The sequence below is a fragment of the Scomber japonicus genome, chromosome 6, assembly GCF_027409825.1.
Source record: "Scomber japonicus isolate fScoJap1 chromosome 6, fScoJap1.pri, whole genome shotgun sequence".
In the NCBI taxonomy this organism is placed as follows: domain Eukaryota; kingdom Metazoa; phylum Chordata; class Actinopteri; order Scombriformes; family Scombridae; genus Scomber; species Scomber japonicus.
In genome coordinates, this window is record NC_070583.1 from 15,228,513 (window position 1) to 15,372,691 (window position 144,179).

The window sequence follows — 144,179 nt, forward strand, 5'->3', positions numbered from 1 at the left end:
TAAGAACACATAACAGTTTCTAAACATAAGATTTTCCCTCTAACCTGCAGGGTTTGTGTTTGAGTTACATCACTGTTGGTAGTGCTAATGTAACTTTAAATGTCATTGAAATGTTTGTTCTTATTTACATGACCCTTGAAATACTGCATAGAAATGTTCACTTCACCCCTGACAACATATTCAATAACAGTTCAAATCTAAATGACCCAGTTCCATGTTTTGAGAGACTAAAGGTTAAGTTTAATGAGTTTTTATCATAGGCTGTAGTTTTGACTTGTATTTTCAGCTTCTTCCTCACTCTATTTCTGGCTGTCTAGACAAACGAGATAGCTTTTCATCAGTGACAGCAGCAAGCTAATTGAACAAGCTTGCACACTGCAAACAGTCTTATGACCAATATAGCATCATACAAGAACATTACTGCTGCCAGCGGTGTCAAAGTGATTTTATTTTTTTCCAGGATATAATTAATTATACTAATAAAGCAAGGGAATTGCAGTAGAGCAGAGTCAGCTCAGTGGATGAGAAGAACTGTGGATAAGGTCCAGTTGGCCCATTTGACATGTCTGGCTTTATCTCATATTAATCAATTGTGATGATGAGTATACTGATCAATTATAAGGATGTTGTTTGAACTGAGGACAAAATCTGATTGTTAATCATAGATTTACTCCTGCCTTGGAGCGCCTGGTGATTCAGTGGTCAGAGCGCATGCCACATAATTGCAGCACTCCTGGTTTGAATCTGGCCGGGATACCAACCCCCCCCCTCCCCCCCTTTTTTCCTATTGGCCTCTCTGCTAGTTACTGTATAAATAAAGGCACAAAAAAGCCCAAAATAAATCTTTACTCCTCCCTTGATAATTTTTCGTTTATAATGGAGGGTACTCTCAGTCTTCACTCAAAATGTCCAGTGTTACTACTGCTATTTCTCACGTTGTACTTTCTTATGCACAAATGTATGTAATGATTTGTAATTTGTGACTATTTAAATGCTTTTTATACATTATTTATTCAAACATCTTTCTTATTTTACAGCATCAGCGGCTCAAAAGTACGAGTTGGGTGGAGAATGAAATAGCAGTTCTTGTACACAGAAGGCAACATAATAATATCTATATAAATGCATTAAAAATCAAACAACAATATCAACAAGGTTCACACGTTTAAACCTGTCAATCTACCATTTCAGGTTTTGATCACAGATTTTCTTTTATAAATCCTTCTGTTTTACAAACCGAGTATTGTATAACTGAGTGCCTCCTACATCTCCTCCCTGTGCTTCCCAGGAGACTCTGCTGATAAGCCTCCAAAACCCACCTGCAGGCTTTAATTCCTATTCCCATGAGCTTCCTAAAAAAAATCTAGTCAGTGGGAACCACTTATAGTGATCATATATGTCTGGATCAAATTGATATAAGCTGATAATTATCATAACCAATTCTGTTACATGAATATAAAGTGATGAAACAGCTTAGCTATTTACTGAATTTTCTTGACTGTTCCAAAATACTGTAGCCTACAGCTGTCTCAAACATTTGTTGTTTCGCTGCTGCATCTCATTGGCTTGTATTTGGCAGTTTGACATAAGCTTTGAGGAGACTACATTTTTCATCAAGAGAAAATGCCTTTCTTTTTCTTGACTTCAGTGTCAATGTAGTACCAGCCTCAGGTAACCAGCCAGAAGCAGATGGGTTACCACAAGGCAATAATGGTGCCGCAGCTGCCAACTACATACTATGCAAGTTTTAAAAAAAAAATACCGTAGCTTTAATTTTCTTTCCATATGTTGTCATGTATGAAACAACCTGAATGAACCCTGTTAGCGAATTATGATAAGCAAATGATTTAAGCAGCATTTGTATCAGAATGATTCTGCTCAATATATATTAACATGTACCGTCTATACTAACATAGGCATACATTTCCCAAAAAGCAGCCAGAGCCAGCTAAACATACTGATTCAATTCATATTCTGGTGGTGCAGATGTTTAAAACTTTCGAAAGCTGAGGAGGGACTATTACTTTTCTTCATTTAGCAAAAGAGATGGTGGATGCCAGAGGAGAGAAAAAGTAAATAGAGTGCTTTTAGTAGCAGCAAATACAAAGCCAGAAGGTCAATGCAATGTATTGCTCACCATGTCGAGGTAAGACTGAATAGTTTCAGAGATGTTCCTGGAAATTATCTAAATACAAAGGTTGCATTTTTTGTAAAGTATGTTGCACCCCTCTTTCTCAGTGAGAATATGTACTTCTCACATATTTGTGGATGTATTAACTTTTTTAACAAGTTGTCTGGTTGAGATACAAACTTACTTAATGTGTGTCAGTCTTTCTCTGTCTGGCTCACTATGTTCTTTCTACAGCGACATTCCATTTATCTGAAGAACTGTACAGCAGACTTTTTGCTCAGATACACCAAGGTTCCATTTTCTGTCTTAACTCTTTTTTTTATAGGATCGTGAGGACTCCTTTGGCAGTATTGAGTTTTAGGCCTTAGGCTCGAAAGGTATCACTCTTAGACGGCTCGGCTTTGACTTGACCACGCACTGCTCTCTGGTTTGAATTAGTTGATGCTCTTCAGGTCTGACACTGTCCCCTCTTACTGTAGATATTGGATTCTCTCCCTCAAACTCCACATCTCACATCTGAAATATAACAGTAAATTGCCTTGGGGCAGAACTGGTGCATACATGTTTTGTTTGTGTAATAGAATGCTCACCATGATGTTGCTCACCATGTCAATGTGCAAATAAAGCCAGGATCTTGGCCCACACAGAAATCCAATCAATAATGCTGTATTTTATCATGATCCAATTTGCCTGCTGCACTTACTGTACCTAACATTAAATACAACAGCTTTTTAGTTTACTGGCTCTTGCTTCACTTCTTGGGTTTTTCTGTGTGGGTTAAATAAGGAATGCAGCCTTGAGTTACTTCCAGTGACATAACTCCATCCTCCTCACAGGCCTATAGAGCTGCTTGTCAGCAAGGCTGCAAAACAAACTAATTTCTGAAAGGTCAGAGAAGTAACAAATGTTCAGAAAGGTAGCAAGGCGAAGGCATCCATGACTTAATGCTTAAAACCTCAGAAAACTTTACTTCAAAGTTTTATGAAAAAAAAACAAGGGTTCATATTTTTTTTACTGACCTGTGTGACCAAAATGAGGAAAAATACACACGTATATGGCATCATATATTTGGCATTATGGAGGTTTTTCTCTTCTTAATACAGTAGATGTCTGCAGAGTGTAATTGATTTTCTTCATATTTTTCATTTCCCTCACATATGCAATATGGGAGGATGTTTTGACCTATTGTGTTTTTAATGTTGTCATCCACAGTCTGCTTTCTCACACTTATTATTTTTTCTTGCTGGTTCTGCTATTGATGTTATTTGAGCTGAAAATGTTTCCACAACACATTCACCTAACCTTTGTCATTTACTCAGCTTCAATCCAGCTGCACCCACTGATGCAACAATGTACAACACATCTGCTAGCCACTCAGTGAGTTTCTGCAGCTCTTTGGTATGTACTGTAAACTTGAGTGGGATCTGATCATTTAAAGTTTCTAAAAGAGTTGAAAAAGACAATTACTTCAATGGTTCATACAGTATAAGCATGAGTGAAAAAAAGATAACTGTACAGTAAGTTTCTCACCATCTGTCTGTATATCTGTGAATACAGTCTGCAGCCTTAGTAAGCCAGCAACAGTAGAGCAAAGCAACAATAACAAATTATCTGTTGAATAATAATTTAATGTTGAATTTAAATTTAAAAATCATCTAACTTTTGTGTAAGGAAATGGAATGATCCAAGCAGCTTGGTTGGCATTCGAGTAGCATGGTGCGCTATACTCCCTGGAGAATGTCGTAGTCATGTTTAGGCTATAAGCGCTAATGCAATCCTTATTTTTCCTCTTTTTCAACAAGGTTAGATAATATTTCCAAGTCATCCATTCCTTTGTAATATTCAACACACATTGTGGAATAATGTAGAGTGCTCAAATCATAGATGTTAGTTAACTAGTAATGTTAGCTTCCAATGGCTATCAATGCTAGCCCTACAAACTGGTAACTGTTTGTAAGGCTGTTGAAATTCTGTTTAATATCACCAACTATTTTAGTGCCCACACACATAGCACCAATCAAATTACCAATAGTGACAGTGTCAGTCAGAAGCTAAAATGTGTACTTCTTGGAGATAATTAATGTAGTGGGCGCTATCATCGCAGAACAATAAATACAAGTTACATTTCTTCTTTTTCGTTTTTATAGCCTTGACAAAAAAAAAGTACAAAAGGTAAAACAAACACCAAGTACTGATCTCTGTTACATACATTTTAAGTTTAGCTTGTCTTTATTCATCGCTACAGTATTTAATTTGTGTAGCAATATGTTTCAGGTTTAAGTTTTTTTTTTCCTTTTACTGAACACAGAATATTTAAAACTAGATTTGAATAACTAAATACCTATTTTGTGTTGTTTACCTCAGAAGTCCTTATCATCCATCAATGACATTTAAATTAATTCTCATTTGAATATGCGCATTTCCATCTCTTTTCAGTCCACATTTTTTTTTCTCTCCCGCCTCATTTCACCCTCTTCTGCCTCACTATCAAAAAGGTTTATCACTTCATTGCACCCCAACTGTTCTCCGTGTGGGATTTCGAGATAATTAGGATTTTTAACATTTAGGGTAAATCAATATTAATCTTAGAGAGCCCTTTATGAAGCAGCAAGCAAATAAGAAACTTTTGGGGCATGGTGACACACCATCCTGACACATGAATTGGATTGATGTGTTGGATAAATGATACACTTACAGCATCAAAGGTTAATTAAACAGGAGTTAATTAAACAAGTGCTTTCTCGGGTGAAAATTACTCCTTGTAGATTAAGTAGTTTAAGGCACCTGAAAGGTATTTTACTGCCTCCACATCAGTTTCCTTCCAATCCATAGACTTGTAATTATTATCACAGATGGAGGTGTTCTTCAATCACCTAATTCTGCACCCTGATTACGCTTGACATTTTACTCCTGAGTGTCAAAAATGTTCTCCATATGTGTAAATCAGCTCCAAATTTCCTCATTATGCAAATAAGGTTGCTAATGTTTCAGAGCCTCTAGGACAAACATTTGAAGCATATGACTCATCTCAGTGCAATGGTACATTCATGATTATTTCAGATTAAAAAGGAGTGTTGTAACAAGAGGCAATGTGTATTGTGTATGCAGTAAATAATATATTGGAAGGTATTAGTGAGCTTTATAGAGCAACGGTTACATGCTGCTCAAATCACTGTTGAAAAAAATCAACCCTGGGCTGACAGAGTGTTGACAGAAAAAAATGTTGTCATATCTTGTGAACACAGGGGGGCAGTATGGAATCATAATCCCTGAACGACAACACATCAATGAGTGGAGTTCAGGCTTTTAAAACAGAATATATGCGAGTCCTGAATGCTTGATATCTGATCTTAAACGTTTTATCTTTATTGCAATAGTTTCTATTGTGGCATTTTCACTTGATACCTGATGTCATTTTGAGCTGTTTTAACGGTCTGCATTTTGCTACAAGCATCAAGGTCATTTACAAAGAAGGAGAGACAGATGGGAAGACAGAACAAAAAGAAGGAAACAAATAATTAAATGAAAAACCCCTTATTAATACTCATCAGTATCTTCCATTACAAATCTTCATAGGATTGGATTTTGCTTTTGTGCCTAATTAGTAACTTTCTGCTCACATAATGTTGTCAAAGAGCTTGTTTTGTAATGTGAATGGTTTACATCTCACTGACCAAGAGACACTTAGAGGGAATGTTCAGCTCATTAGAGAAATGACTCATTGTTTTCTGTCCTATCGCCATTCCTTCCTTGACTACAGGCTTGGTCACAACCCCTGGGCTGAACCCCTTCCTTCCACGCTTTTGTGAATAACTCAATAACTCCCATCCATGGCTCAATTAAGGCATTATTACACCCTCCGCTGGACCTCGTGCTCCGGGGTGAATTGTGAGGGCAGAAGGGGCCTGGCCCGACCCCCATTTCCATTCCGACCCACTGTGAAGCCTTGGATACTCTTATCCCTGACCCATTTTACACTCCCCCTGTGCCCTGCTTCTACACAAACACACAAAAAATGGTCTCTCTGACACTCTTACACACACACACACACACTTACGCCCCCTCCGCTGTCTCCATCGAGCAAGCACAAACATGGCATCGTGAGTCACATCGTTGCCAGCAGCTGTGCAACGGGCGCTATGTGGGGCACTCATTTGGCCAAGCAGTGGGTGGGGGCGGGGTGAGCATCGTTTGGGTTTGAAGGGTGGTGTGTGGGCACCTCTGTTCTGTTTCTTTTTCTTACCCTTCTCCTCTTGTAGATTTGCATGAAGGTAGCCATCTGCCTACTGCCAGTCATCTCAGGCTGCGAGACAGTCTGTGACACTTTGCACTTTGAGCTTGTCCGTCACCCACCCACCTCTTCCCCTACATGGAATTAAATCAAGCTGGGCTCCACTGCTGACCGTCTTTCACTTTTTCTCTTTTCCATCACCTCTAAGTTACAATTTTCTGCATTGTTATATAGTTTTGTGGATACCTTACTTATTGTCTGCTGTATAACGATATTGTTTGGCTGTTTGATGTTTTTCTTCTCATACATTTATTTGTTTCATTGCACTTCATCTTCCAAGGCATTTTGAATGTGTGTTTGTTATGAAATGTGTGTGAATTGTTAGCTCAGAAAACAAATTACTCCAAAATAGTTTATCTATATAATAAACCAAGGCAGTAGAGTCAATATTTGTGCAAACGCATCCCTCACAAACTGATGAACAGGTGAACAAAATCTTATACCTTTACCCTTTATCATTGTATTTGTGTGGATTAACTGAAATAAAGATCATCACTGCCTTCCATCAACCTGCAGTAAACAATGTTTCACCATGATGTGATGTGATTTGCAGGAATTAGCTAGATAAGCTTGAGTTTCAAACACAGAAGTCTCAAGCTGCCAGAACAACTGCTCCTGTTATTCTCCCACAAACTCTGTCTGTGTCCGCTGTCCATATTCATATGTGCTAACATTTTCTTGAACGCTTCCAACTCAAAGAGACGAGTCTAACAAATGGATTTGCAATAGAAGAGAGGCTTGCACTCCAAATGTCACGTCTGCAGGCTGTTCCATTTGTTTTGAATGCACTCCAAATGAAAAGCAATTTAAGAGTCCCGACCATTAAAAATAGCCCTCACCACTGAAGTGCAAACCAGACCTTAACTAGGAAAATGATGATTGTTCTGTGCGCATGCTCTTTCTGCTTTACAATTGTCCGAGACTCTTTTCTTATGCTACCCTTGGACAATTTATATACTTCAGCCAGTCTGCATTTAGAAAATGTCAACATGGCAGGGATTGAATTAAAGCAGGCCTCTGTAAAGAAGACACATTTATCACATCATTACTGCCAGATGATTAACTGGTTGACATTTCTTCCGACTAAACTGGCACAATAGGACCAGATCCAAGCGATTCTCTGTCAACAAGCCCTGTCAAACACACAGTACATGATGGAGAATATAATTAAGTCAAATATCTGTCATGCATCTTTTTCTTTTTTCCCACCAGAAAGAACTCTAAAACACTTTATGTTGACTTTGTTTGACTTTGTTTGTGTCCAAATGTCAAGGACACAATGCAATTACGTTGCAGAAAATGTCCTTTCAATCAGTTTGACCATAAATCAAAAAGTAAGCGCTCCCTCACACACACACACACACATACACGCACGCACACACACACACATGTCTGTGTGTACTGAGGCATGTTCAATACTATGTGCCTGCAGTCCCATGCTCCACCTGTGATAATACTCTACAAATACAGCCAGAATAATTAACAGTCTAATATGGAAAGCTAATGTTTGATCAATCCAAATTGCCCATAGTGTGAGTCCAGTCAACAGAGCTGAAACAAACAAGAGCAAACCTTAACACAAGGAAAGGTCATAGGATCAATAATTCATTTAAGATGCTCCCTGGGATTGACTCTGCAGTCGCTTTGTAATCTGGAGGGGAGATTTATTTATCTTAACCAACTTTAAATCCACATTCCTACGGTCGAAAAAAAAACATTGCGCCACCTCAGTCGATTTTCAGTGCCCTCGCAAGGCCACAAGATTTTCTGTTTTATTTACCCCCCAGGAGCCAGCAAGGTGCAGCATTTTAATGGCGCTTCAACTGTGGACTAAGCATCTATTAAGGAAACTGTGTAGAGGTAAAAGAAAAAAAAAGAAAAGAAAAAGAAAATGCAAGGATAAGGACAAATCCAAGGATAGAAACATATTGACAATGGGGAATCACAACAGTGTTGTACATCTGTTTGTGAAAACATGTAACAGGATTTTACCCTGATGCTTTTTTTGCTATGTGAAAACACAGAAATATGTATTTAAAAAAAAATCTATCATATGATTAGGTCTTTCTGTTAAGAGTGTTTTAAAGGTGCTGATTTAGTAAATGACACTTTTTCCACTCTTGTCGTGATTTATGTGCGTATTAATAATAATAATAATAATAATAATAATAATAGGTGTGATTTATATAGTGCCTTTCACAAACCCAAGGACGCTTTACAATGGATAAAACAAACAAAAAATTTAAACAAAAAAAATCAAGACTGCAAAAGAAGAGGAAGAGAAGTCTTCAATGAAGAGAAAGGTTTTTAACTTTATAATTACATTTCTCCGGAAAGAACATCCTTTTGCAATGTTTTCAAATATCTATCATATAGTTAGCAGAGCATTACCACAAGTGTAGCACTCACAGGAAAGGGTGTGATTCACAGTCAGAACCATCTCTTCTGATTTAAATAATGCAGCCGTGCTGAGTGGAGGCTTCCAGAGGCTATGTCAGCTCAAATGCAACAAACCTGCCTGGTCTGAAAGATTTAACGAGTCACCAGTCAAAGCCATGTCCAGGTGTAATGTTGTTACTAGGTTATATGAAATGCAATACCTTGAAATAAAGATGCTCACACCAAATTCTGAGTGCTTTCATTACACTTTCACCTCAACTTACAGTGCCGTGCAGTTAACAGATGAAATTTCTTCTTTAAAGATCCTCTCACGACTTCATGCTTTTAGTAACAGACAGATGCTGGTTGAATGAGTTTTCTACTGAAACAGCTGTCCTTAATAAAAAAATGACTATAAAGTAGGCATTTCATGGGCTATTGCATCAAGGAAGCAGCATTGTGGAGTTTTGCTTCAACATGTCACTCAACACTATTTCAATTAGCCATTAGACCATATGGTTTACGGTTTAGATACTATATACAAATTTAACTGACAATCCAATCAGATTGTCAAAGTACAGAGTAAACAGTCTGAATGTAAAAGTTGGCAAACACGCAACATGACTGCTTGCAGTATAAAGACATCAACATTTGTGAATTTTAAAACCTCACACGTGTTGTTCATCCTGTTCAGTTTTTCTTCCACATCATGTAAATACCTGCCTGTAGATCATTTAGTAATGGAGTGCGTCGGCGCTTCAAACGCTTAGCCTGCCATTCGCTCTAAATTTGTGCCTTTGTTAAATTGGATTCTAAACACAAATTATCTGCCAAGGTAATTCATGACAGAGTAGCCTGCCATAACTGCTCATTTGAAAGGATGCAGAGTCATTTATGAGTCATTTTAGAACAATACTGTATCTCTAAGAGGTAAGGCCCATAGGGGGTTGGGCATGCTTTCTACCTTGTCAGGAGAGGCAGAAGTGAATGACTAGTGCCTTCCAATAACAGGTTCCAAGGAGAGCGTTTAAAGCAATACTGTAGGCAAATGTCTGGCCTAGATCTGTTTAGTAATGAGTTGGATCTCCATGATTAGTCAAATCCATCACAAATGGCGCTATTTGTATAATGTTTGCAAAACACCAGCATTTTTTTTTAATCAGCAAGGAAAGCCTTTCCAGGGAAATCATGTTGTTGGCAGATGGATTCTCAGTATCAAGAACAGAATGGTTATGCTTTGAGATAACCTTATGTAGGCACAGCGAGTCCTTTGTCTGTCTGGGTACTTGTTTGATGTGCAGCAGTGAAATACTTACTTTTTCTCCTCTAAGCCATACAGCGTTCACAAATCACAAAATTGTTTCTGATGCAGGGGCTTCAAGAATGGTGCTGTTCAATGCAGGCTGCAAGTGGACTAATCCAGATAAAGAGTAATTGCCCTTGCATTGTATTGACTCTATGCATGAGGGAATTCAAATCACTTTTAAGTTTCGGCTCTTTAGGATCGGAGCCAGTACTTGAGACAACGTAAGGTGTTTATGCGAGTTCATTTCATTTGGACTAAGACTGCAATGGTCCTATTAATAGATTAAAGGCCTGCATGTAAATGCAATGGTGTGAATCTGCTGACTGCCAAGGAAAATATCAGGGGGATAGTGAATAAACAGTAGTCTACCCACTCTTAACAAATACTGATAAAGTACACTTGAGCCAGGCACGGACTGCTCTTCAACTGCTCAGAGTAGCTGATCAGTGGTCGACTGTACAAGACCGAAGTAGCGATGGGTGAATCATGCATGTGACTGTTTGATTGTTGCTATTTCTGTTGAAGTACACATGGGTGCTGTTGCTGTAAATAGGATTGTAATGTTTATTCTACATCCCCCGTTTTTTTTAGCATCCTTCTTCCTCATTGTCTCTTTTGCATGTGTTATAGTAAGTGTGAATCACAAATCATTGTATAGAAAATCATTTAGTTTCAGTTCAGATCCAAACCATTTATACTGTATGCCACCACCATAACATCAGCACAATACTTTTCCTTCAAATTCAATTGGTCAGTGTTGCCACAAGGGCCAGTTGTTGTTATGTTGCTGGCCAACACTTACATCAAGGAGACACAACAAAAGCAAAAAGCATCAGAAAAGTAAAAGCAAAGGGAACAAAATAATCAGATGAGCATATATGGATAAGAGAAATGTTAAAAAGAAAAGGATGTAGTAAATGTGCAGATACAGCAAGTTCTGAATTGAGAAAACAGACTATAGCAGGCTCATTATTGTTATCAGGTTCTAGGTCTATTAGTTTTTGCCTTGCTGTTATTGTCATGTTTATAGATATGATGAATGCAGTGTTTGAAATCACTTATTTTTTGCCCTTATTTCCACCCCTTAAGGGTTTGTAGACTGTTTCACTTGGGCTATTAATGATTTATACTTTTTCCCCCCTTGAACATTGTATATTTTGTTGTAATATTAATGAGAATTTCCTTTTAAGTTTTAATTGTTGAGCAGTGTGTACAGCCATCTTTACATAGATTGTATAAAAGGAGCACTGTTGTTAAAGAGGAGAGTTATTTGTATAACTAATACAAGATTTCCAATATACAAAACTACAGCATCTCTGTTCCAGTAAAATCCCTGTTCAGAACAGATTGTGAAGGCTTATAGTGAATGAATACTGTCTTTAATCCTGACACAAAACAGAAAACAAAACCACATCCAACTGAGCAAATGATACGTTCATGCAGTAGTAAAAGCATCCCATGTGAATCTCATCTTCCAATCTCATTCATCCTCACTGACAGACAGTAGTGCAAGATAAACACAAACTCAAACAGTATTTTTATTCTCCAAATATACAGAGCAAAAGCATCATAGATTCACAGACCAGTACAGTTAAAATACAACCTTTTTTCTCTTTTTTTTTTCTTAGATACAGAGGTCCACTCTCTGAAAATAGTGGTTTACCCAGAAGAATTTACATGTTGTTTTTTCATTACGCTTATGGTTTACTATTTATACAAACTCTCGAAATGACAATCTAAGTTAAGTACTTTTTCAGACCTGGGTCATGTAGTATTTGCAAATGTATTTGCGTTATTTGCAGTGCAGAGTAATTCAACCAATCACAGAGAAGTGCACTCATTTGACTTTCAAATGCTTTTCTGTGATTCTTTCAATCTTCTGTGACTTCTCTTATTGTATACCACAAACCAAACCACAATGATTCCCGGTGAGTCCAACAGGCAGAAGCAACTTTTGTGGATTATTTGCAAATACTGTACAATTTAGTCCAGGCCCTTTACCTTATAGTCGTATGTTATTAAAGTACTAATAAGGTATGGATTGGTAGAAAAGAAAAGAGAGTGAGAGAGAAACAGAGAAACTGAGTGACAGAAAGCATTTACACAGTAAAGAAAAGGTTGTTATGATCAATTCAGTGTTTTAAATGGCACCTTCTCTAATGTGTTCCATTTTGGACAGCAACAGCTTGCATACAATGACAGACTTCAAATAGCCTCATGTAAATCACCCTTTGCAGGCATAGGCGTGTTATTGACCGTGCTCATGTTTGCCAATTTTTTATCCATTTTTCCCCAGTGTATTCCGACGAAGAAAAAAGTTTATTCCAGTAAACAAATATAGTATAGCCAGTGGGCAGAGAAGCCATTACAAGCACCTACCAACCAGTCTTCTCTTCACACTACCTGTAACCTTGCTGCCTCTCTCTAGAAATGTCCTTATCCTGTATACTACAGGCTAGTTTTCATCTCTGAATAATAGACTACCTTGCATCCTCTCCTCTAAAGGGGTTGCTCTGTTGTATCAGCAAAGGGCAGCAACCCCTTGTAATTGTTCCGGGTCTTTGTGTTTATTCATCTGTTATGCCCTGGCATCTGTGCAGTGCCTGTAGCCAGGCAAACAGGCACCGCCAGCACCAGCCGGAGAGACGTCCACAGGTGAGTAGGGCAGACTTTGACCCTCATGGGCTTTGATTCCCAAAGACTGACATGGCATTCGCATCGTGTGGTACTCTCATGCCCACTATAACTGCTGCCATGGGGGATGGGACAGAAGGCTAGCCTATCAAATATTTATCTGTTTGCTGTGCAGTGAGCAGACTCTCTGGACTGGGAAAATGCATTATGTTTGGATCATTGTGGGAGCTGCATCAGATAACGAAAACTGGATCCTTAGAATGGGAAACCAAATTAGTTTTGTTTTTAGGGCGAGACAAGCTGAATGTCTGCTTTATGATATGTTTTCAATGGTAAACCTATTTGATGTATAAGTAAAATGAGGCAAAAATAAGATCATCCTGTCTACTACTGATATCAAGGTTAGAAATGTATTTGATACTGCACTTTAAATGCTTGGAAAATAAATAAAAAATGGCACAGACATAGCTGACAGTCATCATGGTGCCAGATGTTATATATTGCCGGGCATGTGGGCATCTCTCAGACAGGCTGAAGATATAATAACCTCTTACAGCATCTCACTTCAAAGCTGTCCCAGCTAAGCTCAGCTTCTCATCCTATAGCCTCCTGTGTGCTTGGTGTACAGAGTGTGAGTTTTCCCTGTGAGATCTGCAAAGAGAAGAGGAACTGCTTGCATAAGCCTTTCATGTAATTTGCGAGAAACAAGTAAGGTTGATGAAATTTTTGGAAGGGAAACAAAGAGAAAATGATTGTCTGTCTGTACAGTTTTGATGCCACATGGATTTGTTGAGCTCTAATATAGTGAAATATGACTGAGAGAGAAAGAGAAGCCAGGAAAAATTATATACAGAGAAAGACAGCATTAGAGATTTATATACAGTCTGCTAAGTGCCAAGCTGGATTATCAGCGTTGAAACAGAGCTTTTTGTCTTAAGCTGTACAATGGGCGCCAATCCATTTGTAAAATTAGAGTCCAAACCACTGGCACTCAAGTGGAAAACCCTATTCAAATGCCTTGAATATAATCATATGTAAAGTGCTTACAACAACAACTTGCTTTTGTTGAAAATGCCGTGCTTGGTTTTTCATGGGTTGACAGGCAGATTTCAGTTTCAGACTCACTCCCGACTGACTGCTGCGGAACGGAAAATACTGAGAAACTACCTAATTAGATAAGACATATTGTAAGTTGTTATACTTTACACTATGTTTTTTTTGTTTGATTTGACAAAACACACGTGACATTGATGTTGTTATTTCCAGTACTGTTTTACAGCAGTCTGCCATTAAGTTCCAGGAACCACTCTTTACCCTTCAGGTCGTGGCTCAAATAGATTCTGTAAAGTATGGCTGCAGACCTTGACTGCCCACAGACATATGAAGCTTTTGATGGCTGAAATCAAATGCAATGAAATGTATTATGTAACTGCAGGCTGGATTGCAGCCATCACAGAATGTTAAAAGGGATTCTCTTCAAGCAAAGCCTGCTTTAACTGTTTAGGAAACAATAATAGGCTATGATCACAAACTTTGTACGGTTAACATCTTATTTAGTGTGATGAGTGGTATCATCCAGGTTGAAATATGATATTTTCCCACTTTCTTTACAGAATCTGCACTATGCACAAGTCTGCAATGGGACTCTCAGTGTTCTGTGCTGCAAAAAAGCAAAACTCCCCAGTCATTACTTTGTGTTCTGCCATAAAACATGCACAGTGCATGACTATGACACTGTTGACAACAACCTCATTTTGAAACTTTTAGAAAAGTGTGTGTGTAAGTGTGAGTTAAATCACTACTCTCTGCCTCTACTCTCAACTAAAACAAGTACAGTGTCAGTGGAGAAATAATAAACCCAATTTCATATATGTCACACACAGTGCAAAACAGAAAAAAAGACTTTGCCATGATCAGCTCCACCGTAGCCAAAAAAACAGCATACAGAAAAAAATAAAAAAATACATTTCCTAAATGTGTTTCTCATGTCCCTTGATGACCAGCACAATCACATGTAGGTATACAGCCAGGGTGAACTGAGCTCCAGTGTCAAAAGCTCTACTAAAGTATAATGATTACATTTCCTTCAACAGGTACCCTCAAGTATATGACTGATGATATGTGGCATTAGCAGGACAAACTCACAAGTGCAACATGGGTTGCAGTGTGTGGGCTTTCCTGCTGCGTGCCCTGGAGCTGGATTTGTTGTGGTTACACCACAGAGGATGCAGCTCCCCATCAACAGAAGAGTTGATAGTGTATGTCTATCTTGGTTAGTCAAAGTTTGTATTGACACAGTTCAAACAGACCCTCAAGGCAAAGTAGATAGGGTTCTGAAGGGCAAGAAGATGCGCTCATGTCTCATTAAGAGTCCTCCATGAGTGAAATCAGTCAGAAATTAGATATTAGAAAAAGAATTATAGTCACATATGTACACTGATATTATTTTATCGCAGAGTGTCAAAGCAAAGTAATGACTCAGGGATTTAAAATGAGATCTCAGCCCCTCTTTATCTGCTCAGCTCTGTGGCCTAGATATCGCTGTGGAGGGAAAAAAGCAGTTCTTTTTAAACGTTTGAGACATCTGTGGGCACATGGAGAAATGTTTATTCCACCTACACATGAGACGAGTTTCAATGGGCCAAGCTTAACATACAGAGTGCAAAGAGAGGTGTGGGGGGGGCAGGGGGAATTATCGTTTTAACAACTAAAACCATGTGCACATTCAATTTTTGTGCTTCAAACTACGAGAGAGCAGCAGGACATTGGCTCACACTCATTATCGTGCTGTTCGAGTCTTTCAGCACTCATAACAACAATCACACTTTTTCTGAATGACAATCTTCAAAAGGCAAAAAATGGTCTTTGCCAGGGGAGCTGATTGTCACACATAGCCTTGAGATATTCCTGCCCTTTGTTCCACGAACAATCCCACTGCAAGAATTTAATGTTCATATTCCAAAGTTGGGTTGTCTCTGTGTTGGCAAATAACCTCTCTGTGGCACAATTCTGATTATGGGTTAAAAAAGGAGGTGATGAGTTATAAGCATGAGGGAAATATAAGGCTTCTAGATCCACTTTTTGGGACATTGAGAAGTCTGCACAAGTCACACATTTTATTAAAGCCAAACAGCCCCCGCATCTCCAGGTATCCAGAGGACATATACAGTAACATTGTTACTTTAGGAGCTCCTGGGAGCTGATTCTATCACAGTTTAACAATCCTGGCTGGTTTTTACACCCTGTTTACACAGCCTCCTTCCCTAGTGGTCAGACGTGGGTCTGCATGCGCTTCTGGAGGGGCCGAGTGAGGTCTGAGTTCTGAGAGGAGGACTGGGAGTAGTGGGACGAGGAGGAGGCTGATGCCTTGCTGTCTTTGTCGAACTGCACATAGCCTTCCGGCTTACTGTAGCTGCTAATGCCGCTGTCACACTGTGTGTCGATAAAAGAGCTGGAGTCGCTTAGCGAGCCACGCTGGAACTCCCGTTCGCATAGCTCAATGGAGCTGCTGCCCATGCCCAGCACAAAGCGTTGGCTGTAGTCATACAGACGATTGGGACCTGCTCCCAGAGTGGAATAGATGTTGGTGAAGGACATGCCTGTTGGTACCCGCTGTTTGCCCAGGGTGCCTGTGTTGGTGGGGTTTCTTACTTCAGTGGATTGATTCCCTGCCATGGTAGGGGTTTGGTGCTCCTTGAAGGTATTAACACTGTAGTAGCCATTTGTGGGGTCCTATTGAAAACACAGGAAATGGAAATACAAATATTTATTTCTTTGCTGTACCAGTAATAGCACATTAAAGGGGGGATGGGGAAACAGAGGGCACAAAGAAAATAAAACCACCCCCTTGTTTATACTTTTACATTTACATGCATTCTTCTCAGAGCTCAACAGGAGCCAAGGTCAAACTGGCAGTAATTACCATTCAAATTGGTGAATAAATAAGGGAAGAGGGTGCAGTGTACATCACGGAAGAAGCGAACAACAGTGGCAATGCTTTGTGCTAGGGTTTAGTCAGCCCCCACGCTAACCTTAAAATCATGTTTCTCGCTAATTAAGCGGGCCTTGATGATTCACATTTTGGCATCCAATGTGTCACTGCAAAGTTCACTCACAAACCAGCTTTAATTGGGCCTAAACAGACTGTAGTATCTGTAATTTCATGTATGCACTGAAATGGCTTCTGAGGCTACAGCTGTGCCACTTGTTTGTCTGCTAGGCTGCAGGCACCGTGCTGTTGCTAAGGGTCCAGATAGGGCATGTCTCCGTGTTTGTGTGAGTGTGTGAGAGTGTGTTTGTATGTATGTGTGTTTTCTGCTCCTCATGTGAATGGGTGCGAATGTCAAGCATAGTGAGCATGGTAGCAAATCCAAAGAAGAATGCACATGATGAGGAAATGAGAGACAGCCTGAGAGGATCCTCGTTATGCTTGTCATTATCAGACAGCAGACAGGGAGATTGTTTGCGTCTGGCCTTTATCTCTTGTTCAGTCCCCTTCTGCTCTCGCCTCATGCATGCTGTCATTAACTAGGATAAAGAAACTAAAAACTAAAAAGGTCTGGCCCCAGAGGAAGCAGGTAAGCAGGCAAACACAATAGAAGCACACATCAGGGAGCCAACGCCAACATTTGTTTGGACCAGAGGAGAAATGATCAGGACCAAATTTATTTCAACAGCACTGATAAGCTCTGGCATGCTGCAGAGTCTAAACGGGCACCACCTATGTATGTCACCTTGCTCATATGGGGTCAGAATGGTGATATAATCTCTGGATAATACAAATTGCAGTGTGACAATTTGTCTTTAGTCTTGCCTACAAGTAAGCAGGTCGGAGGTGGAATAAACACCTTGTGGGATAATCCGCTGTGCTAGATTTACTGATGCATTTATGTGAAAAGCACCAAGAGGATTCTTTTTAAAGAATAGTAAACACTTTTACCCAATTTAAACAACAATAACATATTTATACATACTCAGATTTTTTTTTGGGAACAGGTATAAAAAAAATATTGTAAGTTAGTTTTTTCACACAATTGACTGAGCGCAGTCAATGTATTTCTGTTTAAATGCATTTAACTTTTGCTTTAATGCACAGCATATTAAGTAGTTTTTGTGTGACCCTTACGTCAGTGTAATTGTTAAAGATACCTTGTGGGGTGTTAGACCACTTGTAGTTCTATGGTTCCCTCATTTTGTTTCTTCTTGTATGTCCAGTGCTGTGCAATATTACTACTTCAAGTATATTACTAATTTCAATTTATCCGTGCAACATATATATATACATATATTATATGCATATATATTTTCTTTCACTTTAATCTGTGCAATAACAATATCATATCTGTTATATTACCACTCAATACCAATATTAATGATCATTTGAATTTTTTATTATATATTTCTACTATTATTGTTCTTATTGTTTTTCGTACTTATTTTTTGTTCTTTATTCTTTTCTTATTGATGCTCCTCTATTTTACTGTCCACTTGCTGCTGTAATAATTATATATCTTATCTTATCTTATAGGCACATGAGGCTTCACATGCGTGGGCTTGCAGGTGGTGCAATGCATATGCCTGCCAATTGCTTCACACTATGATACTAATCAGGTGGGGGTAATGCACCGACAATATGCAGGCAAAGGCAGGAGAGAAGAAGACTGCCAGCTAGTAAATATAGATGTAAACAGTGCCAGTTTTATATTTAAAAAAAACAAGAAAATGCATTCAACATGCTTGTTAGAGCTCAACAATACACACAATGTGTTTTGGTGAATGTAAACAGAAACATTGTTTTAAAAGAAAACTCCATAAAACAGCTGCTACAGTGATTTGAGATGAAACAACAATCTTTTACACATTATCTATGCCCTTTATAAGAAAATACAGCTGACTAGAGAACTATAAATGTAGAAATTCAGAAATGTTAACACAACTAAAAACAATAGATAATTGATTCATTTGAAATTGTAAAACTGACATTTTAAAGGCCACTTTGCTGGACTGACAACAGTAAGATAATTCTAAGATGAAGGAGAATATGGCCATCCTTTACTAGAGGTTTGCCTATCAGGGAGTGAAAAGGGGCCTCGATACAAGAATCTGCACAGTCTGCCAAATTGCATGTGGATCATTTATTGCAAGAGTTACAAGTGGTGCAGTAAAGTACTTTCATGTGCGACGGGAGAAGTGAAAGCGAAGTCTGTACAGGCTGATCCATTCATGCCTGCTCAATGGCATGTAAATGGGTGAACAGCTATAAATAGCACTGAAGTCAGTTATTATTGCATTCATTAAATCTTGGCTTTACTGAATAAAACACATTTGGTTTGAGCACACTGACATTTTAGCCTCTTTGAAAATGTACAGAACCAAGCTGGACATATATGCTCCATGAGGATTAGGGAGCAGCATAGTTGATATCAAAGGATGTACGTGTATAATAAGTAGATGCCATTAATCAAACCGTGGATGGAGATCATGGGATCAGACTATTTCTTCTATATATACAGTACTGTGCAAAAGTTTTAATGACCATCCATATTTATTTTCCGGTCTCTTTATTAAGATACAAACAGAAAATACAGGAAATATGTACACACAATGTTCAGAAAAAAATGGCTTCCACAGGCAAAAGTCAGAATTTAGGGTGATCTCCCTTGGCACTAAGCACATCTTGAACTCTTTTGGGGAGACTGTCCTCAAGTTTTCTGAAGTAATCTTCTGGTATATAATACCAGGCTTCTTTAAGCTCTTCCCAGAGTTCTTCTTTAGATTTAGACTCTCTTTTATTTATTTCTCTGTCCAGATGACCCCATATTCAGGTCTGGACTCTGTGGAGGCCAGTCCAAGACTGTCAGTTGTCTGTTTTTCTCTCCAAATACGATTTCACTGCATTAGCAGTGTGCTTGGGATCGTTATCATGCTGAAAAAATAAAACCATTCCCAAACAGGCACTTTCAAGAAGGAATTACCTGATGATTTATAAACCTGTCTGTACTTTTCAGCATTCATGATCCCATCAATTTTGACAACATCACCAACACCACTGGCAGAAATGCAGCCCAAACCAGGACACAATTATGATTTTATGTCTGTCAAATTCTGTGATGTTTGGCATTTTAAATGGAATGTTGTGATTGAAAGTTGGTCTTACACATAAAACTTCCAATGACTTCAAAAACAAGCCTATAGAAGCATTTTATTCAGATTTTTTCTGTGTTTTTAATACTGCATGCACATTTCCTGTATTTTCTGGTTGTACTCTAATAAAGATATTGAGAAATAATGATATATGGACATATAATTGTTTCGCACGCTTTGTTCTCTCTCCCATGTTGATAGTGACAATAGTGACATTGCCTGTTTAGTGGTGATTTGATTAAATTGGAGTATTTTAGCTGCATACCGCAGATGGCTGTAAAGATTAGATTATGAACGTTGACACTGTTACCATGAGGATTAATGCTGATACAGTGTTTACAGAATTGTGTCTGGATAACAAATGATATGTTACCAATCAGAGAGTAATAACAACAGTGACAATATTCCAATGTTTTTATACAATTTATTTTGTGAAAAGTGTTCATTATTTTTGATTGAATGTTTAATTTAATTTTTAATGAGTGTTTAATGGTGGTTTAGTGGAGTGAATAAGGAACAGAGAAATTAGTTTACTATTACTTATTATTCAAACATAGCAATCCTGTAGTGAAATTACAACATTACAAATATGAGCCACATGCATTGAAAGCTGAAACAACTTGCAGAATTTTCCAAACTAGCACTGCAATAAATAGACTTGATAGTAGATGTTGTGGGTTTATCCGCAGGTCCCAGTGCTTTTAAGATGTCAGATAACTAATTAATAGGATGAGAATATTGTTGAAAACAGTTTCTTTAAAGGCAAGTTTATTCTAAATTTAAAAATGTCAGAAATGCTGAGAGAGTAAAATCAGGTTAATAAACACCCATCATGTCTCCCAGTCGTACAGTATATGCTGAGTAAAATAGTCCAATCCCATCCATATATGGTATAAATAACTCAGCTTAAGGGCCAACCAGCCTCTGGTTCCTTGAACCACCTTCGATGAGAGACTAATTAATGAAATTAGACCTGTAGGAGTCATTCTGCCTCTGGACCTCTAGGAAAATCCTGTGTATAGCAGGAGAGGGATTTATGTTTTTTCAGCTATTTTGGTTCCCAAGATGAAGACCACCCACTGGCCCGAAGGCATTTCTCTCCCCACAATTTTATTCTTGCTTTCCTGCTTTCACGCCTTGACGCCGCTGTCGCTCATGAGTCGTACCTTAATGTGCTGATACTCCTTCTCCTCTTCTTGTAAAACCTCCAGCTGCTTCAGAACAGATTCCTGCTGGAACTCTCCTCGTTCAACCTGAATAGAAATCAAGCAAAGTACACCAAGAGTCTGTGAAGTATCTGAAACTCTTCATAGTAAAAAAAAGAACATTTTAGATTGAAGCATTTCACTTTTATCACTTGTTCTCCCTTTTTTTAATATCAGTCAGACATGTTTCACCTTCACTCAGTGCTGCCAGGGAGCATTAATAATGTATCCATGAATATCTTTTATTTATCTTGACAAAATGCAGATTCGTAAGGTAGACACGCTCATTTCCTTGCACTAACACCATGTACTGACTGTATTAAGTATTTTGAAAGGCACTGTAATCCAAACCTTTTACTGCAAATAACCCTGCCCTGGAGCAAACTGCATGAAAACCAAAACACTGGTACAGCTCCAAAGAGGAAACTGTTCTTTGAGTGTCTTGAAGGCATGTAGATAGAGAAGTACACCCACTGTAGGATTACCCAGTATGCATCAGTATCTCCATAGTTAAAATGTATTGGGGTCTGTTCTGCTCATAGTGATGGTGGCATCATATTGATAAATATAGGCCCTATGCTTTTACTACAGCCAATATACAATCTACAGTCCTTTACTACCAAGGAATTCCATAGGACAAAGATATGCCAAAAAATAACATGCATTCATAATGTTACAGTCAAGCTGAGAAAGCAATACAAAAATAAAAGACCTAATTTTTGTTGAAATTTTATTTTTGAAAACAGGAAGAAGAAATAGAAAGTAGTATGTTGCGACACTCACACTCACCATCAGTTGTTTCATGGAGGTGTGCTCTTCGTTTTCCCGTGCTGCATTATGGTCTTTGTGTACAATCTCCACCCGGATGTCATTTTTGGCCGACACGACTCCTTTTAGATCTAGCAAAAAAACAGATGACACGTATATCTCAATAAACTGGATAAACACCATTTTGTATTTGTTGACATTACAATTTCCCCTAGTGCAGTATTACAGAATTTGGTTTGTGAGAACTCCCCCATTTCCCGAAAAACAATACAAAGCATTATTAATCATTTTGTTTCCTGCCAACAAAAGATTATCTCTTTCTGCACACATATGCAATCTCACACAGCCTTCCACGGTGGCTCATTCTGTTTGGGAGAATGCTGATGATACTTTTACATAACAAAGTCTTACTTTCTGTTTTAATTTTGCTTGCAAGTTCTCTCTGGTGAGCACAGATGGAGACGGGCAGTGAGGGCATAACCAGGTGCGCTTCCTCTGTAGTATACAGACAATAGACATGCTGAAGGGACCAGTAGCACAGTTTGGTTCTTGGAAAGAGACAGTTGCTGACTGTCTCTAACTTGAGTCACTTGGTACATGGGTGGGAGGCAGTGAATATAGCGCATGATGTAAATAGCCTCCAAAGTGAATGCAGCCAGACTGAGATTGCATGAAATGAGTCCTTATCACAATCTGGCTATCACTGCACCACAAAAAGATGTCCATCTTAACATGTGATCTCATCTTAAGTGTGACACTATGTTCCGGGCAGTTTATCAGATATCTTTGTAGCTGCTGGCAATTGCTCTATCTTCTGTCTCATATTTAAGTCAAAATTTGCAGACAAGCAAAATCATCCTACCATGCAGAGATTTTTTTTTTTTTGTTTGACTGAAAAAGAGATCCACATTGGAATAGATAGACATTTTTTTGCATGACTGGGGACCATACAGTACATTGGCATGCATGCTTCAGTGGATATTACTGGGAAGAGGAGACATACTTCTCTGGGAGCGGGTGCAACAGAATGCTCCAATGGTGCCCATGAGGACGATGAGAGCCACAAAAGCTCCCACAGCAATGCCGATGATCACCGCCACTGGGAGAGATTCTGCAGAGAGCAACAAAGAGACGTGTCCTTCTACAATAAAATACTGCAAACATTTCAAATGTACATTAAATTAAAGATTGGGGACATAACAGAAAAGCACACAACAGCATACTCTCAAAATTTAGAGGCCACCTTTTTCTTTCAGGCATGAACACACAAACACATACGCACCAACTCTCCTCACACCCCCCTCTTTTCTGCCTCTGCAACAATAAGGAACTAAGGGAAGATATGCTACATTTTATCTCCCTCTAAATGACTTTGACATTTTATCAGTGCGGACAAACATTATCCTACTGTCCAATATTGCCTGATTATTCTACTGTTTAATAACTTTTAATTTATACTCATTTAGGCTAATAGAAGCATTTCACTGAGGGTGTAAAAGTGTGTGCATTAGTTTGAGCATAATCATGTTTGTGTGTTTCTGCTCGGATGTTGTAGTGCATGTGTGACTGGGAAGAGACTAAACCTGCAGGCATACATCTATATGCTGCTTCAACATTAAAGGTCCTCATTAAAGCACACTTTAATGAGGACCTGCATTGCCCACATTTATGACCTTCTCGCATTTTAAACTAATGCAAAACAACCAAGTGCTCTTCCTACACCATTAAAGCCTATTTAATGTCTTCATTGATCAATGTCACTTTCACATAAGCAGCTTATAATTTATCATTTGCAATAAGTGGATAGAAAACACAGCTTCCCCAATGGTAGAGGAGAAAGGGTCAACAGATAAAAAGTATTCACTTTTGAATCAATGCAAACTGAGAAGAATGTTTGGAGTTGCTATTTGACATGAATATAGGAGGAGGCAAAGTTTATTTTATATTCAGGAAGCAGTGCTCAGTAAGGGTCACCAGTTCAAATAACCAGGGAGTTGCACTTTATGTTAATCCAGAAAACTAATTTGTAAGGGATTTATCGATGTCATCATCACATTTACTGTACATCAAACATTTAAGGATTAAGGTCATGCAGTGTAACTTTGTATTGCCACTTTGCAATTCCAAATTGGTAAAAAATGTCACTTTTTAAGAATTTATTTCTGATAGAATTTGGGGGGAACCCCCCCAAAACCTCAAATGGTGTTTATCTAAACGTAACAGCTGTATCAAAGTAAAAAACAAACAAACTGTATTATACACTGAAATCTATATGCCCATTGGTTATATACATCCAAGGTTATCATCTATTCAAGATTTGATATTTTAACGTATGTGCTTGATGACCAAATTGCTATCAGATTTCATTCCATGCATACCTAAAGCACATGCAGACACAGAGGCACAGTCACGTGCTTACAGACAGAGGGCTGGCACAAACAGACTGATGCACAAAAAGCACCATAGCTCTGTCACTATCTACTAATATCTGAAAACCACAACCACGTGATTTTAAGAAGAGGAAGGTGGAACCTGTCGAACCTTGGCTCCCACCTTGTTCCTTAAGGCGTATGATCTCAGTATCAGAGCCAAAGCTGTTCCACGCAGTGCAGTTATAAATGGTCTGGAAGTCAGCTGGGACAATGTTACTCATGGTCAGTGTGGAAATCACTCCTTCTTCTGTGGTGACGGTCTCCACAGTGTAACGGCCAGATGTTCCAGACTCCAACACAGTTTCTTTCCATGACCAGGCCTGAGAAGAGACAAGGGGTAAATGTGTTAAAAAATAAAAGTACTCTAAAGTGAAGCTTCATGTCTTCATGTTCGGGTCTCTGTATTGTCAGTATTATCTCATGCTCTACCAGTATGGACACACAAAGACACATGTCTGTCTGTCAATGGGTCTACTCCTTTGGTTCAGACTGAAATATCTCAATTTTCGGGTGGTTTTTAAATACATTTTGAAAAAAACATTCTTCTTCCCTGGTAAAGAGAAGTTTACTGACTTTTAATGATCCTATGACATTTACTCTTGTTCCACTATGAGGTTGACATTTCTGGATTTGAGTGTCTGGCATGAAATTTGGTACAGGCGATCATGTCCCAGTCTAGACACATTTTAATACATAATGATCCCATGGTGATGACTTTAGGTCCAAACTGATGCTAAAGTGTACCTATCAATTCTTAGTCTTGTCATGAGGTAAGAGATGCATGTTATGGGTACAGACATTAAGAAGAAACAAACCGATTTCTTTCCATAACCAGGCAATACAACTTTGGCCCTGATACCAGTCACCATCATATGTCAGTGATTGAACAAGGCACTGTAGCACTCAATTGTTAAAGCTGACTGAGACTCCACACATCTGCACTTCATGCAACTACCTAACTTTGAATACTCCTGTCAGTGGATTCTTGAGTTCATAAGAAGGTGTATAATGGCATGGTGATGACCTGGTCATTAACCCCATTTCACGCAGGTGCTCCTGGATGATTCTTTCATAATGACAAGCAGCTTTATGTTCCTCAAAATACACACTTCCATAGATATACATGATGGCCATGAACAGATGACTCTCATGCCCTATTGTAATAAAAGGGTAGTTCTATTTATTCCTTTTATAAGGTAGTATGAGTTACTGCTAGTGATATCATTGCACAGACATTCGCTCATTTTGTTTGGTGAATAGCTCCATGATTCAGAGGAAAATGAATCAGTGAGAATGCACTTAAGATATTGTATTCTATTGTGGATAGTTTGGATGCTGTGTTATGGTTAAAAAATGCTGTGGTTGACTGGCCCCATTTACTGCTGTTCATCTCTGTTTGACAAGCTGCCAACTCACAGAGATATCTCCGGTATCTGTAGACTGAGCCAATATCAATGGGTATTTGCAAATTGCATGTACTCTAGGCAGATTTCATCTCGCTGCAGAATTACTGTGCTTTTGGATTTGGCTGCTGGGAGACTATGGGCTCGAAATAGGGTCATAAGTACATGCTACTATTTGTAGTGAAGTGTTTCCTGTGAACTAAAGGAAGATGTAGGGCACACGATGCCGTGCATTATTTTAAATACTGTGAATAATCATGGTAGCTAAAGAATAAGATCAAAAATATCCTAAAAAAAATCAACTTTCATAACAATAACACTTGTTATTGTAAGCAGAATTAGGACACACACAGAATTAGGACACACTGTGACAACTGTATCACTTTCAATACAAATATATTAAAACCCTTTGCACATTTTGTATGTATTAAAAATATGTGCTGTTTGTCTTTAACAGTTTGTCTGATGATGTTACATTGATAATTTTTTTGACATAACTGGAAACTCTTTTTGCAAAGTCTGCGTGTGATCAAATGCACACATATAACATTTATGTCAAAATAATTAAGATTTGGTGTCACATTGATAAAAGAGAAATCAAACTGAATATCTTGAGTAAATGTACTCTGAAATAACAGCAAAACCAAATGTCCAAAATCTGAAGGTGCTTGCAAATATTGTGAGGCACAGAAGGTATACAGAAGGGATTTCTGACATGTGATGGACTGATGGGAAATTGCACTAACAAGAGAAACATGGGGAAATAATTGATATTAGCATATTCTGGGCGTACCAGCAAATCACTGCAAAAGTTAAAATCGACTCAATAAAAGATGAATAAAACATTTTTAAAAGCGATCTGTCGACATTAAAATCCCTCCGCTTCCTTAAAAAGAACAGTCTCTGATTGGCTTTTTTGCAGATATAGTCAGTGTTGGCCTCAAAAATCAGTTTATCATCCAAGATGGTGCCCAAGTACTTGTACTGGCTTACAATCTCCACAACTGTACCATTAATGAAAGTGGGTTTTGGGGCAGGTGGGTTCCTCCAAATATCGATCAGCATTTCTTTAGAGTTATACAAATGTCACATTGTTACACATTTTGACTTGGTTTGAGTATTTCACTTAATTACTCAAGGAAATAATCCTGTTTTTGTTAACATCTAGGTTCCAAAATGTCTAAAGTGAAGAGCTTTCTTTGTCCTTACTCTTCCAATATTTTTTGTGGAGTATAACTGTACCAAAGGTCTAAGGACAGACGCTGTTATACAGATTATAAACCACTTGTCACTTTGGGCTCTATACATGAAATTGACTTGACTTGACATAGCTGCATCTTAAATGATGTATGCAAGTCGTTAAATAAAAGGCAGAATAAAAGAAAACTGGACTTTTGTGAAGACTTAATTAAATAGTTTGGAGACCAGGATAAACACTTAGACCCAGCAGCCCTGCCACCACAGGCACACCTCTCAAATCAACCTGATATTAATTATGCTGCTAGTTAATGCTGGACACCAATATAATAAAAACACACATTAGATGACAAAGTATGGCAATTAACCACAGGCAAACACATGCATATGCAAACACACACATGCACACACACACATTGACAAATTAATAATAAGTGCAGTGTGAACTCAGAGAATAGGCTGTTTATATAAGGTCCATAAATCTTAATGGGATCAGTGCTAACAAAGCATACGTGAGCATTAAATGAGAAACTGTGGGTTCCAACTGTAGTCTCAAGCTCACCTTTTCATATGAAAAGAAATGATCAAATAACACTGTAAAATGCTAGTGTGCACTGCTCATGTTTAGATAGGCATTATACTATACACAGATATGGTGGGTCATTATTCTATCTAATTTGCATAACTCCGAAAAAAAGAAACAATTAAAATAAATGATCCAGAAGTACTTACAATGCGGTCTGGAGGAGGTGTACTTCGAATAAAACATTTGATTTGTCCTTTTTCTCCATGTAAAGCTTGCTGAGTCTGTGTGCTGGAGATGGTGGGTGGTCCTGAAGAGAAAAAAGAAAGAAAAGAGAAAAAAAAAATACAATCATAAAAAAGTTTGAAGAGGAGTCACAGAAATTGAAACATGAATAATTAAATTCATTTTTGGTTTGAGGTCATAACAATTCTGCTTAATCGAGTTCTTTAGGTAGATTATATTCTATCGCTCTCCTGTTCCAAGTAGTAACACCCGGAGTGTTCCGTAATTTGTGACTCCTGGGGAAGATTATATTGCAGTGCGATATGAACATGCTTTATCCCTCGGTACAATCTACCCAAGGACACACTAGGACTGAACGAAGGGCAGAAGAGGGGGGCCCAGACCTCATTCTGGATAAAGAAATTGTTGATTTATGGCTGGCTTGATTGCTCCCACTGAGATAAACGTTGGTGGAGAGTGCTACGGCAGTTCTTTGGAGCGTAATCAGGACTACACAGATGGAAAGAGAAAAATGCCATTGTGGGGAGATAACACACTTGTCACAGTGTTTCACCTCAATCAGTTTGCTTGCAGCAGATTTGACCCCAGAGCCCATAGGTCAGCGAATAACTATACATTACAGTACATTCCAGCGCTTAGTATGCAGACAACTCCAAAATAGCATGTACAAAGTAGAACAATTAGTAAGATATTGTATGGCATTTTTTATTACTATGTTCAACATTAGCCTTTTATAACCTTTAAAAGGGGTTTTGTTAAAGTCAAGCTTTTAGTATAAGTTTAAATCAGGGTCTTTATTGAAATTAAAATGATAAAGGGGGCCAATTCAATCAAAAGGAGCTGCAGTTATGGACTTCAAGCCAACATGTGTTAAACCTTGATCAGGCTACAAGATCTTGTCTGACAAGGGCAACTTAGCCTAAACGACTGGTCTGCTTGCCATCTGGTCTGGAGGCTGTTCACGCCAGGTGACAGCACTAATATGAAGACAAGATGTCACACATGACCCAATTTTGTCTTTCAAGTGTTTTTTCCCTTCGGTCCTGAAGAGTTCAAGTAAATAAAATTACATGAAGCAAAGTACAAGGGTATGGTTCACATTGAAAAGCATATTATGTAGATTTTTTCCTAAATAAAAAAATGTATACACTCATACAAAATAGTAATAGTGTATCTACAGAGATCACACCCTCTGCCTGTAACTTCTTATTATTTTGCTGTTCTTATTATTTGTTATTATTTTGGGATGTTGCTACAGTAGGTGTCAGGGTTTGGGTGATACGTGCGTAGATGGGGTGTGAGGTTGAGACTTAATAAAAATGTAGCAACTATGTCACATCATTGTGTTTTTTCTATGTGCTTCAGTGTTTCCCCTGAATTAAAAGCAAATTAAAATTTGGACCTCTTCACATGACAGAATGATTCAGCTGTTCTTTTGGTGAATTTCCCTATTTAGCCTCAAGTATCAAGTCAATTCATATACACTTGAGTGACATACACAGTTTCCTTAAATTCAAAAATTGGGCTTCTACAGACATTCTCTCAGATAAAAAAAAACCCACAAAACACAAACACATGTTTCCATCTTGTCTTTGTGGATAGTCCTTTAGAAAGCTGTTCAAATCAAACATTTCTTGTGCTGGTTAAGGTTAAGAATGTGGGTTTGAGGGGGTGTCAAGTAAGGCAGTTTCTTGATTAGTGAGACAACTCACATCCCCGCCAACTTCCCTCAAACTCCTGCTCTCTGCCATCTCTCTGGCGATACATAATTGCAGTTTATTACCTGTCTCTTATTAAAATGAATTAGCATTTTAATGAGACTTTGCCAGATGGCGTCTTGGTGTGCTACTGGAGGATGCTAGAAGGCTGCTACTGCTGCGGAATGAATGTAGCAAACAATTTAAGAAAAATGTATTGAAAGCTGCTCTCCTTATCTGAACAGTATTAGTGCAGCATATATAGCATAGTTCATATAAGGATATTTATATGTGCACATACTAACTTGTGATTAGGAGATAAAAAAATGTGTATGTGGTTTGTATGAGCGCCATCTGTAAACACACAGCAAGATCAATTGCTTGCAGGCTGCAAAAGCCGGGTGGTAGAGGCTGGGGAGGATCTATTCTATGGATCAGAGCTGCAAATGAGGAATATAATTAGATAGCTTTATCTCACTGGCTCAGCCTGGTTTGAAAGTATGTGTGCGCGTGTGTGCCTGTGAGTGTGAGTACGTGCTTGCTACTCGCACTATCGGAGCACAAACACATTGGTAGCGGGCCGTTGGGTGAGACTTCAACATCAATGTTAACAGCAGGGGAGGTAATCACAATGTTGGGTGCAATGTTTCGTTCATTCATTTGAGGAGGTGTTTAACTATGGAGTGGACACTGCAATCTGATTACGCAATATCGGTGTGTGTCAAAAGGCTAGGGCTTACATTTCCTTCCTAAACTGAGGCATCCGCTTTGAACAAAAGCTTGACATTTCCTCAGTACCTCAACACAGCTCTTTTGATTTGTCTGTTTTCTTTTGTGATAAAAGAGAGAACAAAACTGCAACAGGGCAACTGAAACAGAAGAAAAATGTTAGGGTCACTGGTGGCCATATTCTCCTAAGGGAGAAATCCGCTGTAGGAACATACTGTCAACATACTGTTTATTATGAGAGGCCCCTTGAGAAATAATTCATACTTGGTCTCACACAGCATCATAATATCACATATACGCTACTATACTCATATAAAAACACTACTATACTCTCACACACACTTCTATACTCATACAAAAGCACTACTATACTCTCTCACACACACTACTATACGCTCTCACATCCTTCACTTTTAGCAGCAACAACCACAAACAACAGTGTCTAATTAGCCAGCTGAGGTAGTCATCATGTAGAATACTCTTTAACATCCCGAATGCTCTGACAGCTTCACTGTGTTTGTCTGCTTTGACTCAATACATTTTTACAACAGGGACCAGACTGTAATTTCTCCCCTTCGTTTTTCCTGTATGCAGGGCGATCCATACTGACTTGGCTTCACACTGTGAAATACATTTACAGTAATAACTCAGTGCAGATGGCACAGTCCAGAAAAAACTAAGCCTTCTCTTCTCTTTTCTCTTGCCTCGATTGCCTCGTGCTTTATCCAAATTTCCAACTTTTGAAGGGAGCTGAAAACATGTATTCATTCGGTTCAATCAGTATGTATAGAGAGGAATGTTTACTATGTACATATTAACAGAAAATATAGACATGAGAACAATCTGGTACTGCCTCAAAATCGGTGTACAATCTTGACTCAACACTGAAGAGACTCTTGCTGGCATTATGCATACAACTATCCATTTTAAACAGAAATAATAGTCTTGAAGTGATTAGCCAAAGCAACGTCAACACTTATGTTCTTGTGGAGAACATGCTTCCCAGCAGGAGGGGTAAGAAACATGCCAGGAATAAAGATGAGGTTATATTATGAGCCATCTTAGTTTGGGTTCTAAATGGCCAATTCATGATGCAAATCACAAGAACATGCATTGATATACCATTGACATAAACGGCACAAGAACACTGAAGAAAATATATTGAGATAATTCCCTGGTCATATTAATAGGTTGAAAAGACAAACACCACGGTTGTTAATATGAAATTGTTGTAGTTTGAGTTAGTTTTGAGGTTCAGTCACACTACTGTACTTTGCAGCAACTGACCTCAGTGGTATCGTGGTCCAACAACAATACAAGCCTATTTTAACAAGCCTATTTTCTATCAACCACCCTGGTAGAAAACTTAACCCCACATCTAACTTTTTAAGCATGATGGGCTAATAAGATATTGCAGATAGTTTTCACCCATTAAAAAAAGAAAAACAAAACAAAGAGCTTAGCTATGGACAGTGCATATGACAGGTACACATAATGTGAAAAAGTAAGTTCAAAATCTTCCAGAAAGTCTTGCATATAATATCTTGTTATTCTTAAATTGAGCTGGTCAGATAAAATATGCCAAATCTTAAATGCAGTTTTCTCCTTCATTAATTTGCACTTTTCTTTCTTACACAGTGTCATTGCCAGTTTAAAGAAGGCTGGGATGCTAATTAACTAGACACATAAAGGCTGTCTAGAAAGAGAAATGGCAGAAACAAGATCTATAACAACCCAGTGCTCTGTGGGATATTGGGCGATTCTCAGGCCCTCCCTCTCCCTTACTGTGGTAATGGGCTTTCTCTCCCTAGGCTACCCGAGTACTGTACAGTATGTGTCATTATACTGCTTTGCCCAAAGACACATGCATACTCACACAAATGTCTGCACAAATCTATATTCATTAATATGTATAGCACGAATATATGCTCCTTAAGTATACACAAGCTAAATCCTTTCAAGCATGTCAGATAACTTCTCTCAATTCCAACTTCGGGCAGGACTGTGGAAAAAGCCATGCATATATATTGTATGCTATATAAATAATCACACGCATGGACGTGCACAACTCTCTTTCATACATGTAGTCACTCTTATGAAATGCTGAGGATCTTTCCATTCTGAAAACGTACGAGCAGAGTAAGCAATATGTATCCATTAGTGACTTAAACACAAGCTGCCTCCCCTGCTAGCTGTTTGATTATAATTAAATTACATTCTTCCCCAGGGAAAGCAGGAATCCTCATGTCTATGTGGTTTGCCACAGTGGGAGCGGTTGACACACAACGATAGGGAGGAAAGACAGAAGGAATGACAAATTATAAACACATGTAATTTAAATGATGGCATTAAGGAATCAGGGGATAACTGCAGGGGCAATATACACAAAAAAACATTCAAATGTGCAGCAGACACTGTCACGTCATGAGTGCTCTAAATATGCACAGCATTGCCTGGAATGTTAGTGATGTCCCCAAGAAAAGCTTGGTCATCCATTTTGAGGTCTAGCAGCTGCTGAAAGTCTGTGATGCAGCATTCTACTCTGAAACCTGCGAGGCCCTTTTGTACGACCAATTCTGACTCAGTTCCCAAAGTTCTCACCCCTTCAGAAGACCAGGTGCTCACTCCACACTAACTGAGGTCAGAGGATCACTACGCAGAGTCAGCACATTAAAGGCTGATGGTCTAGATTACATACCTGGTAGGGTCCTTTGTGTTTTCCAACCCATCTGGCTGAGGTCATCGCAACACTATTTAAGCTCTTACTGTCCCAGTTCATAGTCCCTAATTGCTTCAAGACCACTTCCATCATCCCTGTCCCCAAGAAATCATCAACCACATGTCTGAATGATCCTGGTCTTGGCCCACATCACAAACATGGCCCCCCCTCCACACTTAACCCAAACCAACCCAGAAGGTCTATGGAGGAAGAGAATTGCCACTGGCCTGTACTCTGCCCTGATCCACCTGGAACATTAAAACACATACATCTGGATGTCGTTCATAGATTACATCAAACCATAAAAACTCCTCTCTCTTGGCCGTAACCCCTTCTTCTGTAACTGGACCCTGGACTTCATGACCAACAGACCTGTGTTCTGAGCTCCCTCCTTTACTTCCTCTTAACCCACACCCACCCGAACCACTGTCTGTTCTCCCGCCTGCCCTCTGAGAGGCGCTACAGAGGCCTCCAAGCAGGTACTACCATGCTCACAAACAGCTTTTTCTCTTGAACCTGGCCACCCGCTGAACTCCTATCACTCATTCACACACATACCCCCCACCCCGCTCCATGTTCTCTCACCTATCAACATTCACATCCTGATCTCTCCCCTCTGCCCCCCTCCTCTGTTTCTGCACTATAGTGATTTTCTTCTGCACTACTACCACTTGTTTACAATGCCCACTGCATTACTACGTATACATTAGATACCACCTCATACATAATGCAAATTTGTACATATCTTGTTTTTTTTGCTATATATTTACTATATTGTGTCTGGCTATGTGTATTTTGTTTATTTCATGCCATGTATGTGCCTATGTCCTCACCTTCATCTACCATTTTTGGTGAAGCTGTAGCCTTCCTGCTGTTGCATATGTGCCTGCCCATTGTGTTTTGAAAAAAAAAATGTATTTAATTGAATTGAGCTGTATGTGAGTTATTCAAACTGAATGTTAGTTATTCATTGTCTGAATTGTCAAGCTGATGAGATGTACAAGGAGTGCTTATGTTCCTTCAATTGAGACAGTGGCATAGGACAATCAATGAACCTCAGGAGAGAGCTCCCTACACGCCAATACTTCAACCGCAGTGTTAGCACTTTCACAAGTTTGACAATCTGATTCGCTTCAAGGACTGGGTAAGAAATGACTCAGGATTCCTCATGTGGTTTGGAAAAAAGAGATGAATTTCAATTATTCAGAAGGGTGAAAAGAAAGGAGGCCTCTGAATGTCAAATACCAATTCAGGCAATGAGGTGCAAGATGCAAAAGAAGAGAAGAAGAAGATAAACAAATACAAAAAAAAGTCTAGAAGACTTGCTTGAGTGAATTCTGCAGAGACTATATAAACATGCCATTTCAGCTTTGTTGTACGCTTCCCAGTGTGCCCGGAGTTGTGTTGTGCTATAATCTTTATTAAAACAATCCATCTTCTTTCTCTCATAGCATCATGTTCAAAAGCAACACAATCTCCTTAGCTACACGAGCTTCATCAAAAGAAACTGGTAAATTGGTTATTATGTATTCTGTTTACACATTAAGGATGCCAGCATAGGTTGCTATCAACAGAATGGGAGACAATAGAATTAGTCATGATTTTGCCTTACGCCTCTTCTGCCTTGATTTCAGCTGAATTCCTGGCTGAGAAGAAGGGGGCTCATTGCAGTTCATAGAAAGTCATGGTTTTGATCTTGTGCTGGAGGGAATACTGGTATCCCATTCTCTCTGATATGCAAAGCTAACGTCTGGGTTTTGAAAAAGAAAATCTTTACACATACTGTTTTCTACTTGATGTATCTTCATCCCCAAATCAGCACACAGTTGCTTACAGGCAAACTCTTTTGTTAGCTTTCAAAATGTACAATGATACACTGTCAGCAGTAAGTCAACATCATCTTGCCAGCATCTTAAACACTCTGTTGTTTTTTCTTCCTTTCTTTCTTTCTTTTTTTCATCTCAGATTGTTTTTGGATGGACACGGAGAAAATAAGAGACATGTAAATCCCACAACTAAGAACCTCTGCTACACTGAAGCATGCTCCCTGAATATCAAGCACTGATAATGAAGTCATTTGTTTGAGAGTTGCCAGGTCTCCCACCAAGGCTGGTATTCATTAGTCAGTCAGCGCCTCAGAAAAGGCAGCTTCCCTGTGACTCATACAGAATATAATTAGCATTTAAGTACATTTCACCTGTTTATGAAATGTGCGACCATATCTTGAACAGAGTGAGTCTATGTGTGTTGCTTTTTATATTTAAAGGCATCGCAATGATGACAGTCAGTGAAACAGCTCTGTTTTAATCAAATTATCTTTGTCTAGAAAATTAATTTGCATTGGTTTGCTGTGTGCCACATTCTTGTATTGTGTATGCGTGATGGTGTTTTGTTGCTATACCTGCCGGGCAAAATAAACCATGTCTCCAAAAAAGTGATATATCAAAAACAAGACTTGAGGAGAGAAATAGAGAAGCCTACTTTGTTGGATTTCTATTGATGGAAGGTTGTTTGTAAACTACAGAGGAAGCAGAATACTGACACTTGTGACAAATTGCTTTCTTCATGCCGCCGCTGACCGCTGACCCCAGACCACAAGATTCAAACTAGTGTATGCATGCATTGACAACTTTGTGGGTGTGCATCTAGGCCCTTTTTGTGTGAAAGACATATCAATAATATAGCTTACCATTGACAGTGAGTGAAACTTCCCTCTCTCCTGCTCCTACTCGTGGGACCACGGCACGGCAAACATATTTCCCAGCATCCTCCTGTCTCACGGATTTCAATGTCAGAAGATTTTCGTTGCTAAGAACCTGAGGCAAAAGTCAAAGATCATCAAATGCAGTGATAGCAAAGGTACGTTTGCATTTGAGAGATAGCAATGAGGGGTGGGGGGGGGGGGGGGTGGTGGTGAGCAGCACATGGTCTATTTAATACTTTAAAGGGCAGCTCTCCTCAATTATTAAAATCCAATTTAGGGTCTGACTGGAGTAAAGGGTTAGCTTTGGCCTTTGATGTTGACAAAAAGAAAGGTGGAATGAGTTTGAATTTGTTGATCAAATCCACAAATCTCATGTTGAGTGCAAACCAGTGAGAGGCTGGAAGACTGTAATGGCCTTCAAATCTTATCAAATTGTTTAATGGACATTTGAGAGCACATTCTGTCACATAAAAAAATTATCCAAAGCACTTAATTTAGGCCATGGAGTTGCTGTAAGTCTCAAATACAAGTTATATGAGTGAAAAGCAGTTTTGAATTGACTGTACATGACAATATGTGACTTTACATAGGAAATACACATAGGATGGTGGCAGTGAAAATCAATATACTCACCACTCCAGATCCCCTCTTCATCCACACTATGGTAAGAGAGGGATTTCCAGTCCAGGCGCAGTTGAACACAGCGACAGATCCAAGGTCCACCTGTAAGGACTGAGGGTCCGCAGCCATGCGAGGGCCGACTGTTGAAATAAACATCATTAGTTGTCCATGGTACATCTGTCCATAATTAGGCATCAGCTGTGGTGGCAGCAGCACTTGGGGCTCAGCAACAGTAAAAATCCATAATCACACATCATCATATTGGTATTACTGGAATGCATGCAGTATTGCTTAAGGAGCCACTCACAGTAGACGTCAACATTGCGGCTGATGTTGGTGCTGCCGAGAGGGTTGGTGACCTCACAGGAGACGGGTTCTGTAAAGAAGGAGTGGTCCACAATGACCTCATACGTGTCTCCAGAGACCTCCTTGATTATACTTCCTCCTTTGGCCCACCTGATGAGAGGATTAGCAGGCAGAGAAAGGAAAGATGGTGAGAAAGGAAAAAAAAAATGAAGGAAAAGCGGGGAAAAGGCATGAAGATAGTTTTTCACACCTCTTTATGTTAACTATTGTACAAAATACTGCAGCAAGGATTCTTAGAAGAATATGAGCAAATTTCCCCGGTTCTCGCCTCATTGCACTGGTTACCCATGGTGTTCAGAATTGACTTTAAAATTTCATTGCTTGTTTTTAAATCACTGAGCAGCCTTGCCTCATATTACATTATCAACCTTACACCCCTGCTCATACTCTCAGATCTGCAGCCCAGCTGTTGCTCTCGGTCCCCCTGGGCCAGGCTTGAGATGGAGGTGAGGGGGCATGTGCTGTAAGGGCTCCACAAGTGTGACCTTACATTGAGAATCAGAGCTACCTTAGTGTTTTCAATTTTGTTTTTTCTTTTTGATTTATGCTTTAGTTCATGTATATATTCTTAAGAATTGTATTTATTGTCTTTTATCTATGTTTCTATTTCTATTCACGTCTCTGAAGCAACTTCTTTTTGAAAAGTGCTATCTATATAGAGTCATATTTATCATTATTATTACTATTATTGTCATCATCATTATTACTATTATTGTCACTATTATTATTATTAATAGCTTTCTTTTGTGTAAATAAGTAATTATTCTGGGGCAGGTTGTCTGTGCTGGCTTCAGCATATTTTTGTGGCAGCCCTCCATGCTGTGACAAGCTCCCTGGCGACACGGAGCAGACAGCACGTTCCTCATTACGCCAGGCAGAGAGTGCAGCACAGAGTGCCAGCTAAGAAAAACAAATCACAGAATGACAAATGGGTAGCTCCCCCACCTTTGAAGATGATGGTTGACACATACTGTATTACACACAACAGCTGACGTTAATAAATTGACACAGGATCACATAAAGAACATCTGTTTGTGTTTGTGAGTGATAGCTTCTGTGAGAGGGATACAGACACTCCCCACGTGTTTAGGTGAGCCTTTTATGATGTCACGGGCAGTGGCATCTCGCTCTGCATAGTGTGGATGGCTTTCTGCTGCTTCAACAGACAAGACCCATTTATAAAAGTGAAGCAAAGGCATCTGAATGTCTCGGGTCTCTTTGGAAAATTTAGATGGTGCAGTGGGACCTACAATGCATCATGCATCTAAAGGCTGCCATCTCTACAATAGAGATGTGGCTGCATGCTGATGTGGCAAATGAAAACAATGTCAATGGAACTGGTGCCTCTCTCCATTTTATATTCTTGCCAGTATGGAGAGCAGTTTTCATGGGATAGAAACTCATTTGTTTTCCATGACTAAGCTGGCCCCATGCTTGACTGAAATGCTATCATTTAAATGAGAACAGATTACCTCATTCAATCAGTAAGTGAAGTGAAGCAGAATTCTAATTGGGCTTCATGGGATTTTTTCTTTTTTTTCTTAAGACAGCAGATCTTTTCAGAGTTGTGTTCTTGTGTGACAAGGATACAAGGATGAATTAGGGCAGACAGCTGTTTCTCTCCTGTCTGGGCTTTTACATAATTGATCTAGTGGTAGTGGTCCTTATTTGTGTGTTTGTGTACAAACATGTAGTACTCAAGAAGGCCTTGGGACAGAATAAACTAACTTTATATGTACAAAGCCTTTGAGTAGCAGAATATTCCCTAAACATTATCATTTGCATGGTACAAATTGAAAGATTAAAATAATGTAAGCACCATTTTGTAAATGATGATGTCTGGGGTTGATGTTCATTTCAGTGTGACACTGAATATGAATATCACCAAGAATGTTTCCACTGCAGTTTATATGACGGTGATGATAAAGATGATGACGATGATATTAATTACACTGGAGACAGTTGCCGGTAATCCTGATGCAGACAATAATAATGATGATTAGGGCGATGACAATAATGATAATGATGATGAGGATGATGACGTTGACAACAACAGTGAAGATGATGGTGATGATGATGATCATGAATTACTACTTGTGTTAAGTTTCAAAGGTCATTATTTCCATTGGAGAGCTCAGCTGGCAAAACAATCTCTCCTTAAGGTCCATATAGTGTTTGTTCTGGTGCTTTCTATCATATCACAATTTTCCATTTCCATGACAAATAGGCACAGTGGTTATGGTTGTGATAATCAAAACCACTATAATGATGACAACAATCACACTAAAATTGATTATGGCAACTGCATTCAGTATATATTAGCGTGTCACAGTTTCAACCTACACTTCTCTATATCTCATACTGTAAGAGTTGTAACCTGGTAAGCACATATGTTTGGGTAGCCAGCTGCTATCAAGTGGAGGAGTTGAGGCTGCCAGGTTTGGGAGCCCTTGACAGTGTTTGTGAGAGCAGAGACAGAATGCCGTTGTCCACAGGGAGCATGGGAGCTCTGTTGGTGCGCTGGCTCCTGTCCAAGACTTATGTCTAAACATAGCTGGCCCAGGGTAACACAAACACCTGCATTCCCTTTGGGAGGTTAGAGGGGGCAGTGCATGCTTACTCAGTAGCTGACTCACTTTACACTGCTGTATCCTATTCAGGGATTTGATTCAGACAAAAGGTGTGAATCCTGTACGCTGTAGTGTCTGTGTGTGAGTATGAGTGTCTATCTGTGCAAGCTCATCTGTGTACAAGGTGTGTGTGTGTGTTTTTTTGTGTGTGCAGTGGTGTGTAAGCTAACACTGTTACAGATAAACAGGTCTGCCATTAATGGAAGCAGAGGATGAAGGAGAAATTGAAGAGTGGGAGAGTTTTGTATTTGCTGAATGTGATTTTAATCCAATAAAAGAGTAACAATTATATTAGGCAGGTATCTGTGCCATCAGCATCAGGACCCACAGTAAATCAGGCCCCGCAGTTATTATAAGCATGGTTAAGCACAGCACAGTGCAGTTCCATCCCTGCATATTGAAAGTGATGAATATTGAATTATTGGTGCAATATAAAATAAATATGGTTTAGTAGGTGTCACAATAACGTGCAGTCATTTTGACATGGAGATAAATTATAGAGCCGTTCTATGATCTTGTATCTACAGTATATACTGTCTATTTGGAAACAAAGACATGTTGAGGAGTATGCCATTAACTCTGGAAAATTAGGGATAACTTTGAAATCTCAGGAATAAACAACCTTCTACTGGTATTCATTTTTCTAACTTCTTGACTTAACGTTTCAGGGTTATACCAAATGTTTGTGGGTCACTACAGACTATTGATTCGGCCCAACTTTTCAAGATGATTTCCAACCTGCCAGGGTCACATTGATTTGTATGTTTGCAGGATCAGTGCACAGTAACCTACATTGTTGCAATTATGCTGTGAATTACTGAACCAGTAACATTTCAGTTGTTGCACTCTTGGCACTTACATTTTTTTATTTATTTGATATAAATTACACTACTTTCTCTCACAAAATGTAGGCACCTTTGGCTGCAGATAATGTAGGCATAAAAATATGACTAGGGAACAGTAGTCAAGTCCAAAAACAGAAGGTAGTACAGTATGAAATATATCAATTAGCTACCTGCAGGTTTATGGAAACTGTAGTGTCAATCAAAAGCAAATAAACAACCCAGCAGTACCAACTACATCACTGAAAATATACATAAGTGCGGGGAGGATTGGGATGTTATTTGCTGCAGTGCCATGCAAAGGAGGGGGTTTTGTTGTCACTTGGTGCATGGTTGTATGTGGAGACAAGGGACCTGATTTGCTTTGTTTGTTATTCTTTCTCTTTTCTCTGGTGGGTTGTTGTTTGGATCCGAAAAAAACCCTCTGTGTCTTCATCAGAGGGTGGTTGAGCGATTGTGATGCATTCTGGTTAGCCCTCCTACCATTATAAACTGTAATGAAGATGTTCCGACCCACTCGTCTTTCCCTCTAAAAGAGCGTTGATTCCCTGAGTGCTGACTGAAACACATGCCCATTACTCTTACTTCATTCACACTTTCATCACCACTTTCATCCTCTCTTCCAACCTCTACCTCCACACACCAATTGCTCTCAGATCCCTCGACTTCCTCCCTCTTCACTCTCCCCTTGAGCTGCGATCTGGCAAAAGTTCAGGTATATGTAGAAATATATCTAATTTCCATTTTCACGTTAAAAGTTAGATTTATTAAACCAGTGTGGCAATCAAGAAACCATGATTTTGACTAGTGCACCTACTGCCTTGGGTCTCTGTCTCATGTGTCCATTCAATTGGGGATGGCAAAGTGGCGCAGTGCACATTGGGAATGAATGGCTCTCCCGGGGATGGAAAAGAGGCCATCCGTCTCAGAACTACTTTGTCCTTGTGCTGTATCTGATCTGGGGTAGACAGAGTGTATTAGCACTGAATAATGGCCCCACACTGCTTGACCAGCTTCCTGCCCTCTTCTGTGATATTGCTCTCTGGAGGGGGAATTTGTGGGGGGCTCACTAGTTGAGGCCTCTCAGGCAAGGCATTATGAGGTCCAAAAATCCCCTGTCTATGCCCTGAACTCCAATGGTGCATGGGAGTCCTGAAGCGCTTGTATAAATTGCAGATAAATCTAAATGGGAGACTATGAAACTGGAGAACTGGTGGAGAGTATAAACTTAAAATATGAAAAGTTATTAGTCTGTCTGGATATTATTTAATCCTACAGTGGATTGTGTCAGTGACAAAAAGCCAGACAGTAAAACGACGGCAAGAGAAAAGAGAAAGAAAGAAAGAAATAACTTAGAGAGTGGGAAAGCAGCAGTTTTAGCTTCTTTTGGCTTCAACCTTCAACCCTTTTTCATTTTGTAGTTTGTCAAACTAAAAGAAACTGCCACTACACTACATCTTCACCCTTGATACCCTAGGGAGAAGTCTGATTCTAGCATCGATCCAGTCTCATAACAATATATACCTTTGCAGGTGCAATAGACATCCTGTCTCTGCTGTGCACCGACACGATCAAATACAAACCTTGTTTTCCACAATATCATTGCCCTTCCTCCTCCTTCTTTCTTCCCTCTCTTTCGTTTTCAAAAGGGCAGAATCCTTCAAAAAGAAAACATCTCTGTTTTGCCACCTGTGAGTGTGTTGTACATCCATTTCTTTTCCCAGTACCATTACAAGATTCAGAGCGGTTAATTCCCTTTGCTATCGATTTCATTCCATTTATTTTTCACTGTGATTTGAAACCTCCCACACAGAAAACCATCGCTTGACAAATCACTTCAGAATTACACTTCTAGAGGGCCATGTAAGAATTTATGACAATAATTAATGTTATTTTGTTGTTTCTTCACAACTACACATGTAGTAAGAAAAAAATACAAAATTGGTTCTAACAAGCGCACCTGGAAATGGACATATCACAAAGGTTTAAAAAAAAAAGAGAGAGAGGAAATTGAGTGCTAAGTGCTAATTAGCCGTTGGTAAGCTTTTTGGTAAGCAGTTTATGTTTATTTTGTTACTTGTTGTGTTATCTTTTAATACAAGCTGCCAGGCTACGTTTCATCTCCAACTGTATTTTCAGCAGTGTTGTGTCGTGTGTAAAAGATGGCCATCAACACACTTTATAGTTTGGATTATAACAGATATGGGAAAAGGACTGATTTGTGAATTTTCCATAAACAATATTATATTAATTTTAATACCAGCAAAGAATACCTTAAAATTATGTTCTTATTAGATGATTCTGCAGCACACTATTTATATCCAGTTCCAATTTATTAAAATTTAAGTATACTGTATGTGTATTGTAGAAATAAATGGTTAAAAAAACACACTGGAAAACAAAAAAGAAGAAGAAGAAAAAAAACAAAAAAACAAACAGCAATAAACAGAAAGAGCTTTGCAGATTTATCAAATACCAACACTCTGACTTTAGGGTTTTTGACACACATATAAAGCCATCTCAATATGTATTAATGCACTGCTGTCAAAAGTGTCAATTACTTCAGGACATTTAAATCCCTTGACATGTTTTTCTTTTGTATTTGCAATTTAAAAACAGAATTGAATTACTTTTTGTCGGTAAGCTTCACATAACTGCCAAAATGAAAACATATTCTCAAAACCTTTAGCAAGCAAAATAGAGACAATATGGAGGTGATGCCTACATTATAACGACTAATCATTAAGTCATAACGCTTAATTGCAGTGGCAGTCAAGTCTGTATTCTTGCTGGGTTTTGAGCCACTGAAGAAACTGTTTTCTTTATTCTTAAGTTGATGTATCTGTGGTTTACCTTAAATGAAGCAGGAAGAACACTGAAGTCACTTGTACTTGCTGATGGCATCAACTTTTAGCAAGTAATGTCCAATCACATTCATGTAGAAGTACAATGCAGACTTATTAGCAAATTATTTTTGTGAGAGGTATTGTTATTTAATTTCTTTGTTTCATTTGTTTCAGCAGACATAATGATGTTATAGCAGCGTAAGAAGAGATCTGACAATAATTACCACCATCAATGACAAAGTATTAAAGGCAGAGTCAGCAATTCTAAACCAATACACTTTTTGTCAAATTCAACAAATATCTCCTCATGGTCCTCTAACTGGCTGCTCTGTGTGGGCTGAAAATATATCTAGTGTCCATAAACAGCACTGGCTCTATAAATGGGCATGTAAACACAACACTACTCTGGCCAATCAGCAACAGGGGGCATTTGTGCTCTTGCACAAGACAGAGGGAAGTCATCAGAACAGCTGTCTGTGTAAGAATGATTGAATGATGTGGGAAGGCTGGTGAATTGGAGAAAGAGAGGCTGCAGCCAATTCACATAGAAAGTGTTTACTCACTGAACAGATGTGCTTCTATTTTATTAAGTATATCAATCCGAGTCTGTTTCTGCCACGTTTAGTGAAGCGTAATCTGAGTAGGCAGCTGTTTAAATCACACAAACATCCTTCTGTATGTGTTTTGAACTTATCAACCCTATCAATAAATCAATAAATACAAACACTTTCCTCCTGTGGAGCCGACATACAAACTATTGTGGTTCAGTACATTTCTGCTCTCAGTCAGTCTGTTGAAGGCAGTTTGTCCGGCCGCTGTCTTCTCAGCTCCCCGCAGAGAGGCAGAGAGTGTGGATACCAACAATCTTTCCCCAAAATGACTGACTGATATGATTGGGTTGTTTATGAATTATTCATTGATTTCTTGTGCGTTTTCTCTAAAAACTGGTTTAGGTCTGTTCATGATCTTACCTGTACAGTGTAACAGGAGGGTTGGCCTTTGCAGAACAGTGGAATTTGACAAGGTTGCCCTCTAGAACAGGCTGAGGCTCCACTGAGAGATTGACAAGTGGAAGATCTAAAGAAAAAAGAAAAAAGAAAAAGTAAGAAAAAAACAGTTATCCGATTACAGTTCGGCAATCTCCTCAAAATATTCTGTAGTGAATTGTAAACTTAAGACAAACACTATGTTGATGACTTTTTTGTCTCTGAATGTGACATATAACAGATTTTGCAGAAGAGACTAAATAGACACCTCATAAATAGATTAGAAAACATTCAACCTCAAAAGAAAAGAGCCAAACACATTGACAAGCAAAATACATTCTCAGATTTATTCAGGTGACTTATACACATTTGCAAAATGTCTTTTCTTGTGACCCAAAACAAACTGATTTGGCAGTCTTTTATGTAGCTGTACTGTAGCACATGTTCTGTGTTGTGGATAAATAGCTCCACTTTAAACCAGTAGGAGAAAATCTTTTTATTTGGATTATTTTACTACACACTGTGGGAGCACATAGGACAGTTATGACAACCTATCACAGGCAGCATTTTATCCTAAATAATAGGCAATTACTCCTGAATAATTTGAGACCCTATTTTAATCTTCCTGCCACCCACCTAGGGGTCTAGACCCATTTGTTGAATAACACTGTAGCTTATTACACAGGTGTGGGAGAGAACATGTTATTTTTATCCGCATATATTCATCAGCAACGTTATAAGGAGCGAATCAAAGGAAAACTTGACTTAATAATGAGTTTCAGTAAAGGGCAATTTGCAAACAGTGAATAATCTGTAGTGCAATCCACCGCAATTAAAACAATGAACAACCTCAGTGATGCAGTGCAATTAAAACAGTTCTTAGAATAACAAGCATTCAGATTATGCTAATTTAATAAACAACTTAATTTATCCTAATTGACAAAGGTGGGATTCTTTTTGAAGATACGTGTTAATTTCCATATCAATCCTGTCCCGTGTGAAACAAACAGCTCTTTACCCTGCAGACTCAGAGAATGAATTTAAAGTAGGTGAAACGATTTGTCAGGGTTTCTAAGTAGATGCGGGTATTGGAGGGCTTTGATGCAGTGAGGCAAAATCACAAAGAAATTACCTATAGCTGACTAGAAGTTGTTCCTTAAATATATTTATAATGTTTATGAAGTTTTTCCTATCAACACAATTCATACAGTGATATGATGTCAAAGACATCAAGTACTGGCTGAACGTTTGCGGACACATTGTGCATTCATTTTTACTTTATACATGGTTGCATGTAATTTGACATGTATGAGTTGGTTATGCCCTATTCAACACAAAGTGGGGCAACTGTATCCATATGTAAGGTGAGTGAACAGGATATTTGTATTAAATCCTGTTGCCTACAGAAATGGTATGAAATAATACAAAAAAAATCCTAAAACTTAAATTATACATAATCATTTAAAAAACTTAATATTTCACTTGCCCTTGCACCTCAACTTGTACATCATGTACATCATGTCATTATCATTTGCCATTGGTAGTACCAGCAGCATCCTGGTAAGGCACCAAATAGAGTGTATTAGTTATTTGAGTGAAATAACTGGTTCTGGATTTGATGCTGGTGCAGCCATCTGCTTCAAAGGTGTACTATGTCTATCTTCTCTGTGTTCATTAATACTAATGTAATAACCAGGGAGAGAGTTTGGATGAGGATGAAGAGCAGGAATAGAAGTGGTTGATCCACAAATAATTATAGAAGCACACAAACACTGCAGTTAAGCAGCCAAACACTGTATAGCCACGGAGAGGGAGTCTGTGATATTGTGTGTGTGTGTGTGTGTGTGTGTGTGTGTGTGTAGGCATGAAGTGTAGGAAAACAGTTTTTTACCCTGTGGCAGTGCAGATGCTTTAGGTTGGCTCAGCTGCCACAAAGCCCCTGAGTGGTCCAGGTGTCGTATTCCTCCCTACTCACACACACACACCATATTCCCCATCAGCAAACTTATTTACCCCCAGGACAGTTGCCCCCCCCCTCCTCCACCCCAACAACCACTCTACCACCTTCAAATCCACGAGCCCCACCTGTGCCAGTTCTTCCCAGGCCAGTAAAGAAAACAACAACATTGTAAATCCTGGAAGACTGAGGGCCACAATGAACCAGTAAGTCTATCCAGGTAGTGAGCAGTTAATTATGTGTGTGTGTGTGTGTGTGTGTGTGTGTGTGTGTGTGTGTGAGTGTGTGTGTGTGTATGTGTTGGCATATATAAGCACAGACGTATGTGTGCACATGAAAGGGCAAGTGGGTGTGTGTCATATAATAAAGCAAGAAACCTAAGTGTTAACATCTCACTAGGTGTTTTTAGCATTGCGAGTGGTTAATTGTGTGGACAAAAATGTGGGCAGAGGGAACCTCAGGGGCAAAATGACAGATGTGGCAGTGGTGGAGGTGGTGATAAAATACACCAAGATGCAGAGAGAGGCAGGCATAAAAAGACAGTGAGGCAGATCTGGAGGTGGTGCCTGTGCTAATAGATATAGTAATGTCAAAGCTAATTCACAGCACCTTTTCACTAGAAGTGTTCTTATACTGTACTTTTCAATCATGCCAACCTTCTCCTCTTGTCTTGCCGGCAAGAGACTTCTAAGGACACAAATGCTCATTACTGTCAGTTTGGCTACAAATTAATAATCTTTTCAATGGTGGTGGCATAGTAACAGACCCTCTCACAAAAAGGCCTCAGTCCCTCTCAGCAAGGGGTAGTGTCATGATGACTTTACATCTATTTCTAAGTCAGAAGAGCAATTTGTAAGATAGTTCCAAACCCCCTGATGATCCAATACCAGAGACAGCCATGGGAGAAACAAAAGTCTGCCAGCAAGAGCCCTGGGTGTGAGTCAGGCACTGTAACCTTTGACCCCTCAGATATGACAGACATCTACTTAATAAAGAAGTCAATTTGTCACTTTAATGTATAAATGCATGAGTTGCAGAGTGAGAGCACTAGAGGCATCATGCGACAGCACATCAATATGCAAGACTGTTAATTCCTCAGATTTGTCAAGAGAGTAGTAGCAAGGGAGAGAGAGTGGGAGGGAGGGATGGATGGATGGATAGAGGGAAAGGGGTATAGTAGGACTCTTCAGAGCTCCAGTGAAAACAACAGGATGAATGGGGGGGTAGTGTTATAGTTGGCCGACAGCTTTTGATCGGTTAGTTCAAAGTGGAGACCAGATGGTGTTTTTGGAACAATCTTCCAACTTCACTCTGTTTCCTGGAGATAGTGCCAACATAAATTGTTTTTTCCCTTTCTTAAAGCTCAATTTCCAATCTCCCTGGGTCACTGTAGACAGCTGTTCTCCAGTAGGACCAGCCTCAAACTCCAGGAGTGGCGGCTGCGTCTGAAGGATGGGGGATCTGCCTGTGGGGCATCCGCTCGTGGCTTACAGCCTTAGCAATATGGGCACACTGTCATATGGCTGGCTGAGTGGAATACTTCAGGGAAGAGAAGACTAACTGACAACCTGAGGTCCAACATATTGATCATGAGATATTAAACTGTGAAACAGCAAAGAATTTACTGAGGTAAATGAAGGCAGATGTTTGTTATGCATACAGCAGGCTGAATAATGAGCTCTGTATTCCTGGTAACACATCTGTAAGTGTCTGTATGTGTTCATGAGCATCAAAGTTTTGTTAATGATGCAACCAGAGGATAGTAGTCATAGCTTATCCGATTCAGGGTGCTGGATGTGTGACATTTAGTAGTCACGTCTTTACATAGCCTAACATACAAAATGACATAACTTAATTCTGTATAACAGCATCATTAGACCTTAATCTAATGTACAAAAAATTCTTATCCTTTATACTCTTTCACTCTCACTTTCAAATTCCCTCTCAGATGAATTTGCCATTATCTGCTTGATTAAGCAGGGAGAGCATGTAGCTGAGCCAGCTACAAAAACAAATCATCCCCAATTGCACATCTGCATGTTCTTTATTAATTAGTCTCAACAAATGGCATTCATTTTCCCCCCACATGGCTCAGCTTGTTTGCAATGCAAACACACAGAGAACCTTGGCTTTGCTCGTCCCTAGCGCATTCATTTCCCACTACGTGTTTGAAGGCATGTCTCTATGTGGGGCAACACTCTGCAGATATGCAGCTGGACTAGAAAATATTTGAGGGATATTTTAAGTTACGTGATGAGTGGGATTTTGTGGGACATAAGACTGTAGCATCAGAATAATATTTCACTGCAGTGGTTTTATGCCGCGGGGTAGGAAAGTTTACACTGATTAAAAATCCAAAGGGCGTAATGCAAGTAAAGTCGTGTAGCTGGAGAAAACAGCATCAGGGGGTAGACACCCCTCTGCTATCAAATAATTACAGTCAGCTAATGGACTGGTATGGACAACTGAAGTCAGCAGTCTAACCAGGGTTCTGAATCACCGCTGTTGGCTTTAAATCCCTCTCATTTTGACAACATCACCAGTACATACTGTATTTAGATGCTAATTTGTCTAACCCGAGGTCAGATAACTCTGTATGAACTTCTGTGGGAATAAAAATGCTGAGGTGGATGTAAATCATGAGCATTAAAGTGATGATAAAATAAAATACTGTTGTGAAATGCATTGGATTTAGGGCTGGTTTAAGCTGTGGGCAATGTGCCAGGTTGTGTTTCGATTACTCTCATTTGGATTGTCATAAGGATGAAGCTGAGAAAAAAAGGGCACCTAGGCTTGTAGGTGAGTGGAATATGAAATGTTGAGAAGGCATAAAGAATGAAACCTTGTGTTGCCAATAAAATAATCTTACTAATATGGACAAATAGAAAACTCTGGCTAGGAAATACATATTTTTTAACACATGCATTTTGCATTAAGTGATGCCAGCACAAACATTTTAGGAAATATGCTTTTTTGCTCTCTGACTGAAAGTTATATAAGAACATCAATATTAATTTAATCTCTGTGCATTCAATGCAGAAACTAGCACACAGAGTGTCAGAGAAATACTTGTAACAGTATTAAACATATGTTCAATAGCTTTCAATAGATCATTTCCATTCTACAACATGCAAAGGAACTTGAATGTAATTTTAAGTTCTTTGCATTAAGCGTGACATTGTGTAGAGACCTTATCCTTGGTTGGCGACTATCCATTTAATGAATTGTACATTTGTTTTAAATTGTGAATTGGACCCCCCCTCCAAAAAACCCCCCCAAAAAAACAAAAAAAAAACTGAGTGAAACTTCAGATACAAGTCAGAGTTAGGACTTTATCAGTTGTATTATTTGTAGTGCTTATCGTGGAACGTATGCCATGCAAGACAAGACAGGATGTTGCTGTGCATGGCCTTGGACATTTACAGCTCCTATGTGCACAGAAACTAACCATTGCTCATCATGTCATTATTATACAACACTGGATCATACCAGTTTCTTTAACAAAAGGACTTTTCTTACTGTCATGAATGATGCCCATAGTATCATTCACAAGTGAAAGCTTGAAATGTTGTCTATTACAGCATATGGAAACATTTGCATTTTGAGTGATGCATATCTGAATAGAAATGGCACAAAGCCCAAGCACGCAAACATTTCAATGTGACAGAAACAAGAACATTTTGATACCCAACTGTCCAGTATATGGTGAGTGTATTTTGATAGAAACATCCAACACTGCCAACAATTATGTATCACTAATGTTAGATCCAGAGGAGCTACTAGTTCTTGATGTAGAATAGAAAGAACACTCAAGCATAGTCCAAGTGTTACATGCACTTCACAAGCTGACAAGAAGTACATGAAGGAACCGTTGCTTTAATAGGTATAGGGCGAGATATGAGAATGTGAAATATTCACTAAGAGAATGAGTGAACAGAATAAAAAGTTTCAGTTTCTGTTCCTACTGTGCTAAAGAGGTAATACCTGCTCTCCTCTCTTGCATTCTTTATTGCCTGACAATGGTCTATAAATGAATAAATATAGAAAATGCTAGGAATGAACTTTGTTTATTATTGTTTTATTATAAACAATTCATTTACAAGCATCCAAATATGGTCAATTCTGTCTCCAAAAGTCCAAGATGGTCCGTCTAGGTGGCTACGTCCATATTTTTTTTACAGTCTATGATATGTAGTTAACAGGGCGATGGGATATTTGGCTACAGGGATGCTTGAGGAAAGTTTGTTGTATACAGCATTAGAATGAATAAATGAGTCTGAGTATCATCAAAGCATATCTATCTTTGTGAGTTTTTAAAGTGTGCATGCATCCATTCATTTCTGTCATCTATCTCCCATGTGTTATATGTTGTCCTGTGCATGTGTTTATTCCTTTGAGCCCATTTGTAAGTGTGTGCTGTGTCTAGACTGGCTGAATCTTTACTGGTCATCATTCTATATAGCTGCCTCTGTCCCAATTCAGGTTTTGGATCCTCTGCATAGTCTGTTTTTCTAGACTAAATAAATCATGACAGGCAGATGACAAAGCTTTTTCAAATTTGTCTGATCTGAGGGGCTGTTACTGTAATCAGTATCTCATAATCCATTATGTGTCACTCATTTTTGATGAAACACAGAAGCAGTCATTGTTATGTAGCATGGTAGATTTTTGGTTCAGGTGCTAAATAAACAGTTTGAAAAGCCTCCATACGGCATAAAAATAAAAAATAAAAAATAAAAAAACTGAACCTGAGCATGAACTCTAGTATCTGTTCTTATTATCAGCATGGACACACTATCACTGTATTACCTGTCAAGTAACTTTTACAACAGGTATTTACACTTTGTTGACACAGTTGAAGCCAATTTCCTGGTGATAAAATGGCATCTTTTGAATCGTGTGGCATCCTCTAAAAGACCCACTTTTGTTGGCTGTTTCCTTTGAAGATGGGACACAGCGATTGTGTCCTGCCATAACAGACACTTCCCATACCAGACTGAGGCCAGACCTATTCAAACCAATGTGGTGTCTGTTCCCTCAAGAGATGGAGGTCAAGTTTTATCTGCTATATCCCCCTTGCCAGTTTTTCATCATTTATTTGTCTACCTCCCAATTTTATTGTAACAGAAAGACTGGGTGCCACACATTAGCTGCTTATTTTTTGGTATGCATAGTGCATTCACATTTATAGGGGTATCCAGTACAGATTGGAATTGCCAGCCTCCAGCACTATTATTTGAGGGAATGGAATTTTAGCATTTCTTCAAAAGGTGTATATATATATACATAATTATATACATAATTATAGAAAACTCAGATATGCATAGCTTTTTAAAAAGCAACAGAAATTTCGCGAGCACACATGTCTCTGCAGTAGGCATGTATTTTGGGTTTCTTTCATGTGTCTTCAGAACAGTTTACAATTCGGTGTTTTGTTCAAAGCTAGATATGATGTACATCTGCACCACAATATGTTTGTGTATTTTTTTGTTGAAAAGAACACAGCGTGTATCAAATGCTGTTGTTGAGCCAAGAACCTTGTAATCAAATTAGGAAGCATTGAAATTAAGCAAATTGATACCCATCACAAATGAATCAAAGTTCAATTACAGCATATTTCATTTCAGGAGCAGCTTAATTTGGAAGTGGATCTTAGCAAAAACTCTGGAGGCTCTGCTGAACTGCGATGAACACTTTACCTGTCAAGTCAGAGGAGGGGAGCGGGGAGTGAGGACGAGAGGTTTAGCCTTGTGGGAGACAATTTGAATCTCGACAATTAGTCTCTGCTGTCGCTCAGTTTGATCTCACACTGTGAATAATGTTTTCAGGAGCTTTAATTGTGTAAAGAGCACATTTTGGAATGCTAATGACAAATCTGCTGCACTCATTTTTCAGGGTTAAATCATACATTCAGAAGCGAGGATGATGCTATGATGGCGAGCATTTATAACAGACACATCATTATACATGGTGACAAATCAGTTTACATGTGGGCAGACTTCCCTCTCTGACTGCATGACAAAAAAATGATGAGGACAAACTGCAAGGGTTGCAAACACTAACAACGGTTAATCATTTTTATTCCTGCGCTTGAGTTGGCCTGATCATGCCGTGCCCGCTCTTGCCATGCTTGCCTCTTGTGGTGTACATAATGAAAAGAATGGGGCCGTCAGTCATAATGGCTCTCTAAATAGCATTTTCTGCTTTATTAGTCATACTTAATGGTGTTGAAGGGGCTATGAGTGATGCAAAATCCCTTTGTTCAAAACCCTTTTCTTACTGTGAACGGTTCTTGATCGAAAAAAGATTCCCTGACAATTGAAGCTGAATGTGTTTTACACGCTGGGCTTACTTTGCCTATTTTAGAGGGGAATTGTGCATGCTCTCATCAAAAAGATTGATGGCATGAGCAAGGAAATAAAAGAGGTGGAGACAGTGTGCACAGAGCTACAGCAGACAGGTAGTTGGACCAAAAAGACAATTCTATTCATTTTTAGATGGACAGCTCCTTTGATATTTCATGATGGTGAACAAAAAAAAGGGATGCATCACCAATTCTTCTACCCACCTACATGGTGTATGGAAGTAAAATGGAAACCAATAATAAATATCCATCAGAGCTTAAAATGAATCCTAGCTGTTTACAGAATATTAGTCACTTATGCCTGTCTGACAGTTTTATGCCTTTATATGTAAAATTAAGAAATGCATGTTATACTTTGCCCCCATCTGTACTGATCACTGACCATGGAACTTTATGAAATATGAAACTAAACAGTAAGAGTGGGGGGGGGGGGGGGTGGCACTGAAAGAAACAGAAATGAGGAGATAAAGAGTGGCAAAGAGGAAGAAGAGGTGTGCTTACGCTGGATGTCAATAGTGACACTGGTCTCCTTGCCATTGGGGACTGCCTTGTTTGATGCCTTACAGATGATCTGCTGGCCTGTCTCGATGTTGGAAGGCGATAGGTAGAGGTTGCTCACGGTGCTTTCTCTCCTGCCATCCCGGAGCAAGGTCTGCAAAGAGTGAAGAGCAAATGAGTAAAGTTGACAGTAAGATTAATGTTTGAAGTATCTACATCTGTACCAAGTATCAGTTGGTCAGATGTATGGCCATGCTGGAAACTTGGATCAACATAATTCATATATTCCAAATACTGTATACCCAAAGCTTAGGCATATTGGACTGTAACTTCCAAAGTTCAAATTCAAGTTGAGATTTGAAAAAGTTTAAATGAGATAAAAAAAAAGAGGTTTAACTTAACAGTTCACTAGATAAGCTAGATAAAAATAAAATAAAGGCAGTAAATTCATGAACACAAACATCTTGTCCCTTGGAGAACCTGAAGCAAACCGTCAAAACACTCCAGCCTATAGTTTTACTCCAAGCCTGATTGATATGAAAAAAAAAAAGAAATATGTTTTTTGAGCCTCTTTTGTGTGTCTAGAGAGCTGCGCTCTAGTGCATGGCTTGTCATACTCCACAAAGAAAATCAATCTTCTTTTCAGCACTCATCCTCTGAGCCCTCCATTGTGGAAGCCATCTGGAATCGGTTGGTAGAGCTCAGTAGCTCTCCCTCTCCCTCAAACGCTTGGGGGAGGGCTCTGGGAGTCTATGTTAACCAGTGCGGGACAGAACAAAGTCACTGACTAGAACAAATTGCGTGGGCAACAGGGCACAGTGTGGTCAACCACAAAGTCAAGATGCATTTCCCTGCCATCTCTTTAAAGGAGACTTGCTGTTGCCCTGTGTTTGTAAAGAAAACAAAACCTGCAATAGTAAAATAAATGAAACAACTTCTTAATTTAGAAACAGAACTTAGAAGATCTACTATAGTATGTTGACCAGAAGGGGCTCAGAGTGGACTTGCTTTATTGCACTGCTACCCTTGGATTAGCCTCACAAAAGTATGGATTTCTCCATTTCTCCATATATATATATATATATATATATATATATCCAAATGTTATTGCACTTATAGTACAATGGGTTCAACCTCTAGACAGGCACAAAAGGTAAGGTGACATGTCATGACTGAAACTTAGCCCAGTACATTATATTTAAGTTCAAGAAAGCTAAGGAGCCTATACTTTCAACCACTATAATCACTACTCATTAATCATTAGCTGAGTCAGTGGCTCATTGTCAATGTACAAACTAGTAATTATCTCCTCAGTTTCCCTACTATCATGCAGGAGCTTTATTTATTTATTTTTTATTATTTTTATGCCTTTATTCAGATAGTAACTGGCAGAGAGGCCAACAGGAAACAGGGAGAGAGAGAGAGAGAGAGGGGAATGACCTGGCCAAACTCAAACCACGAACGCTGTGATTATGTGGCATGTGCTCTAACCACTCCACCAACAGGGCGCTCCAAGGGGGACTTTATTTTTAATAAAACTCTAATCTGTGTGCCATCCTTCTCACTTGAGTATACCATAATCTCAATAATATAATTAAAATGTCATTGAAGTTGTAAACTGAAATGACAAGACATTGAATGTGGGCTCTTTTTATCTAAGCACTTTATAGTTCAAGTACCTTAAGGCATCTCTTAAGTGGCATATCACATGAGAACATCTGTACAATTGGATTGAAGATAAACATGTTTTTTTAATTGTTTTATTGTTTTCTTTTTCTTCTGTGTAGTAATGAGCAATTTCCAGTATAGGGATGTTATGAATGCCATCCGTGTGCCTGTGAAGTCCATTTGTATGTGAGGAACCATGTGATGAAATTCATAGTTGTGCGTGAGTCACTTCTAAAGCAGAACACATTAGCTGTCAGACCTGGGATATGTCAATGTAATATCCTTTCTGACACAATCAGGATTGTTTCCCTCGTCGCTCCAGACCTGTCTGAAGTCATTAATCTTTGAAAGGGGGTTAGCTGACTGCTGCATTGAATTCAACACCATGCCACATTACAAACTGATACATTTTCATATCACTGCCTGGAGCCTATGAGAAGAATACTTTTAACCATGTTAGAAGAGGCAGAGGTAACAAGATTGAGACGGAAAGGGTAGCTTTCTTTCTAGTATATTTTAACGCTGCATTAGATGATTTCTGACTGCTAGAGGAGTCAAATAATCATACCACAAATAGCAGGAACTGTGCAACATGGTCATCCCATTGAAGCCTGCTTTTTTGGAGCCTCCTGAATTCGAATTTAATATGGGCATTTAAGGCCTGGGCTTGTTTACAATATCTTCCTGCAAATTATTTTTATTAGATATTTATGCTGCAGCTACAAAAGCCCAAAGCTAGCTATGTATTATAGCAATAGCTAACTTAACTTGGCTTAAAGGGATAGACCCCAGAAACTAGCTGGAACTACTTTTTTCAACATCAAAAGCGGGCCAGAACTCTGCTCACAGGACACAGTAGGAGAAAAGACACTGCTGATGCACGACACTGATGGTGAAGATGTCATACAACTTCATGTCAAAAAACCCGAACTGTCCCTTTAAAGCTGCAACTTGCAGCTTTAACTTAATGAGAAAGTGACCTATCAGTAGAAGACCAGCCAGTGGCTTGAAAAAGCCTGTACAAGTAGGATAGTGGGATTATCTAATTAAACATTAACTAAATCATTTAAAAAAACAGCCAAAACAAAAGGATTATCTACTCAATAAAACTTGATGTACTGCCAGCCAAGCTAATTCATTGTTAGCCCTGAACTAGTACTGTATTTACTTTGAACCTCTACTCTACCTGTATTTAACACAATGTTAATGGTGCTGATAATCCATATGAAAGTTTCAATTGTAATTGGCTGATATTTTACTGCCAAATTCATCAAAACACTGAGCTGTCTTCAAATGTGACATTAGATAAGATCTTATTATAGTATACTTTTTTATTACAACAGTCTTTCAGAGATTACATTCATGCTAGAATTCACCAAAACATCCCACTGTTTGATTCTGAGATCAAACAAGAAAAGGTTTGAGTCTTGAGTAATGAGCATAATTTAAAGCAAGCATAATACGACCATAAAAATAAAAAAAAAAAATCTGATGATCAGGTTAGCTAGCAACTGTCGTTTCCCGTGTTAAATGTTTATGCACCATTTCCTATGTGGTCAAATGCATGTATAACATGTATACAAATGCTGCATGGTGGCTGTGGTATGACATCACAATAAATGTTTTCGGATTTATTTATTCATGTTGTTTTATTTTTTTCCCAACAAAAAATCAAACAGAAAAACTCAACATTAAAAAGCTTCTTTACACTGTCAATCTCATTTACTTAGAATAATAAAAATGTGCTCAGTCCAATGAATCACAGTAAGTGGATGTCTTGATGACAATGCTTGAGACAATATTTACTTGATAAAGCTTAGCTTTAAATGAACATGAATTGTGATTTAGGACTGGCTTAATTGTAAAGCCATATCATCTCAGATTTGCATTTAATTATCTATCTTGGTTCATATATGATGGTGGAAAACATAACATTGTTGTATTCCTCATGTTTTATGATAATTGTGCCCTCAAGTAATTTAAAACATAAACCTAAAATATTAACTCAGAAATGAGAATGGCCTAATGACACCTGACAGGCATGCAGGTTAAGTTTTGCTTGGGTCAGTGATAGCGAATGTAGAAGAAATATGCCAAGAAATATGCCTCACAGTGATGATATTGGATTTACCAAGTAGCAAAAGCTAATAATATATGCAACATTAATATTCTGCTAGCGCACCCAACAGGCTGTTGTTTTGCCCAGATATCAAATGTATCTTTTGGTTATATTCAATCAGGCATTTATAATTCTGGACCACACAAGGGCTCTGTTCTAATTACATTAACATTATACTATACATTTCTGCAGAAGTTAGAATAACTTTTCTTTTCTTTTCTTTTTTCTTTTCTTTCTTTTTTACCACGGTCAGTGAGGCTAAATAAGTTTCCTTTGTCCAACTTATCTCAAAACTCACCTCAGAAAGATCATTAAAGTTGTTGAAAGCAATTAAAGCAATTAAAAAATGGATCTATATTTCAGATCACAGCTTTAATTTTAATACTGAATAAATGAGGTTAATTAGCTTGCAAAAACCTTTTGAGGCCTTTCAAAACTGGTGCAATGAATTATTGTATACTAGTGTTGAAAGTAAAGAGCACTTTGACTTAATATTCTCCTCAACTGTTGAGAAACAACACACTTGTGTCTTAACAAAAAAATAAAAAAATAAGTTGACATGTTTAATGCCCACTCGATTTTTAATGAGTAACTTTATTTGTAAGTATTACCTCACCCAATCACTCAGTGAGTGTGATGATTAACATGAAATATAAAGTGCTCTAATTACACAGAAAACTCACATGAATGCTGTGACAAAAATAATTAAAATTATGACATTAAGAGGCATAAAAGCAACAGTTTTAACACTTCCAGGAAATGTCAGGAAAATAATCAGCAGCAAATATAGGATTGGAAATATAGTAATTATTTTCTCTGCTGAAAGTTATATCCATCAACAGTATGGATACAGTTTCATGTAAACTTTAGCAATTTTACCTGGCATGAAACGGCAAAACTATTTTACTGCGACGCTGAGAGGCTACACAATAAAAAAGCACTTGCAAGCATCTTGCCAGCAATAACAGCTCAAAAAATGTTTTTGTCTTTTTTAATCCACCTAACACTGATATAACTCCCCAGTCTCCTGCTCACCTCTCAGCTTGGCACCAGAGCATTCAGAAAAAAAATATGTAGCACATTGGGGAGAATGACTTTCTAGGAGGAGAATGCATTATGTTTTTCAAATGATTTGTTGTACCATTCCAGTGCAAACGTATCATAGACAAAGTGTGCATACCCCCAAACCACAGCTCAGACCTGGAGGCAAACAGTCCTTTACTGTTTGCTACTGAGCAACTCCACTGGAGCAGATGGCAGTGTTTGAAGGAAGAGAGGACATTATTTATTAATTTCCTCTGCTCACATTTTCACAGCTTGTCTTGATATTTGAACCATTCACCTTACTCTGGCAAGTTTCTGCCTCTTAATTATTTGGGATGCCCCTTCCATAATGTACTTTCTTTGTGTTCTTTTGAAAGCTACCCTCACTAATGATAAGCACTGCATCAATTCATTGACTCTCTTATTTAGTAAAACCAACACACATGTTTGCTAAGTGGTAGCCTTAATCATACTGTACACTTTCTCTTTAACCACTGAGCCGACAAATAGTTTCCTAAGAGGTCATAGAGATGAGCTTTTGGAGGCCTTAGTGGGAAATTATCTGTGGGTCAGAAATATCATTAGATATGACACCATCAGGAAACCCATTTCTGTGAATCCTCCACCACATCTGCTCACATTAGTCCTCTTCATCTGCGGGATATGAGAAGACCATCAGAGCAGATGATTATGCTTACAAAATGTCTCCCTACTGCTCTGCAGAACCCAAAAAGTGTCATCTTCTTTTAATCGAACCCATTGCTTTTTAATGGTGGGCAATAGAGATAAGAAGGGAGAAGGACATACTTGGGCCCAGTGCAGACGTGAGCATCTATCAGCTACCAGCACAGAATGTCCTCATGTCTGCCTTCACTTTCACGGGAAGTGATGGCAGGAAGTGCGCTCTCCTCCCACCATCAGCAAGCAATCACTTTATTCAAATCTGCCTGGTGTCGTACCCAAGTTCAATCAATGGCATTTATCTGCTCTTTGAAAAAAGCCGATAATGGGATGAGGCAGCAAAGGGAGTGAGGGAAGGCGGGGGAGGTGTTAGTGCTCTACAGTGCCTATTCTCTTAATGTCCTTTGTCTAAATGGAAATAGAAAATGACAGTGTTGATTGCATGATTAGCCTTGAGGGTTAATATCAGTCAAGTGTCTATGGGGTCAGGTGATCATGACACCAGGCTGGTGTGAACAGTGGCCATTGTTTGTTGTGGTATCAAACTGTGCCATCTAAAGCTTCAGACACAGAAAATGACATAGTAGATTTTATAACAGGTTGGGAAGATGAAAAAAGACAATCAAAGAACCAGAGAGAAATGCAGAGTCACTGATAATTCCATGATCTTGCCATCTGCTTGTCTGAGATGATTCGTATACTGTGGAAAAAAGGCCAGCCATCAAAACACAACTGAATTTTCAAGAGATGTCTTTTCAAAAAGCAGTCTGGATGCTGAGACAAACGCCCACCAATGACTGAGGCATTCACTCTGAAACATTTGATGGATGTTTAGCAGTTTTGCAGTAGTTATTTACAGAAAAAACATGTAAATATGTAAATATGTAAAGTAACAGGTGTTTTCATTCCTAGACTGGGTTTCTTTTTTTTCCAATATAAAAACTGGTTTTGAGAATGAATTCACTGTCACCATGCAACTATTTTTCCCATGATTCCACTCCCGCCCCTGTCCCCAGCCGGTCTACAAACCTGGTATGACACACACCTCTATGCTTACCTTGGAGTACATGGCCCCATTAAGGACCTCTCCATTGCGGATCCAGATGATTGAGGCTGCCGGCTTGGCGTTGTCAGCATGGCAGGTCAGATTGAGTGGGTCACCAGCCCTTAGGCTCACCACCGGCCCTCCACTGATGACTGGATCCTCAGGGGGAACTATTGATACAGACACAAAGAAAAAGGGGCATTAGCCATATGACAACCATATGGAAATGAATGGGTTGGATATTATTATGAAATCAATATGGATTGCGTAATTGATTGTAATTCTGTATTACTATTTAAGTATGTAGAAATATCTTTGAGTTATCATTCAATGATATATGTTGTTGCAAACATTTTATGTGTATGAGTCAGTCTGGCATATTATATTTCTACAACACTGTGGTACAGATAATCTATGATGAATGTCAAAACAAACTTTAAATGACACCTGCAAGGATTTAATAGCATGGGACCTACATCATCACAGTTAATTCCCAAATAATGAGACGGCTTATAATGCCAACAAAAGATGGAACTAGGGTTTATTATATGCAAGAAAATAAAAGCCACATCTATGCTTATTCCTTCAGGGATGGAAATTACTTCCCAGTGTGGAACAGATTTACCCTGTACTTAATGGAAAACTGTTGGTACAGTTTGAGGCAAAAAAGCTTTGCAAAAGTCACAGCATGATTCTCTAAATAACAATCAACTTTGTCATCATTTAAAGCAGATGTGAATCCACCAATATACATACAGTAGAGGCAAACAATGTCAATATTAAATGTAATTCTGTCTATGGATAACCTCCCTCAGACACGCAGATGTACGTTGGTTGCCCCCGTTTCTCCCCCAGCTTTGACAGATACAAGGAGAACATCACAACAGCACTATGTGTGCCTCTAAATGCAGTTGATCAAAGTCCTATTCCTGTTTTACCCATGTGCTATGTTTTTTTTGTTTTAATAACTGAAACTGCAGTGAATTATTGATTGACCTGAGTGCTCATTACAATGCAGATCTGGGGCAAGATGAAATCAAAGGCTGCAGGCAGCTGCCATATTCCCCTGCAAAATCATCATGATTGGAAGGAAGGTTGTTATGGGTTATTTATGCTGTCAAACATCACTGAGATGAATGAAAATAAGGAAAATGCAATTTGGGGCATGGTTCATACATTTTAATAAGCATAAAAAGGCTCTTTTATGGCAGACATAAATGAGAATATGGTGCCTGAAAGGTGTGCATAAATTAATTGTTCACTATTCAGTTAAATTACTGAAAAAATTATGTTATCATATCACTTAACTCAGTCTTCATTAAGATAATATGAATATGTGTTTTTAGCCATGCAGTGCTGTGGCTCTGGGGATGGCAGTCTTGGTTATTTAGTCTGTTGGTCGATCCACCACCTTGGTCAAGACTAAAATATATCTTGCTCTTTTAAAAAGATCAAATAAAACCCAAAAACGTTGTTATATCTCAGACCTAGATAACTGCACTCCTTAGAACGTGGAGCTGTACATTGACTTACAGTTACATCACACTCCTTTCACAGACTCTTCGTTAGTCTTCAAGTGCTGCACTTGATTAGTGCCTGAGGTGGCATGTTGGTCATTTGCTCAGTTTAAGCTCTGACTACATCAGACTTATAACTCTGACCAGACTAGGAAGTCTGCTTATTGTATGTTTGAGTTTGAAATGCAGTGTTAATGCGGCTTGGCTCCCTTTCATCTGGTCCTCATTAATATGTGGAGGGTTGGGATAGAGGTAGAGGAAACTCAGGTCAGCATAAGCAGATCAAACAATGAGTGTGCTGATCTAGGCAAATAAGAAGGAATCTTTATGAGAATGTGGTCACCTTCTGCTCCTTTATCAGCAATTGGAAACAAGGTCAAGATGATCACATTAGTTTATTCTTCTGCTAATAATAGCACTACTGCGTGGTATGCAAATGAGACAGGGAGCATGTGAAAAGCAGTATGAGCCGGGAACCTTGAGACAGCTCTCCCATTTGTCATTAAAGAAAATGAACAAAATGTGAGGCTCTGTGATAGCGCTGTGACAGTTGATTGCAAAGATCCAGTGTTATTGGCTGGCTGTCAGGGCTCTATTGCACATATGACTGAAACATTAATTAAATGTCAGGCATAAAAGGCAGCCATGAACGTATTTTTATGGAGAGAGGGAGAGATTAGAAAGGAACATCTGACAGTGTGTGACTGATAGGACTCAGGTTTGAATACTCATCACACATCCAAGTGCTCAAAACTCCCAAAGAAAAAGAGATCTACTGCTTTTTGCTCTCTCTCAGAGGACCCCCCCCCCTTCCTCAATAAGCATATTAATACATCAGTATCTATAAATAGGTGTAACAGGGTCAGAAGTTGACACAACTAATGAGGTCTCGCACCCTCATACCCTCGCAGACAGTTTCAGTAAGCCTTCCTCCTGGCCTTTAATAGTCTCCGTCTGACCTTTAATAGTCTCAGTTGCCTACTTTTATTCAGCCTTATGTTTTCCATTGAGGGATGTTGGAGCATAACACTGCAAGAGTTTATGATTTCGTGCATAGTGGAGCTACATGGGAGAGGAGGTCACTGGGAGACCAAACAGAGCACTGCTACACTTTCAGGTCATGTCCCCCCTGGAGGGCTGCCTGCCAGCAAGGCACTGAGGGTGAATGGTGAACAGACAAGAAGAAGAAGGACATGCTTGGCTGCCTCTATCCTGCATGCATACCTTGTTATATCTCTGTCCTCCATTGTGTTTGAGGTCTTATGTGTAGCACGTGGATGTGGAGACAGTTTGTGACAGCCTGGGCTGAAATTTTTTCCCCTGTAACTGGTGCATGGTGCATGTGCAAGGCTCTCCACCGGTGCTACCACACCATTTTTTTGAGATGACGATCACTGACAGAGTATGGAAAAAGCCTCACACCAAGGCAAAAAAGGCAGTTTGACATTATAATACGATAGTCGGGTAAAAAGGAAACCTTTGTGCTCGTTTCCTTACAGGTGAAAGCCTTTATGTCTGCTGAGGAAACAGGAAGATTTGACCAATAACCCAACATCCATTGAATATAAATGAATGACTAGGAAAAATTAATTTAAGTGGATATTTAGCTCTTTCTCTTCATCCGAGATCTTCCACTGATACTGCCTTATGACTGCCAGGTCTGACAGTTATACAGAGGCCAAGCCTTGAACTTGAATCAGCCATCATCATTACTGGGCTGTTTGCAAACTCGGCAGTCCCTAATGGTTCTAAATTAGCTCTTTACTGCAGCCATTCGATGGACTTGGCATAAGTAGTGTGGTCAGTGGTACAGATTGATCGCTCCTCTTTAATTACAGGGCTGACTCACTGCAAACCATGCTCCACTCACTACTTTTATTCTTGGGGATAATAATGTAATCCTTTTCAACAGTTTCACAAATTTGCATGATTATAAGCCCCAAGCAGCCTTCTTTAAAAAAAGAAAAAAAGAAAAAACAAAACAGTTAAGGCTACTTTAATTTTATATAGGTCCACCATCACCTCATCCAGTTTAAGATAAGCATTTGGATTAATTTGATGTTTTTCTAAATCTACCAACTGAAAATCATGTAAATCTGATGATGTCAATAAGCGTGGACTTCAGTCAGATCATTTACTTGTACTACATAATCAAATATACCCATAAATGAGACCAAGGCACATTGATGTATAATTAAATGGTTTAAAAATAACCAAAACTGTTATCATAACTAGACTACAATATAACCTGCACTGTAATTTCTCTGTATGTATATCTCTTGTATGTCTGTCTGTTTTAAACAACTTGTTGTTCTAATTGTGCTGTTCTGTCACTCTGTTGTTCATTTTTTTTTTTTTTTAATTATTATTTTTTATTTCTGTCCTGACCTGCCAAGGGACAACAGATGAAAACTAGCTACTTTAGCTAATTCCGGTGTATTTACATTTTAATTTGAAATGTTCATGAATGTACACTGTCCCATTTTAAATAAATAGACTAAAAATAATAAACTAAACTAAATCAACAGTGCCCTATGAGGAGCCTGAATAACTGAAAGCAATATTTTGTCCCATGGTACAAATGAATTCCCCAAACTGCAACATCTAGCGTCAAAACATAAAACCTGAATTTATGTGAGGAGAAACCTCATCAGTGTGGCAACAACTGGTGTTGCTGTTGGTGAACCTGCTGGGTTTTCCAGGCCAAGCCAATGTTATGGGAATTTCTCCAAAGTAGCCACTGAAATCCTGCAAGCACCCTGGCTTTCCAGGAGTGTGAGCAAGGGTAAAAAAAAAAAGCAATTTGGAGGGGGAATGAATGAGAGAGGGCTCCTTGCAAGGAGGCTAGATGGTGTAGGGGAGGGGAGGCTGGCAATGTGTAGCTGCTATAGTGCTGTGCTTCGGCAGACGTGTCCTGAACAACAATGAGCTTCCTGACTTGCCTATCTTTTTCAGGAGAATGCTTGCACGGGCCGCCTGTCACCCCACTGCGACAGCTTGCAGAGTTTGTGATAGATAGATCAGGAAAAAAAAGGAGACAAAAAGGAGGGGAGAGGAATACCCGGCACAGGTGGATACAAGAGACATGTGTGGCTCACTGGCCCAAATCAAGTGCTGTCATTGTACATCTGTTTGAAAGCCAGAGGATTCCCAGTCATGTGTACGCACATGCATCCACAAACACGCGCACAAACACACACACATACACACAAAAGAGAAAGAACATTGAGTGAATGAATGAAAAGAAAGTGAGAAAAATACACAAAATCATTCAACTCTCAAACAGTATGGCAGATGGCATGGACTGTACAAATTGCCTACACAAAATAAAAATGCAGCAGAGGACTGATTTGCAGGAAAATGTGGCTGCCACATGGTTATGAGCAGAATAAACCAGGAGGGCAAAGACAGGATATAAAAAGGAAGTATGGGGGTGTGGGGGGGGGGGGGGGGCAGGTGGAAGAAGAAAGCTTATGGAAATTAATGAAATGGGGGACAAACTAGTTAAGATTCAAAGGCTAGATTACAGTATATGCAGACATGTTCTTGGTAACATTTTAACAAACGCAGGCAGCACACTCTTTTGGTCGTCTTAGTGTCATGATCTACCAATTGAACTGAGCCAAATAAAATGGAAGGGAGGCAGGATGAAGATGAGATGAGGAGCAAGGCAATGCCAGAGCTGTCACAGGCGTGCAGAGTCTGCTTCGTTGCAGCGCAGCCATGTGGAGCCCTAGAAGCTGCTCCCCACAGATTGGGAGGGTGCTGACATGGCTGCTCACCACCCGGCTGCGTTGTGCCATATGAGTATGTGTGAATTTGAGGGTGGGAGGCTCAGAGAATTCAGGTTCCATAAGCACATTTAAAAAACTAATTATTTTTTCAAATTTTCAAATCAAACAAAAAAAAACTTCCATCTATTAGCCTCTGTGGTTTCAGATTTTTCTTAACGTCAATTGGAGATAGCAGAAGCAAACCTATTTAGTATGTAGTGTGAATTCAAATCAGCACAGCACCTGCACACAGTTGGTACTGTTGTTTTGCAGAGCACAGATGTACTCATGTCATTCCTCCTCCTTCTGTTGAAATGCCGAGGAAAAAAAAAAAGAGAAACTACATACAGTCTGTCTACCATAATCACACACCTGTTCACAGCCTCTCTGATATCATTCCACCTCATGTTTCAGACAAAATGGCACAAAAGGCAGTGTAGTATCAGCATTACCGGCATATTTCCTCCCAGAATGACTGACGTTAAGGATACCTTATCTTTCCTTACTTGGACTAAGATGCTTGGCTAGACCTACATTAACTTTTGTAAGAGACATATTGGTTACTTACACAGGAGGTGCAAAAGCCATTTCTGAAAGAAATTCTTTATGAACTGGTAAAAGGTTCTGCTCGCACACACACACATACACACAATTTCAACAGTATTACTCAGACAAAGGGAGAGATGCCCATATAAATATGATTGTTTTCTACGACTTCCAAGGATAAATAAAGCAAACAAACACATGTACATCCACACACACACAATTAACAGTGCTGTGTTTTTAGAGACTAGGGCACAGAGGCACACATTTCTTGTACTTTAAGTCACAGCGAGGTTAAAGGTACTTCTAGCTGAACAACTCTACAGAGGCTACCCCAAAACTCCACATTCACAAAACACTGCATGCCCCAATAATAATAGCTGAGGTGAGCAGACAACCTGTCGCATTTCCCCGAACATAAAACCTAGTAGAAAGGGGTTGCTGGTTGGGAAACTAACAATAGTAAACAGTGAAAATGGGTCCCTTGGATTCTGGAAAGAAGGTGGCTGAGTGAAAATAACATCCCACAGTCACCCACTAATTCTATCAAAGTGATAAACCACAAAAAGAAGTGAACTCAACACAAAAGGAAACAAAGTTAGGAGTCACTGGAAAGGAGAGTATGTGGAAAGGGAGGCTGGCCTGTCCTTGTCTGCTGTCTGATGTCTTGCAGTTATTGTTTGTTTTTTATGTGTTTTACGCTGGAACTGCTTAAACTGAATTGCCACTTGGGGACTAATAAAGTTGTTTGAATTGAATTGAATTGAAACCCTTCACACTGAGAAATAACACTTTTAACATACACTCAACTCAGATACATCACCAAAGAAGAAACACAGTCAATTAGCGGAGTTGACTCTTTGGACATACACAACCAGGGAGAACATCACAGGTGCACTTAATTGCTCCTGATTAGTGAGAGTGAGTGAAGCCTTGCATGGAATCCCTCTCACCATAACAAACTGACTTATTTGCATAAGCTTGTTTTTCAGCAACAATAAGATTTATAGTTACCATCAACAGTTGGAAACAAAGTCTCTGGGATTATTACAGACCAGTTACTAGTCAGCAATCTCCATATTCTGTAAAATAAGCATCACTGGCTGAATTAGCAGTGAATCCATAAGAGCTCCATACACTCTCAATGGAGAACAGCTGTAGCACGACTGACAGCAGTTCTGACACGCTCACACATTCATGGATTGTGTTCTCACTTCTCGTTTACAGCATGAAAACTTCAAATTTACTGGTATCTTTTATTTATTTATTTATTTATGTTTTTCATTTTTTAATCCTGCCCTCAGTGTTCACCTCTATTACTACAAGGATGGCAGAGTGATCCTTGAGAAATAATAAATTCAGACTTATCCATTAGAAATGGCTGATTCAGCTTTGGCAATTGGAGACAACAATAACAAAAGATACCCTTGGGATTTTGTGTACACAAATATTGTTGCTGGAACGCAGGTTCAAAACATGAACAATGCAGAAAAAGGAAAACAAATAGCTCCAACACAATGGCTTATTCAAATCACACACTATCAATCAAAATCCTGTGCAAGGTCTTTGAAGTTTCACCCGCTGCAACAACTACATGTACATATCAGTGTAATGAGGGAACCAACAAGACTTTGGGCCACTTTATATTTTATTATAAAACTATTGAAATACCATGCTGGGGTTAGGGTAGCAACAGTAACATGCAATATATAAAAGGAATAAAGGTGGCATTCATCACTCCATGCATTCATAACTATAAATATTCTCAGTAGTTGTTTGAACACAATTATGAAATTATGGAACACTTCCTGGGGGTTAGGGTTAGGGTTAGAGTGTGTGTTTGTGTGTCGGGGGGGGGGGGGGCGGGGGGTGATTGGTCTAATAAGCAGCAATACAGAGCTATCAGGATGCATTGATAGTCACACAAACACACGCTCTTGCTCGCTCGCTGCAGAGTCCAGGAGATTGTATATAATTTGCGGGCGTCAGGGAGTCGCTATCAATATGAGAGTTGGGATGTCTACACTAAAGCAATAACTAGCGCTGTAGGGGTATTTGTAGCACCAGAAATGCTACTGTTAGGATACAGTTAGGACACTGTTAGGACAGTTAACACACTTAATTGTTCAGGGATGGCTATTGACATTAGGCTGCTTTAATTTAGTTTTTGTTTTATTGTTGAATATATATATTGTTCTTGAATATCATCTCAGTTACGAAAAAGTCACTACAGTACATGATTCTTTTGTTTACAGTAAGTTTCCAATTGAATACTGAAATAAGTTACTGTTACATTATATTGCTAATAATTTTGACAGTAAGGCCTTAGTGTGGTACATTGCAAACAACTGATGGATGGATATATCACTCACAATTAGTCTAAAAATGGCATGGACATCTGTGCTAAAAGGACCCAAAAAAAAAAAGGATTGAGAATCAAATTGAATCAAATCGTGACCTTAAAATCAAGATAAAATCGAATCGCGGATTTGGAGAATCGTGACACCCCTACAATGAACTCTTAGCATAGTGTAACTATACATCATAGGATTTTACAGATAAAAACACTTATAGTGAGTCAAGTGCCTTACTTATAACTGTTTTATATCAAATGAAGGCTTTTAAAATATGCATATGTTGCCAGCTACATGCCTTTCTTTGTTTTTTGGTAAGGTGACATGTTTTTTCCTAATGAAGTGTCAAACTTTGTAAACCCCCTTAATTTGCTTCAAGCGAGGTTAACCTGTTAAAGTATTTCTAAACTTCTATCTAATCTCTGAAACGACCTTCATGACACTGCAGTGTGCAATGTCTGAGCAGATAAATTAACAGTTATAAAAAAAGGAACCTTAAACTAAACCGAGCTGTTCAACCTTGGTTGATCTTAGTACACTTTGAAAAGCAACACTTGTCACATCCTTTGCAGTATTGTAATTACAAGAGACAAAGGTCAAAGGACTGTCAATAGGCATATGTGAGAAAGCCTGCATAAAAACCACACCACTAGCAATTTGACTCTAATTAATGACTCGGGAATGACTTTAGAGAGAGCTCATCTTTGTTAGCATGAAAGTTCATCTTTGGTGAAGTACATTTATGGGCAATTGTAAAACTTCAATTATATTGCATTGCTGTCCGAAGCCTGTCTGCACTTTGCAAATGAATTGTGTATCCTTTCAGCACCATGCTTTAAATAAAAATTATTCAGTAATCAGAGAAATCTGTGGTTTGGCATTAACCAAGCATGATTAAGAGTGTCATAGAGGGAAAAAAATGAGAGAAAGAAAGATAGAGAAAGAGAAGACACTCATAGATTTAAATGTCAGCTGTGAGTCAATAAATGGCATCAGATTTTATTATGACATGATGACACATTTCTCCACTGTGGAATAGATTAACCCGCTCTTGTTGGCAAAAAAAACCAACAAAACAAAAACAACAAACAAACAAAAAACCTCAACACAAGCAAACCTCAGACCAGTTTTTCAGCCAACAACCTCTGATCAAACAACAGTGATCCCTCTTTCTTTTGCTCTAGTGATCCCCGACCTAAGGTAGAGAGACAAAGGTCTGGAGTGGTGCCAACTTGCTGCAAGGGATATAATTAGCCTCAGGGGTCTCTTTTGGACCTGAAACCCTCCATTCTCTTCCTTCATGACTAATTCACAAGACCTTGATTCTCCTTTGGCATCTTGGGGTAAGCCTGCAAGCCATGCAAACGGCTCCTGTGGGTTAAGTTCACCAGCCTTTTATTCTCAGAGCTCTTTTGATGAAGAAATGTCATTATTGTTGATGAATGATGGTAGGTTTATCATTTTCCTCTTTAATTTCTTCACTCTTGCATTTAATGTGTTGTTTGAACTGACAAGTATAATCAATAGTAAAGCTGAACAAAGGCTTTTGCTACTTATTAAACATCTTCTTGTATGGGCAGGTCAAGAGAACTGTACGCATTTCAAGGACAACTCAGCATCTTATTAAAAAGAAAAGTGGGAGAAAAAAAGGAAAACATATGGTATATATTCTTTGGCAGTGATAAAAGTCTTTCTCTATGTGTTAGTAAATATTTGTGTTGTGTTACTTCCAAGCTTATCACAGTCAAGAGGAGAGAAGTTCCCCCTGATATGGCGCATGGTGGAGTTTGGGCTTATATTGAGTTATGAAAGATGGAAGGGAGAGTTTTAGATTTATTCTGTTGTCAGCTTGGGGAAGGGAGGCTGTGTGTGTGTCTGCACTGGTGGGTGTGACTGTCAAGAGTGTGCAAAAGCATATAGTGTATATGGCTGTATTTGTATGTGTGTGTGTCTGTGTGTGTGTGCGTGCATAGGTGTGTTGGGCTATAGCTGTCTTCCAAGTCGATAGACACACTCTGTCACCACTGGCAAGTAATTGACAGCTTGGAGTTTGCTGTGACACAGGCCTTGCATATATTTCCTCCATTACCTTGTGTGTATGTCAGCCTAGAGTTCTCCCTGGCAGTGCATTCAGGAGTCAGCTAGCTCAGTGGGGGATTAAACAAACACCTTCTATTTTGGCTTATGGGAAATAATGATAAACTCTCTCACCCTCAATCAGCCAAATAGGTAATAAAGGCTTCCTCTTCCTTATTCCTGATTAGTTAATTAAATACAGTATAGGGCCAGCTACTGCACTTCCTGCTGCTGTACGTCACTTGCAGTCCAAAGTCAAGCATTTGCAAATAATTTGTTTCTTCATTTTAATTACCTTGAGTAGTCGGTGTAGGCTTTGCCAAATCAGGAAAGCATGGTGTCAAGGGGATTAAAACAAAAAAACAATAATTATTTGTCTCCGCTGTTTATGGCTGTTGTTCACTCCTACGTGGGAACTTTTTCAAATGAAATAGCAATTTCAGACATCTGAAAACTCCCAAGGATACAAGAAGGCCAAAAAATTTGAAATCAAATATGACATCAGTGATAATAGCACTGATAGCACCTAAAACACCCTAAAGTAAAAGTAGTTTAATGTTTGAATGGGTCAAGTCCTTGGGTGAAATCTTCTTTTCATCCTGTTGTGAGGGGAATTACACATACTACATGTACGACCGTTTGAATACCTTTATTACATACTAACAGTTACTGCACACGTAGGTTTACTTTCCACTATGTTTCATCATTTTTAACTTTATCTGATTACATATTAAGGTGCAGTCAGTGTAACAGAGGGGTTCATGAAATGTTTATACAGGTTTTTGGAAGGGTGAGCAGATAATTTGCAAACTGTTAACTGTTCAGAAAGGCCAAGGCTAAAATGGTGCATCAGAGGATAGCAAGATTGTCACAGTAGATGGTAACAAAACTAGATAAGGGTGTTCAGAAAAAGTAGCCTTGACAAAAGGGGAGAGGTATGAAAGGTGTAAACAGTTTTTCTTTTTTCTCTTGTATCCTTACTACTACAGTACAAACTAACTTTGTGCCATGCACCATGCTCTGAGCATTAATAAAGTGTGACAGTACTGTAAGAGATTTCAGTGTCGTTCCTCTTTATCAGAGTGGAATTGCAAAATTGCCACAACACTGTCCTTGATGTTGTGATCAAATGACAAAGTTTCTGTGTAAAGCACTATTTCAGAGCAGCTAAACTTTACAGAGTTGAACAACTAAAGACAAAGGGATAAGAGCAAAAGGTAGGCAAGTGCAGTCGCAACAGACATTTTTAGCTCTCTGTAGAAGTATCCATAATTATTCACTCATATCCATTTGCAGGGGGCTTGGCAGCCAGAGAAACATTATGCCGCAATTTGTCTTCCTCTCTCTCTTTTTCTCCTCCTGCCTTCTCCCCTACAAATCGTTAGTTTCACTTTTCATTAGGCTGGATCAATAAGGCGGATCAGTCGCTCGTGGCGAGGATACTGCGTGGCAGACACCCCTCTCTCTCTCGACTCTTTTTCCTTCTCATCCCTTCTCTCTTGTTCTCTTTTGCTCTGTCATTGACTCCAGCTATCGTTTCAGTGGCTGCCCATTCTCCAGTGTGAGAGCTCAGGAGTGGCAGAGGGAAACTTGAAGGGCCTAAGAAAGAGACGTGAGCCAGGGATTGTACTGGTGCTATGCAATAAGGCATAATGGCAACACTGAATGATAACCCAATAAAGTTTAATTGAAAACCAGTAACCTCTCTCAAGCTAACAGTAATAATGTAAATGGAAGCTGTATGCAGAGGGAGGAAATTAAAGTGGAGGTGGAAGTTAAGTCATATCGACACTGTCTGCCAAATGGGAAGCGCTGGCATTGAATTACTTCCTTTGTGATGGTTTTCATGCAAAATATATCCTTAGTTCTCAAGATTTACTGTGTATATTTTAATTTGGTTTTGTCTGATTACATGTGGATTTTGTGTGTGTATGTGTGTGTCTGGTTTTATTTATATTTGCTGTGTAATTGGAAAATGAATGACAACATCTATATGGTGAAGAACCACTCTTGTTGGGCCTCTTGAGCTCTAGAAGTGCTTATATCCAGTGTTGAGGCTCAAGGATAGAACATTGGTTTGAATATTTGATATAATGATTATCAGATAATGTCGATGTTAATCTGAGAGTTGTATAACATAAAACAATGCTTATACATTTATTGCTAATACATTCACATATTGAATGTTTGTTAAATGTGATTGCAGCCTTCATCTGAGCTAGAAGTTTCTCAGCACACAAATCAGAAAAACAACATGCAAAACCTAAAGTTATGAGAGAGTGTGAAGCCCCAAACACCAGTTAAGCCATTTCTGTGATTTGCTTTGGACCTCAGTGATTGGAGCTGGTTGGCACTAGTGCAGTGGTATTGTTTGGAGACTGTGTGTGTTTAATTCAGACTCACCCAGCACAGTGAGGCGGGCAGGACGAGACCTCATGGCAGCCTGGACGGCCTGGCACTCAAACACAGCGTCATCCATCAGTTCGACATGCTGGATTCGCAAATGATGCTCTCCTGAACCGTGGTCGCCAATCACTGTGTAACGAGGATAGCCTGCAGCACAAACACATTGGTTCATTTTAATCACCTTCAAAATCAAAATACTGCTCATTTGCCAAATGCAAGAGGGTGAATTGGTAATTTCCTAGCTTTGCATACACATAGCAACAACCAAACCCAACACAAATAATGAAGATACAGACAGCTACAAGTCAGCATGAGCCTTCTTAAGCGATGCAGTTTGCTAGCAAGACATTTCAATTGGCAAACACGTGTCCACATTAAATGCACAGTATTATATTCATCATGTTAACTGTAATTGCGCTGCATAATTACAGCGCAGGCTGATGAGTAATAGATTACTTTGCATGAATATTGATTTTGATTCTTCATTTGTTAATTTACTCACAATGCATTTCCATGAATGTTTTTATAACACTCCTGGTGATGTTAATGAGTTGCTGTGGAGGTTACTGCATTCTGGAGAAAGATGTTTTACTGCAACCGTAAACAGGAACAGCTTTAGAGTTTGTGTTGTTTCCACATTGCTCTGTGAAATGATTCATAGTTTAATAATGCAAGAAAGCAAAGCAATATCCTGGGCATTTTACACAAGTCAAGCAAGATGGTTTTTAAGATATCCCCTTAACTATTATCAAAATATGCATTGAGAGTGTGTTGCAGAGTGCATCCCTCCACAGGGAAAAAAAAAGCAGAAAGACAGATGCATTTGACTGGGAAGCTTTACGGGGTATTTCTCATCCTTTTGGGACTGTTCATCTCTGAAGACCCTTTTTCTCTCTCCATCTTTCTAATTATTGGGGATTTTACAGTAGGTGGAATGGAATAAAAGTCTGTTTTATGAAACAGTCTGTTTATAAAAACTGCACTCCAAAAAATGTTGAGAATTTCCAGGTAAGAAATAATTTTCCCTCCACTGGTCCTCAAGTAATTGATCAATGATGAAAGTAATGGATGGGACTGGAGGATGTTACAGCAGAACAAGGCCATACTTTTAACAAAGTCTCTTTCCAACTTTGTGCTTGTGAAAGGAAACTTCACACTTTAGCCTCCCACACTTGTCACTTCCTATCCAAAAAGTCTATCAGTATCAATCCAACTGTTGGGTCTCTGCCAACAAATGTTGGGGAGTAAAATATTGATTTCTCAGTAACAGCTAGCAAATGACTCATGTTCACTTCAGAGATCCCCAAACACTTCAGACTTTCACTGTAAAGGTTTTACAAGCCATTCATATGTTTCAGCACTGAAAGGGAACGTAACAGACTGGGCAGCCTTATAACAGCTTTTAAGTCCTTGAATTCGACTACTGCAAAACCCATCACATGGTCAAAGTCCAATTACTGACTGTTGCTTCATTGAATCCAGTTGCCTTTAATAGACCATCAAGTGGGCCTCATTTTATGCAAGCAATATGAGTTACAGCCGATTAAGCGTCTCTCTTCATTTCAGCCTCCCACGTGTAGCTTTTAATCTTAAGGGTCTATACAGTGGGAGGACTAAGGACAAAAGCCTAAACCTAAACCTTAACATTAAAGCTGGGCAGAATATAAACAGACTAAATAAGGCTAAATAAGTCACAAGCTAATGAAAAAATGAGCAACAGCATAAGCTTCACCAGTGGATGTTTTCCAGGTCAATTCATTTTTTTCCTGTCTTTGAATTTAACACTGTCACTACAATGTGTCCTTCACTAAGTGATGGCCGAGCAGTAATTGTAAAGAGGTTAACAGAGACCTGATCACCACTAAAAGCTTCCATTAATAATATTAATAATCATTGACTGAAAAGGGGCTTTCTGCTTTCTCATGCTCAGAATAATGCCTAGAGGACACGCCATTATGTGCACAAGGTCACCCAGAGAAGCATTTTGCTTCAATTTTAGGATCATTGATAAAATTTCAAAGTTATGATGCCATTGCAGATCACAAAGGTAATGATCATTGCATATTCTGAATGATGTGACCTTTGGTTGACTCCAGTCCAGCTAGCAAGTGCTTATTGTCCCAACCATAGGGACATAGTTTACTTTAAATACACTTTTGTGTTGCTTGTCTTAATCTTAGCAAGGTATAAACCACGCAAATTCCTGTTACACAAACCAATGTCCAATTACTTCATCTGTGCCTCTGGCGAACTAAGAATAATTTTGCTGTGTGAAGATATGGCTCTGTTCCAGTTTCATCTCTATGCATTAGCTGGATCCAAAAGGAAAAGTAATTTGTGTTTGTGGTGGATAGTAAATGATGGAATTCTATAATCACATTTCAAAGTACATAAACATACTGTAATGTGTTTTTGCCACCTCATAAGCACCTTGATCATGCATTTTGTCAATATGACTAAAATTGGACTGGCACACATGAAGACTGATCACCTCTGTACATGTGATGTGTACTCGTTAAAGGGCCATTGATCTTAGATCTCAGCGAATTTCAAAGACACAATGTGTTACCCAAAGCAAACAATGTAAAATAGGCCCATTAAGGAGTAATGAATCCATCAAGGGGGAATGGATTTGTCTTGAGACTGGATCAATCCTGTATGTGCAAGTGTGTGTGTGTTTGTGTGTGCACGCGTGCACATGAAGCATACAGACAATTGAGGCGTGGCCTAATGATTTATAGCATTCACCTAGAACATGTTTCACACAGTGTATCCACCAGGGAAAGAACTAGGTTAGCTGCAGCTGTGAACAGGTGACCGGGTTCAATTTGCTTAGAGGCAAGATAGACACACACTTGCTGCTTAAGGTCTGCTTCTCCTCTCAAGAGATCATTTTATGAGTCTCTTATACTGTGCATTGCATGATGTATACAAACACCTCCTTCTCCATTTTATACTCTGTCTGCACCGGGAGAATTCACTTAAAGCCACTTTGTCTGCTGTCACCATCATCATGAGTTGCAGATACATTCCCCATCATGCATATTCATGGCATTGATTGGTATGTTCTGAGCTGCTGTGGGGCTACTTTACTTTTCTTTAATTAGAGTGGAAAAGCGTGACACAAAAGGGAATGAATAGGAAATTCAGGGACAGATAGGAATCATTGGCTTTTGTGCTGTGATTTCTTTTGCTGAATGGTGAAGAGTTCTTTCAGTTTAATCACTGCTCCTGTGAATGGAAACAGGTCCCAGGCGGAGCACGCCATTGCCTACGCAGCTCCTTCTATGAATAGCCGAGCAGACCTATATTATTGAAATGCTCCATGCAACATTTGATTCAGTGCACTTTGTATGTATACAGCTGCCACTTTCTTTTCATTGTGTACATCTTGCAGTGGATGTACCATCACTTTTACTGCCGTATGCATTGCTTGTTGATCTAGGCAGGAGTGACAAAAAGGACAGCTGTGGAGCGCTTTAGCTTTGAAAAGTGCCATCCGTCTCGATAGAAGGTACTCAGCCACTGTCCGTATCAAACTGTTGATTTTAGCGACCAATCTTCTCCAAGCAGGCAGCGATTTCTCCTCATGCAAAACCTTTTTTTGAATTTTTTTAAAAGATAGGTTTTTAATGTAATGGAGAGATGCTAGTGGAGAGGCAGACTGGAAACAGGGTTGACAGAGGGATATGGCATATAACGAGCCAGAGTAACACCAGGGATGTTGTGATTATGTGACATATACTTTAACTATTCAGCTACCATGGTGCTGCTGTTGTGCATTTTTTAAAGGGTTTTCAAGAGGAAGATCACTCCAGCCACTTACAGAAGCTTTGTAAAGAAAGGCAAGGTCAGGATTACTACATCCTCTCCATGACTGTTAAACTATTCATGTAGATGTTGCTAAAAGTTGCTTCACTGTGTTGGGCCTGGACTTTACTGGTGAAATGAACTGAGCACATGCTCTGAATTAAGGCCTAGATTAAAAGAAAAAAGCCTGCTCTGAGTCCTTTTTCCCTTCAAACAAAGGAAAGAGCGACCCTAGTCCTCAGGTCAGATCACCCTAGAACTCAAAATCCCATAATCCCTAAGTCCTCGTCCTTGATTGGCTGTGAGACACCTAACGTCACTTCCAGCCGCTGACGTCACTGGAATCTTTAAAATGGGCACGCGAGAGTAACACCTTGCCTTCAAAGTTAACCAGTGAGCAAAGACATTAACATCCATTAGCAACTGACTTAAAAAGGTGTAAATACAAGTCTATTCTTCCCTCACCTTTGCTTCAAAGCTTCATCTCGCTGGAAGAGAGAGGATTCCCAAATTAATAATAAGTATTGATTATTCTTAAATTTCTTATTAATAATTAATAATATTTATGATAATTATTGATCAATAATATATAACCAAACACACTCTCTTCTACCCTACATTTTATGGGTCACCTTGTAGTGAGGTCCCAACAACTGTAGTGTTGAGACTGTTGTGACCCAACTTTCCTCGTTTCCTCTCTTCTATGCCTTCCTCTGACTTTGGCCATTGTTGAAATGAGATTCTTGATTGTCTTGTCTTGCAAATCAATAAACATAGAAGGAGATAAAACAAACTCTACTTCTCTGGTCCACACTGACCCTAAATACAATTATGCTCTCTCTCTCTCTCTCTCACTCTCTCTCTCACTCTCTCTCTCTCTCTCTCTCTTTCTCTCTCTCTCTCTCTCTCTCTCTCTGTAGGATGGCTTTACTGGGGCTCTGTCAGCCACTGAGGTTTAATTACAGACCACAGCAGCAACAGGGAAGGCCTCTAAGAGCATTTGCTAAAGGTCAGAGGGTAGAAGACCCCCAATCTCTGGTGGAATACATACAGACTTTTGTGTTATAAAAATAGCCACAGTTGGATATTGTGTCATTGTGCCTGGAATTGCAATTATTCTAGTTTTCTCCGTGGTTACACAGAGGTGGTGTGTGAGGCAAATTAGATCTAAAATAAAGACTGTACCCTTACAGTGTGTTGCATCCTGCTTTGTAGAGAGTGCTGAGCACAGATTCATGGGTGGATCTCTGTTTCGGAATAATTTAATGGTCATTTCAGTAAATGGTTCTGGTGCACTACGCTTTTATGGATTTTCTAATTCAATATCTCACTGCTTCCTGACAGTTGTAAATGTTTATTTTAGAAAAGTGATGTGATTCCTTGAAATTAATCAAGGTCATCAATATACATAAACCTTGATTGGTGGAACAACAGATTACTAAATGACAGTGCATTACTTGCTTTTATTCTAAATTAAACAATTAATGCAATTATACATGAGGTGCAGTGTAATTAGGGGGCACCAGCTACTCTTCAAACAGCCATTTAACAGGCTGAAGCACCACAGAAAGTCCAGTGCCACCATTGATTTCACATTTCATTTGTTTTTTTGTGCATCTCTGCCAAACACAAAATACACAAGATTTAGGTCAGCCTCAAATAAAGAGAAAATTTGTGTTTGGTCAGGTTGAATGATATAATCATTGATGTTCCACATAGCTTAACACTTACAATATTCTGTAATAAACCTCTTTTTTCTGTCTGTGGTAAGAGGAGGGTAAGATGTCGAAACGTTGGGGCTTTAGATGACAAAAGACAGCCCTTTGAATATGACAGCTACATTAGAGGGTGTAATTAATAGAAAGTAATGGGTGTGATGGAAAAATGCAGGATTATTTGGCATGCTTAGGGGATAACATTTGCTGTTCTTTACCAGAGAGGTCCCTGCCAACCCCCAGCGCCAGGCCATCTTTGATCCACAGGACAACGCCATGGTAACCAGGGATTGTGCATGGTAACGTGACAGGCTGGCCAGCCACTACCACCAGGTCTTGTGGCTGCTGGGAAAACATGGCCTCCACCCCTAAAGAACAACAGAAGAAGGGAAAGGTTAGGTTTGACCCATTAAATCATTTTATTATGTCAATACAATCAGGACATGATGGCACAGAGAAAATTCCAGATCAAAGAGGGGAAACACTGAGGTTTTACAAACACCTGCTTTCAGTGTCTCAAGAATGAAGGGAAACATGAAGGGAACTGCACTATATGCCCATTTCCACCAATTTCACTCAAACCTCTTGTCACACTCGTGTTGAAAGAACTCTTAAGGGTGATACACAAATGTGGCATGTTCTTTTAATATTCAAGTTACGGAGACAAGATACTGTACACGGATCTGAGGTGTCAGTGCAGCACCAGGACTGAAGCACAGGCTAAGAGACAGCCGTCACAGCTCAGTTTGGTTCATTTATGAAGGATGTCACCGTACAGATGGGCTGGGCCCGTACACACCACAGCAGATAACAGGATCTTGTCTGCCAACACCGCTCTAGTGGCATACATTAACCCGAGCTCACAACCCATGTATTCCAACTGTGCAACTGCTATTAGCTGCACTCCTCTACCGTGTGTTCAGGCGGAAAGTGGTGTGCAGTGAACTCCATGGTGGCAGAAGGGCGTGTTAATGGGAAGGGGTACAGTGCCGGCAGAAGGGGGTAGAGAGTGTAGGGGGGTGAGTGGGTTGTGTTGCGTTGTGGATCAGAGTGGAGGATACAGAGTGGTACTGATGTGTGGTTAGAAACACTGGCAGGCTGCCTATCAGCTAGAGCCTACACATACACACACACACACACACACACACACACACACACACACACACACACACACACACACACACACACACACACACACACACTGACATGCATTCATACAGACACTCTCAGTCTGACTTATGAGCAGCAGAGGCTTTTAAAAGGTGTCACCTTGTGTCTTACTACTTTACTGGGACAGTTTTGTTCACAGCTATTTCTTATTTTCAAACGTCTAAGTCCAATTGCTAGGATAATGACATCTGCCTTTTGATATCCCCTTACTTTCTTATGTGCAGCAAAAACAAATAGGAACATGTGCTCCTATTGTGAGATGGGCTCACACACACTTATTTAATTGTATGTTTAAAAAAAATTATAGAAGAAAAAACAATAACATAGTAAATTACAATAATAAGCGGAGCAAATAGAGAACAGAATGTGTTTTCATCTAACAACATATTTGTATCACATTGCAGTCATCTACTGTGATTCTTTGTATGCTTAGATTCATTTTCAAAGGAAATGACTTATCCTATTGCAGAAAAGGAAATTGATTAGCTCTGTTGTATGATTTCAAACCACATCAAAGGAAAGATTGTTGTCATACAAGAATCCAATTTTAAATTAGTTCGAAAAAAGGCATTAGAATCCCCACAAGTCATTTTTCAGCCTTGAACTGAATTGAATGTGATGGCTGGCTTCTTCAAGATGTAAGCAGAAGTTTTCATACAGATTCATACACTTTCTTTGTTGTGTACATTGTCACACATGCCCACGCACTGCACACACACTCACTCAAACACACACACACAGACACAACACACACACATATATATAGAAAATCCATAATACAAATAAATTGCTGGCGTGAAGATGACAACCCGCTGTTCTTTATTAATAAGCCAATGGGATTATTGTCTATTAGATATTTTAAGCATGGAATATTAAATACAGCTACAGTTACCATTGAGCTTTGGAAAAGTAATATAATATATAACTTTTCCAAAATATGATTCTAATTTAGTTATTTGTTTAATCATATTTTCCTCTTTCTGATTTGATTGTTATATATGCATGACTTATATATTCATATGTATTTTATATGTATAGTTTATACTGTATTAAATATCTCTTTCCTAATTATTTGTGGGAAGAGGTTGGGGACCAGTGAGGGAACATTTTTCTTTTTTTATTTGTATGCTTGTATATACTGTATGTAAATATATGTGACTGCGAGTTTATACATACGGGACTAGGCACACATGTTCATATGTATACATTTTCTTACTTTCCTTCATAAAAGGAAACTGAAAGAAAAAAACAGAAGTTATCAAGCAAATGTCAGCTTTGAAAAATAAATACAGTTTAATGTGCAAAAATGTCCACACTCCTGTACACTGCCTCATTTAAGATCCATCTATTACATTACATTACATCACATCAGGACAGTACCTCAGAGCATGAGCTTTTCATCATGTTGAGGCTCAACAGCTTCTCTCTGGCTAGCAAGGTCCTTCATAATGTAACTGTGTATGTATATTGTATATTGTGTGTGATGCAGGCTATGTGAGACGTTATCTCACCATATGTATTGCCCTTCAAACCTAGACAGCTTTGTTCAGCCCTGACTGTGTTCACACGTGAGGAGCTTATCTCGGCTGTACTCATCTGCAGTCAGCACGCAGATGGAGCACGCTAACATATAGACAGCCACTCAACATATCTCTTGGCATGTTCCGGAAAAACACTTTCAACACCAGGGAATCTTGCATCTGCTCAGTCATGATATTATCAAATAGTTCAGCCTGTGCTGTAATTGATTTAGCATTGGGGGGGATCTGTCAGTCGGCAGCATAAATAATGCCATACTTCCTACAATCCACCTATATCCTAATGTCCTCCTTTTCTGGACTCCATGCCTCATGTCTTATCAAAAAAAAAGAAAGAGATTAGAAATTATTTTTTTTAGAGATAGGCTGCCTGTCATGCTGCTGCACACTCTCATCAGGCAGAGAGGAGCAGTATCTGCTTGATTACAGCCTTCAATTAAGTGAAACATGTTTTTAACAGTCTCCTACCTTTCATAATGCATCTACACAGAGACACATTTTAGGAGACAATTTGCTGCAGGAACTCATTCTAATTCTGTGACACACATTGCCCTGAAACGGTTTGAAATGGATATTTGACTTCTCGAATATCCCCTTCAGAAATATTAATTAACTGTACTCAGCTGAATCACACATCTCACACAAATACACACATGGGCCATTACTTGTGGCTTCACTTGCACTTGAGCTGCACTGACTTAAGGGGGCACTCTACCGATTTTATATCCCCACCATCAGGGGCCGTTTGCGTTGTTTTAACAAAGTGCCCATTTCGGTCTGAGCGCCACACACAGTGGAGAGAAAATAATCATGGTTGCCAGAAGTAGCATGACAGCTACACACCACAGTGGCATAGCATGCATGACACAGTGATCATGCAGAGCAGTCAGTAATAACCACTATCCATTAGACATTCAGTATACCAAGACTTTTCTCAAACATGGGGGAGGGCCTGCCAGTGATGAACACAGGACTCATTGCCCAAATCCCAAAACTTAAGACCTTGAACATTACTTCAGACCTGCGTGTCTTGAATTGACACTTAAGACTTTAAACTTGTTTTTTTATTTTGTATTATATTGATTGAGTATCCTTTAAGCACATTTTTTTAAAAAAATTAAAAAAAAAGTTATCAGTTGCTGTTCCTAGATTGATGTCCTAGAAGCGCTATTAAAATACATTGGTGACAGAGGAAATCAAAGTCTTAACTGACACCAGCTTGTTCTTGTCACTTGAGCAGTTAAAAAGTGACCTCCTTCATTCAATTTAAAGCCTGGCTGAGTACTGCGACAAATGTGCCTTCATAGGAACACAGTGCTGGAGGAATGAGGTGATGTGTTTGAGAAGGCTGGGGCTTACATCAAGGTGGTTACATTCATTCATCCATCCCCTTCTGCAACAAATAAATCTTTGTTACATCTGCCAGATCTATCCTTCACTGGGTATCACAGTGTTGGCAAAAATGGCCCCCTACCTGATCTACCTCTTCTTTATTCTCTGCCGGTCATGACATACAACAGAGTGAAGACAACCCCCTGTCCATTCCCCTATTTATGAAAAAAAAAAAAAAAGTTGACTAAAATGCCCAATTAAGAATTAAGCACCACAGTTTAGATTAATAGGAGGGGAGGAGGGTGACTGTGCGCAGGTTCCTGCAGAGCTTGAGATCCAAGTTAATAACGCTTTATTAAGCATCCTAATGGGGTTTACTCGAGAGCTTGGTTAAAGAAATAAAGAAATAATTCAATGCAAAAACAGTCTAGACATGCCAATTTGCAAACGGGCCTTGACTTCAGAGTTTAGGTTTTGTAAATATGTGGGCACACAGAGCAGAAACAGACACCCTTTGACTGTCACAAGAGAAATATCACTGCCCCATGGGTTTTCTCTCACAGCATCAGCCAAACTATGAATAGAACTTCAAAAAAAAGACAAAAAAAACAAAAACAACAAGTCTGTTTCCCTACACTGCCTGGAAAAATTAAACAAGTAACAGATATATGTTTTACTTCAGCATTTTACATTTGCCAAATTGTGCACTGTGCTTTTACTGAAATTGTTCCTAAGAGCTAGCTTCGTTTTTTAGAGGGTAAGCAGAGAATAATTCTTGAGTATTCAGAAAATCCAAGGCTAAATTGTGCGTCAGAGGGTAGCAAGATTAACGCAGCACTTTAAATGGTAACAAAACCAGATAAGGATGTTTATTGGGAGAAGCAGCTTTGACAAGAGGTTCCAAGATATGAAAAGGTGTGAACAGCTAGCTCTTGTGTGCACCACGCTCTGAGTTTGTATAAATTCTGCTAATACTGTAAGATATTTTTGTGAGAATGGAAGCAAACATTGACATGATATACCACAGTGAAGGTCTGAATGTTAGATGGCACAAAAAGTAAGAGTAAAAAAAAAATTCCATGCTAGTCTTGCTTGAGTCCAATATCTGCAGAAAAACAGCATTTCAAAATTGGCCATAGTGCAATGGCAAAGCACATTTTCAAGGATTAGAAGAGATTCCTTAAACATATCAAAGACTACATTTGCCAGCATGAGGTTATACTTAACATACCTTTAACAGGCTGCATAGACTTTACATGACACTCATCATGAATTAAATCTATCAGCAGCTACTGAAATAATACCACAAGGTCAATGAACATTAAATATCTGGTTATTACATAGAAAATAAAGTATTTTGTGCCTGTGTATTAACCCTTACTGGGTATGTTCATGTGCATTAAATGACTAAATACTATTCATGCTGTTCCTGCTCCTGCATTTAGTAAGGTCAGAAATAATAATAAAGAAATAAGTAAAACACACTTTTATAATGTCATTCTGACAGAAGTTGTTTCAGCATGTTCTGAAAAGTGGAAATTACATGAGACTGTGAACAAATGTCTATCTTCAGAGAGAGATTGCACAACAAGAATGACAAGGTCTCAAATATTTGCTGTAGTGTTTATTGTAGGTCTGCTGTGTGTGGTACATGGTACCTTATAATGGGATTTTTTTCATTAGATGCTGGAATTAAAAATTCCCCAACCTGCTTTAACCAAAGTTTTAACATAAAGGCTTAGTAGAGACTCTTTAGATGTATCACAATGATTATTTAGCCAGCACAAGACTATACTAAACATAACCTTGACAGGCTGCATAGACTTTACGTGACAATCACCATGAATCAAATCTATCAACAACAACTGAAATACCAAGAGATCAATGTAAATGAGAGGTACGTAGAAAATAAATGATTTTATTGTATCTATATTCAGATAAGTGAGTTACACTAGTTGATCTTCTTGTAAATGTCTGTGTATTAATTATTTATTAATATTGTTGGATGTGTTCATGTGCGTCAAATGATAGACTATGATTCATGCTGGGATTGATTAAATGCTCTGCGTTTAGTTAGATGACGTCAGAGATCTTTGTCTACACCTGCAGTCAATGCACATCAGATGTATAAATACAACACACTTTTATAATCTCAAGTCATTCTGACAGAAATTGTCTTCAGAGTGTTCTGAAAAGTGGAAATTACATGAGACTACCTTCAGAGAGAAGTGGTGCAGCAGGAATGACAAGGCCTCAAATATTTGCTATTGTATTTATTGTAGGTCTGCTGTGTGTGGTCATTATATTTAATAATGGGATTATTTTTTCATTAGATGCTGGAATTTAAAATTCCCCAACTTGTTTTTACCAGTTTTACAACAAAGACTTGGAAGGGGCTTTTTAAATGTATCATAAGTACTATTTTGTCAGCACAAGGTTCAACAAACATCATTCCCAGGCTGTATAGACTTTACAATCATCTTGAATCAAATCTATGAGCAGCTACATAATATCATGACGTCAATGAAAATAAAAGTTTCTACAGAGAAAATACATGATTTCTATAAAAACTTACAGAAATGATTTGCATTCATAAAATAAAACCACAAGAAACATGTTGTCTATATTTTGTATCCACATATCATCATATCAATTATTCAGATAAGTGATATACAGTAGTGGATCCTCTTGCAAATGTTTGCGTATAACCCCATGCTGGATGTGTTTGTGAACATGAAATGATAGACTATGATTCATGCTGGCTTTGATTAAATGCCCTGCATTTAGTAACATGAGGCCAGAGATCTTTCATAAGGTCTGTCCAGTTTTTTAAACTGGGGGGAAAAGCAGGTAGTTAAAGACAGTACACAGAGCCATATTCGTAATGTGGACCAGCACTTTGCATCGCCTAGTGTTGTCATTTCACTTCAGATAATTTGTTTACCATTGGACGGCTGCTGCATTTCCACACACTCCAGCACTATTTTCCCTTCAGTGCTAAATGCCCCCAATTTCATCGCTCTCTGCCGATCAGGCCTGGAAATTACCGTTACGGACTCACATCCAGCCCACTTCAGAGAAATAATCAGCATGCCGCCTGTGTGGCATGTGGCCACACAGCACCAAAGCTTAGCCCAGGGTCATTATCAAAAACTATTACCCCTCTGGCCTGGGCATTTTATACCAGCAATTTAGAGGCACAGGAGGGCTTCCGAATGTGAAGGAGTGGGTGAGTTTGTCAGTTTTGTTGTGGTTTGGGAGCCAGTGACCATGGTTTCTTATTTTATGACATTGCCGGTGGTAGTTTTCAGAGGTAAAAGTAACTGGATGTAGTGGAGAGAGAAACAGATGGGGGAGGGGAGCTTGATTAGAAGATATTTTTATCTTCCAATCAACTGCAATTGATATCATTCTCATAGGTGACAGGTGCTAGGAGGTGTGAATTCAGAAACTAATTCACGTAATTTTAATATTGAAATAATCACCAGAACCTAAGTCAAATGAAAAATAATATCCACTTGTACTGCGTGAGATCCAACCACTCATTTGTTTAAACACCCAAGAGAAGCACACTTCCTAAGCATGATGACCAAATGTTGTTTTGTCTTTTCTATCTTTTCAGACGTTCTGCAAATTATTACTCAACAATGGTGAAAGGATTCCAATTGTGTCTCTAATTCAGCCCTGCAGTTAAATATAAACATCGATCTGCAATCTGGATTACTATATATATATACATATATATATATATATATATATATATATGTATACATATAAACATATAACAGTCCAATTAGAAACTTGAGCCAGTCCAGATAACATTTCGGATAAGCTCTATAAACAGATATATGCATATGAATGCAGATAACATTTTGACAAAAGGGTATTAAAAAGCTAAATCAACATCAGATTATAGCTGGTAGGTTCTGAGACTGCATTTCAGCAAATGTGTTCTGCTTCTTTTGGTCTCAACATTGACTGTTCATTTGCAGGCAACCAAATGTGATGTGGTGAATATTACTAGGACTACAAACAGAACCAGATTCTGCATTGATATGCAGACATCTGTTTATTAAGATTACTCCATACACATCTACATCTCTTCCAACTGAAACTTGCCTATCACACATTCCTATCTCTTCACCAGACCTCCTACTCCTCTGAGGCAGCGATGCATGTTCTTGTCCTTTGTTGCCAGGCACTGATTAGCTGGAACCCACAACTCCAGTGCTCCTTCTCCCATCCTCACCATAGGTCTAATGGCCATGATTCACACTTTAATTATCTACAGCATAATCATTAATTTGACATTGTCAGTGGAGCGTGCTGCTGTGAGATTCATCACTCCATATAGAGGGTGGAAACCACAAAATAATGACTTCTACAGTGTCCTGCCCGTGGTGATATGACTCCCATCCATGTTTATGAAAGTCAGTTTCATATTAGTGATAAATGTATTCTGTGTAATGTCTGACAAATCTGGAAAAAAGGGAAGTGGGCCTAATTTCAGAGGTGTTAAAGCAATATTAACGCAAATGTGTGTCAGAAACTTGGCAGGAAAACAGCCAAGTAATTACTAGTCATAACCACTGAAAGTCACGCTTCGATCAACTATGTTTTTATAATCTAATTTATTCACAACATAAATTCAGAAGTAATGGGTCACCACATAAGTCATCCAATAATTGTGATTAGCTGTGATTGATTTAGTGCTTGTAAAAGTTTAATAAGGCAATTAGAGGGTCATTTTCTTGATATTTGGCATTTCTGTGTATACCATAAACAGGCACCTCGAGTCAGTGCATTCCACACACATACTCACACGCACACTGAACTAGACAGACTATGTCACAGCACGCTAAACTCAGCGTTAAGTCTGAATGCATGTAGGCACTAACTCTGCATATGAAAGTGACTATAAATGAATAGCTGAACTCATTTTATGGCATTAAATCTGTGAAATTCCATGAACAGTACAGCATGCAGTCACAAAGAAAGAATTCTACACCTACAGTCACCGCACAGGAGACGGTGTAAGAACACACACTTATGAACTCAAGTCATTCTGGCATAAATTGCCTTCAGTGTGTTTAGAGAAGTGGAAATTACATGAGGCTGTGAACAAATATCTACTTTCAAAAAGAGAAGGAACAGCAGGAATGACAAGGCCTCAAATTCCATATTTCTCAGTCCAACTAGGCTCTTTATTAAACTGGCTACTTCATTAGTATAAAAATGTAAGCCCTCAGATACAGCTGGCAAAGTCACAACAATAGTTACCAATAATGAATATTTCATGAAGCTCTATCAAGCCCATTGGAGGAGGCATGTATCAATTTATCTTCCTCATCACAATGTTCAAATCCTTTTTTCCTGCCTGTCCACTTGTAAAACAAACACTGTACGTAGACTGATAATACAGCAAGCCTATCTATGCTGTGAAGCCTGCCATTATGAGTAAAATTTGTCTGTGGGAATGCAAATTCATGAGGCAGAGAAGATAAACATCAGTGCTGCCGGAAGACGTTGTATTTATGCCCTCTCTCGTACTGTGCATTAGTGGAGCATGACAGTTGCCAAGGCACAATCAAGACGAATTGCCTCCGATGATGACTTCTAAAAATTACAAATGGCAACAGCGGGAAGGCCTTGCAGGCACTTGCTTTATCATCAGCTACACAGCCAGAAGAAGTGAGATTTCATGGACATCAGAGAATGAAGTATCAGGGGCCACAAACGGTTTATTAAATTTCTCCAGGCTGCATCTTTTCTGGCAGCTCGCATACAATTGGGTCTAAAGGTCATCAAGGCATCATGAGCCATAGAATGGATTCTTAGCCTCTTGCAAAATCTTGAGACAAAAACAAACAAATCTGTTTTAACATCTCCTATGATGAAAGAGAGAGAGAGTGTGCTTTAATGAAGTGTAAAGGTCTTCAAGGTTGCCAGCCTCTAAGCGGTCCAAGCAGAGTGGAATAGAGCAATACACACAGAGTAGTCTACTCACTGGATGTATGTGAGTACTGTTCTGTAAACACAAGACCTAGTCTGACCACTGATTGTAATTACTGTTATAAAGCACCAACTGCTGTGGGCTGGTTTCCAAGGTAACCACAGTTCAAAGAGAACGATTCAAATATTCTAGTGAGCATAAATGTGACTGAACACCACATAACCCTCCTCCGTTGGCTGGTATTGATTAAAAAACTGTGGGGAAATGGAGCAACGCACTTTGCAAACCGGACTACTTTTTTAGCGTGTGCTTTTGCATAATGGGAAGCAGGGACATAAAAGAGATGCAAATGAGCGAGGGAGATGGAGAAGAGAAGGAGTTTGGGAGTTCAGATGGGGCCTGATTGAATAGGAAGGGTCCCTTCTGTTTCTCTACTTCATCGTTACGTCCTTCCTTTGTCAACTTTCAACACTTCATCTCCTCCTGCCTCTTCAGTGCTTTCTGTCACTGGAGTATCTGTTTGAATGTTTGTTTTCTGAGCTCAAGGCCAGCCTTGCTATTGTCTCTTTTGCTGACATGTAAACACTAGAATGTTTTTACTGAGTGTCAAGACACACTGATTTGCATAGGGAATATGTTTGTGCAGGTGAGGGACCTTGAAGGGTGTTCAAAGTGGGCATACATTGGGATTGATTATGTTCATTAAGGAATGATGAGCATTTGAAACAGACTGAGGTGGCTGATTTGATGGATGCGGTGCAGAAAGGGCCTAAGTCCAATAGGGCATATCATATATTTTGAAAGAGAGTCCCATTTTTCTATTACATGATATGTCACTGGCACAGAAAGCCACATTAAGCCGCCTTTTGTCCAGCTATAACTCATATTTTGTGGGGCTGACAAGATAAAAGTGTACCTTGACTTTCAAGACTTGGAGCATTTTAGTGAGATTAACTCAAGAGATAGATCAAAGCTCTTGGTAAAATAAACCAACAAGGCATGTATCCATGTGTCAGGAAGGTATAGAAAAGGTGTACAATTCATACAAAGGTTTTAATAGTAGGACAAAGTTGCTAACAAGTCATCATGCTATAAAAAATCTGTCATGGTGTTTATTCAGTTCATATGTGTTGCCATTTGGGATAAAACTCCAATTTTAGTACAATACATCTCACTTCACAGGAATAGCTCTGAATTATTCATAATAAATTAGCACATTTCCTTTTTTCTGTGCCTTGGTTTCCACAACTTTATTGTAAAGGAATATTAATTACCCATACAATTTGCCATGAAAGCTGAACTGGTATGCAAAGGTTTTTTGTCCAAGATGAGGTTATCACAGTTCAACAGTGATGGCGCTTGGAGGCGGTTACTGTTCAGCATCACACTGAAATACATGTCATATCGGTCAAAATTTCTCTTGCAAAGCTATGTTGTATATTTTCTCTTAATCTATTTACAGTAAACTAAGAACAGTGTCATCAATATGCTGTTCTTAGTAATGTGGCTACATAAGAATATAAAGTCTGCATCATCATATATATATATATACATATATATATATATACATATACATATATATATATATATATATATATATATATATATATATATATATATAAAAAGAGTACATAGACAGACAAACAGACTTTCTCCAAGACTTCAAATTCCCCTGTGAGATGGAAATGCAGCACATTTCCATTTCCTGTTGACTTCAGTAGATTAGAAGAGAGAGAATGAATGAATTATATAAAAAAAGAGTCCTGTGAGGAATATTCCCCAAAGGATACAGCAGCTAATTTTTAAATGTCTTGATTTGGGATGGAATTATAATTAAATACCTACAATGAGTAATGGTCTTATAATATTATCAACCATGAACCAAGACGTGGTTTCACTCACAATCAAATTCTGTGATAATAATCCAAACACCATACTATGAGGATGAGTGGATAAGTAATATGTAAGTGATAGACAGGTCACAGCACTTATAGTCATTGTTGTGCTGGCTTAGAAACAAACGGAACCTGTGATGTTGACAAAGCTGGAACTTTCTGCCGCTTTTCAAATAATCCAATAAAATAACACAGCTAATGTCACTTTTACTTTTATGAAAGCTTTTATTTATAACATGCTGAATTCTAACAATCACCAAGCAGAAATTGAAATGGTCTCCCAGAAAAAAAAGAATGTGGTCTCATTAAAAAGATGCTCTCACTGAGCTTTCTCTGACTCATAAAATCTCCATTCGACATCCTCCAGACAGTAGAAACATCCATTTTCCTCTCATCGTCTTCAACTATTTGCTTCCCTTAGAGACAGCCTCATCTCATTCTTCTTCGCTGGCTGCTGTGACATTGAAAGAGACCCCTAATCAAAACATTTGTCTTTCTTTCAGCCAGCGCTCAGACTGGTGAATGAGAGCTGACACCAGAGGGAGACGTATTTGTCCCAATCAGGGCCTCATCTCCGTGTCACCACCGGGCGAGTGTTTCATCTCGACAGGGCACTGATGAATCCGCCACTTAGCCTTGATTTGGAGAAGCGGCTCGCCACTGCCAAAGTGCCAGGTTAAATCACAATGTCAGTGGCTCAGCCAAGGCCATTACAGGCAATGCAGGCATTCTGCCTTTACCATAAATGCTCATAAATGTTGCAATAATGATCCCTTCCTTGTCTATTGTCAAGAGAGCTGTAATTACAATTCTGTCTTGTAGTAGGCATTGGAATTATACTGTTTTGTGCCTGTGTATTCCTATGTGTGTGTTATGTAAGTGTCACTTACAGTCTCAGGAGTTATGGGATGCCTGCTTTTAACTACAGAAGGTGAAACAAGATGGCTTAACATATATATATATTTTTTTTTTGCAGCATAGACACCTTTATTCAGCAGTAGACAGACAGGAAACATGGGAGAGAGAGGGGGGTGTGACATGCAGCAAAGGACCTCTAACCACTCGACCACCTGCGTGCCAACATAATTTCTTAACCCAGCTCAAAACCATCATGTGTCACGTGTTGCCTAATTGAAAAAAAAGAGGCTGCACATCTCCCAAATGCCACCTCACTAAAAAAGAAACAGCTTCCTGAGAGATAAGAGCTCAGGAAAGGGCTTCTGATATATTGTGTCATTTTCAAAGGGAGGTGTTTCAAAGGGAGGGCTCAGATGTTGGACCTCAACATCTATGTTTTCTTCAGTGTGTGACACCTTGTTCAAATTCCAAAATGGCTCTATAGAGTGAAATCTATCAAGGGCTTCTGATGGATTGCCATTACTGCCGTCTAACAATGTAATATTAACAATTAGACAGAATTTAACATAACATCTGTCTGCTTAGCAGTTTGTAAGGTGTCAAAAGTCCTTCACATAAACACAGGTGTGGAGGATGATTGGAAACTTCAGACTTTTTGGCCTGACCATTTCTCCAGGCCCTTCCTGCTGCATTGGTGAAAATGTTTGTGTGTGTGTGTGTGTGTGTGTGTGTGTGTGTGTGTGCGTGTGTGTGTGTGTGTGTATAGATGAGAGGCAGGTTCCCGCTAGCTACAGTACCTGTCAGACAGAGTGGAATGTTGTTACAAGACAAGGGAGGAAAGAGGGAGGCTTTAGCAAGGTGTGCAGGATCCCACTGACATGTGATAAGAGGCCTTAGTCTGAAATACATTATGCCACACCTTCACTAAGAGGACTCTTTCACGACAGGAGTAAAGAGATCCATTTCAGCGTGGGAGCCACCATAATTCTTGACTTCAGAAAGCCATTACCTTTCAAGTATACACTCTGCCTTTAAGTGCATATAAGGCAATAAGCAGACACTCTATCCTGTAATTTCATTTGGATTCCCAAAGCCTTTCTTTGAAATCTGCCCATAAATGGACAAAAACATTATTTCCAGAAAGCTGGAGGCAACGCCTTTTAAGTGGTGAAAAGGGGTGAAAAGCTGTACTGTGTTTGGAATGGGAATTCAGCTTTTTTAAAAGGAGAATTCACCCCTCTGAATATAATGATTTCTTAAAACTAGGTCACCTATGTAGTAGAAATGTGCAATTATTTTTGAAATTGGTGCCCCATGACTACAGAAAACTCAGAAAAAGGATGTAGATTCACCATACTGCTCTTAAGGGGAAATCCTGCTATAGCCAGAATGCATTGCACACAATCTTGTCCAGTCATACTGAGTCTACTCTACTGACAGCGTGTTCACAGCTGGCAGAGCACTAAAGACAAAGTTAGCAAAGAAAGTAAGTGAGCAGCAGCATTATATCCCCTTTACTGAGGGTTATTTTCATTTTCAGAATGTTTTTCCTCATCAAGTCTTGATGTATGTATATGTAACAGTGTGCAAGCATCATTGATGTGCTGGAGTCAGTTACATTACTGTCTGTGGATCAATGCAAACTTACTGAGTGCTGCGTTTTTCTGTTTTCATTCTATCTGACAATCATCACCGGACACCAGTCAATTGAGCAGCTGTCTGTCTGGCTGCAGGCACCTCTCTCTCAGCCTCATAAATTGTAATAGTAACACCACATCAATATAATTGTTTGTGTTAGTGTTTGTTAGGAATCACAGAGAAACTCAAGTTTGTGCACTAGGCGTAGGCAACATCGACGAAAGTTAAAAAATAGTTTGCATATACTACACATATTGTAATGATAGAATACTGGTCGAAAAAAAGTTTCCCTTTAAGACATGAGGTTTACAGTGAGAACACCAGATGAGAATCTGTCTGCAAAGTCTGTATTTCATTGATGGGACTAGAGTTAAGAGCTTAACAGCTTGTCCTAAAGCGTCCTCTACCAGTCTATGCTCTTCCAGCAATACATCACCAAGCCCCAAATGGGACCACAAAACGTCTCCCCTTGGACTTGCTTTCACGCTGCCACCTCGTACACAACACCCTTTTCTCTCAATCAAATCTTCATTTGCATTTCAAAGTAGCACTTTACAGCCATGGCAAGGACATAAAATCACATCTGCCTTCAAATGAATAAATGGGAATTCAAAATGATATAAAAAATGATATAAAAGCAAGAGCTGGCAGAAACTAAGCTTGTCATATTTTATGTCATTTACAGTACATTAGCAAATGCCATAAAAGTGCACAGCTGTGTGAGATGCAGTAGTCATAGGATTTAGGGGACTTAAGGCAGTAATATAAATGGGGGGGGGGGTAATGATAGAAAAAAGGTTTGCCAGAAAATCTGTGGGCAAAAAGCCTAAAAATTAATTGAAAATGCTCCATTTTTACTTTCAGCATTTTCCTTTCGAAACACATACTAATCTAAGCAAATCCATACATTTAAAGAACTGTATATCAAACTGCTTTGCAGAAATAGAAATAAATACACCTTACTCAAGTAAACACTTTTACAGTATGTGAGAGTTTTCCAAGCGGGAGGCCTTTCACCTTAGTCAAACATATTTTTATGAAATGACCTGAGATGCTATAAATCTCTTTCTTTGCAAATAAAAAAGATTATTTTAACACCCAACATAATATATTTTTTAAAGACTGCCAGGACTATTTCATACACAAAACACTTCTATTAAAGAAGTTCCACTGAGGACAAAAAAACACTTTTTGTAATAAACATTTACTCTGCTGCAGTGGTCATTCCCAGACAGACCAGTCTGACAAGATTGTAAGGATCACTCCGATTGTCAATAGTTGGGGAACCAGTGAGTGAACAGATAAAGCCTGGTCTTCAGTGGATCACAGGAGTAGTTTGATGCTCATGGCTCAGGTACCTCTCATCTCAGGTTACTGTCTCTCAGTGCTCCTGGCCTCCCCTGGGGCACTTTGCCACATCCAACTCAGCATCCTGGTAACTAGACTGTGAAGCCTAAAGAAAGCTTTTTTCAAGACTCTCTTTTGTTCCACACCTCTTGAACTTTCTTTTGCCGACAGCATTGCCTAGGGCCATAATTCAGCTCCCAATAGTGGAACAGCTTTGAACCCCCACACTCCCCCCATCACTACCTCCAAACTCCTATGCAATATTGTCTATACTTTTTTACTCTTTCCCATTTTCCTAATTTGATATCAGCTTTGCTCATGCCAATGTTCATTTCCTTTGCAGGTAAAACACTTTGAAATGTGCAGATTATTTATTTATTTATTTTAAAGATGAAATGAAATCAACAGGATATCCTCACTTGTCCCAACTTTGCCGCCTGCACACTTTAAACTCAGTTGGGTGTCGATTTGACTAATGACTCTGACAACATTTTACAACAGGGTGCTCCCACCATGGAGTGTTTACTGAGGAAGCTGAGCTGTTTCAGGATAGAGGTCAGACATTATTAGGTCACTTAAAAAAAAACTACAAAAAATGAAATAAAAAAAACTGTAGAGTTCACTAACTGACTCCCACTAGCTCAACAAGTGATGATGAAGTGAGTGACTGAATGGTTCCCTTTGCACTCTGTATCTAATTAACATTGGAGGAAAAAGCCAGGTTGCTGCCAATGCCTCTTACTGACAATTTAGCTCTTCAAGGGTAAGAACAAAAGAGAAAAGGAGAGAGAGAGAAGTCTGAATGACCACTATGGGTTTTAGAGGGGTGAAACATTCTTTGCTTTAATGAGAGCTCATTGGAAATATAGATCATTAAAGTCAGAATGCCAAGCATGAAAAGCAGGCATAAAAAACTGTGCCATCTACAGTAGAGTTCTCTCCAGAGACTAACCCTACCTCATTATATCAAACGATCTTCCATTTAAACCTGTTCATGATCCAGGCTAGATCCTCATCACCTCTCCACTTAGAATATGTGGATATTGGGATGTGAAGGCATATCTTAAACTACTCTAAGTGGTGATGACATGGGTTCTAAACCAATTAGAAGCCCTCTCAACAAGAAGCAGTCATGGTCCCTGCCAGTTTTTACTGGGCACTTACAGGCTCTCCTCCACTTGCTTTTTGTCTGGTCACTGAACTGCACTCATGGAGTTACCCTTGGCTATTACCCTTGGCTGCCATTGCCTAGGTTGTCAGAGCTTTTGTCCCACTGCCGGGCAGGATGCCAGTTGCAAGCTGGACAAATCTGCAAGGCTCACACACTGAAGCACACAAGCAACACAAAACAACACTACCAAGCATACACACAAACATATACACATATAAATATGGACATGGAATGGAGCATGGCTTTTGTAGATGCTAATCGAGATAATGTTGTGTTATTGAAGGTCAGGTCAGGGGAGATTAGAGTGGCTGCCCTGCACTGACAGTCTGACCTTTACCAAGCAAGTCCTCACAGTGTGACTCCTCTCCTGTTGCTTTTTCAGCATCTCCAAGGTAATGCCTTACTTTCACAGCTTGCACTCTATATGTATGCAGTCTTTTGAAATATGACCTAATAGTCAGTCCCAAGGCTTTAGACAGTCCACAACATTCATTACTACTAACTCTACCCTGGTATTTCTTGGAAGATCAGAACATGTCACCATGGGAACAGGGACTTTTTTCAGAACTACAACTGAACCCAACTTTGAACCAGACACATTTAAAAGTACACAGGTACCTGCTGCATAAGGAAACATGGACAGTGGCATAGGAAGGGGAAGCTGCAAGTACAAGTACATCTCAGTTAGCGGGATGGTTGAAAGAGTGAGTTAGACTGGCGATGTGATGTGATGCCCTTTGGGATGATAAACATCAGATTCTGCTGTGCTACTGCAGGCAGTGCTCACATGTGTGTGTTTGTTTGTGTCAGTGCTACCCTTCAGGTGTGAATGAAAAAGAGTGGAGCTATGACTTCCAGGCAGTTTTAGACCCTACAGGATGATAACTCTCTCCTGCACCTGGCTGCAGAGGAGCAATTAACATGTCACAACCTGAACCTTCTGTCCTGAGCTTCCTCTGACTCTATGTCTCTATTTCTTTCTCTCTGTCTTTCTATCTGAAGCCCTGCCTTTTCACAGCATTTCCCCACTGTTGCCTGCCATATGCACCCCACAAATGACAGAATAGTCACAGCTAATTCTCTGGAGGATGACAGCAGGTGTCATAACTGCTACAATTAAAAGAGCAGACCTGTGGTCAACCACAGACTGTAAGACCTCATGCATGCAGTGTAATATCTCACATGCAATGGTGTACAAAATATAAAATGACATATCCCTATCTAAAGATTAAGTTGCACACATACAACCAGAAACACATATTTCTTATTGTAAACAATGAACAATTTGCAAGAAACAATTGCAAATTGCAAGGTAAGTTTATTCATAAAGCACAATTCGCAATTCAAAGTGCTTTACAAAGAGCTTGTAACAAAACAAAGAAAAAATAAATAAGATTAGACAGAAAAATAAGATTCAAGAAAGGTAAAGTTAATTAAAACAGTTAAAAGAACGCATGAAAATGAATGTTTTTGAAAATGGGATTGTAATCAATTATGACGGTTTTCTTTAATAGTGTCCCTTACTTTAAGTCCTTTTGTGCCAAAATGAGTGGCAATCCTAAGTCTCTCAGCAAAGGTTGACTGAGTGTTCGCCTAATAGGAAAATGCAAGTGCTATACATAAGAGATTCTGACTCAAATGAGTTGTGTGCATTAACATATATTCCTTGTTGTGACGTTATTATTACCACTTTGTTCTCTCTACCCACATTTAACCTTGACTGAAATAGTGCTGAATATGAATAATAGGTTGTGGGTCTTAACCTGTGTGCTGGTGTTACCCTGTGTTAAAAATACCTTCAAATACATTACAGGGATAGGGCAGTATGCATAATGCCTCTCCATTAATTTGTAGGTGCATATTTTTCATGAATAATTATTGCTGGTATCCCTGCATCTCCAAGGTAATGAAGTCATCACACAAGGAACGGGCAGGGAGAGAGATGAGTAGGAACGGGATGTGCCAGAGTAATAGGGGTTGATTCAGCTGGAAAACTGCTCTGTGGAGAGGGTGATAACTTAAAAAAAGACATTTCCTACTCTATGGTTCTTAAAAAGACCATTATTTATAGTAAGTCAACTAAGTTCCACTTTAATTCACAATAAATAATTTTTAGAATGTCTGGGTCATTTGTGCCCATGAGAATCCATCCTTATGACTACCCAAACACATGCAAGGACAACATAATACAAGAAGCCCAAAAAATTGGAAGACAACAACATATTGTACATGAAAACCTGCCACAGTATGATTTATTCTAAAGATGTTAGAATTATGTGTCTAATGATTCACCAAATGTCACCATGTTATCTGTATTAAGGCTGTTGCAGATGTATTTATTGATCAGTATTAACCCTGTAAGCTAACACACAGAAACACGCTGTGTGTATGATTATGTGTGTGCAGACTGGAGGTTGTTTGCTGAGCACCATGACAGACAAACCATGAAAAGTGGAAATAAAATGAGTGCCCATAGGAAGCAGATTAGTATGTGGGGTCCAGACAGAGAACCATAGCACAGCCATTATTACCTCAAGCAAGTGTTTTTGAGAGTAACCGTGTTAACTTATGATTATATCTACAAAGGGGCACAGGGCACACATATGAAAAGGGAGGGCAAATATGAGTTTTAAAAAATGTTGTCCAGCACAAGGACAGAAACTGTATGTCTGCTATGCTAATGGAAGCTTGTATTCATTTGCACAGTTGGCACTGAAATATAGAAAAGATTTATTTGCATTTTTCATCTATATGGGACACTATCAAACATTGATGTTGATATCCCTGTGGAAATGTTGATCGAGTAGCCTTCTTACCCACAGTATATCTGCCAACTGCCTCATCTGTGGGCAGCATGCATCAAAACTTGGCCTGACACGATACAACTTTTCATCTGCAGGCATTGGAGTCACATAGGTGTAATTATGTCCTCTCCCTCTTTCTCTCCTCTGTCTGGCTGCATTCACCCTCTGTCTCTGAGCCCAAAGCATATCATTTGTCATCTGGAAAAATTGTTCCCCATCTCTCTTGCCATCATGGTGGAGCATTCAGTGATCTCCAGGATCAAGGGATTTTCAATAAAAAAGACTCCATATCATCCAGTGACCCTGGCTTTATGCTGTAAGGCTCCTAATGAGCCCTCGGCAAACTGATTTTTTTTTTCTTGTCTGTGCCAATTGAGCTGTGACCCGACTCAGGCCTTGCAAATCAAAGACATCTTGAGTCCACTCATTATTTACTTGTGACAGCTAGCAGAGAAACATGATTAAAGTGAGCCAAACGAAATAGAGGGGAGAAGAGAAGAAACATCGCCGTTGAGATATGTGGAGCGATTTTATCAAATGTTTGCTTTGCACTTCAACGTAGCTGAAGGTCATAGCTGCCAATTAAACAAAAAAAAAGGACAGGGAGGCTGTTTATCTTATATTTACTGAAGACTTGCCAAGACAGGAGCAAAACATTCATTAAGGTATTATTGCAATTAATTATGCCATCATACTGTAGGTGTAGTATATATATGTGTAAGAAGAAAAAGGAACATTTTCCTGTATGCATGTGAAAAAGATGAAGAGATGACTTAGCTTTATCTGTGGGACCATCAATCACTGCAAGGTGTGCGCATGTCCAAAACCTTTAATATCTCAAAGAGTCACTTTGTCTGGATGTCAACATACTGTCACATTGCTAAAAGAACATTCAGAAGGTCAAATTACTCAACATGATTCTCATATCCATGGTGCTGTGTTTAGAAAAGTCATTGCCTTTCCAAAGATTGGACATATGAGTCACAGGCAGCCATGTTACGAATTATAACGTCACAAACAAGATTTTCAGCCTACTGTTTGACAAAGGAGCTATTTCTGAGCAAGGACAAAGAAAAAAAAAACAAGAAAAAAAAGCATAACATGAAGCAAGTCATTGTTCCTGCTAATGTACTGCTAGAAGAAGAAAGCTGACAGTACACCTTGTGTTATCAAAGCGCTGCTGCTCAAGCATATGTTGCCATAGACAAACATACATGCCAGTCGCAATTTAACTATTAGAAAGACACTTTTAGATGTCAAGGCAACGCGTCCTAGAGGAGGAGATGGTAAAGGCCTTTAGGGAACTCAGAGTGAGAGAGTGAAAGACTGAATCTAGCTTGTCCCCACCACTGTGGAGAGGGCTTAATTAGGGCCTGAGCATTTCATTAACGCAGCCATTAAAGTCAGCTTCGTTTAGTGAAACACTGGTATGCCACAGTGGGACACTTGAGCCACCGCACTCACACAACCACATGCATGCAACCATGGCGGTGCTCCTCTAGTGGACCTGAACAATATGTAGTGGGGCAAATTCCTTTCAACATAATTAATAGGAACTCTCCCATCCCCCACCTCCTGCGGGTGGAGGATACAATATTCTCCACCCGCTTTCCTTGTGCTCATAAGGGCCATCCGTCATTTTGCCTTAATGTGTTTAGTTGCACCACACAAGGACAAGGGGTTTTGAATGAAATCATAAAAGACACTTAGATTGCTGTTACATGGAAGAGAAGATCCCATATATCACACACTATTGTGTGTTCATTTTCAGGAAATGACTTGGGCCTTATGTCGTTATAAATGGTTGATCTCCTGCTCCATCTCTTTGTATCCACCTCGTAACCACATAAAATATAGAACGATGGAAGCAGGCAGAAGTGGTGTAACTTTATTATGTTACTGATTAGGATGCAATTCATATGGAAAATATAAATTTTTCTATCACTAATCATAAACAAAACACCTTGTGTCAGAAATTCATAATCCTCACTAAATGCAAGGGGAAAATGCTGTACAATGTGACTCTACTTAGTGTCATTTTAAGCAGAGCCATTGACTCGCTTTCCGCCATCCTGCTTTTCATTCTTTCCAGTCAACTGATCTCCAAACTGTTTGTTAGCCTCTACATACAGGGACTGCACAAGTCATCCCATGAAGGGATTGGAAGGACGGGAAGACAGCAAAAAAAAGGGGGGTAAAAAGTGAGTGAGAGAGAGATTAACTCATCTCTGATCTTAAGTGACAATTTGACTTGGGATTTTGCCAGGAGAACGCCATACTGATGAAAGAGTGCATAAATAAAGGATGCAGAGAAGATGTCAGCCAGCTACAGGAGAGTAGAAGAGACAGAATGGGAGAGAGAGGGGAGGAGAGACAGAGAGGGAGAGTGAACTGTTTGGACACCTCTGGCTAGATTCCCTTGCCCATTACAGAGTCTGGATCTGACTTCACATGCCATTAGTGGTGGTGTAAATCAGCAATTAGGTGCACAAATGAAGAAATGTCAGCTATTACCTGGAGCACAACAGGCTGACAGACCTTACCACAGAGCATTCCAACACAGCCAGGATCCCACATCTTACAGTCAGCCAGCCAGCCACCCACCTACACACAGACACACACTCACATCATGTTCAACATGCACATACGCACCCACATGGGTCTCCACTCACAGTTCAATTGAGCAGTTTCTGACTGGTTTTGGCAAGAGGATGGCACTAAATGCCGTAGCTCAATTAGATATGTTGTTGTAGTTTACAGTCAGGATGACAACTGTTCCCTGTGGAACTGCCACAATCTATTCTCTCTTCTGAGCGCCTCAAAAAGCCCAAATATATTAAGTAAAAAGCAAGAAACATGGTGGATCTGGAGAGGATGAAGAGAAATCGCACATTCTAGTATTGTAAAGGCAAAAAAAAAGGATTGGAGAGATAATTTTGCTTTATGCCCAGATCCCTATCTGTGTTGATGAAAGCAAAGAACTGACTTGGATACAGATAGTAAAATGAAAATGTCCAGTTCCCTGAAGGCTGGGGATATTTTTTTGTCATTTTAAAGAAAATAAATACAAAGAGAAAAGAAAAGATAGAGAAAGGGAAAAAAGGAAAACAGTCCCCTGTCTTCATTCAACCCAATCTCTCTCCTATCTATAGAAATAATGCTTTTAACCTTGTGCCCATGAATCCATCCAAACACCTATTTTCTACCTGCTTATTTCCACTGAAGGTCACACGGAGCTGAGGCGTATCCGAGCATATACTAGGTGAAGACAGAGCAATACAACGATTGTCACTCTGTCACAAGGCTAGTACACAATCAAACAAACACACACACAATAGGCAATTTTATATTTCCATCTGATCTCATAATAGAGGAAAATATACACAAACAAAGTCAAGACTTAGAGTGAACTCAGGAATTTTTAACTACACAGCCACTATAACACCTACAATAACACTCTCATTAAGGTAATTTGGTTGAAAGTCAACTGTGTCTGCACTGTCTTTTCTTTTCTCCCCCCAGCAAATATAACCTCCCTGAGCCTATTTAGATTGGTTTTGTTTCAAGGCTGGGTTTAATAGTGGGAGACTTATAAAGTCGAGGGACAGAACAGAGAAAGGATAAAAAATTGCAGTCTTGAAAAAGCAGGCCACTTTGCTGCACTGTCAACAGAGTTGTCCTAATTATGCAGCCACCCAAACAGAGGCCCCTCTAATCCGCAGGCACACTGGCCTGTCAGATTTTCTGCGAAGATCAAGAACTCTCACACACACAAACATACACACACTCCACGCAGCAACTACTTCCTCAGACTCACCTCGTGCCGTAAGCAAGCCGAGGAATAACTTTACAGTGCTGAAAGAAATGTACACAAGTGTGATAAGATCGAACATGAGCATGCCTTGCCCTAGATTTACTCCATGTCCAAGTGTTGGCTTGGCAGTGTGAAGGATAGGGTGCTGTGACCTAGGGAGATGGAAGCGTTAAGACTTCATCTCGGAGCATTACCCTCCAGGGATGTGCTTACTCTAATGCGAGTTATTAAAGCAAACAGCTGCATTAGCCACGGGGAGCCTTTGTGTGAGTGTTGGCTCCACATGTTTGGGTGTGAGGGGTGTGGAAATGTACTGCAATCACATAAACATTCAGCGATGATATAGGCAGAAATGCAATTGCAATTTAATAATTTGAGGTTTTCTGTGAACTCTCTTTCGGACACTTTTTGAAGCAGCCTTCAACCTCCTTGATGATTTGCCTGGAAATTAGATTTATTCCCAGTGTTCTGCGCTAGCGCTAAATGTCATTATACACCTCATATAGCTTCTTCCTCTGAGCTGGGTAACACATTATAATGGATGTCTTCTTATTCCCACTGTACCCTCCAACATCTATACTACACACCTTTACAAAAATAACTTCTTGCCTCCGCAGTGCCTGCATGGTGCAAGCTGACATTTTAAGTTAATGGTAGTACAGCATGTGCTATATGGGCAAATGTAAGTGATGCCAATCTGCTCTTATAGTGATGTCAGGTTGTGAGTGCAGTTCTCTGGCATAGGAAAAAGTCACTTGAAATTATGTAAGGCAATATCATTGAAAGAGTAGTGCTGTATTGACCTGAGTTGACCATTTGGCAACTCAGGTCTGATCCAGTAAACAGCAGGGATGAGAGAAATAAATTGAGTCAGACTTATTCATGATAAATTTAAACTTCCTCTGCACTTTGGAGGGCCTCCAGTCCAAAGTGGAGAGATTCTAACTTTTTTTTTTGCCCCTCACAATTTTGTGTATATGTGTGCGTGATGTCTTGTTTCTGTTACTGTGAAAGAACTTGTCATGGTTAGGGAGGCAAGGCTGAGGGAAAATGAATAGCTTGTTGACTGGGTGTCTGCGGCTCCTGTCTCGCCCTGACATTGCAGATGCTTTTTATTTAGGTAACAGAAAGCTGGAAGGGCTTGAAGATGCTGGAGATACTTGGAAGGATGAGGGCAGACAACAACCATGCTGCTAAAGGCAGCAGCTCCCTGCATAGAGATGCGTTTTTCAGGCCAAGCCTGGCAGCAAGTTTACACTGCGGCCCCCAAATGCATGACAGGCGTGGCATACAAAAAAAGCCGACACCATCTCCCAAATGGCATAGGAGGAGATGAGTCCTGTTATGAAAGGCGTGGAATGATTTCCCAAAAATAAAACCGCCCATCTAAGCAGAGTTTATATTCTTGCTACTTCCCTCTTTCCCTCTCTCTCTCTTTCACATACACACAAACTCAGCTGAGTAAGCACAGATGCCTGGATGACTTTTTACCTTTGCCCAACTAGTTTTTTTCCCTTGCCAGATGCTGTTTGTCTTCAGCCCTCTTGCTTATAGTATCTGGGGCCATCTGAGCAACTCTGCAGTAGGATTGTGTGCCGCTGGGTTTAGAGCGGTGTGTGGGAAGGATTAATGTGACAGAGCCTCCCAAATGTGCCACAAAACCATCATCTTTAGCCCTGGCAGCAAGGAACACACACAAAGGGGGTTAGTAAGATGAGCTAACTGGATGGCTGCTATCTACCACAAACCACCCCCCCACTACTAAAACAGGGCTTTGTATGCTAATGAAACTCCACAGATAAGCAATGGCAGGCAGGAGAAAAATATGCATGGCATCAAATCATGCTACAGCCAGCATTAAAGAATAATAATAATGGAAAACATCGAGGCGTCTCTGGATATTGATGTGTCTTTTATGACATGCCTCTATTGAAGAGAGTGTGACACTAATGTCTGCCCTGCGGCACAGAGAGAAGGAGCATCAGAGACAGCGGCAGCTGTTCATTTATTTACATGAGAAAATAAGAATGCATGTATCAAAAAACATATACAGTAATAATTTCAAAATCCAATTTAGTCCCTTCATGGGACTTGAAAGTATATATCAACAATAACGGCAGCATTTACACACAATTCAGGTTCATCATTTCACTTTTTTATAGATGTGTGTGCAAATCGCTTTGGAGACAGCGAGAGATGATGCACTTATCAAGTTGGCTGGAGGGAGGAAAAAGCTTATATTGCAGCAGTTTCTCTTCAATGCACCCGTAGCCTGATTGTAGCAGAGTTTAGTTTGAGGAGACTCATGCCCCAGGTGCCACCCTGTGACAGTTGGGTTCAGATGGATTTAAACCACCATTTGCACTGTTGGCAGCACTTTGGTTCCATATGCCATGGAGTGGGCAGGCAATGTGGGATGCTCAGCTGGCTGTGTGGAGTGGGACATGGGGACAGACCTGTCTAGGGATTTGCTGTTTCTTTGTTGTGCATGGCATTAAGAGGATGCTGGCAATGTACTGAAGCCCATATTGACCAAACAGTGGAGAGAAATACTGGAGAGGCCTAAAACATTATCAACTTGTAGGTTAATGAGGAACACAGATGGCAGCAGCAGCGATAAAAGTTGTGTCACCTGACCTTTATGTGAACACTCCGAGTGAAAGTGACAAGTAAGACCTCATTCACTGTCAATGTTTGTTCACTTGGTTTTCATTGGAAAATTTTTAAAGCTGACGTAATGATTTAAGTTTGCCATGTAAAATATATTGAAATATATGTTATTTTTTAAATGAAACATTATTTTACAGACTTATGTGCTGTAGTTTTATATAAAAAACACACAACTTGGTTTTTCACAACTTTCTTCTTGTTATAAAACTGAACTGATATTGCCTCTTTCTCTACTAAAACAAAGACCCCCATCCTCTCCCTCTTTGTTAGCAGATACAGTACCAGAGATGAGCCTTGTAATGGAAGCACACAGTAAACAGTAACATGTGTGCAAATGTGTCCTTGATCTATCTATCATTCTTTCTCTGTTCCTCTATTCATCTCTTTCTACAGTTCCCAGCAGTCTATTTTCACACACACACACACACACACACAGACAAACACGCATGCACATACACACATACACACATACACACACACACACACACACACACACACACACAGACAAACACACACACACACACACACACACACACACACGCATGCACATACACACACACACACACACACACACACACACACACACACACACACACAGACAAACACGCATGCACATACACACACACACACACACACACACACACACACACAGTCTCAACATGGTTGTCGTCACATGGCCCTGACAGAATATTGAACCAGCAGGTCAAAAGTCCCTAATAGGTTGTTAGTTCTCAGATGCAATAATGGCGCTGATTCACTTTCTTTATAACACCGCAGTGTTAATGGGGGGCCAAGGGTGACAGTAACACCATATGAAAATAATAGTGTTTGCCATGTACTGGCTTGTTGATTTGCTGCCTGATGGATTTTTAATATTTACTGCTGGGTCGTTCCGGACGGTTGGTCGTGGATATTTAGCAGCTCAATTCTACTGGACAGGAGCTGTGCTGCCACCACAGAGAGGTGGCAGAGGTTGGGAAAAAGACAGAAAGGGTAGACACTTCAAATTAATGATGGTCTATGGCAAGTCTGCTCCAGTCTTGGCCGGTCTGAGAGGAGAAGACGTATGCTCAATGACTAAAAGGTTTGTTCTAATTAACAGAAGTGACTGTGTCTGGATGGAGAGGTAATAATCAGGTTTGGGGGGGGGGGGGGTGGGGGGTGGGAAGGAGAATGAGGACAGAGTGACCTGTGAGGGGAGAGTGATGAGAAAATAGAGAGATGAGGAGAAAGCAATGTAGACTTGGTTAACTGACTGAGACAATCAAAGTGCCCTCCAGGGGCCTTGTATCAACAACCTTGGGTGACTCATTGATGTCCCAACACCAATCACTGCAGAGCCATATTGCTATATGTTTTCAAAGATTAGTATATTCACTTTATCTGTTGCCTGGGCAGCATTTTATAGTGTATTTCATGTTTATGGCACAGGGATATCACTGTGCTTCTCTCTAACTTTTCAGCATCCAACAAACTAATAAATTAAATGTTAAATACAAAATGTGACTAATTTGAAGTGCAAAAACAAAAGGACAAAGGGACTGTCTGAGCAGCAGTCTGTCTCTAATGCACAGCCATTATCAACCAGATTGATAGGAAAAACAAACCAGAAATCAAAATTTGACACACATGGCAACTGGAGTCAGTTGAACAAAACTAATAATTAATTCATCAAAAACTAAAAAAAAAACAATTTTGGAGCTGTGTGCAAATTCACCACCCATTGAAAACATTTCCTGTTTTTCATGTGTACGGAGGTCAATGCTTTCTGAAGATTGCTTTGAAGAACTCTTGGCAAGATATTTACACGTCTGCCACCTAGCTGCAACCTCCTCTCTTGGAGTGAAATGAACCTCACTGAACTCAGCCCCGTGTATGTGCACTACCCGCCATCTTTCACACAGCCTGATTCACCAAGAGTCGGTACTTTTCAATGGGCATTTGAAATATTACTTTTTTTTCAATTACATGTTATATCAGGAAATAGTATATACATGCTTGAGTTTTTTAAAAATACATTTATAGTAATCCATTATATCTGATCTGGGTTGTATTTGTTTTGTTGTATTTATCAGATTACAGAATCTGAATTCCCCTTCATTTGTAGGTAGGCCTAATTTGACACCTGCCTCATCATTTACAATTAGGCATTATGGGATGTAATTGGCCATCTGCCCCTGCCATCTTGTGTTCCTGGAGAGGGGCCATGTTTGTCTCCTGTTGTTTAGAGAGCCTGTACACTTGGAGATGCCAGTGCTGTGTACGTGACCCCTTGATTATTTTAGTTTAACAAAGTGCAGTGCAGAAAGTACTTAAAAATTCATCATTCAATATTTTGTGTATAGCTTACAGTGTATATAGATCAGCCCAAATTATGCTTAACACTTTAGAACAAAAGGACTATAACTATTCATATGACATTTTTTGAAGAGAAAAGCTTATAAATAGAGAATGAACTACAGTAAACTTGACTTTATTTGCTGTGTCTGGGTTATAGGGTGTTAAATGTACGATATGATTTTAGGGTAGCGATAAATTGGGCAATTTTGTCCAAGTTAGATGGATGATGCTCATAGTAAAAGGCAACTGAATACTGAGAGTCACTGTTTTGTAATTGTTTAGCATAAATGAAACAGTTTACTTAAGATGTATATCATAAGTATATCAGCGGCTAGTGAATATTTGACAAAAAAACATGCAGATATTGAAAAAGAAAGATTTAAAGGGACAGATACATACTGCCCCCTCAATTATCCTCACCTCTAGTGAACTCAAAACCATCGGCAGGTACTGTAATTGCTCTGTTCTTCCTGTCAGTCACAGTTAACTTTCCTCCATAGCTGCTCCCACTTTTAGCTCAACCTGTGCCCTGTCGTCTACTCAACATGATGACAGGCACCACATTTCTGATGACAGGCAAGAAAATCTTGAGTGACAGTGGCTTTCATTCTTTCATCTCTGTCACTCATGCTGCCTGGCCACTGGGAACAAGTGTTTCTACTCAGCTTGTTGTCTCTGTACTGTAAGTGGTTAGCATTGACAGTTAAGAATTATGGCTACCCATGTGTGTTTCTCAGAAATCCCTTGGTTGAGGCTAGCATTAAAAAGGGCAGTGCACGAGCTCCCATTCAATAAGTAAATGACCTCATGCATGTTACAATGATCAAAAGAGCCTTTGCCAGCAGGTTTGCTTTGGCTTGAGGCATACTGTTTCCTGCGGATTGAATAGTTCACTGAAATCACTGTTCTTCATCCCTAAAATGGGTTATTTTAAGTCCACTATCAAAACACAGGGGCCACAGTACCTGTGGGACTTCAATATGTTTGCCCGCTGGCACACTCCACAAACAATAGTTCAGTCTTTCCAAAATGCAGATTTTTTTGCTTGAAGCAATGAGAGTGCTGCAGTCTTGTTTGCTACATATTTATAATTCACTGTACTTTGCTAAATAGAGACACTGCATTTATTTACCAGCAATATACAGTGCTATGGTAAAGTATATTAATGTGCACTGAAATCAGGTAGGTCAATGAAGAATCACAATTAATTTATCAGATAATAAATGCTCAAAATGGAACCATACCTATATAATGAAAAATAAAATGTTGTTGCACAAATGTCATGTGGTCTGGTCCCACAGTAACATCTTAATTTGAGACATTATTTAGAATTCTAGTGTGACCCCTGTGCTTATTACATACTATAATGTCTTTTCAGACATCTTCAGTCATTGATATTTCTTTTCTCCACACTGTGATGGGTTAATTAGCATAGCCGAGGCAGTGAGCACACATGCACATACATGCACACATTCCTAAGAGCATTTGTGTTAATTTGTGTGTTGCTCATGTCAAGAGCCACTAATAACATTATTTTTTTTCGCCTCCAGAAAGATACAATCCTAACTGTATACCATGCAGAGATAATCCTCGGGGGTACTGCCCATCAAAATCCAGCTGAACACCCTGCAGGAAAGCCAGACCACAAAGAAGTAGTCTAGCATACCAGAATGGCTGCTCTTAAGCTTTATCATGCTAAAGCTTTATGTGTGGTTAAAAGAGAAACAGAGTGAGAGAAAATACAGTCATGTTTTAATATTTCAAACTCAGATGACCAGAAAAGCCAATAAGTTATTTTCCACATTATTTACTTTTCACAAGTTATTCATTCTCAATTTCCATGACAGATATTGTGGTAATATAACTCTTATGTAATGAACTATTCAAGCTAAGGGCAAAAACAAAAGGGAATGTATAGTATCTTAGAATAACATAAACCTTTTCCTTGGACACCTGTTTATCATTTACTGCCAGGAGTCTGTTTTGCACTTTGGATGCTAAAGGGTAAATACAGGCCCACATGTACAAACCATGCTGCACTATAGCCAGCAGACTTCTAACCGATTTGTTTCATTTTTCTAGGTTAGATCGAATCAATTCCTGTTGACATCAATACTGGCTGAGGAACCTAAGGGAAAAGTGAATCAAAGAGAATAGTTTTGCACAGACTATTATATGAACACAGTTTCAGATGGGTAAGAAAGCTTATAGAGTACCTGCAAGTTGTTTCTAATAATTTATTATAGCTAATAAATTCACATAAAAACAGAATTGCTGTGGTGGTATCACCTTATAGAGGGGAATTAGAAATAGGGAACAAGCTAGATTTGAACTTATTTTGTTGTTACTTGCCTTTTTAAGACAAAACAGTACATTGTGACAGGAAATGTGGAATGAACAAAGCTTCCAGCTCAGACTCACATTGAAGAAGCTGTTGGGTGGTATGAATCATACCACTGGGCCAGTAGGTAATCACAAATTTAACTTTTAAGGCTGTGGGTTCATGGTGCAGCTTTTGAAATGTAAATGCTGAATATGGGGGTGTATTTATGAAACTGTTTGTTTGATTGCATATGTCTGTATAGTTTTTTTCAGCTTGTATACATGTTCAATTGTTTCTGCCTCTCCCTGACTGTCTCTCAGTTTGCTTTTTATCAATTCTGCCTTGTGTGCAAGTATCGCCTTGATTGTGCTCAATAAACCACCCTTCTCTATCTTGCTCTTTTGCACACAGATGTGTCTGCAGTGTGGTATACTATACCCTGCCACAGAGGTGGGAGTCGGCTGGTTGCTGTGTCACTATGACAAAACATGACAGATGTGTTTAGGCAGTGGAGTGCCGGACCTGCCACACAGCATTAAGCTCACACAGTCAGAGAGGAGAGCGCGGGGTATTCCCACACGGGGAGTCCAATCATGGACATAATAATGGTTTGTCCACAGTGAGGATCGGATGTCTGAGCCGGCCTGAGAGACTGCTGCAGAGCAGGAGAGCTGTAACTCAAATCTTAGAGGATATATCAGGGATTCATTGGTGGGTTTGTTGATATGGGACATTTCGAGGAACACTTTGGCTTGATGGGCTTGCAGCTTAAAGTGAATCGCGATTGCTGAATTCAGGTGATTTACCACTAATTACTGACATGAGCTAAAATAAATTGATCAAAGACAATCTCATTATTCTTCCATCATTCACGGAGGCTTTTTTCAAAAATCCTGATTAATAATTAATTCATCATAAGGAGGGCCATGCTCACACGGTTCTGGGGAACTGACAGATTTGACAGGTATCCTAACGCAGCTTTTCATGTTCATTTCTCATCTGCTGCTAAGCCTGTCTGGAAACCAATCAGTAAACTACAAGGCAGCCTATTGTTGATAAAAATCTTTAAGCTGATGAAGGATCCCTCTTGAAAAATTCAGCGTGGTGGATGAATTATGGAAAGGCATAATGGAAGTTGTGGCGAACCTTTCTTCTCATAGAGGCTCATGGTCAAATGAGTCACCCAATCCCACACGCTCTATAAAAGAATTGGCTTTGGACACACAATGAACATAGCCTTTTGTCCCTATTACCGGCTCACCTGTGGTCAGTTTTATTGTACTGAACAATGGCAATTACCCCTGAATACCTCTGATAGCAACATCAACTCAGCAAAAAAAAGTACAAAGACATGACATTATGTGTAACCTTGGGAAAATTGGTCTTTGATTACCATAAAATTAACTGCCAGATTCATTACATAAGCACATGTACATAAAATGAGAAGAGGGAAACCTTTGCTCTAGGCCACAAGGAGCATTTATACAATGTGATTACCCAATGCTTAGTTACCATATAGTAAGTAATCCTGGGCAAATACTAAAAGTCCAGCCAACACACACATTTGAGGAAAAAAAAAAAAAAAAAAACTCTGGATGTATTTGTTAATATGTGTTTGCACATTTGGCTCCTCTTTACAAATTAGCCTAAATAATTCCCAAACAAATTTGAGTGAGCGTTAATGTGTTCAGTTGAAATAACACTAAAAAATAATAATTAAACAAATATGCAAAAATAGCTTGAGCCATGCTTGGCTGGCTGGTGATGTGGATCATTTTCACAAGTCAGTCCTAAAGTACTATATCAAAACATTGGCCATCTATTTATGTCACTTTGGCAGAATATGATAATTAAAGAAAACAGAAACAAAATAAGGAACATGGATAAAGGCAGAGCAGATTCCCCCTCAGTATACTTGGATACAGATGGTTTTGCATGCTACACATGGATATTCTCTTTTTTTCTGCTTGCGTTTCATATCTTCCCCGACAGCAAAGGTTAACCAGCTGAGATGAAAAAGTGTTAGTGAAAGGCAGACTCTGTCAGTTGGGGTCTTGTTAGTGAGTGATATGCCACTCTGTCGCGTTGTCTTAGTACCCAAGCTGGACTCTATAAGTCTTTCTATAGTGTGGTCTCATCTATGAAGGATAGTGGGCACATCAGGCCTGAGGGAGCAAGTGTGAAGTGCAGCTGCTGTCAACACGACTGTGGTCACAGCAAGCAGAGGTCAGCATTATACTGGGACCCTCTGGCTAAAGAACGGGTGCCTTCATTTAATACCATGAACAGGGGGCTCTGTTTTACTCTCACTTACATACACACACAGCATTTCCATCAAACTTCCCTAAAACCCCATACTGAAAACCCTCATATACACACACATTTCTTACTCCTTCTCTATCTGTTATACATACACAGGCAATCTCTCAACATGCTCAGTTTAGGTTGCTCTAATTTCTGTAGTGTCATATAGTACTCATACCCTCTACATGATTACATTTCTAAATTAACAAACCGCTCATTAGTGAAGCACTGACACCCAGAGGCCCCTCTTTTTTTTTTTTTTTCACTGAATGACCACTCTTCACTTCACCACCATCCTCTCACACAAAAAGTATCCATCCACGGAGCAAGCTATCACAAACAAAAGCTATATCAGCATAAGTGCCTGCATAAGCAATATTAAGTGCCTGCAAATATGACACAGTGTGTCACAGGCCCACCCACTGCTCCCATCCTGAGTCACGCGGCTGTCGCCATGGCAATTGAGTTTCCTGATGAAAGCTGTCCACCAATGAGATGCCTACATCACTGTAATCGGTCAGACAGCCTGCTCATGCTTACAGTGGAGCGTCAAACCACTAATTTGTCAGCCGTAGGCTTTAGAATTTGTGCACCCCCCCCACACACTACTATACATACAACAGATCCTAATAAGAGTGCACATGTTCCGCTCTAGACTGATAGTAGTTTTGACTTTATACCTTAAGCTAGGACTGAATTCAACACTCGATGTTGCGGCACGGGTGTGACATTTCCCAAGCAAAGGCATATTCACACACCTTTCACAGGCCTCTGCTTGGGGCAGAGGCTAAAAATAATCGGAGGATGTTGCAGTGAAACCGTTTCACAATAAAACCTCTCTTGAGCCTCAGTCTTTTACCACTCCCTAATTGGCTACAGAACCTTCTCACCTACTTTATTGGGTGTTTTGACAGTGTGAGAGTCCAAATACTGCCAGCAGCATTGCAAGCTTTTTTTTTCATTCTTCCATTCTCAGATGGAACAAAACACTTGAGAAATTTAATCATGCAATCAGAAAAAAGAATCTGGCAAAATCTAAATGTTAAGCAACTTTGTGACTGCTAGTTTGGAAACATTATCTCAAATCTCTTTTATTCACAGCAAACAAATGATTCCTCGGGCACATGCATCTTTCACAAGCATGGAAATTCATATCTCCATCCATGCAAAAATTGTTATAAGCATGCCATGTTGCTCAAACACCATGGGATTATAAATGGGCTCTTATTGATTATTGCAGTGAGTGGAGTTTATGGGAGGCCAAAACCACTTTTAAGTGGATGAGTCACATGAGACCATGCCTATAAAGAGGAATATATGCTTCTTGCAGGTCTGCTAAAGCAAAACCGTGAATATCATTCTGCTATCTACACCCCTTTTTCCTCACACTGTTTGTTATTAGTCTCTTAGATCTGGGCATCAACAAAAAATGTATCCCTCATATTCACTTTATAGGCAACGTTCCTTGGCTATCATGGATGTTTCAAGATGATTGCACTCTTTTTTAATTGATTTGTTTTATAAGGGATCACATTGAATTCTATTGTCTGCTTGCATTTGATTTCAGTGAGAAAGCTGGCATCCAAGACAGTACTGGGTAATTTTCATCATCTGGCTTCAACTGGCACTCAAGGTTTGTATATTATTGACACACTGCACTCCAGCATGTATACAAGGGAGAATAGGGCTAATGGAGAAACCTGCCTGAAGGTGTGGCTTTCCACCCTCCGGCTGTATTGTGCTCCTGAGCAATATGGCCCCTAGTACCAAGAGAATTAAAAACAAGCCCTGTCAATTTTCATTATTAGGCATCAGGTGCCGTGCCAGGTCCAGCCATCATGCTCGGCTGCTCTTCACCACCCTCAGAGCCTTTTAACCCTAATTGACAGTCTTAAGTCCACTATCCTGGTGGTGCCGAGGAGACAGACACAGAGTGAGGGGGGGGGGGGGGGGATAGATGGAGGGAGAGGGAAAAAAATCAAGCCAGCCTGAATACTGAATGCTGTATAGACACAGTAGAAATAGTACGGATTTTCAGTGTAACTCACAACAATGACACAAATCCTAAAATTATTTCCAAATAAAGCATAGTAGAAGAAACTAAATATAACACGTAGCTGAATGAGGTTAAGTATCTAAAACTTTCTTCTACCTCTCATCATACTGATTATTTGGAACAATGGACCCTATTTCATTGTCTGCGAGTCTCGAGTAGGTGAATGCCTTTATCTGCTAAACACTGCTGCGCATTCACCGACGTGTAAGCTGTGTAACCATCCCTACGGCTCCCCTCTCCTCTCTCTTCCCTGCTGTTAAATGCTAAACCGAGCGAGCCATGCTAATCGGTGGGAAGAGGCGACTAAAGCTACTGCTAATCCATTCTGGAATTACGGGGGAGAACAAATTAAGAAACTTCGACTCATTAGCTGAGCTTTAATTCGCCGCCCCTCCTGGAGTAAGCCTCTCCAGTTAATTATACTGAGGCCCTGGATGAGAGGCCCTCCATTGTGTTTCTGTTGTTGTTGTGCCGTGTTAAGTTTGTGAGGTGTGTGTGTGTGTGTGTGTGTGTATGTGAGGGTGTATTTGCCGAGGTGGTTGGACTCTGAACGGGCAGGCAAAGAAACATCAATACCACTGCAGTATCTTACACTGAGATTCACCTAATGCTAAATATTCTTCAGTCGGTGAGAAGCTTTGAGTATTTCAATGATTTATTTATTCAGGGGTTCAGGCTTTAAGAGAAATGAAGAGGTGCACGCGCATGTGTGGATGCACTTTTCTATTTGCAGCGTAGAGCATGAAAGTAAACTACATGAAAATATAAACACCTTCGATCAAAAATATGCACCAATTTCTTTTCTTCACACGGGTTTAAGGGGATTTTCGAGGCCCTTATGTCAATGCGGGAAACAATAGGTGCTGCTGTGATGAGAGGAGGCAAAGTGAGAGAAATCAAAAGAGAGTCCCTTTCAAGAAAAAGACACCTGGGCAGAGCTACAAACTAAATGATTTACAGGCTTTGGTATTTTCTCTCAGCTTTGTGTATTGATATTTGCGAACATAACACTGGCACTTTTTTGAAGGAGCATACAATGAGAATCGGCCTGTCTATGAAAGTGTCATTTCTTGTGAATTTTTAAACCTCCATGTAAAGATTAATGCAGCCTAAATAATACTGACGTTGTATGTTTCCATGTTCCAGTGCATGTATATGAAGTCACAATCACCACTGTGTGACTCCTTTCCAATTATTTTCTGTTATTTGACTTGACTATATTGCTTTTTGGTCCTATCTCTGACTCTTAGTTTTGTGCAAAGAAGTGGAAATCAATAGCATCTACATTTGATAAATGGTGTGGGCACACAGAGAAAGGTGCCCAATGAGGACACTTTTACAGACTTGTGTTCACTGAATATGCTGGAACTTAGTGTGCTGCCACTCAAAAGTAAAAATACAAATCAGTCCTCTCAAACAGGTTATAAAAGAGACTCAGTTCTCTTGTTCACAAGAATGTTGAACTCATTTTCAATCTACAGCCACACAATTTTAATCGGTTTTTTAGACATCAGACATTTTGCAAATTGACAGTAGTTGCTGCCGCCACCAGCACCTTTCAGAGGGGATTTCAATGGCTTTCTATGCTGTGTGGATGGATTCACATTTGAACTTTGTCATTACATGGGTGATAAGCCACCCATACAAGAGGCTTTTGTAATTTCAAATATGGATAAGTGGCAGTGGAGGATCAAGCAGGAGTGATGGATGGATAGATGGATGGAGGGATATATGGACAGGCCTGTGCTTTAAAACCACTTCATGTGCCTCACTTATCCTGCCCAGAGACACATGTGGTGATTGTTGTAATCAGATGAAGCCCTTTGGGAGGCCTAATATGGAGGCTGTGTAATACCTGTTTCCAATTTAGTTTTGTTTACGCTCCATTCGCACAAGTGGCTCAGCCATTTGCAATCACCACCTTAACAATTAAGTATTGTGGACCAGCAGACAGGATAGAGGCTCTTGCTGCCCCTCTCTCCCACATCCTGCTGTGAGCACATTGATTTGTGGGCCACAGGAGGTTAGCGCGGGGGGCACTTACCATGGATCTCCCATCAGGCTAATGAGGCACGGCATGACAGCTTTGGTGATTGTGTGAACAGGGGACGCTGCTCGTGGCGTGTTCTGTCACTGAGCAGTACATACTGATGCCAACCCCCCCCCCCCCCCCCTTCAGCACAGTACTGTCGACCTCCTATAGGGTCTATTGAAAACACAGATCAAAATATCCAACAGTTTTGATGAGCATTTCAGCGTTTACTGTTGCAGCAAAAAAAACTGAGGTCCTGCAGACATCAATTGTGAGATCAGGCCCTCAGAAACAAATACTTTGTATTTGGAGAAAAAGCTGAAAAATTGAGTTTTGTGTATCTGTGTGTGCGGTCACAAAAAAGGAAATGCGCCTTGTCAAATTCAATTGGAAACTGCCTTTTCAAGCATCTATGGGCACACAGTCACAAAGAAAAGAAGTGCAAAGAAATAGAATAGAAAGCCTTGATCCTTTTGACTGTTCTTAATTAGTTTTTCTCCACATGAAAAATAAGCTTTTGTTCTGTTTGGCTCATCATTGTTCTGCAGTTTGATATCTTCCATTATGTAGGGGATCTCAAAAAATAAATAGTTAATATAAATAATGTTTTTGAATGCACATCCAAAGACCATGGTATTTCAACATTATAGAATTTTCACAAACACTTCAACTCTTCACACCCTCATCCTCATTCTCACAAACACACACACACACACACACACACACACATGGGCATGCTCACTCCTCACCAATGGATTTTACCTTTCCTGAAGCCTTAATCTGACACCAGATCACATCTCATCTGACGCAATGCAAGACTGCATCCACACTTCTGCCAGGAGCCAGAGTGAGAAAAAATAATCTGTCTTTAATACCTGAACCTAATTAGCTCTGAAATCTGAGGTTAATTAAACAAAAGGAGGTTAAATTAAGTGACTGGGATTTAAGTGGCGACATACAGGATTAAATACGCCCACGCGTTTCTCTGAATCACTCATCCTTACTATCCACAAAATCCTCTTCTCTCTTCATCCTTGTGTATAAGACATTTGCACCATAAAAAGCAGGATGTACTGCACTTAACCACCACCAACGTGTTTTAAGGACATTCTGAACAACCACACAGTGGAATAACACCAGATGAACCCAAGAATAGCACAAAGCATGGTGATCATAAAGGTCAACACAAAGGCTAGTGATTACTGTAGTCATCCCATCACAGTGTATCTATTTGCACCTCACTAATGGAAGGCAGGGCAGTGATTGTAATTAGAATTCCTGTCACATACTTAATCTAATAGGCTAACAGTGACAGAAAATCACCATCAGGTTTCCCACGTATATACAGGAAAAAGGGAAGCCTCAAAAAGGGATCTAATACTACTGCTATAATGAATACTTAATTGACATATCAACTAATGGCCATCATAAAGACTCCTGAGTGGGCTAACGACTCACTACAATGAAAGCTTTTTGTCTCACCATAATAAACTTTGATGGGCAAACACACTATCAGCAAGCTCTAAGGTAACGGAACTTTTTTTCTTTTATAACAACAATATTTGGGAGTCAGATATGACTTGGTGAACTACACATGCTTTTCTGATTCAACAGCTGGCGTGTCTTACAATGTATTTCCTAAACCAGCAACATAAAGGTTAACATAAGGTTAACATTTTTGTTTATTCATTTGCAGGGTGCCCTGGTCCAATCATCACAGCCATGATTGCAAAGAACAAAACACAAATTCTCTTCACTCCCACTCACATGGTCTCCTCATCCTCCCTCGCTAGACTGTAGAGTTAAATGGAGTGTTTTCAGCACAGGAACACCTGAAATATACACACATTCCAAATGATGCTATTATTATTTTTATTTTTGTTTAATTATATAAGCTGTCAGGCTTTTTTTCTGGAAATCAAACATAGGCCTACCTGGAGAATCTAAATTGCAAGATAAACATTTTACCTATGAAGCAACACCTGTGCTTCCACTGAGGCTACCACAAAAAAAGGAATGCGACATTTTATTTGAGAGCACTGCCACTCTTCAAATGACCTTTCATAGGCAGAGAGAAGAAGCAGATTGGCCATTCAGTCCTTTTTTTTTTTAGGGACAGAGGTGACATGATGATAGCCTAGCCATCGCTGGCATTTGAAAGCCCACTGCTCTTATTGCTACCACCTGTGTTTGTTGCACCTGTTATTCTGCACTCAGGCTTTCAGTGCTGCTTACTTTCCCTCTGTGACTCGCTAATGACGTTTGCTGGGCTTGCAGCGAGAAAACCCAGCTGTCGATGAGGGACCCTTGGTGTCTTAACCTTATCAATAATGTAATGCACTACAGCAAGCCATTGTAAACAACCTGAAAAAAGACAAAACAATACAAAACAGAAATAAAAAAAAAATCCTCCATTTTCGAGGTCATGTTTCTTCCTCACTAATGGGCCCTCACACAACCTATTGCCTCGCTGTTGTCTTCCACATCGTAGCCCAAGTCAAAAGGATGAAGGCACAACTTTTTGATTAGCTGTTTCATGTTTTTACATGGATGGGAAATGTGCGGCAAGTGGGATATGTGCTAATACTATTAGTGAACTGCCTGACCGAGAGAGCAGGCTGCGAAGAACATCCAGATAAAAAACTACTATTGGCTGTATCCCTATAATCATTGAATTCCTGTGTAGGTAGCCACTTAGTCTTACCACCATTCTTTCACCCAAGGTCCATCATTATCAGGTAGAGCTCAGCTCATTTCAGTATCTTTATTGAGACTCAGTGGCCACCTCTGCTGGATTGCTTCCACATTGTGCGTGGGTACAAAAATGTAACCCTGTTAAAACTCTCTGTCTTCCATTTCTCTGTCCATTTTTTTCCCCACTTCTACAGGATGAAAGGAATGGCCTGAAGGGGGTCATTTGTATCTGCTGCCCCTGTTCCTTGTCTTAGTCGTCCAGCCTGTAGGCCATCTAGTCACATAGAACCAGGTGTCAAAAGGAGTAATAGCACAGATCGATGTCAAAGCATGTGCTAGCTCGTTTCCTTCTCTTCCCCGCTGATTCCAAACACACCGGTGGGAGAATCCTTGGCATAGCCGAGCTGGCGGTGATGAGGTGTGGTGAGGGGTCAGCAGGGTGACATGCAAACATTTTTTCTTGTCTTACTGTGCCTCTCTCATGCCCCTCCAGGCAGAACATACATCACAGACATACAGGTTTGGCACAATTTGTAGCCCTGGCTTCCTTCAAGCACATAATCTTTCTAATGTTTTATTTAGAGCACTGTTCTACAAGAAAAGGAAGAAAAAAAGAAAGAAAAGCTGAAATCTCCCAATAACATCTAACAAATAAATTATCTAAATTAAACAGCAAAATACTGGTCCATGCCTTCCAGTACAGCAAATATAAGCATTTTCTGATTGTCTGTCTGTGCCTTCAGAAACTATTGATCTGGTGATCTGGTCGGTTTTGGTTGGATTTAAGTATGAACAACACTTGGTAAGGGTTAGGGAAAGATTGTGGTTTCGTTACAATTGTTTCATTAATGTTAGAGAACATCTGAGGTCATGGTTAAAAAAAACTAATGTTGGCCAAAAAGGAAAAAAAAATCACTTGAATGCCGTTGTCCTCTTTAACTCACCACAGTGCTTTTCAGGTATGTTTTCAGGTTGTTTTCAGGAGTACTCGTGCCTAAAGAATGCTAATTAAATAACAAAACACCTAACATCCTGTTAAATTATTTGATACAGATTAACCTTTCACAGGTGCTGTCATCATCTATTTCCTGGACGCAACTGAGAAATGTCCAAACTATACTGTGCACTGCTGACTGATCTATAGACCCAAGCCTTCGGAAGAGATTACCAGAGTAATCATCAGAGTGCTGTTCCTCCAGGAATCAGCTATGAGAATGAATGGATTACATGAAAGTAATTCCAAGCTCAATATCAGAAACCATCCTGAAGCCAAGAAAACAGATTCTGATCTAATACTGTAGCTGTGTCCTCTGGCTCTTTTCAGCAGCAGTCTAAGTACCTTTGAGACTCTCTAGTGCATAAACCACCTTCGGTTCATGGCACTGTCAAGGTCACAAGTTCACATTGATATTTTGCCTGTCTCATTCTACACACTTGTTTTTTTCTTAAATATCTCTGCATTTTGCAAAAAGCCCCTGAATGCATTTCCACATCACACAAATACATAAAGACAGCTATAAACACACAAAGAAACACAAAACATATAAACAGTAAATTAAACTAGTTTCACTAAGGAATGTTTTGGAAAAAAGATATTCCAGCTAGTGTGCTTTCCTACAGTAATGATATGGGTCCGCATCTGTCACTCTCTGCCCGTGGCAAGACCCCATCTCCTGGGAGAGAAGGTAACAGGCGGCTAATCAGCTCCCTCTGACATCTTCATCACAAACAGACACATATGGCCTCTGAGTCACTCGCACGTACAGACACACATAGTCAAACTGACACACGCACATGCCCGAATAAACACAAAGACCCGCAAACACAGTGCAGATAGATAAAAAGGATGAGGGTCTAGCAGGCCAGCAGACAACAGGACAGAGAAAGGACGTGCTGTGTGTCTGTGTGTGTGTGTGTGTGTGTGTGTGTGTGTGTGTTTGTGAACCACAGCTCGCTCTATCTCTCTCTCTCTCCATCTGTGTATCTATCTTTCTATCTGTGTGCTAGATTATGTCTGTATCTCTTACCAGAGTCACACAAGCCTGAATGACACACAGTCCCATCTCTCCACACAGCCTTTTCCTCTTTCCCCTACCTCAATCACTCCTCTGTGATTAACGGACGAGTAACTTAAAATTGCTTATTGACTTGAGCAGACATTATTTATAACATCAATGTCTAATTCCCCTCAGGCCCCCACATGCAACAGCTATGTGACAGGTTAATGCTTTAGCCAATGCACAGGTTTTTGCAACAAAAGAAAGCATTTACTATACCCATGATTTCATTATTTCCTAATTTACATATGCACAGTGTACTGCACACAATGGCACAGCAATAAGAATAGGAGCATACATTTTTATGACAGTCAATGCACCAGGGTGCATTTACATTTCAATTTTAGGCATTTAGGCGATACATGTATCCAATGCAACAACAATCAGCTAAGAATATGAATAAGCCTAGATTATGCAGTACCCACAATGCCAAAATTACACAATATCACACAATATCAAAAAGTGAAAGCTTAAACACAGCCCAGGGAAATGTGATGCTATATATATATGTGTGTGTCTATCACATGGTTCTTTGAAAACAGAACAGCTACCACACTATATGTCAGTCACTGCTGTGTTAAAACATGACTGTTAAAAGATCACTGAACATTGCCTGTGAAACTCTCAAAGGTACCAATGAATCTTCCTCTTATCAATGTTTTGCAGTTCATCAAAAGGACAAGAAAGGTTCCTGACAGAGACTATTAGACTTGGTTCCTTACAATGATCATAGGAGGTTTACAAAATGTTACATATCCTCATGTCCTGATGACCCCCACTCTGCTTAGCATGTGTTTGATGCAGCCATGGTAAATGATCATACATCTACTAACTCATCGATCAAAGTGTGAACAGCACACTGATTTCCCCTCTCATCTTTGGGTGTAAACGAGTGCCTGCCTTTTTTTCTGCTATCTCGGGTAGGATCACTTTTTGACCAGTGTTCAAAAGAACAAGAAAGCGTCTACTATTTTGTGATGGAATTAATTTCAGTCTGACAGAAGAAAAAAATTCCTTTGGGGGCAAGTTGAAATAAGAGTAACATTTTAACCGTTCTAAAAGCACACGTGTTCATATGTTATCGCCCTCTATGTGACCAGAGGTAACAGAAAAAATTACAATAAAGAAGGAATTGTCAAACTTGGATTGTTGCCTCTTCAGCAACAGATTAGCTTTTTATCTGTTTTAAAGTCAAATAAGTTACGAATGCCTGCTTTGAGTTGACGCACGGAAACTGCTTTTGTTTACACACTCAATACAATGCAGAATTACTAGGCTCTCATCCAATTCACTCCACTGAAAGGCAGATGAAATGCAACTAGCCTGATTCATACTTTGAGCATTGCACTCTGTGCCCTGTCAAATTGCCCTTTTGTACCCTTTGCCGATATATTATCAAAGAGAACTCTTCTGTCCAGAGACAAGTGTCTGGTGGTACTATGATCTCTCTTTTTGCAAATAAATACCCCAACAGACACTAAATGTCTCCTGACATTCTGCAAAATGTCAGCAATAAATAGAATGCTGAACACACAATCACCACAACGGTGCATTTAAAATTGTACCCTTTTGGAAATTAATGACTTACTTTGTGCTCTTCATTAAGGTCCAATTTAATACAGCCCGTATGTCCCCTTGAGCCAAATGATTTCAAATGAAACTTTAAAGAAGTGAGATAAAAAAAATAAAAAATAAAAACTGAAAATAAAATACGTCAACACCACTGGACAATCGGATTTTTAAATATTTGACAGGTTGACTCAGGACAAAGATTACCTCTGCACCTGTCTGTGAAGCTTCCACTGCGCACCTGCTGCCAACTTGGGTGAGATCAGCATTAACCTGACATAAGATCAGCCTTCACACCCTAATCCCTGGGCAGAGGGCAAACACCTATAGGGTATTTTGATGGGAGCAGCTGCAGAAAATTACGCCTGATGCTGGAAGGAATAAGGAAAGCCACAAGGTTAAAAAACCCATCTCTCTCCCTTAGCTTTCTAGCTTCCTTCCTATTGCTCACCCCTCACCTTCTACCCACTCTGCAGCCAGGCCAGACTATATTTCCCTCTCTCCCTGTCTGCCTCTTTTTCACTCATGCATAAGAAATATTTATGTGTGCATGCACTTACACACATATGCACACACATAAAGTTGAACCCTGACAACCAGTGGGCTAAACCTAGCATTTACCTCAGCAGCTGGGTTCACCACCAGCTACAATTACAGCCATTAGCATGCTTAATTAACAGATTCACTGGCAGCTCATGCAGGCAGAACATGGTTTCCCCTCTCTGACTAAACCACCAGTCCTCAAGAGATCCAACTCCCACACCACTGCCTCACAAGGTGGGCAATTTGTGGGAACACTGGGAGAATAACATTGTGCTGCTTAGCCTCATAGGGAACAGATAATATGCATATACATAGATATTTTTCCATCTGAATGACTGTCCCATTGACCTAGGTTGTCTTTGATGCATACTGTTGCAGCAGTGCCTTTTGACGTGATGTGCACAGCTAGAAACAGTAAATATGTAAACAAAAGCTGTGTGAATAAAAACATCAAAGCTGTGTTCCTCATCATTGTGGCTCGCTGAGTGAGAGAGACACCGGCAGCAGTGCCAGCTCTGGCACATGTCCGAAACACTTGAATGTTGCCTAGTGGTGCCAATAAAGAGCCATTTTCTGAGAAGCTCAATCCACCTGATGGTTTGAAAGAAGTGAGGTTGGTGAAGCAGCAGCATTCACCAACATTCACATTGTGTCTATTTTTCTTCTTATATACTGACCAGCTTGTCATTTGTTGTTTAACACTTTTTATTGAAGTCACACTGACTCCTACGCAAGAGGCATGTAAAGGAACAGTGAAGTTCAGGGTTTTTTCATAAAGTACTGACAACTCATCGTGAGATTTGTTGCTACTTGTTTGCTGGAAAAAATGTTTTTCACATATATTTCCAAGCAAACATATATTCCAAATGTTTTCATTCATAACAAAAAAAAAATATACATATACATAAAAGTCATCTCTGGGGACATACAGGACATCATCTTGTATTGAAAAGATCATGATGAATATTCCTTTTTTTAATCAAGAATTTTCAAAAGGATGCTTATAATGCAGATGTTTCCAAAAAGAGTGTCAGAAAGAAAGGTGACTATCATATTTACATAATATACATACTATTCCTGAGATTTGACATTTTAAACAATAATATAACATATGTGCACAGTTAAAATCACACTCCTTATCCCTTTACTGTGGGAATAAAATCTGCATGATGTACTGTAGACAACTAAGGAACCTTTATTCAAAATTGCTGAGTAAGCCACTGAAAGTAATAGGAAGTTATTACTGGCCATTTCAGTTTCTCTCTAGATGATGTCATCCAGACTTCATAGAAAAATAATACAAAATAAGTATATAACGATGGGAATGGGAGGGAGGGGGTTATGGCTGGACAATCCTCAGTAAAGTACTTGGGGATAAGGATATAACTTTATACAACAATAACGTAACGCTACAATGATGCTGGAGGATGGGAAAACCCAATTAAATGTGGGCACTGGTGCACAGTCCTCTGGAGGGACCCACCGGCTCTGTTAAAAATGTATCATAGAACTCAGCTTATTAAGATGTCATTTGTGCAAACTCTGCAGGTTCAGGGTAAATACCCTCATGGCATATTCTTCAGTGGGCATGTCGATCCACCCTGTCGCCATGTTTTGCAGTCGATGGCTCTTTAGTGGCTGTCATTGGCTGCCTAGAACACTACATAAACATCTTGTGCTTTTTCTCCTAATTAGTGTGGAGGGATTTCACTTAAGCACAGGCGAGAGAGGCTTTCTACTTGCATCTGTGGTACTGAAGAGCCTACTGCTGTATGCCACCACCCGAACAGTACCCCAGTGCTCGCTGTCTCTCTGCTTCTTTCAGTTCTCAAATTTAACAGTGTCACATCCTGACTCTTTTTATGTAAGAGAGGCTTTAATGCATTGTAACATTTCAATGTTGTGATAACTGTTTGTGGTTAGAAGGCCATAGGGGCTAATGTGCTAAAAAGTTGCAAATTTTACAACAATCTTTGAAGCTCTGATTAGGAAATTACATTCTGTTAATGGCTTCCATCAGTGCAAAATATATCAGATTCAACACTGACATGTACACAGATTTGCCATGCTTACTGACTACACTATATTCACATAAATTATACATAAAACATATTGCCACATCTCCAGCATTATCTTCTAAAAACAACAACAATGTACCATCCAATTAAACTCCTGGCAGAGAAAATACGAGCATAATGCAGTTATAACATTTTGTTGACTGACTTGTTCTGTATCTGGTTTCTGCCAACATTCCACGCACTCTCAAACACACACATGCATACAAGGCAGCAGATACACACACAATCATGTGCACACCTCACACACACTGTGTAGACGTGTGAACGAGACATCTCCATAACAGGACCAGCTGACCTGAGACTTGCAGAGCTGCTGGTGACTCCAGGGAGAAGGATAATAGAATTTCCCCAGCCACCTTCCTGTTAATTACAACAGACCTTGGCTCTGAATAAATATTTATTCAGAGGGCAAAACAATCTGCATGCATACTGTACACAACCAAGCCCTGGCCAAAAAGAACAATGGTCGGCTAGCTGTGAGTAAACAGCATCAGTGTGTTTAGAGCTTAGTTCTTTTAATTATCACCAACCAAATGCTAAAAGTGGATGCACTGGCACTTAATATAAGGTGTACAGTCTTAGGTTGCTGAACCTTTAGGAGCAGGGATGTGAGCTGTACGATGCACAGATTTTGGACCAAATAAGAAGTGGTATATTTTTAGAATCAATATTTTCATATGAGGTGTAGCTGGAGGGTTCAGGTATTGTGACTTAGCAGACACAGGTACAGTACAAGTAACAATAGTTGAGAAAGTTTGGGTTGGTGACAGGGTCAGACCACTTTGAATCCACTGCAAATGTGTGTAAAATATTACAATTTCTTCAAATAAATGAAAGCAAATGAGTTTCTTAACAAACAAGTATGTTTTGCTACAACATATTAGAATCAGCTGCAGCCTCTACAGTGAGATGTTACATTGTACTGTTGTTTCACCAACCCCACTCCTTTGTTTATAAATGTATGTTTGTACATTTTCTGTGTCAGAGGCAATTTTATGTATTTTTGTGGACAATTACTTGTAAATATTATATTGTGAAAAAATATATTAAAAATGATTGCATGTGTCATCTATTTGTTGGCCATGTGCTTCACACAGCAAGAAGGACTCAACTACAAACATACTGTTGAGTTCCATAACTTTTTGTTGACAGATGGTTAAAAAGTCTGAATCTATACTTTGAATAGTTGGCTGGCAGAAACGCCAAACAGTTGGCAGGAAAATATTGCAGCAATATAAAGAAGGAAAGACATCCAACTGCATTCTGGGAGGAGAAAAATAAAGCGACATGAGTCAGTGCCCTGGAATGGTTTGTCTATTTACCTACACTGTGAAACTGACTTGAAATGCACATGTAGTTACATGTTCAGCAACACACATGAATATGAATGCACTTGCTTAGCTTTCTCACACTCACGCACGCACACACACACACACACACACACCATTCCCCTTTGCACTGTGGGCCAGGCAACAGCTGTGTTTGGTGCAAGTGGAAGAGCAGCTAATGAACCAAACAGAACGCTTGACAATTCACATCTGCTGACACTCTCCAGCTGTTGCCAGCATGCTGGCCTCTGCAAGCCTCCCTAGACCAAGACCTAACGCCAGGGTAAACACCTGGGAAAGACATCCCCCCCACTACACACACACACGCGCGCACATACACTTTCACGCATACACAACCCCGACAAATATGCACGGATTCCTGAAAATCGCCCTTTGGGTATGTTCTCCAATGTACCAAAAAAGCCTGAGTTTGATTTCAGACTAATCGGGAGGTAGGCGTTTGATGCGGAGGTGGGAGCGAACAGAATCCATTTGACCACAGTTAACATAAAATGAAACCGCAAAAGCCACAAATGAGTGGTGAGACACCCACTGTCTGAGGTTGCATAAATTACTCAATACATTTTGTCACATGTGGAGTTATACTCATTACACCTCAGAGCACAACATCCTGTAGCAACTGTCTATGATACTGTGCTATGTGTTTCACTTCACTGCCTGTGTCTGAAAATACTTTATTTATAGCCAGGTCTGAGGAGGAAGAAGCCTCGCTGTCATTGCAGCAGACCAGTTAGTGGTCCTCTCTTTCAACAAGTCCTCATTACAGCCATCTCCCAGGACAAAATGGGCTGGACCCCTGATGTCCCTCTCACATGGACTTTATATGTATGTATATATATATATATATATATATATATATATATATATATATATATATATTTTTTTTTTTTTTTTTTTTTTTTTTTTTTTCTTTCTTTCTTTTTTTCTTTCTTTCATTGCTAGAGACAGTGATGGCTTCACTTATAGCTGAGCAACAGGTTAACCTACTAAGCTCTGGAAATTATGTCTCTGAAGCCATGTGTGGATGACTAGGCTGTGGTCTCATGGACATATACATACAGTAGCCTACCAGTCAAAATTTTGAACACATTTTCCCATACACGTCAATGAGAAAGTGTGTCCAAACTCTTGACTGGTACTATATATTAGTAGTAAGAAATAACACATTACAGACATACTGTACAGCACTCTGCCCACATATATGCTATAATGATGGTCTATCTGCTGTAGTAATGCTGAGACATGATGAAAGAGACATGTGATGATGCTCCTGGGTGCTTGTGGCAGCCTTACTCTATAGCCTCATTTAGTAAGAATTGGTTCAATTGTTCTGAATATAGTAACATACACACAGATAGACCCAATATGTCTCCCTCCCTCTCTGTACTGAAACTTGTGCCTGTTTTTTTTTTTTCCCTTAGCATCACATACACAAATTTGTTCTCACAAAGCATCCTTTTGTCATCCTCTCTCTCTCCCACCCACTATCGCCGATTTGCCTAGGATCTTAATGTGGTGAAAAATGGCTTGTCTTTTCTGATTGCATTTGATAACAATTTTGTCAAGGCTCCTCTGGCATCCGGCGAGGAGCAGTCCCATCAGCAGCTGTAGCTAATTAGCCGCTATCGCTAGCTCTTTTGGCTCACCCTCTGCTGCTTGCCTTGGCCCAGTCGCTTCTAAGTATAAATTATTGGATTGTCGAGATAAACGAGGGCTGGCAAATAAGTGGGCAAGAGAAGGAGGCAGATGAGAAGGGGGTTCAACGAAGAAGCGTGTAAAGGAGAAAAAAAGCATATGAATGCTGGTAATCGTTTGCCATTTCTGATTCTCAGAGATACCTACAGCTATGTCCTTGGTCATGACAAAAAACGATAGAATATGGTGACTATCTCACTTATTATTGTCAATTTTGTATTGACCGTGGTCAACCTCTCCCTCAATAGCTTGCAACCTTTCCCTAGCCACAGTAGAAAAACCCAACTACTCAAAATCTGTTTTCACCTCCTGGGTATAATGCTGAAGTAACCATGTTTTTTCTTATATAGTTTTTGACATTGTTAAAAAAGCACAAAACTGAATGCCCTTTCCATCTAAATTTCTAAGACAGAGTTAACAATATTGGCGATAACAACAAAACATATCAGCTCAGAGGACTTTGACGTAATTTGCTGTGCACCACTAAGGTGCTGATAGTTGCTGACCGTACAGGGAAAATGCAACTGAATTACTGTGATAAAAAAGGGACCTGATGAAAACACAAGGCAATCACAGAGAACAGAAAGTCTAGTCAAGGACAAGCAGGAAGCGATAACACATTGGGCAATCTTTTATCCCCCTCAGATTAATTCCAGGTCCTCTGCACTGTACACTGGATACAGTGTCATCAGCAACCTCTATGTTAATGGAAGTTTCACCAGGGTTGCAGGAATATGCTCCATAGAGGACCATTGGAGTGTACAAAGATTAACCTCCTGGCCATTGAAGGCACCTGTTTGCCATTTTTCATTTTTCATATTGCATAAACTGTACCTTGCATATCTTAAAGCCCAAGAAAACAACAAGATAACAACAACAAGATAGTAATAACATAATTGTGCATTTACAGTTATTTACAGGATCTGATTTAGAAATCTATGCTTTGCTTTAAAAGAGAGTTGAACAGAACTGAGAACAACCTGAACGTCAGCTCTCATTGAATGAAGCCGTCTTACATCGATAGTCAGCAGACAGTTCGTTTAAGGCAGGGAAATAAATCCTGCTTTTCTGGGATAATGGCCCTTTCGAAGACTTACTTCACAGCCACTAAAGAATAGTTATTTGCAATTTGGGTGGCACATGTTAATCAAATGTAGGGCCTTTGAGCAAATTAAAAGGCAGAGGGAATTAATAACACCAGGAGGAAAGCAGTCATTTAGATGTGAATGGGATAATGTTGCATTGCAATGTTTTGCAGTGATCCACAGTAATTGCTCATGTGTCTGAAACGTTAAGTTTTTGCCCATAAACCAGCAGGTATTCATCTTTATTATTTCACACTTTACTCAAATTTTAACCTCTACATACATTTTTCATTAGAACTTAATCTTACACAAGGTAGTGACTGGTTGAAAAATTAGTCAATGAGATAGATGGCCATGGACTGAATTTTGAGGAAATTGTTACTTGCTTTTTTGGAACTGTCTCTCAATAATGCATTAAGGCATGAGGCATCAATTAGCATGCAGTCTGAGTAGCATTGGCAGTGTCCCAGTGAAACTTACAATGAGTCTTGGAATGCAAAAGCTTAACTCATCAATTTCACCTGGTCATATAGTAGATGATAAATTGACTGCAACTCTGCTCAGCCTAATGATGGCACACAGCAAACATGAAGAGAAGCTATATTATATTCCCATTTGGCTAAAGACTAAACAACATTTGGTCTGTTTTTTTTACACAACCATGTCTTAATTTGATATATGTCTGGGGATTTCATTATCTTGAAAGTGAATCTTCTGTGTAAAAAGCATACTAAGGGAAGCATTTGAGTCCACATGTATGTCATTTGGAGGTTTTTTTTTTACCTCAATGCTCGGAAGTAATCCAGCAGTGGTATGACTTTAATCACTTTGACTACCTTTGCTGATACATTTCCCATTCATCACTTCATAAACAAACATATTGGGTGTAACATTGACTGCAACTGCAGCTGCTTTTCTGTCCAACAGGTTGTCAAGAAATATATACTGCAACTTGTAATGACAGAAATATAAAATGAAAATTAACATGCATAATTATTTGAGGTGTAACGATATCAGTATCAAGCATTTTAACACATATTGTACATCACCACAAGAGGGCTTACTAATAGACTGTGCTGTAATGACAAATGCATACTGACTGTGTGCCTCATCTGGTGGAATTCAATGGAAGGTGATGAACCATCCGTTACAGCTATGCATTTAATGAGGCAAGAAGCAGGAATATAAAAGTCAACAAGTCCTCCACACGTTCACTGACAGGTGTTTCTGTGCTAATTGAACATATGCCAGCAGGCTTATTGGTGTCAAAAGCAGACAGACCCTTAGTGACTGTGATTCAGTCAAGGTGAATGGTATAAGTGGCTTTGGAGAGAAAAAGAAAATTTGGTTCAACAGTTTTCTTGTGACGCCTACACATACCGACAATCTTTTTACCACATCTGAGCAAGAGAACGTGTTTGCTTGTGTGTGTCTGTGTACTTGCAGGAAGTTTTTTTTGTTGTGGATAAAAGAAAGCAAACAAACAAGTTACTGGCAGCCCTCAAAAGCTGCTAACCAATGCGTGATTTGCAATTCGTGTGTTGACCTTCACATGTCAAATAGGCCTACATCAGAGAGAATATCATTCCTCCACTTGTACTGTGTGTGTTTGTGAGAGCAAGAGAGAATTCATGGTGTGTTATTGTTTATTTTTCTAAGGTTACAGCTGTCATTGACTATTAAACATATACTGCCACAAAAACAGAGTCTGATCGAAGAGAGAGAAGAGGATATATTTTGTGATTTAAATGAAGAAAAGTGGAAGTCTGAGAGCTATGAGTGATACAATAGTAATGCAGATTGGATCACTACTTTGCTGACTAACTTATATTCATTATATTTTAATTTACCCTTCATCTCAGATAGCATTAAAAAGTATAGATTTTCTTTTGCTTGCTGGTATACCACAACTATCTCTTTACAAACATACCTCATTCTTATTCTCGCTTTCATCTTTTATCCTCTCCCACTTAGGCTACCATGGGTCTACAAAGTATTTGATGCTTGTGAATGACAAACTGTCCCTTCAATGAAATTCTTCATAAATCACACAAAGAGTGTGGTGCACCCCTATCCCACACTTGACAGATAAGAGATGGATTGTGAATACCACAGGGATAGCGCCAAATGACGCACCCCATTAAGTGCAGGGTAGAGTTATTCAATTCAATAACTCTGTCTTGTAGGAGTCCACCTCCATCCCTTGAGGTCTGGACCTGTCAAATAATGAAACCTCTATTTGTTTAACAATCATACCGTCCAACATGCAGCAGCCATGAACCCTCCCCTGCATGGTGTATTATGTGCCATGAGTGACTGAAAGTGCATGATCCACAACTCTTTGGTGTTTGTTTGTTAAGTCTTTGAAAGTTGTATTTTTTTATTCATTATCCTCAGTATCTTTGCAAAACTTCTAAAGACTTATACATATAAAGACATATTGACATTAGTGCTGAAATGCTGAAATCACTTTATTTACTAGTTGATGGCCAGAAGTCAACAACCATTTCAAAATTGTTTGGAATGGATGATTGGACAGTCAGTCGAAAGAGGGAATTTCAAGACATAATTGTTCTGTAAAATTCTGGTGGGCATTTTTCACTAGTTTCTGATCATTTTAACACATACTATCACTACTGCTACTACTACTACTATTAAACTATAATCATAAAAAACACTTTTCAAAGCAGTTGCAAAGTGCTTTACAATAAAAAAATAAATAAATGCAGAGAGAATAAAATAAACTAAAAGCCATTCGAAATAAAGAGTAGAATGAACTAAAATGGCATTTGAAATGGATTTTAAAACTGATTGAAATGAAAAAACACCTCCCCAGGTAGGTATTTCCAATGTCTAGGAGCCCTGAATGCAAAGGCTCTATCCTCATGGTGCATCAATCTGGACGTTGGAACAACAAGAAACGACACATCCAATGATCTCAGGGGGCTGGAGGGGATATGGGGCAATAAGAAATCTGATACATGGCTTGGGGCAAGACCTCTCTGGGTTTTGTAAGTAATCAATAAAATCTTGAAACGAATTCTAAAAGCAACAGGCAGCCAGTGTAGGGAAGCCAGGATCAGTGAGATGTGATCATGTTTCATAGACCGAGTTAAAATCCTGGCAGCAGAGTTTTGGATGAGCTGGAGGCAGGAGAGATATTTTATGCTGATGCCAGAGAGCAAGGACTTTCTCTACTCCGATCAACTGGTTATTAAAGCATGAATGACACATTTCAGATTTTTGACAGAAAAAAATGGTCTAATTTTAATTCTGAGTTGATAACAGCAGGATTGAAACTATTTGTATGGCACAATCTCATACAAAAGAAAAGAAAAAGTAGAAGAAAAAAATCAAGAAAACAAGTATTGTAAATATATAAAACATCAAAAAAATCACCCATACATGCCAGGTGTTGGAGCAAGTGTAAATTAAGCTGACAAATTGTTGCTTAATCTTGACCAATGATTAACATCACTGTCTAACATTTAGATAGATCTGAGTATCGTCTGCATAAAAGTGGAAACTGATATTATATCTACAGTATGTATAAGGTGGCCTAGAGGTAGCATGTGAATGGAAAAGATGACTGGATCTGACCTCATCACCAACATCTGTTATCTAGGGAGGACCTGAACCATATGAGAGCAGCGCCACTGATACCAACCCAGTTCTCAAGATAGTCCAAGAGGATATTATGGTCAATGGTATCAAATGCTGCATTTAGTCCAAGGGAAACAATAATAGATTAATGGCCAGCAACAGCTGACAGTCAGTAATGGCTTTAAGGAGAGCAGTTTCAGTAGGATTTTGTTTTTTCTTTCTAAAACAAGATTAGAATTTATCAGAAATATAATTAACTAAAAATAGGAGATTAGAGGAAATCCTAAAATTGTTAATATCTGAAGAATCAAAAGAACTTGACAAGAGGTTTTTCAGGGAGAATATCTAAAGGACAGATCATGAAAATAATCTTTAGTTTCAGCCCTAATTAACATGAGGAGGTGACACTAAAATGAGTTACATATATATAAAAGACTTCAGGTGTAGGATATACTCCAGCACAGGGTACAGCTGATAACAATAAATGCAGCAGAGGCATAACATTGAGGCTGAACACTTGAGTTGTGGGCTTAATTTGTCATTTGTGAATGGTCATGACAGTGTTAATCTGGTCATCTCAATGTAAAACACCCAAGAAACGACTGAATGCACTGGAGGCCAGGATGCTTAGCGTTGCAAGGGCCTCGTTGTCTCAAATAAATTGTGTCACACTGTCAGGAGGAGTTGATAAATGGGCCAAAGCATGACATTTAGAATAACAAATTTGTCTTTATGCTGGGAAAGGCACAACACTTGTACATTCAAAGGAAGCCATCATGCTGTGCCCAAATCTCGTGAAGCAGCTGAAGTAGAAGAAAAAAAAAAAAAGAAAAAAAGAGGAAGATAAAAAAAAAAAAAAAAATTAGAGTGGGTTGTGACTGATTGTTTTTGAGTAATAGCTCCACACACTGTGTTAGATCCTCCAGGCCCGCTGCACTGCATCTGGCCCAAGACAAAGCTAATCGCGGAGGACGGCAATGTGAGGGATCGCAGTGGATGGGTCCACCGCAGGGCAGCCAGGCTCATGCTGGGTGTGATGTTTGTGTGTGTAAATGTGTGTGCGTCTGGCTTCGATCATGAGCTCAGTGCGGGGGTCATAGCACAAACATCACAGCCCTACCTCAAACTGCGTATGGCCCTTTTTTTTTTTTTGTTGTATATGTGGAAGGGTTGTATGTGTGTTTGAGAGCTTTGCCTTAAAAGCTATGACCACCCCAAGCTGCAATTGCTTTGCCGAGCATAAAAGATACTTTTCCCCATTTTCTGTGGCTGACTGTTTATAAGACAAACAACATTAGTCACTCTTGACAGTCGCTGCTATCACTTTAGCTTAATGTTATTCCGAATAAAGTGGTCTACATTGTCTCCTTTCTTTATGACTTGTATTTGTTTATGAACATCCGTTGTGTGAGTTGACAAGACTTGTGAGCATGCCAATGTCTAGTTCATTGCACGATGTATTTTGTATGGAAGGCTAAACTCAAGCTCCCGATGAGTCTGTTCTCGTCTGAATTGCAGGGCTATGGAATTGGAAAACACCCAAGCTATTTCGGTGCAATCATCTCTTTTTCCTCTGCCTATTCTGCCACCATGCTTCTCTTGTACTTCAGCATCAATACGTATTTCATTCCTCAGGTCCATGTTTGAAATTTAAGAGAGCTTTTGGGATAATGGCCCACGATTTGATTCACTCTGGGTCCATTTAGAGCTAAAGAAGCTTGTCACTATTTTTTTTTCGACTAACATACCTTCACAAGGTAAGGTTGGTAAAATTACTGTGTATGGCTTTAAGCTTATGATATCATTGATTCCCTGGTGAAGGATAGAGACAAAAGCTTCCAAAAATCTCTGTTGAGTGAGTGATGAACACAGTTGTATTGCTATGGACCAACACCATGTTAGAAGAATGGGATTGGGAAGGAAGTAGTCATTTGCCAACTTTGACACCACAGGGAGGCATTGTCAGACACGAGTGAGAATATTGAATGAGAGATGTGGAGGAGAGAGAGAAAGTGAGAAAAAAAGAGCGGTCTGCTGGGTCCTCTGTACCCGGGCAAACAGGAAAAGTAGTGGAGGTTGTGAATAACAAATTAATTAGAAATGGGAGCAAGATAGCGATGGATGAGAGGCCCGACGGACAGGATTCGGGGAAAAAAAAGCCAATCACGGAGCAGTGAGCTGTGAGCCCCATCCATTATGTGGGGACTGACAAGTTACCAGCAGTCAGAGCAGGAGCTGCACTTAATAAATCAAAGCTGACAACTCCTCCTTGGCCCTATCTCAAGTACAGCTTTCCCACTTCCCCTTCCCCAGCTTCCATTAAGCTTCACCTTCTGTGGATACTAGCTCCTCTGCTGCCCACCTTCCAAGGGCTTTGCGGGCACAGAATTTGCTATTCCCCCGGTTGTTTCCGAAAATATGTCCTCCGTACTGGATTAAAGAACGATGGCGACAGTCAGAGGGTTACAAGTTTGGGCCAAAAATGTTGTTAAATCATGTGACCTGTAGAGTGGAACAAATCACCTTTCATCAAAGAAATAAGACAACTTACAGTATCTCATGAAGATGTTGGGTTGGTGCTAGAGATTTTGCCAATTTAGAGTAACATATGTACAGGGTTTGCAACATAAAAAATATTGAATATTATTTACAACTGAAAGTACCTGACACAGAATGGTTTTAATGTGATAATTACATTAAGGAGTGAGCCTGTGTATATCTGTAATGTACGTCCACTTAACTTTACTCCCTTAGGTTGCAGTGTATGCAAGTCAAATTGCCTGTTTCTGAGTGAAAAATAAATATATATATATATATATATATATATATATATGTATGCATCAACTCAACAGATTGATTGGATGCCATTTTTTATTACTTGCAATTTAGAAGCATGAAGGCAGAGCTCCAGAAACGTAACATTTTAATTAAAAAGTTAGTGCTGAGTTTTTCTTGCTTTTCTTTTTTTTTCTTCTTTTTTTAAAAAATCCAATCAACAATCTTTGAAAGGGTGATCAATTAGCACCTGCCAGAGCAGCAGAATGTCTAAACGGGTCCTGTGCAGTGCTGCACAACATTCACAGCAATTAAGACACTCACTTGTACAAAGTGGAGAGGGCTCTTTAGGGAACAGTAACACATACACAGACATATACACAAAAGAGAGAAACTATTACTAGTGCAGATGTTTCAACAGTGGACCTTGCTGAAATCAATTCTAATCAAGTGTCTAAAGGTTGGGAATCAGCCTTCGCATTCCCTTGTTTTCACTCCGTCCTCTGGACCCAATAACACTGCTGTGATGTTGTTCTTCGTTAGAGTTTTTTACCTCATTATACAATACACATGCACAAGAATCCTCATTTTGGTTCAGTTAAAATGTAATATGATGTGAATGATTGTAAAGGTCACTGGTTCAAATTCAATAAGTGGAAGAAAAAAGAAACTTGGCAGATGAAGTGTATCAGTAACATTCAGAAACACTGAACTTATTTTAAAAAAGCCCTCCAAAAAAAGCTCTCTAAAACCCAGGAGCAAAACACTTAACCCTGAACTGTGCTAGTAGAGTTACTAGCTGACCTAAAATAGACCTGGCGAATCAGATTGAGTTTAACATTATATATAAATGTGTTTTATTAAAAGGTTGATGAAGTAGGTAAGAAAGGTTCTCCTTGCTAGAAAGACATACAAAGAAAACCAGAAGAAAAACAACAAACCTTCAACTATGTATGATGATTTTTCCTCCAGTATTTCAAAGCTATTACATTCAGTGATAGAGCAATGGGAAGTAATTTGCTGTGACATGATTATGAATTCCTGTAGTTTATTCTTCAAAGCCTGGGTTTCAGATCCATTATCTCTGGTCACATATGGCTTATTTTGTTATAGAACACCTTTGTTCATGGTAATGGAGAGGTTAGTTGCCTTTAAACAATTGACATCACACTGCGCCTACAGGAGCTGTGGGCTGAGGGCAGACGAGTCCTGCCGAAACACTGGATAATTGGAGCAAACACATTGTTTTCACCCCTGAGCATTTAGAGACTCTCCAGCCTGTGCTGACATACACTGTGAACTGTATACCTGCAGTTTCCTGATAAAGGGAAGAGAGATTTCAGAGATTTACTGAACACAACAGCTCCCAGAGCGATAATGGTCGAAGAAGAGGAAAAGCCACTATCACAACTGAACCTGGTGCGATGATGATATGAGCAGCATCATAATCCGGAGATATTGTTTGATTGATCATTCAAAATGTAAACCCGTAGAGGACTGGGGACTGTTGAAAGGCAGAGGCTGGCAAACTGATGTGAATTTGTTTATGTATGTAGGGAGAGATTTTGGAGAGTTTTTCAGCTATTTCAGTAGAGTACTGCACGTGTCCAGTGTGCAATGTAATTAACACACTAAAACAAACATATGCAGTACTCACATTCACAATAGAGGACACAGGCACACACTGCAACTTGCAGAATCCAGTTAGGGCCGATGTATGTGTGATTCCTGTGCCCATGCAGGACAAAATTAACCTTGTGAGTCCCCAGAACCTCTTCACAGTTAGTGGTTACATAAGATGCAATTTACACATGAGAACTTTCATCTCTCTATAGCAGTACCCAATCATTAACAATTAATGCACAGCCAATTAAGACATAATCAACAAACACGTTAATTAGTGTTAGTTGACTACTAGTACAAATTGTCATGGCATGCAGTGAATGGCATTTGGAGGCCATCACAATAATAATGTGAAAATAATAAAGTCTGTCCCTGACATGTTTATTTAATGCATTTTAGCCTGCTCCAAAGTTGTGGGTAAAAAAACAATAAATAAAATCACTCATTATGCCTTTACAGCTCTGTTTCTAAGCAGATTGGTGCTCTAATTCAATCATGACCTCCCTGGCACCAGGATTCAGCAGCATGCAGTGACATGCCTAACAGACCATTTTAACCCATTTTTGAGGTTTAGTTTAAGCTTAATGCGATACGGTGAAAAAGTGTGGTTCCTAATGCATCACAAATACTAAATCTACATTTACCATAAAGATACATCTTTTGATTTCACACGTTAAATAGACAAATTGGCTCAGGATCAAAGTATGTACACGGTTGTCTTCTCCTGATGCCCTGTTACAAGTCATCTGTGTTGTAGGACAAACATATTTCTCCCCTTAGAGGACAAAGTAGTCATCAACCTTGGACCCCAAAAAAGACTAATTTCTAGCTTTGGATAGTGTACAAGAGGCTGGTCACTTCCTAAAGCAGTGCTCCACTACTTATTTCAGTATCTCCATTGCTCATCTCTTCCTAGTATTCTGATGCTGTTCTCTCAAGACACTACTTGCTATGCATTTGCTCCTGAGGAAAAACTTTCTGAGGCTAGATGCGACCTTTCCAATGCCAGGAAAGTTGTCACTCCACCACGAACAACATTAGCTTCGTCCCTGGTTTAAGTAATTGGTGTGCCTGTCCCTCAGCCCCGAAGGCTAAGGGTTAGGGGGCACAAAAGGATGGAGAGGGAATGGAGGTAACGGTTCACCGGCAGCAGGTATGCCTTCACAGAGCCTTTCTGATGAGGTCCCATGAGCTCTGTGCATCTGCTGCTTCAGATAAGCATACCTGAGTTGCCACTGGGAGAGGGGGGGCAAAATGGAAAATCTTCTTCCCTATTTTCGAATGATATGAAGAGGGAACTTCTCCCAGAGTGATGCATGGAAATCCACAGTTTGCTCCAAGTTACTGGTGCTAGAGCCAGGCTCATCGAACACAATGGTGTTGTGGTCATCTAAGACAGGGTGTAGAAAGGGAGACTAGTGCCTCCTTAATCCTGCATACATACACACAACTTTCATCTTCAGAAGCCTCCATCTAAATTTGACTTCAGGCCTCATCCCTGAGCAAAACTCAAAGCACATAAAATTAGAGGGGCAGGGGAGGGGATGATGGGAATCTTGGATAAACTCTCTTCTGTCAACAAACTAGCTTTGCTGTGTAATTCTTAGGTGCTAAACAAGACTGCTAGTGTGTGGACTCACAGATCTGAATTGGAATCTGCAAAAGTAAGAATCCATCTTTGTCTGGTTTACTTCATCCCTCCTGAGGCCCTGTGACAGACAGATGGCTACTGAGATTATACTAGTTGGTTGTGTTGCCTGCCTTCTCCCTTAAGTCGCTGTGTTTGATGTTGCAAGGCCAATAATGCATGAGTCTAGCTCATGCATTATGACAACAGGAAGGAAGCAGCAGAAGAACATCAGCAACCATAATAACATTAGCTTCAGCAAGAAAAACAACACACTGACAGTAGCCTTGAGTGTTTAACTTTGCATATCGTTTTGAGTATTTTTTTAAAATGTTTTATTTTTGAAAGATCTGTAAGACAGCCGTATACCATACATATACTGTTCCATAACAAATTGATGTCAGGATGACAAAATTACTTCTTGTTAACAAATAGCAGAGAATGTCTTGCAGTGCCACAGTTGTTGCTCTTCAATAAAGTTAAGCTGTTTATTATTCAAAGGACATTATCATGTTTGGGGGGGAAAATATTAATTTTAGATGTTTCTTTACTTTGTCTGGTTTTGCTGAAGTTATTGCTCATAATTAAACCTGATATTTAATCACATGAAAATAATCACAAACCAATTATTTCCTCAAGCTTTCAGAATATGCGTATTTTGGGATATGACACATCAACAGGCATTTTTACCAGCTGACGGTTATATTTATGAATGTGTGGGTGACATATAGTATATGCATATAAAAAGGTGTTTACGTGTGTGTGTGTGTGAATCTGTGTGTAAGTCTGCAGTGATAGCATGAATCTTTGGTCCAGACACTGTATGGTTGAATGGCTGCAGGAGCAATTATTTTCTCTCCTTTTCTCTTACTGGGGCTACTTTTGACAAATACATAATGTTCATGGTCAGACAACACACCTGAGAAAACAGTAATACAGTAGTCTTCAGAAAAATAACAATTTACCAGTTTGAATGAATCTTCTGCTGTTGCTACATACAGTACTGTCTTCTTTTTTATATGACTATTGAATATGCAGTCTTTCATAAAACAATGATGTCTTTGTTTGAGTAAAAAAAAAAACTATACTGGAATATGGTTTTCTTTTACACACGTATAATAATTCTTGATCTGTAGAAAAGGGCTGCGCCAAATACTACACGATTTAGCATGAATTATGGAATGCAGTGAATTTGAATCATTCAGAAAGACAAACTGAGAAAAGGTCAACATCCTTATCCCGCCAGGTCCTATTCTCCTCTATGTGACTTTGCCACTGTTCCTTAGTAAATGTCTGGCTTAATTAAAACATGGCTGAGATGTCTCCCCGAGAACACCTGTACGACCGTAAATCCAGTTGAACTGTGGTGGCCAGGAGAGAGCAAGGGGAAAGAAGGAGAGGAAGGAGACTTGTGTATATGTGTGTGTATATAGAATGAGGGAGGGTTCTAGGGAGACCATTTCTATTCTTCTACTACCATCTCTAGGCAGCAACACCCTTGACCCGCTTGTCACCAATCCGTCATGATGGCTGAGTGACGGCCCCAGCGCATTTCTTAACCTTCTTTTAATCAACCTGTCTCTCTGCATCACCTTAAACATAAGAAGTGGCTGACGGAGGACAGGGAGCATTTGTCTTTGCATTACAGGCGGGCGGCCTCTCCTTGAGAAGCCCACCAGATTCATCAGTGTGATAAAGTGGTGTACTCCTCAAAGGAAGCCTTGGGAGGGAAAGAAGAGTGAGAGAAGGAGTCAGAGAAGTAGAGACAGAAAAAAATTAAATTGGAGAAAAAGTGGATTTCGTATGACAATAGGCATGCTGGTGGTGAATGCATGCATGTGGGTGTATTTGTGCATGCATGTGCAGTTGTGTTTTTTGTCTTTACTTGTTTGTGTTAACCCTGAAACTCAAAGGTTTATAGGTGTTTATAGGAAGCATGCAATCAATAACGGTGTGCAGTGAACCAATGGTGGATGGAGGAACTTCAGTGTAAACTCATTCCTTGCTTCTTGTAAGCACACTGATTGTATCAGCGATGACCATGTGTGTTATAATGATAAAAATGCTTTGGCAAAAAAACCTAGAGCATGCAGGATACAAGGAAGAAAAGTACCTAACAACCACACTAGCAGCTCTCTGAGGCTATAGTTATGCACAGTTGTGCTGTTAGCTAAATGTTAATGTCATCATGCTCTCAATTACAATGCTAACAGACAGATATTTTGAATAGGTTTCCCATGTTTGCCATTTTAATTGAGAATGGTAGCATGCTAATATGTGCTAATTAGCACTAAAGTTTTGTCATAAACAAAGGTATTGAACAAATTAAAACTTTGACCTTTCATCTAGCACTTCGTTCAGTGCTAAATGAAAATTTGCCAAAATTATAACAATTAATTCCAAAGAGGACACAAATGTGTATGCCAAATTTCATGCCAATCAATCCACTAGTTGTTGAGACATCTCTATCAAAACCAAAAACGTCAACCACATGGTGGAGCTAGGAGGATGGTCAGGGGATCATCAAGTGATGATGTGCCAATAAATTGAGAAGATGCTAAGATATTTTCTTGGAATTTATTGGATATTTATTGGTGAATAACTTTGACAAGCTGGTGGCAGTAAATGAAAAGTCAGGAGATCCCAAAGTCTTTGGGATTCATCTTCTAGGGAACAATTCCATGGCAATCCATCTGATAGTTGAGATATTTCAGACTGTAACGCTATCATACAAATCACCATTGCCATTGTTTCTAATGCTACATCAGCTAAAAACAAATGATCCAACATCAATAAAAATGACCAAAGTTAGACTTAAACCAACAAGCCTATTTGAGCTTCATATTTTTGGGTCTCAAGCATTACCATCTCTCATTGGACATTAGGTGATCATGTGAAAAACCATATCAAATAGTCCAATCCATCACCCATTACACTGTTGTCACACCTCTCAACAGGCTTTAGCTGAACAGTGTCACAATTTCATCCGTATGATTTCAGACAGCAACAGGCCGGTTTCCTCTTGAAGTCTCCACCTCCCTGTCATCTCAGATCGACTCAAGCATTGCTTCTGTTTTACCTCCTGCCAAACCTGAATTCTTTATGACTCACTTACAGCTTCCTCTTCCTCCAACCTTTGCATCAAGTGTACACATACTATTATTCATGCCAAATAACTTTCATACTTGTCTATAAATGCTGGCAAATTCTAAACTCAGCCTACCCACTCAAGACAAGACTGCCATGAGCATCTGCTTCACTGTCCCAGCAGAGTACTGGCCTCCTTTCCAGGTTGAAGGTCAATGCTCCACCAAACAGGCTTTGTGGTCACAAGGGAGGCCCACTTTCCTTATCCGAGGCCATGTGTTAATCCTGCTTGAAAACTGAGATTATATGTACTAAAATCATTTTAGAGACACGCCATACGTGATAGAGAATATCAAGCAGGGAAAGGATGAAAAAATCAACTCAATTATGTTTTTAAAAAAGTCCAAATCCAGAGTATTTCCACACAAAGTGGTAAAAAAAGGCTAATTAGATAAGGATGACACGCTCAATTATCAGACTTTGATAGTGTACTTTGTTAATTAATGTAGTACAGATTGAGAAATGTCCATCATTCACCTCCTTTTTTTTGGTTGTTGCCTGCTTTCACTTGACCCTTAGCAAAGACAAACATTAATACGTTAACAATCTTAAAACCACCCTTTTCATTTCCCCTGCCCTTATATGATCTTCAAGGGCAAATCTCATCACAACACCATCCTCACCCCCCGTACACAAAGAGAATGTTACTTTATGCCTTTTCTCATATTCCCAAGGGACTAGGAATCCTGAGAAATAATTAAATACAATATTTAATTCAATGCCTGCAACTGCTGCTTTAATCACTTTTTGCTGTGATAATCTAAGTAGCAGCTAATTGATTACCTGCTAGAATCTAAATGGACTGAAAAGGTCAAGGTATGGCACCATGCAAAGGACAAACACCACAGGCAGCAAAGAAAGGTCACAGCCCCTTTGCCTTTTGGAAGAAAAGAAACAGTGGATGAGCTAACAGGAATCCCAGGGGAGCCACAGCATGAGTAATTTTGGGGCAGACGGCAGTCTTGTCTAAATATAAGCACTCAAGCTGTGCTGGCTGGCACAGGTTGTGGACCCAATCTTGAGACAATGTTGAAATCCAGGTCAGGAGCAGATAGTTTTGCTATAAACTATAAGACAGACCTAATACTAGTTAACATTTTAAACAGCTAACATGAGGCATTTGATATGTGCATACTATACTAAAATATACAGTACATAAACATAGATGCAGATTTTTACAGAGCGAGATAAAAAATAACATTTCAAGATGGTGTCATGTTAAAATAAATATATTTATATCAAATAATTCAATAATGAAAAACATTGGATGAGATTACAATTTTAAATTTTGTTTTACTAGCTTGTAGTATTCTCTATAGTACTTTAGCTTATAGGATTCCTCATTTTGATGGTCACTGCTTCCCTTGTTGTGAGATCACAGTAAATCCCATTCACATCAAAGAGTGGGATAAGTATAGAAAATGTATCTCTGCACAGTAATGCGACATGGATCAGACTAAAGGCTTGTCATCTCCATGGCACCTGTCTAATCATCCTCTTGGCTCACATGCTGTATAATAACCAGCGACGGGATGCAAAAAGTATAAGTGACACTGTGTCTCAGCTCAGCTTTAGAAGTCAATTTGACAAAATGTAATATGGCAAAAACAACAAACATGTTGTATACAGTACATGTTTCTCTCACTAATAGCATCTCCTTTTTAATACAGCGTATTCAATCTAAAACTCTTGTCTACAAAACCTGTTAACCTCATGTGTGTGCATTAGTAGCAGAGATTTACATCTGTGCACACACACTCTGCCTGCTAAATCCATTATCACGACACACGGCCATTGTCTATCCTCACGAGTCTGTATACTCAGGTGTCTGTTATTATGCTTTGCAGGCCTATGCTGTAAAAATGGTTCCATTTATTTGTCACCACAGCTGCTTTTAGCTGATGTCTAAGGAGAACACTCTGCTTTGGCCTTTTTATCCACCCTTCCCCAAAAAAGCAATGAAGTGAAATGGTGGTGACAGCCACATCCTTGCTGGAGCAGGACAGACATTGCTTGTTAACACATGGAGAATGAAACAAGACTAATGTACATTTCAAGGGCAAAGAAAGAGGCTGAATAATTGAAAGCCCCACTCTCACTAGGACTATGTGTTAAAAGAGTGACTATCACATCACATTGCTTTCACTTTTCCAGTCGGTTTCCGCTCTAGTGCCGGGCAGCCCCCATTGGCACACAGGCATTAGGTATTCTTTCACGTAAGCTCTGTTTCTCCCATGAGTGTCGGAGCTCTACTCAAGGTACAAAGGGGAGATAGTGTTTGCAGTCTTTGATTTACTGATGTGGGCCCCATAAGATAAGAGGAGCTTGGGAGTCAAACTGCACCAAATACCTGGCTTAGTAGACAGCAGTTAACCGACAAGGCTCCCTTAGGACCTGTGGGTCCTACTTGTCAGCTTGACATACTTCATGTTGCCATTTGCACTTTTACCAAGGGGGTTTTCCTCCCTATGGAGTCTCCAGGGGGTTCTCCTCTCAGACAGAAGCAGCATGTCGATGGACTGAGAATTCATGGGTGTTGCAGGTTTCACAGTAATCCAAATGCTGGGCCAAAAGGTCATCTGACCTCAAGCTGCAGCCAAATCCCAAACTCTCAAACAAACTTACTATGCGTGTGGATTAATCAATATAAACACCCACATATACGCATATGCATGGACAAAAGAATTAAAGAGTTACCGCTAAATTAGCTTGGCTGACTATAGCATAATCTGACACCTTCTGCCAGACTTGCAACTCTTAGCCTTTTTTTATTGTTTGCTTCATGGTTTTATAAAGGTATTTTAGGAGTGCCCTGGGAGCTGCACACACTGCATTTGCTGACACATGTATATTTCACAAAGTGTCAGGGCTGCAGATCAGGGAACTTTAATATCCACGACACATAATATTAGTCTAAGGACTAATGCAATGCAAAAACACTGTGCACCCTTATTTATATCAAATGAGATGTTTATATACAGGTATTCAGAAGTTAATGTCAAGAGTTCCGCAGATTAGGCAGGACAACCCTCTGACACTCTGATGATCATTCACTGCCATGACCCATCAATCAAGTGTGAGGTGTCGGGAGATACAGGCTACTTGATTGATACTATGTGTCATTGTGCTGTGAACAGAATTCGATTTAGGTGGTGACTGAGAGCCTCTGGGAAGTTAGTCAATATGTTGCTTGCCAAACTATAATTAGCCCACTGGGTCCTTTGCGCTGGGGCAAGGTAACATTGTGAGTCAATTGTCAACTTTAATACGAATGTCACATCTGAAATTTGTCATAGCATATTGTGTATGTTATAAATTATAAAATGTTTTACTTGATTAAATTATGATATATTACTTCATATTTACTTCATTGGAGGCAGAAATGATGAAGTCAATAGAATTGTTTTGAAGAGTACTTCTCTCACTAACTAAACTTTCCACACCATCATTGGCTGAACTCATAAGGACTGAATTCATAAACTGTGGTACAACAGTTCCTCCAGAAGCAATGTATTAATAAACTGCAGCGCATATATTTTCAATTTCACACCAAACTGTTGGAGATGGAAAAATGTCACAAACAAGCCTGCATGTTGTTTCTCCACAGCTCTATTTAAAAGGGCATCAGACATAAGGGAGTGAGGAATTTGTGTGGTTAAAAAATCGAAAAATCTTGCAAAAAAAAAGAAAAGAAAAAAACTATTAGGTTTTTGCGTGGGTT

At 39.4% G+C, this 144,179-nt stretch overlaps 1 protein-coding gene across 1 annotated transcript; it reads right to left on the reverse strand.

Annotated features, from left to right (window-relative positions):
* Nucleotides 1-16,011: 16,011 nt before the first annotated feature.
* kirrel3b (kirre like nephrin family adhesion molecule 3b) lies at nt 16,012-77,725 on the reverse strand. The gene is made up of 15 exons (XM_053320884.1): nt 77,587-77,725; nt 71,841-71,990; nt 59,187-59,344; nt 52,621-52,771; nt 43,784-43,889; nt 36,436-36,584; nt 36,141-36,268; nt 35,493-35,619; nt 27,622-27,722; nt 24,399-24,609; nt 22,861-22,956; nt 22,269-22,352; nt 21,879-21,988; nt 21,051-21,137; nt 16,012-16,473 (listed from the first exon to the last, which is right to left on the reverse strand). Exons 1-15 carry the CDS (start codon nt 77,723-77,725, stop codon nt 16,012-16,014), a joined length of 2,259 nt encoding a protein of 752 aa, XP_053176859.1.
* Between the last annotated feature and the right edge of the window lie 66,454 nt (nt 77,726-144,179).

Coding starts and splice junctions, on each gene's coding strand:
- kirrel3b (XM_053320884.1), bottom strand. CDS start 77,725: ATGTTTTCCCAGCAGCCACAAGACCTGGTGGTAGTGGCTGGCCAGCCT. Junction 52,772..59,186: donor ATGGGGCCATGTACTCCAAG/GTAAGCATAGAG, acceptor CACTCTTTGCAG/ACCTTGCTCCGGGATGGCAG. Junction 21,989..22,268: donor AAGCAAAATTAAAACAGAAA/GTAAGACTTTGT, acceptor TTTTTTTGCTAG/ATCTAAAAGGAGTCGTGTCG.